The sequence below is a fragment of the Centroberyx affinis genome, unplaced genomic scaffold (assembly GCF_046629955.1).
Source record: "Centroberyx affinis isolate AG114_WGS23_722 - 3 ecotype Tasmania unplaced genomic scaffold, CSIRO-AGI_Caff_v1 ptg001547l_1, whole genome shotgun sequence".
In the NCBI taxonomy this organism is placed as follows: domain Eukaryota; kingdom Metazoa; phylum Chordata; class Actinopteri; order Beryciformes; family Berycidae; genus Centroberyx; species Centroberyx affinis.
Genome location: NW_027280002.1, coordinates 155,969 through 300,147, shown reverse-complemented (window position 1 = coordinate 300,147; position 144,179 = coordinate 155,969). Strand labels below are relative to the sequence as shown.

The window sequence follows — 144,179 nt, the reverse complement described above, 5'->3', positions numbered from 1 at the left end:
CATCCATTTGTTTGTCCATTTGTCACCGACAGTATCTCAGACACCACAGATTGGATTTTGACAAAGCTTTGGAAAATGATGCATCTCACCGCTGCATTTCAGTACTTTCAAAATTACACTGATTGTCCCAATGGGGGTGCTACAAGTACAGATTGAATCAAGGTGACATATTTGTTACTGATAGACCATGAGGGAGACTGCATCATTCGTGGGAGACAACATGTTTACTGTTGTCTTGTCTCAATAAAGTTAATGAGAAAGTTATCTAAGTCATGCTCTATTGCTACTCCCTTGATAAGATTCGGTAAACAAGATGGAACAACAGTGTTGACTATGTTGCTATGTAATGCAGAGATACAGGCAGGAGATTGACATTAAATATGAAAATGTGGAGTATCTGTGTGTATCTCTTTAGGTGTATTCTATTCTATTCTTTTCTAGGTTATGGGTTTGTACACCATCCAAGATCGCTTTCTGTCACTTGGACTAGACACTGAGCGTTACCTTCATTCTGGCCCATCACTTCATCCCAGTGGGATCTGGCGGTTCCCAGCAAAACAAAGAATAGTTCGATTCCACTGTTGTTTTGTGGCTGGCACAAATACACATTGCATTGAGAGAAGTGGGATCCTGACCACGGCCAAAACTTCAGTGTAGCCAGAGCTGTGTGTTCAGAGGAGATGGAACAGAACAGAACAGAACGGGGCCACTTGACGAGTTCGCGGTCCATCTCCATCACCGAGTGTCTTTGGCTCTCTCAAGCTTTGTCTTTGTCCAGATGAACATTCAAGTGCCATGTTTGGTCACCCGTAGAACAAACCGGCCCATTCACACAGTCCAATACCCCCAGGGTGGATGAAAAAGGGGCCATTACAAATAAAATGCCTCTGCTTCCATTCAAAGTCCCCCGACATCTATTCAAACTCACCCCCCCCCCCTCCTTCTTTTGAAATCCCATCTCTCTCTATTCATACTCATTTTCTTAGTATTCTTACTTGAGCATTCTTGTAAGACAAGGAGGTGGCGAGGAGCCAGTGTCAGGCTTGTTGGGGAGCTAAAACCTGAATGCCAGGCTCTCGAGTCCTCAGCAGAGAGATGGGATTTTATAGCTGGAATGTGGGGGGTTTGGCTGGGCATGAAAAAGATTGGACACTTTGGCAGTTGGTGATGCCAAGGCCTTCTTATTCTAGCCTGGGACCATGCTGGGTTCCAAATATGGCAGTGAGGGTGTTAAAAAAAACAGAAAATAATTTGAGCATACTGGCAAATAGGAAAAACTTCAAAGGGGGAGGATACTGTACTGCTTGTCTTTGATGTGTGGAATCACATTGAAGTAATAATCTGCAATATTTTCATATAAATAAATCCCTTTATATCTAATATATATAACACAGTAATGATTCAACCTATACCCAGTTCATGAAAGCTTTTACATTTACTCTTCTAAACACCCGGTGTCTGGTAGCTCTTTCCTGGGAAAAATCCTACGGCACAGAGGAAGGGATGTATTTTACCTATCCGGCAGCAGCAACAGTGGTTTGTTTGGAATAGAAGAACAGAAGAAGAAATGGGTAGTTAGCATGAGCAGTGATAGCCACCATGGCTGAACAGACAAAGAAAAGAGAAACTCAAACTGCATCAACAAAAAATCCAAGGAGGAAGACAAAGTCACAGTATTGGACACTGTTTGATCTGATCATTAGATTTCACCAAAAGAAAAAAAAAAACAAGGATTTTGCAGATTGCCACTTTAAATCAATGCATTTCCTGTTATAATGTTCACAAGATGCACAAATTCCTCCACTTTCAGCTTTCAAAGGGCACATGCTGCCCTCTGCATCTTGCCGTTTCCCTGTCAACACCTTTAGTCCTCACTGTGACTGTAACCAAGAAGTCTAGTGTGTGCTCCAGGTTAGTGTCATGTAGCCAGACCTTTCTCTGCACACTGTTTCACTTCATTTTAGTTCTGTGCCAGTAGCTCCAGGTTTGCAACTGCCACATCCTGCTGCATTCAGCGACACTTCCCTCTCCACATGTCAGCAGTGATAAGGGAGTTGAGTGCTTGGAATCCGTAATGAGGGGCGTTGTGAAAATCTTACACACCATAAATACAAATAAACACTTCCAAGACCACAGCAGGCATGATTCTTCATAGCGTCTCCCAACGGTCTCTCTTGGCTTGGCTTGAAGTGAATAATGAAACATTTTGTCTATCTTGAAGCAAAAGATCAACACCCACTACCGACTCTTAAAAAACAAAATCCACAAAAGATAAGCATCATTGTTTGTACCTCAGGCCTCATGAATAATAAAATTCCTCAAAAAACTGAATATGTTTCATCTCTCTTGCACTTAAGTTAGTTGTACATTCATGCTGCTCAATCAGCCGTTGAGAAATCCTACTGACTGCACTGGGAGCTAAATGCATTTATTCAATCATTATTCAATATTTAGGATACTGTATGCTTGTGTGGTGCATCTGCCCTCCTTTAGCAAACCACAACACTTAATATAAGGCACAGCATTGATGCTATACCAGCTATTTGAAAAGAAGTCATAGCACATTGCTTTTCCTGTCACATGCCTGTTCATTATATTGTATCATGCTTGTTCATTATTCATTTTTGTATTTCATTTTTGTAGTTACCTGGTATAAAGGGGGGAGTATGGTTAACATAGACAGTTTGGATAGGAGACACATCTCAACTAGTTCCTTATATGTTCAGCGTTCAGCACAGCAAACTTTTCCATTATTGATAACAGTATATAGACTATTTGTATTATTCATTGACCACGTCAGTTGCAATTTGTGTCAGACACATTGCATTGCACTGAACCATGGGAGAATGCTTAATGTTGAAGCTTCACCGAAATGCATACAGACCTGAAGGAATTTAAACTGCTTATCATTTGCAGTTGTATTTTTAATCTTTGCGGAGTGAGAATACATATTTGTACGTAGTGTAGAAAAACCCTGTGGTCCACGGCAGAGTCAGAGAAACACCTTCAATTTGGAAGCATCTGAGAGCCCCAACAACGATTCAAACTGAATTCATTCCACCAAATCCTCATTATGACGCAAAAATGCTGATGAATTTATCTCACAGCTAATCAAAGTTACTGCTTTTATAGAAGTTTAACAGCTTGGAATCATGAGCTTGCTTCTACAATCAAAGTACATTTAAATTATTAAGCATTCAACTTTTGGCAGCTCGCAGAACAAACTAGTGGGACCTTTCTCATTTGCATTTCCTACCCACTTAAATGAACATGTTCTCAACTCCAGCCACATTTTTGACCAAAATGTCAGACACAACCTTATAATTCAAAGGTCACAAGGTCTTCCCAGTGCCTCAAACAGCCAAAAAAATGAGGACAAAGTTTCATCTCAGCTCAAGTCAAACAAGGCCTATTATATTGACTAGCCGTCACTTGAGATTTATGATATATCCAGTCCAAATCTGGGACATCGGCTTCCGTAGTTTGGACATGGGTCCAGATAAGCAATTTGTCCATAGACCCACTTAGGTAGGGAATAAAAAGTAAATTGGATATTACCTTGGTATAGATAAACAAAAGCCTTCTGAATACTAGCGGCGTACAGCTAACTAGCTAGTGGTAACTGCTTACAACATAAACACATGTACCATGTATGTAAATATATATATGTATAAATGTAAAAAGGATCATTCCAGTCCTCAATTGTGATTGGTCAAAGCATGTTCAAGGCTGTTGTAAAATGCCCGATAAACACACACCTTGACTACGTAAGTATGAATGCGCAAACTGACAAATCACCACTTATACCGGTATTTATATATCACTTAACCACATTGTTTAGCTGTTCAAAGACTTCAAAGACTATACTGCTAGGCAGAATAATACAATTTAATTATTATTGATTAGAAATACAAGATTTCTTTAACATTTGCATTTTTTCTATTATTATTATGGTGTGTGACTGCCATTTAATAAAAGATGATTTACCGTGCTTTTATTATATATAAGTACCAGACAGATGTATATTTATTGTTTATATATGCAACAATGATATATTTTGTCTGAAATTCAGAAATTCAACTCACCATGTCTACTAAGCAACAGTGAAAGCAAGCTTGTTTTTTTTTTCTCTCGAGTCTTGATAAACTCACACAACAATACAAAGCCAAGTCAAAGTCAATGAACAATAGAGCCAAGCAGTTCAAGTTGGAAAGGAAAGAAAGAGCTGTGCAAAAGCTACGCGGAGACAATGACAACAGTGCACACGTGCATTCACCTCCCATGCTTTGACCACATGGAGCAATCAAGCCCCCAAAACAACCCCCCCACCCCTCCCACACACACACACCCCCCCCCTCCCCCGATGTATGACATCGCTTTGTACATGTGCTGCTAGAAAGAGGAAAAAAAAAAAGACCCTAAACCAATTGCCTCTAAAGAAATGCTCCCAATGAAAAGTGAATTAAGTAACAAAGGAGGCACTTACATTCAAGAGCCTCACATGGTCCTCCGACAGAGAAGAAGAGAGGCGTGCAATGATTCCAGTCTGGGAAAACAATAGTGAGTAACCTTGACAAGAGAGAGAGAGGGAGAGAAAGTGAGGGAGAGAGAGAGAGAGAGAGAGAGAGAGAGAGAGAGCGAGAGAGATGAGAGACGTGGATTCACACATCCACACACCCAGCGTACATTCAAAACAAAACACTTAGGATCTTTTCTTGCATCTCCCCGACCCCCTCCTCCTCCTCCTCCCCCTCCTCTTCTTCGTCTTTGCCCCCCCACCACCACCCCCTCCCCCCCTTTTCCCCCATGCCTTCGGGTTTTACTTGTCATGTGTTCAGGCTCAGGCAAGCGTGAAGCGGGCTGGAGAAACCAGTGCTCCAAGTGCTTTTGTCCAGCGGTTGGGAAACTCATGCTTCCATTACATGGAACGTTGAGCTTCTTGGCCCCTTCCATGTGTTTGATCCTGTGCAGACGGATGGAGACACAGGAGGCTGCGTCCAGCATCTTTGGCTTGTCCAACACACTTTCCTGGGATTTCATCCTAAAAAAGCTAATTTTGCTTTTCCTCTTTCAGAGGCTTGTGTCCCGTTTCCAAAAAACATCTTAGCTACTATTGTTCTCAGTTCTTCTGTAAGTCAATGGATAATGAGAGTCCCAAGATGCTTTTTTTGAGTACACAGCCTCGAATCATATTACCTTAACTCAATGAGTTAGATCAAGGCTTCTTTCTGTGCACCCATTTGGTGATTACACAACATATACTGCATACTGCATACAGTTTTTCTCTCAGTTAAAAAGCTGATGCAAACTGTCTCAATTTTTAGTAATGTTTAGTAATGCAATTTTTGCCAGCATCATGTTTCTTCTTGTAGCTGCTTTTAACTTGTAGCGGTTGGGACCCAGGGGGATAACAGCGCCGTGGGATCAGCACGTGTTTTCACACTCAGATTCAAACTCTGAGTCCACAGTTTGAGTCTAACTGCTCTGGGCGGAAACTAGGGTTCAATGGGTCTTTGAAGGCTGATACCAATATCTTTGGATTGAACCTGCAGACGGCAAATATTTTGTTTTGATAGTCAACATATTTAAATTTGACCATTTTCATGCCAGTAATTCCAAAAAATTACAAGTAAGAAGTCAGTGTTTCCTACAGAATTGTACTCTTGAGAGGATGGAAAACCCCTTGGAAACGGCATTTAGGCCATGGGACACTAAAACTCTCCATTGAAAGCAATATTGATTTAATTAATTCAGGTGGTTTAGCAGCTCTATTCAATGGTAGGGGAAACTGTGGGATACATCAGGCCTTTAAATGAAGAATTAATTTACAGAAAACATCATTGAAAATGTAAATGAATGAATAAAATAAGAAAAAGAAAATACAATTTCATTGCAGGTTTTACAGACTGTTCTTAAGTAGCTGTGGTCAGAGAGGAACCTCCATCATATTGAAGGTCGATAACGTCTGATATTGAATAAAAAGCCAATATCAGCTCATAAATCAGTAAATCAATATATCTTTCTAACCCTAGCTGAAATCCTTGCTTTGGCAGACAACAATCTCCCTCTGATGTCTGTGATGATCAGTGACTTTAGGCTGAAACCCAGGCTGCAGTTCAGTACCCAGATCTATCTCCTCTATTCCATGTAGACCAGAAGAGACCAAACTAAACCAGACCAGACCAGAACACAGCTGGATGAAACTGACATGACCAGCCCAAACTCAACTAAACTGGACTTGATCAGACTAGAATAGAACAGATCACAACTCCAAAGCTTGAATAAAGATACTTCCCTGAGGACCAGCATCGTCATATTTTTACTGTCATCATAACACCAGGATAAATAGGCCCTGGAGTGGTATTCATATGGCTAGGTCCCCCAGCTTTGGGAAAGCAATAACATTTTGGACCCCCCCCCCCCCCCCCCCCGCTGATGCTGGACAGGATTTGAATGACCTAAGCTGTTCCAAAAGCCCTAACAACATGATCAGCAGCTAAAGTCGAGCTACACCAGGGAACATGAGTATCTGTGAAGACCTGCTGATGAAGGCAGACATGCCTCACCATCTGTGCTTCACTGCTAGCTCGTGGTGCAAAAGCCAAACTCCTCAAAGTGAATATTAAATTTGCCATGCTTCTGAGTGAAAACTACTTTTTTACTCCATTACACAGGATGGAGAGCTGATTTTCACATTTCTGTATCTTCTCACCCTTTCGCCCACAGACACATAGGGAGATAATCTAGATGTGCTGGATTGCCAGGAAAGTGTAGGATTATCTTGCAAGCCACTCAGGAGAAGGCCATCATTTTTTATCCATGTGTATTTCTGAATCAGATTATGCATGTGCATCCGCTGTTGGGTTTTTGCTAAAAGGGTAACTTGCTGAATTGGCTCCCTTGCTGCACATTGCTTTGATAATGAATATTCCTGTTTACTCTACACAAAAGCATGAGTGATCATTAAAGGGGAAAAGAGTAACAACTGCATCTATGCTGTGCATTGTGGATCATAAGAGAGGCACATTGTGTGGGTTACAGTTGTCTCCATGTTCATTTCCCAGAGTCTTAATATGTTCCATGCCGACCTCTGGCACTTCTTAATGCTTCCATCTTTTCCTTGTTGGGTACAACAGAGCAGATGATGAAAGACGGGTAGTTATGGCTTACTTCCACACATAGGTGAGTAGGGCATAAAAGTCAAAATAAATAAATGTATAAAAGCCAACTCACAATTGTTTAGCTTCCACAAATGCAGTGTTGGATGAAGAAGTGATGTTTCACTTTGTGGCGCATACTCAGGTCCGTAAGTCAGAAAGTCATAAGTCCGTAAGTCAGAAAGTCATAAGCCTTTTGCTTCCATTTTCCTTCCAGCATACAATCTGTGGAGAAGAAGAAGCAATATTATTCACTCAATTATGGATAAAGATAGAAATGGAAAAAGAAATCCAGAAAACACACACTTCAAACTGCGCTATAGGCAATATTTTGATATGAAAATACACCTGTCTTATGTTAACAGCAACAGGCCTATAGCAACGGAGCTCACTGTTTCAAGTGACAGCTGACTCTGGAGCCAATATTGTCTGCGGGTCCAAGTACTACAGTTATGTAAGAGACAAATTATATATAGGTCCAAAATGGATGAACTTATCCTTTAAGGAGCAGCTAATGTTGGGAGTTTGGTTTAATATCCCCAAGTATATCGAAAAAGGTAATTTATGAGATCAATATGTACCAAACTGAAACAATACTTTTATTCAGTGCCAGCAAACTGTGTACATGAAGCACAGCTGTGTGATGTATACAGTTAGGAAGGGAAACAAACAGTTCCAGGCTGCTTTTTAGCGGGCATCAGCAGTAAGCTTTTTCTCTGATGAGTCTCCACAGGCGGGAGGTCAGCTCTGCATCAGAAGGGAATCACTGACACAAATGTACCGTCTGTTGACCCATTTAGCCCATCTGCACAGCAAAAAAGGCAACGTGTAAAAAAAATAAAAATAACGGTATTTTGAGGCAGCATAGATGGGCAGTTTTATAATTATCCTTTTTGACACACTTGCTCCTTATAGGCCACTGTGTCATCCAAATTACGTCCCAGTTACTATTTTCTGTTCCTGTTAAAGGTGAAATTGCCAATTTCCACAGCATCAAAAAGTTGCCCATGTATCATCATCTGAACAACAGGAGAGCAAGGTTTGGGGTCAGAGGCAGGTAAGACGGAGAAACAGGACATGCCGTTGTCAGGCAGCAACCTTTTAACTCCAAGTTTGGAGTTTGGAGCTAACTCGGAACTTTTTTCATGGATTAAGAAAGCTTTATGACCCTTGGACTTATTAAACCCAGTCAAACCTTATGAAAACCCATTCAAACTCTATTGTATAATCTCAAAGCAGCAATCATGTAATAGCAGCATTAAACTCAGTGTTCCCAATAATCTGGATTTAAAAGGAGAGATTTTGTCGTAACAAGGTGACGCTATCTACTGTTACATGTCTTTTATTTCCCCAAGCCTATATTATAGCATTCCCTGTCCTTTGGATAGTCCAATGCTGACACTCAACTTACTATCAAGTGACTATAATGTGTCACTAAGGTTTCAGAATTGAGTGAGTTGAATAGTGTGAAATTTTGTCTATAGTTATTCAATGTCAGGGTTAGGGTCAGGCTAAGGTCAGGGATAAGGTTACATAGTCTGTAGAGATGCAGCAAATAGGCAAGTGACACCCGCTGTCACTATACAGACAAGTCATCACATAAATGTTTCATGTACCAGGGACCAGGGACGGGCCAGTTCAAAAACAGTTGAGAGGGAAGTGGAAATGAAATGTTTTTTATTTGTTTTTCCTACGATTCTTCTGTAAAATATGTTAACAAGGAAGGGCTGCTATACATAATTCGGTCTAACAGGGGAGATGGCCTGCGATCAAAACCAAACCCGGGCCCCGTTTCCTCGCTCTTTCCCAGAAGGGGTTTCCCTTACGTAACCAAGAAGTCAACACCGGGTCAAAGGGCACGACGGCAGAGGGATGACGCAAACGCAGAAGTCCCGCGGCGTCCTCGGGGGAATAATCGTAGCGAAAGGAAATAATCATAGCAAAGTAAATTATCATTGCAAAGGACAAATGAGTCGAATAGAAATTACATTTTTTTTCCCAGTTCTGCCTTTAGCCTATGACTGACCTATTTACTCGTACTGGGGCTATATGTCTTATGACAAGTTTTATCGTATTATGCTGAAAGCCTTAACATGAGATTCATACCCACCACTGTCAGTGGGGTTTTTTATGGTAAGGTTAAGGACTGACGCACTTTTGCTAAAATATGACCGTGGGCAGGATTTCACAGAACATCTGCAGTTCAAAACCATCTTCCACTCTTCCACTATTTTCCAATATTTCACAGTGAGCTGCCTGAGAGAAATTGTCACCAGGAAAAGATTACCCAGTGCAGCCCATTACCACGAGAGAAGGTGAACCTGTGTTATAATATGAATTTGGGGGGATTTATTCCTGCTTTCATAAAAGAGGAGCATGGCTTATTCAAAGAAAGATGGCATTTTCTCATGACCTCTTTCTGTCTGTGATGTGTTGGCAGTGTCAGTCTCTCATTGTCCCGGCTGATTCTGCTCCCCTCTCCGAAAAGACCAACCCGCGTAATCCAACACCACAACAGAAAACTGGCATTTACACTTCGCCTCTCCCTCTGCCCAGTCTGCCGTGGCTTTTCCACTTCGCCCGTGCCATTACTCTGTATGCATCTGCCGCTCCTCTAAGCCTCCACTACCTCAGGCGATGCCTCGGGGCTTTGCAACATGTGTAGGAGGGGGGGGGGGGGGAACGGGAAGGGCAAGTGCGTCACGACCGCTTCTTCTTCCGTGCCAACTTCCCCTGCCCAACTCCCTTGACCCTTGGACCGCCTTTTTAATTATACGATATGAGCCGCGCTAACGGCAGGGACCAAGACTCAGCTGTGAGAAAGCAAGCGTGCGAGCTGACCTGGAAAAATAACGCCTTTTCATTCTGACGGGGCCCTGAGGGCTTAAAGGGCGCTATATAGGAGAGCGGGGACTGGCGGGGCTGAAAGCGTCGGCAATATCGCTTCCATCAGCGCTGCCATCGGTCCGCTCGTCTGCTCTGAAAAATCCTGTGCGCTACGAAGAGCAGATTCACCAGACCAAGGGTGTTAGCCAAGGGTGTTAGCCAAGGCAGTAGCCGCGGTTCTTCTCTGCGCCAAGGACTTTGCTTTTCTCCACGCTGAACCCAGATATCATAGTAGTTTACTGAAGGACTCAGAGGACGCTTAAAGACCTTTGAGCATCCCCACGGCTCTCATTCTCATTAGATAAGGGATTGAATGCTTGCAAGGCTCTGTTTTACAAGGCCGCTTTCCCTGCCGCTCCCTGCTCCGATCGTGCGCGGTAATTTAATTAAGCCCACTGACTTTTCCAAAGGGCAACTGCTAAAACCAACACAATTAATAAAATGGGTGACTCTCCTGCTCTTTGTTGCTCTTTGTTCCCCTTTCCTCATTTGAGTGGCTCAGCACAATCCCCTCACGGACCCGGCCCGATTTGCATTTAGAAAAGTCAAACCTGGCCTCCCTCCTGTAATTATTCATCAACTTTAAGTAGAAAGTAAATAGCACACGGAGAATTTACCAAGCGCAGGTTCTGAGAAAACTTTTTTTTTTCTTTTAGCATTTACATAGGCTTCATTTGTATGCAAGGGGCAGGACATGAAAGCCACAAACGAGAGGCTTCATAATTACTAAACTTTTGACAATGCATGCATTAAAAACACTTTTTTCCCTCCATCCAGTGTGTTTCTCCTACTTGTGTGGCTGTACAGCTCCACAGCATGACCTACAATTTGAGTTTTAGCTCAATAACAAGTGATGGCGTGTGTGTTGGTGTTTCAACACTGCCAGATTGTGGCTTCAACAGAGCCAAGGTCATTGGGGAGTCTGCTTAGCCTTCTAAAATGTCACAGTGTTTAACTGATGATATCGCTTCCAAAACGGTTGATTCTCATTGGGATTTCTCTCTAAATTTCAGGGTTATTACCAGGCTGAGCGAGTCTCACAAATGGCTTAGGTTTCCCATAGGACAGTTCAAAGTGTAACGAGGTTAATTAGCAAGAAGCACGACCTAGAGTAAAGAACACTGCTCATAGTGTATAGTATAACAGTGTGGGCAATTTTTGACTTATTAATTGAAGCCAGGCAACGAGCTATATAACTATACAGACAATCTACTTTTTCCTCAGAAGTAGGGTTCAACCGATATAGGTTTTTCCAGGCCAATACTGATATTTTTGGACTGTTTGGACAAGTTTTTTTAGTGTTTCCCCAAGAATTTTATTCTATGTAGTTTGCAAAAGCCTCTGAAACAGTGTTAAGGCCACGGGACACTAAAACTCTCCACTGAAACCTAGCGTAAATATGGCAATGATGATAAAATATATTCATGCAGACTTGTGTGGAATCTGATCAAAATGACACATTAGAATTAGGCCTATTTCAGGTTAAGGACTTCCCATAGACAACCAGTGTAGACGATACTGACTGGCCCATATTTCATCAGGCCAATATCAGCCTGATATACTGGTCTGAACTTAATCTGACAGTTTTATTTTTGCTCAACATGAATTTTCTTTACATTTGACCAAAATGTCAAGGCACATCTGGCCTCAATCCATGACACACCAGGAGAAGATCGTGCACAAGGGAACACTTCATACACATATGCATGACATTAAAGATATAGTCAAGATCTTTTATGGCTCTGCAATGGGAAAAATACTGCTCTGCACAAATAATTATAGCTAATACACATACATAATATACAAGAGATATGAGTCAAATTATGGCGAGTTTTGCTCAGGCAAACATTTTGACAAAATGTTTATCGAATATGTATCCATTTACCGTCTGCCAATGCTGAACAATGCTGAAATTCTACAAATTGCTGTTATACCTAAAGACATCATTCCTATCTCTTAGATGTTAAGTTACACTGATTTCTTGACCCTGCAAACAGCCCTTTAGGATTTGGAATCAAGTCTCTATCTCTGTTAGTTTCGTAGTTATGGCTAAAATAGGATAATCGTCTGATGCAGCAAACCCCAGATCTGGATCACCACCAAAATCTAATCAGTTGTTCCTTGGCCCAAGGCCGATCTGTCCACCAAATTTCATGCAAATCCGTTCATATGTTTTTCAGATATCCTGCTGACAGACAGACAGACAAACAAACTAAAAGCGATGAAAACATAACCTTGTTGATGGAAGTAAAAAAAGAAAAAAAATCAGAGCCTTTGATTTAGCTCGTGTTCAAAGTAATGCAGTGAGAAACGTATGGACACAATCCCACACACACACACCCGCACGCACACACGCACACACACCCATACACACACACATACACACACACACACACAGTGGGCTGGGTGGACTGAGGATACATTGGTCAGGCACCAGCAGAAGGTCAGCGTCTACATGACTGTTCCCCACGGCAGTGAAAAGAAAGGTTTTTAAGGTCAAACACAGAGTTTGCACTGAGAGAAAAAGTGGTGGGAAAGTTAGAGAACAGAGAGAAAGTGGTGTGTGTGTGTGTGTGTGTGTGGGTGCGTATGTAGGTGGGTGCATGCGTGTGTGTGGCTAATATCATCATCAAACTCATTCCATGGCCTGGCTTTGTGGTCCACTTTATCTGCCATATATCATACTTACTCTCATCCGATCTAGTCATATGCATGCGTGTGTGTGTGTGTGTGTGTGTGTGTGTGTATGCGTGTGTCTGCTTTTTCTGCATGCCTGCCTGTGTGAGTTCATGCACTGCACATGTGTGGCACCGCTACATGGGAACATGTGAGAGACGTTGAGAGGATTATTGGTCTTTCAACCTCACAGTATACCAACATGTGTTTTCCATTGCACGTCTTGAAATATGTATCTCTTCACCTGCTTTTAGCATATAGAGTCGGTCATACTGCTTCATAAACACACATATGGTTGCATGTTGTGTTGCATGTTTTTAAAACTCCAATTCAATTCATTATTTAAAATATGACTAATTATGGTCTTAACACACATCAACCAGCCTTTGGAATATAGGAATTCATTTATTTTGTATCCAGAGTTCAGTTATTGTTCAGAGCTTCCTATTCGGATAGGAAAACATTTGCATATGTATTTTATTATTTATTTATTTTGCTTTATGTTACTTGACGGTGATTCATTATATAACTGGGGGAAACTACCCTTCACATTTTCTGAGTATGTAGAAATGCATTTAAGTGCCATTTTGTTGAACACTCAACTCACTCACTCTAGTTGGTCAAGAACAAACAGAGGTGTTCTGTTATTCTATAGCATAAAAAAAAAATCTATATTTCCTTTATCACCTGCCTCTAAATTCCCAATTGAGATCATGTTGAGCCCTTTTTCAAATAAAAAGCCAAACCACAGCATCCACTTTCCTCCATGCATATTTCATGTTCTCTGATTCTTATATTTCGACATCTGTATAAATATATATATTTTTTTTTTTTACTTTCACCAAGCAGGTCCTGGAACAATGCAGCCTTTGGCTCTTAGGAGGCATTAAGGTCTGTCAGATGAATCGGAAAAATCACGCTTTGAGAGGGAGTGAAAAGCTCTCAAAAGCCACATGAAATCTTAAACACTTTTTCAGCGCTCTTTCTTTTTATTTGGCGAGGGGGGAGCGGGCCTCGAACAAACTGGGGAGGTTTCGCTGAGTGGGTATACAGCGCTCGCGTTCTGTCTGCCTCTTGTTTGACTTGTTTTCTGACTGTGTGTGAAATGTTGACTGTCAACAGCGCTAAAGCCCCAAAGTGTCAGCGCGAACGCAGCTGGGAAAGCAGGGAGTCTTTTGAGAATGAGCAGTGCTTGCTTTTTGTTTTCGTCATTGAGAAAGTAACTGCTGGAATATGAAGCCGGTGCATCTGCGTGTTTTTGTAACTGAGTGAAAGATTGGATTACAGTCAGCCTCATTATGACGCATACATTATACATGGTCATAACTCAGCGCTGCCGGTTTGGAGAGTCATTTAAAAAGTCATTTAAAACCTCTGCAACCCTGCCGGTCCCACTGGTGGGTCCATCATTACGAACGCATGTTGTGCTGCTAAGCTTTACTCAAACCCACAGAACTTTATTTTAAATTCTAGATCCCAATGTTTCCAAAGATACCAAATGTGTATAAAATGATGCACAAGACATACAGTTTTTCCATTTGATGCAATGGTGCAGCCATAAAAATATGACGTCTTAGGTTTGGAATATTTCACTCTATATAAGTGTGCTATAGCTTCAATGAAGCATTGGAACAATAGCTATTTTCTGCCTATCTTCACTAATAAAAATGGATAAATATGGAGCATGCACACCATAGACATAGAAGTGGTGCTGGGTAAGATCCAGATGGGGATCTGTATCTTCACTCTAATGCCTGAAAAGCTATGGAGGTGCACTACCCACTCTATTTATAGTGGACTAAGGGTGGAGTCACACCTACAGTTTGTTTTCTTTGGTCCGAACCATAGTGGAACAGTTTACTTTGTTGCATTTTTGTATTTGGTTCATTTGGGTTCACACTGCCCAATTACAAGCGAATCAAGGCTGGTAAACAAAAGTCACACGGACTCACAAGCAGCTTGTTTACTGGACAGAGTTTTGGTGACCTGACATCCTGCCAGGTTAGAGATTTTTGCGGCTGGAGGGAGTCAAAACAAATCTGATTCCAGCCCCTGTAACTTTAGCTAAGCATGATTTACCCTGTCTGGTCTTCACACCAGGTAAAAACACATGACGGGCAGCTGAATATGAGCATCGGTCCAGACTGCGGTTTGCCCTCGGTTCATTTTGTTATGCCGGACTTTCCAAGCATAAGGAACTGCTGGCTGTCAGATGTCAACATCCATCTCCTCATACCCATAAAACCTTGTGTTTTTTGGTCGTTTCCGGCAGAACCGCAGTGCTCTTGGAAGAGACTCACATTTTCAGGCAATTACTTGGTGCCACCTGAATTTGAATGGCTACACATGCCCTAGGCCATGTCTCACATTTCTCAATCTTTCCTGTCTCTGCCCATTGCAGAAGTGCCTGAAACATATATTGAGAAAAAGGCACTAATATTATTCTAACAGTATTTAGTATTATTCTTGCAGTCAGGTAATTAAAGAGATAATTTATCAAGCAGACCTGGCCCGAAAACTGGTTCCACTGTTAAAAAACATTTTCCAAGTGTGGGTTTAATGAGCTTCTATGTTGTGCTGTTGCCTCCAATATGGAAATGTCTTAGACAGATGGTGCAGTGGAACTCGCTGCACTTTCTCCAGGCAAGCAGGGCCTGTTTAATGCTGCTTTCCACCCCTGATGGAGGTCGTCTCTGCACACACACACACACACACACACACACACACACAAGGGCACACATACCCACGTTTGCCTGTGTACATGCCACAGGACAGAGCTGGGCAGATGCGGCTTTTGAAGTAAATGCACAACTGAAGTAAATGTGGAATTGATGTTCGGATGTTTGTTAAGAAGCAAAACATCTGTTTGTACCAAAGTGCCGTGAACTTCTGCTCCTCTGAAGCCGGCAGACCCACAGCACAGAGGAAATCCCCCAAACTTTTTCCTCTCATATTCACCTTAGACATAAAAGTTTGCGAGAATATGTTTTTTGAAAGGCTCACTGGAATTTAATTCAACACTTTTTTTTTATTTTCTGTGGAAAGCAGATGTCTGTGAATTGTTGTTGTGGAGGAAATCAAAAACTACTTAAGCAATAAAGTAAAAAATGCTATGAATGATCTGTAAGGCTGCAAAAGCTTTTATGCTTATTAGGACTTGATCATTGTTTTGGGACAGGTCCTAATATTGGATTGAGATCTTTACTTCCTTGGAAAACAAACACACACACACACACACACACTACTTCCTTGGAAAACACACACACACACACACACCACCTAAGTCAGTTTTTCCATTGTATTTCCACAAGCCTTTTGCTATCTGAAGCAGTTTTCTGGCCTAACGCTAAACTTTCTTTCTGCGCTCCAACTTTCCAGTAATCATCCTGCGTCTAGACATGCACAATCTCTATCACCAGATACTATGTCTTTAACATGAGAGGGAATATCACTGAATTTCAGAGCTCGGTTTTTGGCAACACTGTGTCCGATTACCATATCTCTGAGGCATTATGTGGCAACTCACTGACACAGTAAATCCTGAATCCAGCAACAAATTCTCACCAACACATTTGGTGGAGGTGGCATGAAAAGTGGCATCATGACGTGACCGGAGCATGATATGCATGCTTGTGTAAAGTGGATCTGGCAGTGTTTTTTTTAGAGGCGCCACTACTGCCCTTTACATGGGCATGGATAGTCTTTCTGACACCACTGGCTGCAGTTCACACTACTGCTGGTGTATAATAGTGTTTTTTTTCCCTAAAGACTGACATCATTTTACATAGTTTTAATTAGGAAAGTTTACATCCCCAAAATAGTTCTAATGTGCTCATAAGTCATTATAATCAATATTACAAGCAAATTAAGTTATGACGGTTTATATCAGCAATGCTGTCAGAGGTTGTCTGTTTGTGTGTGTTTATCTATTGTGAGTACTTGTGTTTCAGTACTTCAAGAGCATAAATGCGGTCACATCTGCGTAAATGAGAAGTTTTTTTAATCACAGAAAAGTATTTGCCGTCACAAAAAGTAATGCCATTGTTTTTTCCCTAAATGCCCTTGAAACGTTCAGTTCAAACTATAGGAAACATTCACAACAGATATCGAATGCGTTCACTACTACTATTTCCATAGCAATAAAGAAGAAAGAAGAACATCTGTGATATTCCCTAATAGTCAGCTCCATGAACCATGAACTGGAAAAGATGGAAAATTTCACTGTGACACTATCCAGGAGGATTTTTGTCAGTATATGTATACTTCTTTTGGTATAACAGCTAGCGCTATTATAGAAAGATAAACTTTGTATGAGTCAGTTTCTCATTCATCGTTAGTACTTTAGACACATATGGCACTACAACCTGAGGTCCTGGTAATGCTGGAAAATAGTTTTTCTTGCTCACAAATATAATTGAAATGTCATATGAATGGCGTATTTGACTTGCAATGGGGTGGGATTCCCATTTCGGACCAAATGATCATTTTGAATTTCGTGCCACAATTGACAGACTCAGTATTATATTCAGTACTTGAACGTTGTGGGATCACGATATAGCGAGCGATGAATTTGCGCACTGTGATGGAAAAGGAAAGGACTAGATGCTGATGCAGTCATTTCTGACTAAGTGAAAAACCACAGATGTGGATGGACACGCCCTGCTCAGCCGCATTTCCACTCACTATTTAATATTTCCACTCACCAAAGACATGAAGTATTTTAACTGGAATACTTCGGACAAACTTTTGACACTGCTGAAAATGTGGGTCAGTCTCATTTTATTTAATATTGATCATACAACATCTGCTTTGAAGTTGAGCATGAGGAAAATACATAATGAAACAATTTTCATGTACTATTATTAAGGCTTTATAGGCTGGGTCTCCCAAAAGTGACTTAATATATCGCCATTGGAAGACAATGGGCAGAGAGGATCTTTGTGCCTTTGGGAAAGTGGCCAACTCCGCTCTGCTTTCCTGTCATTCAAAGCCCGAGGATGAACTGCTGTCCTCAGGAACATGGCAGACAAATGTTAAGGGAGCCTGTGTGATTGTAGCATGTCATTGTACATCAGCCCTGAACACACACCTCACCTTTAATGCTTTATTAGATGCACATTTCAGATGAGGATGCTGCATGTAGTGACAATTCTAGTTTTTTCGACAAACCCAATCTCTATGTATCTTTAATGCTTCCTAGTAAACAGGTTGTTCATACAGTGCATGAGATCTACCATTTGATGTAAAATATTAATTTTCTACACTAAAAAGTTAGTGCTACTTGCGGAAAAGGTCAAATTTGAGGATCACTCTAAAGTTCTTTCACCGAGATCCAGCCCACTGAGCAAAAGACGTGATTTCAACGTCGCGTCTATGCTTTAGCTCTCATATAGCCCAGGATCATTACGGCTATGTATAGACCTATTTTAGACCAAGCAGTAAATACATTATTACAATGAATAAACATCTGTAAATACCATAAATATGCACCAGAGAAGTCCTGTAGACTAGCCTACAAGATAATTATCTGAGCACAATAAGTAATTTCAACATTGCATCTATGCGTAGCTCTCATATAGTCCAGGATAATATTGTCTATGTATAGACATCTAATAAACTTTCACTTTTCAACCCCATTTAAACTTAATTTAGTCTAGACGGCTATGGCCATTTAGACGTGTTTTAAATGTCTAAACGTAAAATTGCTCAGTGGGAGAGTAGATATAGACTACTTCCAAGTAGTAAAAAAAAATCCTCTGCTTCTTCTGCTGGCCACAAAAGTCCTCAAAAGACCTCACAAAAGTTGCATTGTATCATCCCTTCAAATGCACAGAAAAAAGACCTGTCCAGATGAATTATGAGTTTATATGTGTAGCATTTTAACATCAATAAATCATTATAATGTACATTTTGAGACATTAACATAATTACTGTAAACTAACAAGACCATTGATGAGAAGATTGGCAGCCTCTAGCCGAAATCTGCTGAATTGCTTTACGGCACAAATAGAGATTGCTTTATGCTACAAACTGGAACTAGTAAGTAAGTAGTAAGTAAGTAATGTAATGTAAGTAATACACAAGTTTTTATCCAATTCCACTATCCAAACTGCATAGTTTTGTCTATTTCCTTAACTCATTTGAATACATATTATATTATTATTATCAAGGGCAGAACAAATGTAGGGCGACACCAGGAAGGGCGGACAAGTTGCAACATCCTTTTTGTGCCAGGAAGCAACGGGTTTATTGGCAATGCGGTCATAATGTTAAGAAGCACAAAATGCTACACATAGCACTGTTAACCCTGATACTCTCACTTTCCTGAGTTTCATTTGCCAGGCTCTTTTCCTGGCAGAAGACCTGGTTCTCAGCAAGGTAAGACTGTATAGCGATGCTGCTTGGATCCTGAAGAAGAAACAAAAAGAAAGGAGAGGGATCGTCTGCAAGGGACCACTGAAAATGAACGGAACTAGCACACTCCTCTGTGCTCCCATCTTTTATGTAATGAAAATAACCACGGCGAGGGATCATATAAAAAGTCATATAACCCACAGAGAATAAAACCCATGACAAGTAAGACATTGCACAGACAAAAACATATACTCTACTGTAGATTACAAGCTTCTGTGCCCTCCTATGCCATATAGCCATAAGTAATTCATGAGAAGTCTTTTTTGATTTTTTTCACTCCAGGGAGGAAGGGGAGATAGAGAGAGAGAGCGAGAGGCGGTCTGAGAAAGAGGGGGAAATCTCATGGAAGTGGGGAAAAGATGAAGGAAAAGGTGGAAAGCGCTGCACTGAAACATTAATATGCCCACTGTGTATGGCATGGGCATCGCTGCACTTTTCATGCTTACGCTGTATATCCATAAATCAATGAGACACCAATCGCATATATGCACAAGCCAGAATCCATACTGCAGGCTCGCACCACATTCTTGCGCGATTTCCTCGGGCTTCATAAACACGAGGGGGGCCGGCTGGCTGCGGGACAATGAAAACGTCAAGAGGTTTCCCCTCCAAAGGAAAGCAAAAGCAGACACTTCCCCCGCTTGGAAACCGGCGGCGAACTCGGCAGTAGAGCGCCAGGATGTGAATTGCAGTGTTTTATAGCACTTGACTTTGCTGATGTACCGGGCACAGAGGACGACATGTGAAACCCACAGCTTGAGGAGGGAGAAGAGGAGGATGACATGGAGGAGGAGGAGAATGATGGAGGCGACAGTGTTGAATAGTGGGAAAAGAGGGGTACAGCATGGATAAGTGCGGCTAACTAGCTGGCATTGCTACCAGTCTCTCTTTATAATAATACATAATAATAATAATAATATACTTTATTTGTATAGCGCTTTTCAAAACCGAGTTACTAAAGTGCTTTACAACAAGAAAAATAGTATAAATAGTAGTAAGTAGTATAGTAAAAATAGAGTTTAAAAAGTAAATAAAACATCACACTATTAAAAGTGATAAAGGACTTAAACATAGAAAAGAACACCATCTAAAAGAAGGAATACCATGAAGTAGAATGCAATAAATAATAAAAAAAAAAGAAATAACATACATTAAAATAGAATAGAATAAGTTAAAATAAAAACTAAGAGAAGGCCTTTACATAGAAGTAGGTTTTAAGAAGTGACTTCATAGATGATTTTATGCCTGTCAGCATTATGAAATGATTAATTGTGACCATTTTACGGTCTGATAACAGCAAAATATGTAAATGTTTTCATCATCAGACAAGCGAACAGGACTGAGGAATACTGAAAAGCAAGAGAAAGTGTAGAATAGGTAACGCTATGCACCAAAACCACTTATTTTTTTAATAGAAAAGTGTGTTTCTGTCTTAGCGGGGCCTTCAGCAGGTCTCGCCAGGCTACTGAAAAGCGCCGAAAAGGAAGAGAGGGGGATGAGGGAAAGGAGGAGTGATGGGAGTAAGGAGGTGTAGCGGAGCGGGGCGGTGCGATGCTAAAACAGGAGCAGAAGTGACAGACAGTGCCTGCACCGGGTCTCATATACTGTAATTATAGCACCGCCGTCACGTCTCCTCTCTTCTCCTCCCGGCCTGTCGCTCCTTCTCCTTAACCTCCAACCTCTCTCTCTCTCTCTCTCTCTCCCCCTCCCTCCTCCTCTGCCCCTGTCATCTGTCATTTCCATACCACTCTTTCTCTCGCTCCCCCCCCCCCCCCCCCCCCCCCCCCCCCCCCCCCGCTCCTCCTGGAGAGATCTGGGCCACTTGACTTTTGTGCTCGCCCATGGGAAAGGCTTGCCTATTAGCTCATCCGCCGGGGAGATACAGAGTCCGTCTCCAGACTGCAGAGGCGCTGCTATTTTGTCACACACAACCGCCGGAGCAAGGCAGATATCCAGTCAGATTCAGGCCTAAGACGTGGGGGTTCACTCGCGGCTTGTAGCCTCTCTGCTGGGACACTGTTGTGGTTTGGAACTTAAATGTGCTATGCGTGGCATTTTTAAACCCCAATATATCATTGTCAAATTAATTCTGATGCTAGTGTTTCTCAAAATTTAGATCATAATTCCCCATAAACCCTGTTGCTTCATGTTTGTTTACATGTTTGTTTGCACTAGAAGAATAGCGGCCCTCTTCCTGTTTTGTGCCGTAAAGCAATCCAGTAGATTTCCCTCAAATTTCCCTTAAAATGCAGTGTAGCGGCTGTTAGAGACTGACAATCTTTTCGGCAATGGTCTTGTTTGTTTACGGTAATCATACTAATGTCTCAAAATGAATGTGGTAATGATTTATTGATGTTAAATGATACATATAGCACCTCTAAAGTAACTTTATAATCTATGCACTTATGACAAAGTGGCTGATGGTTGCTGGTATATTGATTCTTTTGAATGTTGATATGTCGTCTTGTTATCTTCTAGTTTTAGATTAGGTGTCTAGTGCATGGTGCTGCCTGTCTGATGCTGCTGTAGATTTATGATAGCATAGCCTGATGTCCTCTATAGTCATAGTTAGGGTTTTTCCATTTGTCGGTTAGTACAGCTGAAATGGGCTTATGTATTGGGCTTGTGCCTCGGATTATGGCACAAAGGACTGCAACATCAAATCCTGTGTAAGCTTTCTATTTTTAGATATAGAAATTAGATAGATATCTGCAAACTGACTGGTTCTTTTTGAAGATACAGATGCAGTCCAAAATAAAAATAAAATGTACAGCACAGCAGGTTTTAGATTAGAGGAATCTGACAAACAAATCGCAGCGCATAAATATCAAAGTGGCGCTTTTGTTTCATCTGCTACATTTGAAATTTCCAGAGCTGCATTTCATATAAATATGTTTTAAGGCTTGTGCAGGTCAGAAATGTAGTCAGGTGTGTTATTTCTGGACCAAATCACACCTGACACTCGCTCACCCACACTCCAGTGTCTTGTGTGTTACCCGGGATCCTCAATCCATCCAGGAAAGAAAAAGGAAAGGCAAAGAAAATCTCGATTCGCATCTTACAAGTCGGGCAACATCCGCACAACAACTTTTAAGTAGTGAATCAATATTTCACAATGTCTCCTATGCTGCGCCCTAGGCTGCAGAGGGCCTTAGCCAAACAATAGGAGCCTGACCTGCATTATTCATCCCTCCTCTCTCTCTCTTTGAATCTCCTTTCCATTCTCTCTCTCTCTCACTTTCCCTCTCTCTCTCTCTCCCCCTCACTCATTCGGTCCTCTCTGACTCAGACGCAGAACACACAGGGGATTCAACTTTCCCAAACTAAACTTCGGATAAGTAAACCTTTCAAAACATCCGCTTCTCCATCCTTGAATCTCTGTGGTATTTTGAGCCTCCTCGTACCATCCCTAATAATGTTAACCACGTTGAATAATGCATCACTGATTCATATCTCATAGCCGGGCCATGCCAGGAGCCCTTTGGTTCTGCTGAATGTCAATGAGTGAAGCAAACAAAATTTCACAGGATTCCAAATAATTTCAGAGCTAAATTGGACTTCTTCATCATCTTTTTTTAATTCAGGTTAGGATTTAGGAATGTTTATTGTCATTGATTGGGTCAAGAGAAAGAATCTAATATATTAGGACTGTCATGAAAACCCCATAACTGTAGTAACTGTGTTTGTTTGTTTTATTTTTTTTGTTTCACTTAGTCCTAAATTCACATGGTCCTTTATGTAATCTGGTAAATTTCCTTAAACAAGGTCCTGTGAAATCCATTCAAAACCCATTATATCATTTCAAAATGTCATTCTAGAAATAGGACTGTTTTCATGCATTCCTGAAAATCTGTCTTTTTGGTGACATAACCCCATTTTGGTTACATCACCAATGTCCAATTGCATTAGAAATGTGTAAAAACCATTCACCCGACATCAGCACTAGATACAGGTCTACATTTGGAATGACCACTGTGTGTCCAATCTCCATTAAATCTAACTTTGGACAGTCCGACAGCATAACGGACACTGATTAGAGAGCCGCTCAACTACTGATGGAAGACTGTTAATGAACTTGACATTTAATGCTTCGCGGCTTTTAGTAGGATTCCCCTAATGTCTTTTCATAATGTGCAATTAGGCACGGGCCCCAAATAATGTGTGCGTGCAAACGTTCCTAACAGAGTAGATGAGGATCGCTCGGCTTCAATCAGTGTATTATCTCTGCTAGAAACCATTAGTGAGGCCGGCTACTTAATAGCCTCTGAATTAGATGTGGGCCTGATTGCACATTGATTATAAGTGAAAGAGGGGAGCGGACGTCAATCTCAACGTCCAAAGTGACTTTAAAGAGAGTGAGAGAGAGACTCATACAGACACAAGTGCAATATGTACAGATGTGTTTGGATGCATTTTGCCCCAGAGGATTAGAAGAGGAAGAACAGGATCACTAATTATGCAGTCTTTTGCAACATGTCAAGTCAAATTTATTTGTAGAGTACATTTCATGCAGCAATGCATGAGCAATGCATGTATAATAAAATAAAATACGAACATACATATCATCATACATAAAAACATACAAATATAATTTAAAGTGCATATAAATTCAGGTAAAACAGGAGCAGACATTTGCTCTAAAAACGCAACATTGGTGTGTTAAGTCAAAAGACCTAGTTAAAAACAACAGTAAAAAGAAATGTTTTAAGTCTACTTTTAAAAGAACTAAGCGTTGGGGCATATCTAATGTCACTTGGCAAGGCATTCCATCGGTTTCCATTCCCATCGGTTTGGAGCATAAAAACTAAATGCAGCTTCTCCTGCTTTAGAGCGCACACGGGGAACAACAAGGAGACCACTGGCTGATGATCTGAGGCTTCTTGTCGGTTGATATGGCACAAGCAATTCCTTAATATAATGTGGAGCAGGGCCATTCAGAGTCTTGTAGACAAGTAGGAGGATTTTAAAATCAATTCTAACATTTACTGGAAGCCAATGCAAGGATTTAAGAACGGGTGTAATGTGTGCGTTTTTCTTGGTCCTGGTTAAAATTCGTGCAGCAGCATTCTGTATAAGCTGTAGTCACCTAACAGTTTTTTTGGGGAGTCCAGAAAAGAGACCATTGCAATAGTCGAGTCTGCTTGTGACAAAGGCATGTACCAGTTTCTCAGCATCCGATTTAGACAGAAAGCCTCTAATTTTTGAAACATTTTTGAGGTGATAGAAAGCTGATCTTGTGACATTATTGATATGACAGTGAAGATCAGCATCTATGATTACATCAAGATTCCTAGCATGTTCTTTGCTCTCCAGAGAAAAGGAACTGAGGTAGGCTGCAATTTCCTGTCTCTTTGCTTTTGCACCTAAAATAATAACTTCTGTATTGTCACTATTTAGTTGCAAGGAATTTTGGTCCATCCATATATTAATGTCCTTAATGCATTTTAATCAGTGTTTCCACAGGGCTTAAATCATCGGGAGAGAGGGAGATCTAAATTTGCGTGTCATCCGCGTAATTAATCATGTGATGTCACAGGCACACACACACACACACACACACACAGGTTTAGGTAGTAACGGAGTACCTGTAAGAGTGTTATGTAACTGCATTCTGTTCCATTACATTAAAAAAATGTTGTATACTGATTACAGACACTTGTGAAAAATGAGAGAATTACTTATGGGAATACTTTGAAAGTAACCTACCCAAGCATGCAGACACACACACACACACACACAGCCAGATCTCTTTGACAGACAGACACACGCCCACACACCTCGCTGACATCATAAATACCTCTGATCGCCTTTTTCTAAAATAACAACCTCAAATGTCAAGTGCAATTTCAGGCATGAAGGCGGTGTGTTTGCTGTCTCAACTCTGAGTTTGACAGAAACACCTGAGCACTGATATCCCTCTTGTGCTATTACAAGTCAATGATTTGATAAGGTGCTTTGGGGACAAGTGGGTCCTGGTTATGTCAATATCGAGAGAGAGAGAGAGAGAGAGAGAGAGAGAGGGAGAGAGAGAGTGAGAGAGTGAGAGAGGCTAGTTCTCTCTCTCTCTCACACACACACACACAGAAGCCCTCAAACAGGAAATTGCACTTTGAGATTGTTTTGTTCTGTTCCTTTTACATCGCTTTACAACTTACCCAAAGTGCTACACAGATGAAATTATATCATTACGAGTGAAATGTGATGATTTGACTTGTTTTACTGCGAACCCACAGCAGTTAGTTTGACACTTGAGAAATAACTCACTTCTCGGTGAACGTTCCACCCAATTGACTCTGAAGGCCGTAACGCATTGGAAACTTTTTCCGTGTATGTGGTTAAAACCTCTGGGGTAATATCGCTATAATCAATGATATTAAGCATGTCATATTAGTGTTAAAGACCGCACTGGGACTAGTTGTCACTCATGAGAAATCAAACCCCTCCAGGTCCATAGAGCCAAAAGGAGAAACCTCACTAGGGCTTTTACCAGCACTAAGCCTGGATACGGCTACAATAGCATTGCACCAGGTCCTGTTTCCTCTAAATATGACCATGTGTTCTGGCTTCAGCACCAAGCAGGTGAGCGAGAGGTAAAGTGACAGCTGCACACGGTGTCAATGGAAGCCAAATGGTCAGCTGCGACGCTGTGCCAAAAGCTGACTACACACACACCACGGAGTAGGATTCAACATAAACCAGCTGGCAAGCGGACTTAGAAGCTCATCTATAAAAACAATATTCTTGGATCTTCATTTCATATGGAGTTTTAAAGGTCATTTTGTTTTCAGATTGTGCACCAAAACAAAGCAGAATAGAGATATACACTGTTTGAAATATGTGACTCCTACTCAGACAACATGAGAAATAGTCGTAACATTTCACAGGGTTTAATAATCTGTGTTTTTTAATATTGAATAATGATTTTTTTTTTTTTTTTTTTTAAATATACCATATACCAAGTCAAGGATGGCCTGGTTGAGCCAAGCAACACCAATAGAAAAGGAAGAAAAAAAAGTGTGTATGTGTGCGTGTGTGTGTGTGTGTGTGTGTGTGTGTGTGTGAGAGTCTGGGTGGAAAAGCAGCAGAACAGAAATGTAGAAGTGGGGCTAAAAAAGTAGCAAGACAACAAAGTCCCTTGAAGCAGATGCGACCAAATGCCACATCTTGATTCATTTATTTGGTAGCGCTAGGAATAACATCACTGCAAGACGTGTCAGTTTTGCTAACATCATCGCAGCGGCGGCATAATGCTGCATGTTCGTGTTGGAGCTATCGTGCTGCCTTCAAGTGCTGTAGGAAATATGAGGGAGTAGAGCTGAGCGCACATGAACGATACAAACAAGGGGGTAAATACGACAGGGAAAGTTTTCTATCACCCCGAAGTTACCAAGATGTGACATTTAGGTGATGTATTTTTTTTATTATATACAAAAATATACATACAATTCATTTTAAAGATCCAAAAAATAAGCTATATCTATGGTAGTATTTTCTACAGGTGTCCATATTTCATAATAGCCATAAATCTAAGCTTTTTTATGAGAAAATGTTTATATGAAGGCACCTCACACCTCTGAGGAACATGCACACATGATGCTGGAGGTTGACACAGAGCTAGAAACCTTTTAAAGTAAAGTTTAACGTTTATAAGTGGTGACACTCATGCTAATTAAAACCAACGCATATTTAAACTGGGCTGGACTTAACTCACTTATTTAACAGCCCCGAAAGTGAACACTTCATCTGCAATTTATAATTGAAATGTTTTATTCAACTACTAAAATTTATTCAGCTAAATTTATGAATGACTAATAAAGCTGTCTCTGTCACTCACCCTCTCTCACACACATGCACACACACACACACACACACACACACACCTTTGAATCACTGGGCACACACATTTACAGGATATGGAGCGAAAACACACTGTTCTAGGTCAGCAGACTTCAGTTTGATCTCCCTCACATCTGGCTTCATTTGTGTTTGTGCATGTGTGTGTGTGTGTGTGTGTGCTGTATGGATGGAGTAAGTGTGCGTCTGATAAGTCAAACATCTGAAACATATTTTTCTCAGAAGATAAAGTAACAGATCAGAGTTTTCTTACACTGTGCCTGATAAACTTTAGTCAGACTGACCAATAATGTTTTTCTCATTGTCTTTTGCAGGGGATTCATTACTGATTGTGGCTATGCTTCAGCAATGAAAACCATCTGTAATGCGATTGAATCAAAGAAAAGAACAGATTCAGCAACTCGCCAAAAGGCATTGATCAACTCTTTACACAACTTGTCTGTTCAACTCGTGTCTATTGCCAGCTCGATGCAGACATTTCTAATGCGATCATTCTCTCTGCCAGGGAGATCATTGCTTGCCAGCACAGAAAACAACGAAGCATGACCTTGTTAGAAGTATTGATGCGGTTGAACGGAAATAACAAATTGATTGTGGCAATTTTACTGTCAGTGTGAACTGGGCCATGCGGTCCACAGCTAGGCCAATTGCTGTATAGGGTTACTGTGCATATAGCTACTGCAAATGGCTGTGCGTGTATATGTGTATGTGTGTGTGTGTGGGTGTGGGTGTTTTCATCTGTGTGAACATGTGTGCGTTTCCCCCCCTAAGGGCAGATGAGAACATGTCACGGTCGGTTGGACTACTTCTCTTGTCCTCCTGTCACAAGGTTACACACACACCAGTGCACATCCCACACACACACACACACACTGCTAAGTATAAGCCATCTTCTGGCTACACAGCTCTACTGCAGTAGTCAAGCCCTGTGTGAAGTAAAGGCCTGAAGCTAACATCACCTCTTGGACAGTTCATCAGTATTTTCGAGTTGCCATGACATTCATATAGCAGATTAGTCACAGTCATCTTAACTCATCGGGTGTTTTCAGCATGGAAAAAATGGACATTTGAAATATTGTTTGTCTTCACTTTCTATAGTTTTTATAGTTTTTGGTCTGTTCGGTCCTTAGCCTACTTTTACTGTTCCGTAAGCACTTTGTAAAGTTGTTTAATTAGATTCAATTTTCTTTCTATTTTATGTTTATTTTATTGTGTTTTGCTTTGTCTCGCTTTATAGTAATTATCTACTTCATGCCTTATTTTGTGTTATGATATTATCTACTATTTGTTTTGTGGTACTAATTTTTACTATCTTGCCATTTTATATACTGTGAAGAACTTTGTAAACTGTTCTGTAGTAAAGTGCTATATAAATAAGGTTTATTATTATTTGTTGACCAAACGTCTTTTGGTAGTCTTCTATCAATGATCGATTTAGCGTGTGTATTCATTTTCTCAGGCAGTGATGTTATTTATTCAGTGATGATGAATAGAGTTGGACAAATTCTGGGCAGGAACCTTTTTTTTTGCTTTTCCTAACATTTGCATCTTCGGGCCAGTCATTTTGTTGGACTGCATGGGGCAACATGATGAGACTGAATCCTGCCTGCTAATGAGGACCTTCTGGGTACAAATTCCTCTCAGGGTGTGTGTGTGTGTGTGTGTGTGTGTGTGTGTGTGTGTGTGTGTGTGTATGTGATAGAGTCTTATGCATACACTGCTCAAATGTTTGTGTCATAAAACATGCACCAGCACACATGCACATCCACATTGTGATAAAAACCCACTGAAATACACACATTTTATTTGTTGACATGCCTGAATATGTAGTCCCTCTAGGAGTAGTGCTGAACTGTATTGGAAATGACAAGTGTGTGTGTGTCGTATTCACCTATTTGTGTGTGTGCATGTGTATATTTCTGACAATTTTTCTTTTAGTTTGGCCAGCTGGGTAATATTACTTGGGGCCAAGTCATTAGCCACTGAAGTAAAGCGGCTTTGTTTTGTTGTCATGGTCCACGAAATTCCATTTAAAATCAGGCTTCCCTCCAGAAAAAAGACAAAGCGAGGACAAAAGAAGATAAAAGAAGCGCACCCAGAGTACAATATCTGAAAAAAAAAAAAAAAGAAAAGAAAAACGCTGCCTCCACGCCTTCAAGCACACTGATTACAATTAATCAGAAGTTCTTTGAGGAAAACACAGCACGCTCATTTCATACACCATCAGTGACACACAGTACACAGTAAAACGCTTAATTGTTATTGTTGAGGAATGAAAACTGGAATTGGATTGCAGTTCCTCAGTCACACAGGGTGGGAGAGTTAAGTGGAAGCAGGGAGCAGACGACAGGGAATGAAGAGCTGCAGCTAATGAAAAGGTCCTTAGGTTACCGTGTGTGTGTATCTACATGGGATATGCCAGAAAAGAAATCCAATTATTTTCCAAGTAATCCTCTTTTCTTCTTCTATTCCTGCTGCTGCTGTTGCTATTATTATTATTTCTGTTGTTACTCTTCAAACTTCTTCAATCATCCCATGTCACAGGCATGCAATACTAACATCAATTAAACGCCCAATCATTTTTTTTAGTTTGCCAATTTTGGGTCTATAAACATAGATTCTTAAAACGTAAGTCTCGCTGATGGAAAATGATCTCATCAAACTTTCAAATACTGACTGTAACTCAGAATACCTGCCCATTTTACTGAATCATAATGGATTTAAAACCATTATGTCATGTAATACCAGTCTATGTCAAGACAAAAAGAGAAGACAAGAGAGAACCAATCTAATGAAATAAAAGCCAATAGTGGGACAATCTTGCTAATATAGTGCATGCTACACTCCAGATTGGAACTAAGTAATAATTTTCAGCATTTGCATATAAATAAGTGTCCATTTTCTGCTATTATCCAACTATAACACTACATCAAGTTTTTAGCTTTGCTGTTCTAAACACTCAGTGTCTGGTAGGTGGGAAAAATCGTTTTACATTGCGGTTTCATTTGGAATAAACAGAAGAAGAACTGGGTAGTTAGCGTGAGCAGTGATAGCCACCAAGGCTGAACAGACAGATAGATAGGTTGGAAAGAGTTGATCAAAACTCTTTCAAAACTCTTTACAGTCGGATAAGCGGCTAGAAAAAGGACAGATGGATGATCAAAACTTGGGGGTTTTTCTCTAGAAGTCCATTGTTACTGATACTGAGGGATTGACTTTATTCTCATTATTCCCTCAGTTCATTAGGAGGAAAAAGCCCAGTGTTCATACCGCACATGCTGTCTTTGTGTCTCTACTTCAATCATTATCTCTCACCCTCCATCAGTCACACACACACACACACACACATTCACGGGTAACACACCTGACTGCTAATCCATTACCTTTCAGAATGTGTCTAATGGTCTGCAAGCGCTTCATTTCAGCTCTCTCGGGCCTGTAAGGTGATTCAATTTGCCACCAGGCCGGGTTGAGGAGAATTAAAGCCAAAAGCCATGAAATCTTTTAATCTCTTGTTTTTTCATTCCTTTTTCTTGTCTCTCTCTCTCTCTTTCTCCATCACAGAACCATTAGCATCACCACAGGTCTCACACTTCTGCCTTTTTTTCTGCTTCTTTTTAGCTCAGACTTCACTCCTCTGGTCTCCTACCAGCCAAACTAGTTTGTGTCATTTAGATATTGTAAGGTTTTCATTCGTTATCAATTGTGGTTTGGGAGATATGCAATGGAAAAAGAGAAATAATAGTTCATTCGGCCTTGAGGGGCATTGGCGACCATATGAAACTTCATAACTCTATATTCAAGGCTCTAGATTGACCTCTAGTGGTAAAACAGGGACGTTACACCAAATGCACTAAAAGCACCACAGAGAATTCTTAGTTTTTTTGTATTGTAAAGTGTTCCAGATGAGTTTTTCCACTGTCACAGACTGGTTCAATTAAGGACAGTGTTCCCGAAATGAAAAAGATTCAAACTGCTGGGAAGGAGAAGTCCAGGAAAAAAAATCAAAGAAACACAAACATCAAGTGTCTTAATAGGGTGCTGGGCCACAATGGGCCACCAGAGCAGCTTCAGCTTCGGTTTCTGGAGGGCTGTGACACTGTTTTTCCACAAGAAATGCCATCATTTGGTGTCTTGGTGATGGTGGTGGTGGAAAATGCTGTGTCAGGCACTGCTGCATAACCACCCATAAATGCTCAGTCAGGTTGAGAGCTGGTGACTGTGCATATTGTGTGGCATCATTTACATGCTCATCAAACCATTCAGTGGCTAACGGGGGCTTTGTCATCCTGCAAGATCCCGTGGAGAATTGCTACACCAAAGGATGAACCTGAATAGCTTTGCATTTATTTGCATTTACCTTGTTCTTTATGGGGTTCAGAGAGGGAAATAAATAAATCTAATCTCTAGACTTCTTCTGGCCTGTACACACGGGATGGGGGGGGGGGGGGTGACTCATCCGACCGTATGACATTTTTTCCCACTGCTCAGTAGACCGCTGCCTGCGCTTTTCCTTTGCACCGCTTCACTCGCAGACATGTATTTTTCAGGTATAATAAGGGGTTTATGCACCGCAGCCCGACCGCCACGGCCCCGCTCTGTGAGGTTTCTGACTGGCAGTCCTGGATGAAAACGCCCGCTCACGCCTCGGTTTGACATTTACAGTCCGAGTCAGAGCTGCTTGTCTGCTTTTTTTCCCCCATCTCAAGCCAAAGGGTCAAAGGTCATGTGGATGAAGTCTTTACCTCACACTTCCACGCTCACATCGCCTTAGTCACAGTTCCTTGTGAAATATCGGCACGTGTTAATCGCTCAATTTACTTGGGATCAATAAGTGCATTCATAAAGAAGAATATACTTTGAGTCCACAGTTATTCAATTCTTTACTTTTACTTTTTAGTTACCAAGGGTCGGCCGAGATGCCAACCACACAAATAAATTATATTAAATAACTCTTATTTTTAACGGTACGTGGTTCTTCCAAAAATAGAAGAACCATGTAGAGTTTGTCTCTTCAGTTTTGAATCAAAATTTTAATTTGCATGTAGTAAGCCTTTAATTTTTAAAATGAGAAACGCCTCTTCAATTCTTAATGAAAACATCTTCAAAAGAAAAAAAAAACACATAATGTTCCATGTATCTTTTATGAAAGGAAAAACTCAATTAGCTAGTGTGCCCAGTGTGTGTGTGTGTGTGTGTGTGTGTGTGTCTGAGCGAGACAGAGAGACAGCAGTGGGTCACTAAGGAAAAACTACACTGCAGCAAGCACAGCACACAAACACTAATGGTGAGCCACACACCAGCAGAAAATGTTCCAGCCACCCCCAAACCACACAGTACATTTCCCCCCTTGTTTAAAGAGGAAGGGGAGGGGCTTCCAAAGACACTGAGGACTCAGTTAACACACAACACCTGCTGTCCCAGTTACACACCAGAAACATTTGCACTAGCACAGTGCTTAGACAAGAAAAAATAATTAAATGAAAAAACATCTTGCAATTTAATTTGGATTACTACAACACATTTTCCTGTCAATAAATGTTAATCTAAGTTGGCACCAGGCATCCAGACTTTCCAACATCATGTGATGGATGGTGCCAGACAGTCCAGTTCCAGGATCTCTATATATTTTCTTATATTGTATTATGACACACTCTACAAGGATAATATATAATGATATACTCTACTATGACATAGTATATCATAGTATATTATGATATACTATACTATGTTACTGTACTACACTGTACCAGTTGACACTTTACTATGACATACCTTAATGTGGTATTGTATGCTTTGAAATACTTCACTATCATACTGTTACATTATATAATATGATATATTATGACTATGATATACTATACTATGACATAATATAATGTTACGTACTGTACTATGACATTCTATAACATACTGTACTATGACATACTATACTAAAACATACTGTAGGGCTACTATGTAATACTGTACTTTGACTATGATATGTTATGACATACTATAATGTTAAAGATTACATTATACCATTCTCTACTATGACATACTATACTATAACACTGTAATATAACTATTATAATATATGCTATACTATGGCATACTGTACTATAACATACTATAATTCAGCATAGCATGTTATACTACGACATACTATAATGTTAAATATTACATTTTACCATTCTGTACTATGACATACCATGATGTTAAATACTATACCATGACATACTGCACTACTATATACTATATTTAGACTTACATTATTATAATATACCATGCTATGACATACTGTGCTATGATATACTAAACAATCTCATACTATACTATGTCATATGGGCGGTACACAGTGTTTACTGAGGAGAAAACTGTGTCATATGTTAACATATTAATAGGCAGGGGAGAAATATAGTGTTTTTATTATTCATTAGCCTAATTATAATGTTTTGTTATGTTGTTTATTTAACAAGTCTCTAAAGTGCGGGTTGCTGCTGTGACAATTGAATTCCCTCTTGATTAAATAAAGTATCTCTCCATTTATCTATCTACAGTGTACAATAGAGTTAGTATACTATGTACTGTACACAATTCGGAGAGAGCATGGGTCTCATTACTAGTGCCACACATCCAAACATGCAGACAGTGGCTTCCTTCAAGCCTGGTATTTACTACAGGACCTTGATTATAGATCTGCGTCAAATTTAAAACTTCCTAAAGCATTCACTCCAACAGCAAGAGTAAACTTTATCATGTTTAATTCCATCGTAGCATATTGATGACGACACGCAGTACAAAAGCAGTTACCAGACATTCCATCACAACTTGGACCCAGTTTACCCCACCACAAACAAAACAATACAAAAACACCATAGCACTAAGTTAATCTTAGTTTCATAGTGAAGTCAACAAGACAAAGATAATCTTAGAGCCAAGATGCTTTGGGGAAACAAACCTTGGGCCATACAAGTTTGGTGATTCTTTTTTTCCTTTTTTCTTTTTTTTTTTGAATAAAAAAAAACTGTTACATTGTATTTATATATTACAATACTCAACAGACAACAAAGTAATACAAAAATGTTCACAAAATATGAACTATTAACTCATGAACTTGAGCAATGTATGGAAAACAAATTTTTAAGGGCAATACCTATGGCACGTTTAACTCCACACATACAGATATACAGAAAAAGGTGCTTATAATCACAAACTACTGTAAGCATCAATTCTAATTTAAACACAGATGGATCCTGTTTAATAAACTGTTTTTTCACCATGGAAACAATGAAGACTGGCTGTATCGTTATGCTAATAGTACACGGTCTGACAATAGATGGCGCCACAACCTTGCCACAATCTTTCCAAGTCAACATTCTTGCGGTTGCAATGCTCTTATTCCATTGTCTCACATACAGGTGACAAACAAATCAAAGACATGTAAAAAATATATATATCATGTGTCAAGAGATTGAATGCTGAAGTGGCTAAAAAAGAGCAAATATCATACCACAACTTGAGAAAATGTGAAATATTTGCCAGCAAATACCCACTTGACTATGACATTTGAGAAGATTTGGGCAGGTTTTGTCATGGGTGTAGACGCTATAAAATGACAGATAATCACAAATTTTGATCCCACCTTATTCAGCCACAACATTGGATTGGATTTGATGAGGAAAAATAAGAGCAAACTACTTTTTTGTGTTTAATTTCAGCACCTCAGTCGGATTAAAAATCTAAAATCCATAACAGTATCACTAGAATCCTATGGCTGATCACTGCTTCACTTCCTACCTCCATTCTTTTATTTTCTTTGATATAATAAAGAAAAATATTGGTGTCCACATTTATCAAGCCTCTCAGACAGGGAATGGCAGTCTGCAACCAGTTTTAATATTCAGTCTAGTGTGGGAAGGATAACAATATCCAATGGACCGCTTGATATCATCATACATATGCACCTGTAAGTATGTTGTAAATAAGACCATCCTGGATCTGGAGCCTTACTGATAAAAATGTATTTTGATCACATTTGATTTTAGAAATGTGCATACTTTAAGCAGAAATTAATGGAAATATTGTTATTCCACATTTTAAATTCTAAATTGTAGTCCATTTACTGATTTGACTTTGGTCAAACTTGGGTCAAATTTCCCAAATAATTCTTGTGTTTGTCTTAACCAGATGCATAGTGTGCCATACAAAATGATGCAATGAAAGCCGAAAAGTTTATAAAATCATTTCTATTCAAAACATTTCTATGTCAATTTAGTATACTTTTCTGTGATTGACAACTTGACACTATTTGAAATCTCCTGATGCAGTAAATCCCATCTGGCCTTCCAAGCAGGTTAAAAAATGTTAATAATCATTTGGAAAATACTATTTGGCTGACAAATATCTGACATCCACACATCTTAGAGATGTGAGACTCCTATACTGTATACTGCAATGAAATATTTGCATGGACACACTGCTTTGAAAAAAGGAAAAGGCCTGGATGGATGACAGTTCCTTTAGGACATTTATTACATGGCTTACTGAAGCTTAATCTTAATTTATAGAGAAATGTGTGTGTGCAGTTTAACTCACTGAGTTATTTTCATGAATCAGGTACAAACAACTGGAAAAATGATCCTACGACCAACATTTTTATGACTGAGGCTCCTGTACTGAAATGCTTAAACTCCTGTCACTTACCCAAGTTCTTGAGGCTTCTTAGAAATTAACAATTGAGTCAAATAGACAAACACAACTGTACGATAAATATCCTGAAGTAAAAGAAGAGACTTTGGCACATGATTCCTGCAGTGCAGGTGGCAAGAGCACATCAAAGCAAACTTCTAGCCTAGTGCTTTATAGTTAGGTCTAAGCATTTTAACAGAAGTGAGGCATTTTACATTCAATATTAAAGAAAAAAACCAGCAGTCTGACATAAACAACATTTAGACTGCCTATTAAAGGGCTGACTTACTTTTAGGTAGATTGACAAAGTATATACTTTACATTTAAATTTACATTTATATTTGTATATGTACAAACTGTTGACAAATGGTCTTTCCCTTGAACGCAACTCGACATTTGATCTTCTCACACAGCTGTGGCTGAGCTACATTACCAGTACGCACACAAAAATTCTACATTTAGCAGCAATTACTAATGCGTACAACTTCGTGTCTGGACGGTACAAAAAAAAAAGAATGATGAAATGAAAAGGTCAAACAAAACAACCAAGTGAAGAAACAAACTTTTGTTCTTTCCTATTATCTGTTACCTCTCTATCTTTGAGATATGAATATTAAACTCACTCAGAAAGAAGGTATGGTCATGGTAACATTCAGAAAAGTCGGGAACAGATAAGTTCCAACGTAACTTTTGAGGTATTTCTGGTGGGCAGTTTTTTTTTTATGTTTCCAACTCAAGATATAATTGTGGAGAAAACAAATGTGGGCGAGGAACAGCAGCGATCTCTGAACATCAACTGTAGTTCCGTAGAAAACAAGAAATACTAGTGGCTCTTGAATGTAAAAAGTCTATGTAAGGCAGCAGCTGCACACGTAAACAAACGCCATGGCGCGAAGGTGTAGGAAAAGGACGGAAGGCGTGGGTGAAGGAAAGGAAGAGATGGATGGATGGATGGAATCGGTGATAAACAAATGATGGAGCAAAGGATGGATGGATACTTGGAGGGAAGGCAGGCTGGACCAATGGATGGAAGGCAAATGGAGAGAAAACCAGATGGGAGGACAGGTGAATATGGTGCGAATGGAGGGAGGGATTGATGGTAAGAGGGTAAGGATCCGGAGTGATTGTCAAGGGAGAAAGGGGGTTTTAGCATGTGTTTTGATCGTGCCATTGGTTGGCTGGTGGAGCGGATTCTCTGTAGAATTTCAGGTTAACTGGAGTCCATGGTCCACGCTCACACCAACGTCTCAGGCAGAGTGTCAGCATTGTCCGAGGACAGCAGCTGCCAGATCTGCCACCGGTCCCTCTGCCAGTCCTGCCACTCTGGGCTCATCGGCACCATTTGGGCCTCTGTCGTCGAGGCCGAGTCAGTTGCAACTGACCTCCCGGGCTGCAGAGGGGGCCGCTGAGCCGTCGCGAGTTGAGGTGAAGTCTGAGAACTTGCCAGTCGGTGTTGAGCGTTATAAGGGGGGGGAAAGCGGCTATCGTTGAGCGTCGCGGGGCCATCGTCAGCAATGTTCGGCAACCCTTGAGGTCTGGAGGCGGGGTTAAGTGTGTGTCCGGTTCCTCGCAGGGGGCCCTCAGAGGCGCCCGATTGGCTGTTGAGGTGCGACGGCGCAGAGGGGTTGAGGTTGAGCTGGAGGCGCGGCCGCCCCGCCTCTACGTGAGGGCTGGAACACACCCTGGTCACAGGAGGGTGGGGTCTGCATTCGGCGATGCCGGACACAGTCTGAGTCCGTCGTACCATTGGCTGCTGCCGGCCGTCGCCGTGGAGACCGTCAAGACCCTCCTGCGAGCTGCGGGAGCTTCCCTCTGACATGTTGCCATGGGAACCTGGAAAAAAGAGAACATCAATAATGTCAGTGGAATTAATTGCTTTTGATAAATACATAAAGAAATACACAATTCCTCTTCTTGATGTGAGGGGGAGTTTCAAGTGAATTGGGTTTTTTTTACATTCTAGGTAAATTAAACTACTTTTATTGGCGTAATACTACTACTGTATTTTTTGGTTAAATATCCAATATCAGTACTATGATAATAAAATTCTGCGTGACCAATCAACTACTGTGATTTCATCTAAGCCGTTTACCTGTGTATGATTGGTCCTTGAGTGTTGGTTTCAGGGTGGTGTGCCACGCCCCCCAAATGTTAGCATGCTCTTCTAATATGGTGTCTGATGGAAACAAAAGAGAAGGGTCACCCTCCTCTTCCTCCTCCTCACCATCAAGATTATCATCAGAATTATCATGATCGTAATGCAATCACAACATCTACAAGCACCCTTAAAAACCATACATACTCAGGTAACCCCAAAGTAAAATATCTGCTTGTACCTGCATTTCTGTATATTGTGTTTGTACAGATCTATATTGCTCAATGTACATTGCCTGCATGAATGAAATAGATAGTGCTTTGACCATAAAAATATCGTAATTTGCACAGTCTCAATTAAACCACGTCAGATCAAACCTATTACTGTAAGCCACAGGCACTTTAAGACTCACCTTTGGCAGCCCAGGCGTTGGCTCCAGGCTCCCTGCCCCGGCCGGCCACTTGCCCCACCAGGGTGTACTGTTCTGGGACACGGAAGAGCGGCTCGCTCCCTGGGCTCCCCGGTTCTCCTCTACGCTCACTCAGGATTGGCGAGTTGTTGTCGTAAGGGGAGACCTCGCCGCTGGACACCTTGTTGGAGTCACTGGAGGAGCGGCGCTCGCTCAGGGTGAAGGGCTCCTCTGACTGCAGCAGGTCTGGACTCCTGCAGGTGATGATGGATCAAAATAGGGATGAAAGAGGGACATGAGGGAGGATAGAGAGAGTATATCTGTATGAGTTACAGTGAACTCAACAGAGAAAGAGTCTGACCACACACATGCATGCATCTCCATATCTGTAACTCACTGTGATGCTTTTCGCCTCAGCAGGTAGTCCACCACATCCGGATCAGTCTCCAACAGACTCATCAAAACCTCGTTCTGCAGATCAGGAGGCACCTAAACAATCGCCAACACGTACAAAGCAAGACATGTTAACTGTTAATAAAACACACCTAAACAAGCAACTTTACAGGCAAACAGGTCGACAGGAGCATCAGAGTGCAGCAGAGTCCTTGAAATTAAAAAAGAAGTCACTATAAAATCATGCTCTACCTATGCAGTTACTATCAATCTGCTTAGAAGAACAACAATTTTCTTGCATTTGAAATCTGGGGATTCAGGAATTTTCTGACCTGATCCCCTTCTAAACAGAGGTTGTGGACCCCTATTTAAAGATGTTGAAACTGATTTCCCTCCTGTACTGAACAAATTCCAGTGGCCAGGCTGTGTGACAATAAAATGAACTTCTAATGGGTAAACCTCCTGCCTCTGCTACCTAACAGACCATGAATCCAGATAGGCCCTTATCAAACGTGGATCTCTTGCAGCATTTCCTTTTCATTCATCCTATTTTCATTAAAAAACATATTGCCCACTTTTTTTCCACCCTAATTTTCTCTTCATAAACACAAAGAATGGAGGGTTGCCCTGGTGGCGCAGCGGCCTAAAGTGCATGTTGGTGCTGACAGCCTAATCTTAGCAAAGGAATAATAGGAGAGACACAAGGATTATGAAGGTGGTTACAAGGGAAAAACAGCTTGTGGCAGGATTTAATTCCTTGAATGCATGTTTGGCAAGCTGACTGTGTTTCCAGTGCACTTCTAGTTAACATTAGTCCTTAATCTTCTCTTCAGCTGATTAATTGAATTTTTGCTCATCTAACATTGTGGATTATAATGCGGTAATGCGTTGACACAAGTTGAACCCCGTCCAAATACCTACTGTCTGTGAGTGACAGACTTTGCCATAACTTTGATAAACTCTGAGCCTTCAGAGGGTTATAAAACAACTTTTAGACATAATTCATGTAACTTCAGATGTTTACAAATCTGTTTCTGCTCACCAAGACTGAGCAGGTCCGTCCCAATTCACTACATACGATTAATAAGTCTTCATTGGCTTACTGCAGGAATGTAAGCCTCAGGGAACGGCAGTGGCAGATTACAAAACATTACGGTATAAGGTTTCAGACCTGAAATGACCTGGAGTGCCTGTCTGCACTGCTGACAATCCCAGGAACAGAAAGGAACAAAAGAACTGACGAAGCAGTGATCCGTGCAAAATCAGGACCTCTTCTGACGCATCACCATATGAAGGATTTCATGCCAGAATTCTCTACTTTATCTTGGAAAAAGTTCAAGTATCTGGGAAAAAAATGTTCGATGTTCATTGTTGACTTAGTTGCAAGCGAATGACTGCAATGACTTCCCTTAGAGATTGTGCTATTCTGTCATAAAATTCTTCAAGATAACATTCAGAAACTAGAAGGGCACTCGGAGAGCGCAGACCTCCTCCAAGGTTCGTGCTATTATTGCTTGTTCGTGAGTCGGATCCGGATCCGCTCCAAAATTTACTGGGTTCCTCCTTGGCCCATGCTACACCCTTCCACGAAGTTTCATGAAAATCAGGCCAGTAGTTTTTCCGTAATCCTGCTGACAAACAGACAGACAACGGCAACGGCACCGAATACATAACCTCCTTGGCGGAGCTAACAATAAATGGTAAAACGGTAAAGTCTGAGGAGGAAAGAAAACATGATGTTGTAACAACTGCAAGATCAGGAAGTATCAGTGGAAAACAAAATGGTTGGATATGATTTAAAGCCGCAATAAGCGATATCAGACCTTACAACCAATCCTGAAACTAATGTGTGCTATGTGGAGATTTCGTTGAGACATAATATAAACCAATATATCCACACACATGGGCCAGCTGTGTTGCTGCACCTCTTTTCTAAAGCTTGTTGTCAAATTCCGCACCAGAACAAAGCTCCTCCCGGTCCATTCAGTAGCTTTTCATTTTTTTTAAGCTAGTTTGGCTCCTCCCTCACTGTTTAAAAGTGGGACTCTCCCCCTCAGATTCCTGAAATTATACCTCTTCACTTGTACTGTGGGACATGTAACCTTCAGCGGGAGAAAGTTCTGGCAAAGCAAGACTGGTAACCGACCGGTGAGACTTCTCCGTTGGTATGGTTAGCTTAGCTATTAGCCTTTATGCATGGTGCTTTGCAATGTGAGTCCTTGGTAGGCCTCCGTAGTGCAGTGGCTTTGCTGTGAATTTATTTACAAATGTGTTGCAGTTTCTGTCACCCTTTAGCAGTGGTGGAAGAAGTACTCAGATCCTTTACTTAAGTAAAAGTACCAATACAGCAATGTAAAAATGCTCCATTACAAGTAAAAGTCCTGCATGAAAAATCCTGCTTAAGTAAAAGTACATAAGCCCCTCCAAAGGGTCACCAGATAAATCTCAGGGGTCATGAGATGATTAATGGGAGAGGAAAGAAGAAAAAAACAAAGTTCTGATACACAAATCTGTTTTCAGTTTTTGGACTTTTTCTCTAATCTTTGATTTTTGTTGAAATATTGGATCATTTGAACATTTATTGAAATGAAACCATGTGAGGTTTAGAGGGAAAAATCACTATTTGGTGGAGCTGTTAACAACTCATAGACATCTGAAATGTGACCCAGACTACACACTGCTTTTTGGTTTAATCTTTACCAATGTGTTGTATTTTAAACGCTTGTTATATTATCCATTGTGTCAAATCTCCATCTGAAAAGTAACTAAAGCTGTCAAATAAATGTAGTGGAGTAGAAAGTACAATATTTCCCTCTGAAATGTAGTGGAGTGGAAGCATAAAGTAGCATCAAATGGAAATACTGAAGTAAAGTATCTCAGAATTGTACTTAAGTACAGTACTTGAGTAAATGTACTTAGTTACTTTCCACCACTGCCCTCTAGTGGTCGGAAATTTTGCTTATTGCAGCTTTAAAATGCATTCACGAAATGAAATACTTTTAGCTTTGGCATGTTCCATCAAAAAGGGAGGTGCCCGCAGTTTTAGAACAGGACTGTTGGTGCCACTGTGTCAAGCAACTTCAGTCACATCAAGAGGTCAGAGTATTTTTAAGAAAGTTCAGGGACCATTCTGACAGAAGTCTGTGGTCAAATCAGGACAACAGTGGAGCCAGTTAATCCCTTTGGCACCAATTCAAAGCTTCCCTCTGATGTGGAACTCCAATGGGACTTGCAACTCTAAGCTTGGCCGCAAATACACCTAATATCAACAACAACCCGCCCACTGGTCTTGTTGTCTCTCTATCTCCTCTTTGTTTCTTTTCTTGCTTACAAAACACACTCCTTCTCATCCATCTGTCATCTTTCTCTCCGTCTCACTTTCTCTCTCACTTCTCCTCCTTTCTTTGTCGTCCCGTCTGTCTCTCTAAGACGCAACCATTGTCTGCTAAACCGGCGGGATTGTCTTACTTTAAGCCCGCGCAGGAATGTGAGAGGGACAATGCGTGTCAGGGAGTGAATGAGCGTGGGTGTGTGTAACGGAGGGACAAAGACAAATCAAAGGAGGAAGTGAGGATGAAAATTGTAAACAAACACACACACACACACACGCCCAATGAGCCTAGACTGACCAGGAAGAGGGCCTGGCAGCTGGCGATCATCCTCTGCAGCACTGCGATGACGGCGGTGCTCTCCTCCGCTCGGGCCGAACTCTGGACACTGAACTCCTTGTCCGAGCTCTTCTGCTTGTGGAGCAGGTTGGGGCCGAAGATGGTGGCCAGGTTCAGGGACGTCATCTTGTTCCCCGTCATCTGAAATTCGAAAGCAGGGATTTGGATTCAAACTCGTTCCGCATCACCAGACAATAAAGGGTTAAAGTAGAGAGATCAGGGCTTGATTCCTCCCTTCAGAAGTACAGTATGAAAAACAACTTCCACGGAGACAGACAATCCATCACGGTAAACACAAAGCATTCATTTGCGCTTGTCAGTTTCTGTTTTATCATTGCTTCGTTGTGCCAGAGTCGAGTGTTTTCATATCAGCGCTGCATGATGTAACGCTCTGCTTACTGTCAATCAGCTGACACCCACAGGAAGAAATGGAAGTCTCCTCCAGGAAATAATCCCTCATAAACGTGTCACCTTACAAACTTTACTGTCACATCCATGTCTTCTCGTTTAGGGCGTCTTTGTTAGCCGGGACAGCAGTTAATTTCAAGTTTGAAGTTTGTATTCAAAATTGACAAGTAAATGTTAACAACTTAATTACATACAGCATTCATTGCAAAATGATTGAAGGAAATGGAAACTAGACAGACAGAAGTGAATGGGCTACAACTCTAAATGACACCGGTATACATGCTGTATGCTATATACACATTGAAATCGGATTTCTCTTTTTCCTCACAAAATGCAGATTGCTGCACATGTCACTTCCTCTCAGAACTTTTCCATCCATTAAACTTTCTTGACAATCCATTTTTGGCAAGAATGTTACTATCCGAGCTGCTTGCCACTTGGTTACTATGCACTTCCTGGTTGGATCCTGTTCCATAATTGCTATATTTGGTTTAGAGACACATGGTGTTTACACTTTGTTGTTAATGTGGCTAAAAGCCTCTCTGACCACCTCCAGGAATTTTTTTAGGTCATTGGATCTTCAATGCCTCTTGGGTGCATTTACACCTGGATTTTAGATATTTTTGCTCTATTCTAGACAATCTAGACAACCTTTGACCATCTACATTTTGGGTACGTTCACACATGTTCTTGAAGGGTTTGACTTGTAGATGGAAAATAAGCTTTAAAGATCTCTCTCGCATCAGAGTCTTTTAAGCTCAGAAAGCAAATTTAAAAGTGGAAAAAACATCTTTAATCGATTAAATCACAATGTAAACAAAGCCGGCAGTTACAGATTGGACCATGGAATCAAAGAGTTCCTGCAATGGTTTAGGGATTTACTTGCCTTGAACGTTTAGACTGGAAAAACATCTTGGAAGAGCTATACTACACCCAGTAGGGTAAGTAATGCAATGAAACCGAGGCCACTTTTTATGTTTAACCTAAGAAGGTCAGGTAGTTGTCAAGGTTAGGTATGTATAATGTGGGAATATTCGGGCTTGGGGAATAAATGCAGTCAATGGAAATCCTCACAAATATTGTAATGTGTGTGTGTGTGTGTGTGTGCATCCTGTGTTTCAGACCCTGAAATAGTGCAGGACTGACTGTGACCGAGTCAAGACGACGTCACTGTGTGTTGTGGTGGGATTACGCGGTCCTTGGAGACCATGGCCCTGTTTCCTCTCCTTCCCTCATGACTCTCTCTTCTTCCCTCTCCTTCCTCCTCCACTCCATCATCCATCCATCTGCCTCTCTTGTTTTTCTCCCCTCTCCCTTCCTCCTCTTCTCACTCTTGCCCTCTCTCTTTTCCTCTCCTTCACCTGTCTCAGACTTTGGTAAAAGACGGATAAAAGATTGTCATCAGGGCTTTGTCCACATTGAAACTATAGAGTATTATGGCTGCCTCTAAATAAGCTTCCTGATATTGAGTTGCACCCCTTTTTGCATCTCAATTGTCTCAAAGCTTAAGAATCCTTCTCTAACTCGTCTGCTTCTCTTTATCTACATCGCCTCCTATGTGATTGGTATAGATTTAATAAGGGAAATCAATAAGGAATAATGGCTTTTACCTGGATTTAGTGTACTTCACGAAAAGAGTAAGTGTCCCTAATTTTTTCTAGTATTTGTCTACAGTTGAAATATAGCTTTTAAACATAAAAGGAAGGGGCGTTTTGAATCGTAGTATCAGTCGTTAAAAGCTTGGACAGTTTTCCCTCCTGTGCTTCTCTCCCAGTTTCCTCCCTCTCCTCTCCCAGTCCCAAAGGAGCGATGGGAACCACAAGCGCCAAAAAAAAAGTGTCGATGTGTTGTTCCCGCCCGAGCGCGAAATGCTCCGACTTCCTGTCACGATCTCAGATACAGATACTAGAGCCGGGGAGTCATGAGGGGAAAACACACACACACACACACACACACACTCGTGCATACATGCACATGCACAAACATAGACTTGTGTCCATTTACGCACATAGGCAAACACTAACAACAACACTCTCTCTTTCTCTCTCTCTCTCTCACACACACTCACGTACACACACACACACACAGTTGAATGGGAAAGTATAGAAGGCCAGAGGAAGTGTATTGGACTGGAAGGCAGAACACAGCACTATGTGAACCATGCAGAACCTTGATCACAGGTCATGATGGTATAACTGTTCTGCCTCTACCACAACCTCAACTCAGTATCTAGTGTTTTCAAGCCAAAAAAAAACTAATTTTAAACACTAATTTCTTTAGTAGAATACAGCAAAATTAGGAATTGCATTTGTAATCTGAGGGTAATATTCTAATTCAGAGTTTTGTAGATTAAGTCTAGGTATACAGTGTGTCTCTTGTCTTTGAGCTCTCATGATTTTTTGAAGTTGTGAAGTATTACAGTGATACAGTGTGATCTCTCGTGATCGTCGTCACATTCATGTGACTTTATTTCAGTCTTTATTTATCCATGGAAAGGTTTGGATGTACAACCGCAGCCTTCCCCTAACAGAAAATCTCTATAATAATCTTCTGATATTCCTATAGGCACTTGGAGTGTGTCTGTGGTACTCAGTGAGTTTATAGTGACCTTATTGTACTTCATGGTATCTTTTTATCTTATCTCTAGCACTAGAATATTTAGCGTTTCCCCTGTGCATTATACGGCCGTTAATTCAAAAGCTGAGCGTCTCTCACTTCAACCCAGTCACTGGTAATTACCACACCACTGATCTGGAGTAGGTTCAACCTTGCGGATCATAATTGATGTGATAATCAAAGAGAACCTGTTTAGTGATCCCGCATCAATGCTGTTACTGTTAAGAGGCTTGACAAGCACAGGGAAATATGTGTTTACACCAACCAAACAAAGTGATTCCTGTCACTTCTCTGCCAGCTCCCTCCCAGTGAGGTAGAAGCACAAGGCAAACAAAATGCTAGAGAGCTGCTCATTCACACTGTGGAGTCTGTGTGTTGGTTAGCACAGGCTGAAGGTGTTATGTAAGTTAATGAACATGGTCAACACTGTAGGATAGGTGTCAAAGAAGTAATAATGTTAAACCAGGAGGGGGCCATTTTTTGCTTTGGAAACTAGCACTCACCTCCTGTCCGTCTTTGTCTTGCCGGTCGTGGGCGTGGTCGGCCACGGTGGACAGGAACTCCAAGAGGCGGTGGAGAGTGTCACTGTTGCATGCTGGGAGCAGGTAGATCAGTAGCTGGGTCACACTCTGCTGCTCGTCCGGGTCCAACACTGCAACGTAGATCAGGATGAGGGGGAGAAAGAAGATGACAATGAATAAGAAGAATGGACAGGCAGATGATAGAGAACATACATGGTGTTCAGGGTGGCACCTGGATTTTAATGGTGAGGAACCGAAGAAAGAGAAGGAAGGGGAGAAGCGAAGGTGTAAAGGAAAAGAAAGGGACCGTTGAGCTCACGCATGGTGTTGATGAAGGCGGTGTAGAGCTCCTTGGTGAGGAGAGGGTCGGGCATGTCCCTGAGGAACTCCTTCAGCAGAGCGGCCACATCATGGACGCTGTACTCCTCATCCAGCGGGACATCTACCCCGCGATCAAACTCCTCGCGCAGCTGAAAGAGAGACGAAGAGAAAGGGAAAGAGAGAGAAAGCAAGAGATGGACAGAGGGGAAGAAGGAGTTTGAGATATTTGATTCAGAAACGATGCACCCAATTGGTCCTCTAAGTGACCTGGTATGCTCTCAGTCCAAACTAGTTTTACCAGTCAGTCTCTCATCTGCAATCTGACTCTTGCTTGACTTCCACGGGATTAAAGAGTCTATTGTCCACCATGACAGATGCACATGGGCTATCCGGGAACAGCTCACTCGCTCGCGCTTCTACCTGTCTCACTTTACTCCTTTTAACATTACAGTTCAACTTAATAAAGTGGTTCATTCTTATCATGTTACAGTGTGTTGACACTTTGTGAAGGCAAACGCATAAAAGTTGATACTGGCCAACATCAGGCCAGGCCAGACCAGCAGATATCATATCAGATATGTTTCTCTCTTTTTGTGGATCTACAGGGAATTGTGCCATGTTAATACGATCTATTTCATTTCCTAGTTTATAATACAAAACTACTGTTATAAAGTATATATTTTAATAGAGTTAGATGGGTCATATTAGTCTTATATTAATTTGATAGAAATTAACATACTATCATTTGGACCCAGTTCACTGTATCTACACTGTTAAAAAAATTGTCGTAACAAGTAAGTCAGTCGCATATTCAGTTTTACAATCTTATTTTTCTTAAAACAAGTCAAAAAGTCTGCTAATGGAGAAAAAGATTAGAAAAATAAGATGCATAAGAAAAATAAGAAATATCAACGTGTTTCCAATGCAGTTTCACATTTTTTGTAGTGTCACTGATCTTCACAGGGTTATTGTAATAGGTGTGTTGAATCAGCAAAAATCATGTGGCGAGTTACCAAATGAATGCTGTCACACAGGGTGTATTTTTATAGTCTAATTCCATTGTGATCCCTGAACCAGATCAGGTATGAAAATATGTCCTTTTAACCAGGGAATTTCCCTTCAAAGAAGAAAAAGGCTTGGCAAACAAAACACCGGCATTCAAGACCGCAACAAGCTTTCATGAATGTTGATTCGGCTGAGAGAGTGTCAGATAAGATCTGCAACGGTAAAGTGAAGAGCTGTTCAAACAGAGGGAGTGGAGGAGTATTCTCAACTTCCGCAGTGTATGAACTACATGGCCCTTAGTCATATAGGAAGACATGCAAAACATACGAGGACTTTAAAGTAATAATTGCAAAATTTTCATGTGAATAAATGTTGATTTTGCTTCTTTCTAGCGCTGATTGATATAACACAGTGGTGATTCAACCTAAACACAGTTCATGGAAGTTTTTCTAAACACCCGGTGTCTGGTAGGTCTTTCCCGGGAAAAATTGTCTGGCACACAGGAAGTGATGCATTTTCCATTTCCAGCAGCAGCAAAGTTTATTTTTTAGTAAATAGAAGAACAACTGGGTAGTTAGCATGAGCAGCGATAGCCACCATGGCTGAACAGACAAAGAACAGAGCGCCACCTGCAGAAACTCAAACTGCAGAAAAATCCATCGACAGAAAATCCAAGGAAAAAGACATCACTGTTTGAAAAACAAAACACAGATTTCCTGATTTGCCACTTTAAACTGAGAGCGCGATATTCACCTGAAGGTTACAGAAGTCTACTTGTGACTGGGAGGTTCAAATCCCCAGACCGGTTTGAAAAACATGACTTGTGGAAGTGAATAAATAAGGTTCTTTCCTCCCTTAATAACCAAGTTACCAACAGTTAAAATGCCTCTGAGCGCACACTGTATCCCCAAACTGCTGGAACTGGATGTCAGTGATGAAAATCAAGTGTAAAAAAGGAGATTTAGCAAAAATGATATTGTGTTCACTGATTATTCCATAACACTTAACTCTAATTAACTCTAGCTTTACTGTATTCTATTCGTATGTAGCTGCTAAAGCCAAAGATAACACATAATGAAAGCATCTTGTGTAGGCGGACTCATCCATTACTACTGCACATTTATATACTATATAGATATGTGTTTGTCCATATCTGTGTGTGTCCATATCTGTGTGTATTTCTGTGTGTTTGTAAGTAAAAAAAAATGGTTTGAATAACAAATGCAGCATTAGGGCCAGCTGTATCTCTTTGTCATCAGTATGAGTGTGCGTTATTTGTATGTTTGCGTGTGTGTGTGTGTGTGTGTGTGTGTGTGTAGGTGTGTGTGTGTGTGTGTGTGTGTGTGTGTGTGTGTGTGTATGTGTGTGTGCGCACGCACGCCCGTGTGTGCGAGAGCTGCATCTGTGGCTTAAGAAAGGCCCGGCTCTTGAATGGAGGCCACTTACATTAATAAGATGGTGAATGCAACAGAAAGACGCGTTCTGGTGTCTCGCTGTCATATCTATTCATAGAAGGGCCTTTTGTTTGTTGGTGTTGCCATTCATGGATGGAAAACAAAATGGGGGATATTAGGTTATGCAATATGGCAGCATGCCAAGTGGGCTAGGTGAAGTGCATTTGCTATTCATGAAAAGCTTCACAGAATAAAGGCTGAAAAGCAGGAAATAACTGAAAACGATGTGAAATTAACTCTCTTTTCATTTCTTTTAGGAAACTAGGTGTAGTGTACACTGTATGTGTGTGTTGTATCACTAAAATGTCTGTGGTTTGATTCCCACAGGGGCTTCCCATACTAAGAATATATATATCTATGGTATTGTGAGGTGCTTTGGATAAAAAAAAGTCCATCAAATGTATGTTACATGAGGTCTCACCTGTCGGACTCTCTTCTTGGAGCTTCCCACTCTAAAGATCCCCACTGTCTGCAAACCTGTACAGAAGAAGAAGAAGAAGAAGAAGAAGAAGAAGAAGAAGAAACAAAAAACATGAATTGATTAAGTGTAAGAGAAAGACTCCGAGTGACAAATTGCTCTAAAGATTGGTTAAACACAGAGGGGCTGAGTGCAATTCTGCATCCTCTAATGCTCCATCACAAAGTACTTTTTAAGCCTAGGGTAAAGTGCTTCCTTATGACAAAGATCTATATCATTATAGAAGCATTCACTTTTGCTTTTGCTCCCAGTGGAAAAATAACAACAGCAGCATGTAATGGCTTGGGAACCAATTGAATGAGAAACATTGGATTTGTGTTATACTCTGTAAACAATTCAGGAAATAGTGGTTTACAGCATTTGTTGCATCAGTAACGCAGGATAGATGAAGGACTGGAGGAACATCAGTGATGGCTGCCACTGTAAAGTAGATATTCACCATATTTCTCCAGGTGCTGACAGCAGCTGTCCACCACCCGGGGCACCTGGCGGTAGATGGGGTTGAGGCTGAGCCGCTTGTCCCGGTGCTTCTCCTTTTTACTGGGCGTCTCGGCGGGCAGAGAGAGCTGCAGCGCCTCCAGCAGGCGGGACTGGTTGTCGTCCAGGTCCGTGATGGAGTCCACTGACATGCCGCCCTGGGGGAAAATCATGCAATTCAGTCAGATGGATAGAAAATAGGCTAATTATTTGTAGCCCTGAAACACATGATAGATGCTCGCAATGTTCTTTGCTTCCTTATGTTCTGTATCTCATGGATTACTATGCATATAGTTTGTTTCTTTGTTTCTTTTCATAGGCGAATGGGTTTGGTATTTACAGAAATTGTAATAACTGATAACTTCTATCATCATTATCTGTCTACCAACAATAGTAGAGAGAGTTGTGGGTTGGCAGGCAGTGTGTTACAGTAGGATGGATTGCAATAGCACCCTTACCCTCCTGCGCGCCCGCGGTGCAGCCTCAGGCGTGTTGGGTGACGTCGACTCATTGGCCGTCTCCGACGTGGAACTCAGTGAGGAGTTACTGCTGGAGAGCTCCTTGTTGGATGGCCGCTTGGTGGCAAACTGCAGGACAGAGGATCCATGAGTGAGATGGAGTACTGAAGTACTATAATAAGCAGAAGCCACTATTGAAAACCATGGACAGCTCACTGCAAACAATACCCATCTTAAGATGTCATTTAATCTTCCTTCTTTTTCTTAAAACAAGTGAAAAAAAAAATTCCAGTGTAAATCAACTTGTTTCAAGACTTTTCTTTGGAGTCATTTTCCTCATACAATACTAATGCAGTGATCTGCCTTATTCTGCCTTGTTTCAAGATGTTCACACTTGTTACTAGAAAATTCCTATAAGCAGAATTATCTCACCCGGCTGGCCGAATTTTTCACTTATTTTAAGGAAAACAATAGACTTAAGGCGTAAAATGAGACTTTCTTGCAGTGAATGGGCGTTAGGGATAGATAGATAGATAGATAGATAGATAGATAGATAGATAGATAGATAGATAGATAGATAGATAGATAGACAGACCTGTAAAATGGAGGAGACGAGGTCGGAGGGGTCCTTGTGCTCCTCGCGCTGCGGAGGGTCCTGGCGATAGCCGTCCTGACGCTGCCTGTGCGTTCTGTCATTAGCAATGACCTGGGACAGCGGTATACTGAAGGCCTGGGGAACACATTCTGGAGGGGAGGAGAGAGGGAGGTGGACGAAAAATGGAGAGGAGGAGGAAAGGGGAGAAGGAAGTTGAGGGCAGAGAGATGGAGGGGGGAAAGGAAAGGAAAGCAAAGGAAAGGATGAATGCAAAGAGAGTGAGAAAGATGAGGAAATGGAGAGAAAAAAAAAGAGATGAGAAAGTTGTATAAAACATCATTCTAGATGACAACACTAGAGAAAAACCAAAGTATAAAGGCCGCTGTAAGAAGAAAGAAAGGAAAGTTGATTTTAAAAAAGAGAAGAGAAGAAAGTGGTAATGGGATCATCCAAAAATAGCTGTTTACAGACTATGAACTCACTCAGTGCGAGATAATCAACATCAAACAAGTCTCCAATTAAACTCTTTATGGCTTCTGTCGGAGCTCGCGTGTTACAGACGCGCCATAAAAGCATCACGACACATGTTTACCATCACATCGGGCTCAATTAAGAATCTTTAAGCACTGCTTCTACAGCTGTTTTCCACCAATAAGACATCACACAAAGTCAGCAATCACGGGGGGGAAATAAGCCAACTCGGAAACACCAGTAATCTCAGTGTGTTTGACAAAAAAATCTCACCCACAAGCAACGTTAAGTTGTCTCTGAAAGCCATTTTTAGAAGCAGCTGCACCGCTGACATATAAAATTAATTAACAGCTAGCGTGTGATCTGCCCAGTCTCTCATTCCTTTGTTTGTTCCACCTATTTTTTTCCCCCTTTAACTGTCTACTCAACATTCTGCTACAGCAAAAACCATAGCAACTAACCTCCAACTCACATCTGATGCAGATGATCCATAAAATAAGTGAGCAGAAGAGAAGGCCTTTTTTTCTCCACCATGTTTAATTTACAGTGCTTACTTTCTGTAGCGCTACAGTGTGATGTATTGCTGGCATTAATCGACAAATGGTTTCATGTACGCATTAAACCCACTTAAGACGCCGTGAGCTTCTTCGCCGAAGATGTTTCAAGTTTTTTTTACTGTTCACAGGTGCGTGAGGACATGCGAAAACACACACACACACATACACACACACTGGAGATTTCTCGCTCCGGAGAGAAATGACGTCACACTAAGCCATCACGGCCCATATATTCCATTATGCAGAACCCCAAAGCCTGAGCCAAAAGTTGAGAAAAAGCAGTCCAGCTGTTCAGTGTGTGTGTACATGTGTGTGAGAAAAAGCAAGAGAGAGGCATTTGGATTCAACAACCACAAGTGAAGGCTTGCGGTTCACGAGCGACATGACCGCTAACACTGTGACACAACGAATTTGCTCCGCAGCCTCACACTGGCTTACGTAACACAGCCACACGCACACACACACACACACACATACACACACACACACGCATGCATAATCTGGATCGCATGATGCCCACATAATGCACACAGTGCTTCGCCGTGCGTTCATGGCCAAACCACACTTTATCTAGCTTACAGGCCATGTCAGATTTTCATAAATCAAACTTTTTCCATCGCTTTTGAACCATTCCAGTGTTTTAGGAATAACACTCTGGATTTTCAGCACCTTTTTTCACAACCATTTTTTTTTTAATATGTGATTGTAGTGTGTTTATATTAGCTGGCGCTGGAGCTCTGTCCATGCAGCAAGTCTCTCACAACCTGGATGAAGCAGTAAAGAACTCTTAACTGTTTGTTTTCACCTGCTTGAAGTACCAGATGTTTGGGGTTTTCCGCACAGGGCAATACAACAAGTGCCAGATAGTAGAAGTAGTATGATAAAAAAAAAAACACCCATCTGGTACTCAAAACAGATTAAAACGAAGGTTAAAAACGTATTTGCCAATACTGTTTGACCGAAGTCTGGTCACAACACAGGCGGCTCAGATTACTGTGGCTGCATCAAAGAACCCAACTTCTTCCTCCTCTCTCTCTCTCTCTGTTCTCCTTTCTCTATTGCAGAGAAAAGGCTCAGCCTGCTTCAAAGTGAAACGCAGGGTTGGTATTGATCAGGGGAGAAGATCAAACCCGGGACCCGTCCAGGAAAAACCCACCTAAACTAAACTTAGTTTTAAACCAGGATTTATAGCCTGACATAAATCTTACTAGTATACATCAAAGCAGAGTTAAATGGATGTGAGTTACATGAGGATAGGGAAAAATAAAACAAATAAATTCATGCTTTTCTGGAAATATAATTTTTGATTATATTGGTGGTTGTTAGGTCATAGTTCACCCACCTTTATATTAACCAATACATTACTGTGTACAGCTAACTTACTTATAATACTAGCAGTCTCTCTTAATACCTGCTACCATTAGAAAGTTATTGATAATAGCATGCCAGGCTAACAGAAATAAAGAATGGATGTGTGTATGTGCATGTAGAGATGGTGATGGCAGGGGGATTTGGCCTGAGATCAGCAATAACTCTTCCTAATTTGATTTTGATTTTTTTCTTTTCCCCCTCCTGTTCCTCTCCTCCATCAGAGCTCCTTTGCCTCAGATCCTCTTTCTCTCTCTGCCAAATATGCTTTGCTTAGTGCAGCAGAGTGGCTGCTTCTCAGAGCCAGTCCCCTTACAAGGAGTCCCTCCACTTAAGCTAAATATAAACTGTCGAGGCCCAGTAAACAGAAACTGTGTTTTTATAACCTCGCCGTTCACCTGCCTGAGGGGTGGGGACCACAGACTGAGAGAGAGAGAGAGAGAAAGAGAGAGAGAGGGAGAGAGAGAACCCTATGCACTGGAAAAACGTCAGAGTGGATATTATAAGAGGGAACTTGGCGTACCTTTGTCCTTATTCTTCTCTTTCGCTAAAGAGTCCAGCTTCCTCCTCAGTGACTTTTTCCTCTTCTGTCCATCTGTAGAAGAAAAAGGGAAGGAAATCGTTTCAAACAAATATAGTTTCCATATACGTAATCTCCTGCATCTTATCTTGCTCATTATATCTAATAAGCTTATGTCGGGAACGCAGACACAAATTACACACAGGGGAAAATCTCCCTGTGAACTCTAATCCATTTTACTGAAATGTCAAGTATTTCACACAGCACATCAAAATATGTATCATAAGTCATTTATACTGTTTATCAGCGAATAAAATGAGACATAGCATACTTTGAATACCAGAAAATGTTCTAATTTGCAGTGTCATAGAGCATCCATAGACTTTCTTGGCTAGGTCTCAATTCTGTATCTCAGCAGCACTAACCTAGTTAAATAAAGGTTAAATAAATGAAAAGGAATAAATCTAGGTAATAAGAAAAGGACAAGATGGCTGCCAAGAGCCTGTCCCTCTAATTTCCTCTCAATCTATTGGCTTTCCTTGTTCCCCTGTTTATTGTAGGTATACCATTCATGAGAACTCCAACTATGAACACCAAGAGGAATGTTTTGACTTTTCAAAGTACAAAAAGAAAAGTTATAAACATCCAGTATAGTATTGGTTTTGAAGCATATTAGTGTACCGTGCATATCACCATTACATAACCTGGTGTAACATAATCACCAAAGAAGAGACAAGAAACAGTAACAGCTCGAGTTATCGCAACCAATCACACATCGACTTGGGTGTTACATGGGTTTTGTATTGGAGTATTGGAGAGGAAGGCAACTTTGTCAGCTGTCAACATGATGAATGACTCCCAGATTTGTTGATTAATGATCAGGAAACCCTGGAAATCGCAGCAGACGCAACCATAAAGGCTTGGAGTCCTTGAAGGGAAACCGTCTTGTCTTTGGCCAGAACATCAGTTCCTGGAAGTGTCAGCAACTTTTAATTTGGTCACTCCACTGTTTTCTTTTAGGTGTCAGATCATCCTGAACTGGATCAAGGAGTTTACCATGATCTGCTGGTTTAGCAACCTCAGTTTGAACCTCAGTCGTTTCCCTCAACTGTATCAAATGAGTCACTTGTGAGGCTCAGGAAATTTTTCCCAGACTCCCATAGCTTGCTGTATGGTAGTATCAGCTACTTCCTTCAGGGCGCCGGTTCAGGTTCAGCCAGCGTGGTTTTAAACAAATCTGTACATGCAGATGCCGGTGGTGTTTCTTCAAGAATCTATTTATTGCAGCTGTATTGATATATGTCGTATGAAATTGCACCTTGGAGCAAGAGGGGACGAGGGAAACAGCGAGAGTGTGAGAACGGAGAAGGTCTGGGGGTGTATGAGGGGAAAACAGAGGGAAAACAGCGCGGAGAGAGAGTGAGGACAGGGTGTGTGAGATAGAGGGAGAAAGAAAAGCAGATGTTATGATGGAGAGAGAGAGTGAGAGAGAGAGAGAAGGGAGAAGTAGAGATAGGAAATGGTTTGGATTTTTGACAGATGGCTCCCAAAGCTGTACGGAAATCCCCCGGACCTCCAAACCTCCGCAGTTCAACTCCAACCACTCGTGAAACCGTCCCGACTGAACTGTTTCTGCTTCTCTTTCTCATCGCACCCCTTCTTAACCCTCTCTCTATCTCTCCAAGTTCAATCTTTCGTTCATTTTTCTTTCCTTCTTGGAGAAACACCGGCAACATGACCCCCGGCCCTCAGATAAATATCAGAAACAGCAGGCTGAAAAAAGCCACATTAGCGGTGCTGAAATAGCACACACACACACATACACATACGGACACACATACACACGAGTTGAAATGTTTCCCTCGCTAGCACATGGCAGCCGTCAGGGGCTCTGGAATTCATAAGCAACACAGACAAGTACGTATTAAATCATGGTGGGGAGAGGTTTAACCTTCAGCTGGAATGCAAGGCCCTGGATAATCTACTGGCTGCTGCATATACTATACTGCTGCTATGGCAGCCACTCCACTCCTATACAGTCTGAAGGCTCTCGCACAAGTGATGCACCCACTGCTGTGCATAATGTGTACTGTATTCTCTGTTTGTGTCAGACTGACCATACTGATAACAATGCTGAGTTATGCTGTACACATTTTTTGTCCTGGTTGCACCATAAATTGTGATAGATGCCATTTAGTGGACACTCTGTTACTCTATTCTATTCTATTTGTATTCAAATCCGCTGAGTATGTTTTTTCAGAATTTCAGAACCCAATTTTAGCATTTCATTTGCATGTAATTTGCATTGTGTGTGTATGTGCAAAAGCCACATGGGTGTATTCATGTAAGTCTTTTTTATTTAAAAAAACCAAACTCAGTCCTGTTTTGAACAAACCCTTTAGCTTTAAAATAGGGTCATATGCACTTTCTGAACATATTTTTCCCAGAAGCATTCTCCTGCAAGGACAAAAATAGCCTAGTTTTTTGCAGCATTTAAAATATTATTTTAGAGTCTACTCAGTGACTACAGCAGCAGGGTGATTGCCCTCAGCTGCGGCGGAAAGGGAGTAGGGAGTCGCGTGTCGCTGTGAGACGGGGGTCACCAGATACCGCGTCAAACAGGAAGCAACCGATCCCGATGTGAAGTATGGTTTACATCTGAATTCATGTGTTGTCACAACCTCTCTAAACATAGACTATACATGACTTCCCTTAAATGCACTTGAGGAGATGATAAGAGGATGTGGTCAGAGGCTTGTGCGTAGGCTTCACTTTATGGGATGCTTGAAAGGAGTTGCGCAAACTTGGGATTTGGAAGGGAACACAAGCACACATGCATACACAGCAAACCTGGATTAAGCAGCATTTTAGCTTGCTTAGTAGGCTATCAAATGGGTGTGGTGTGCAGCATAGGACAATAGTGCCAGAGAGTTTAGACAGTCACAGAAATCAAAGTCATTTGTCACAGGTTCTGGAAAACCTGATGCTATGTGAACTGCCCTGATGCGGTAAACCCCACCCAAGAAGATTAGTAGATAAATGATGTAACACGATTTACCCCAGAGTCGGAGATATGCGTACAGATATACACACGCTCCTACCTTTTGGCATGGTTATCTGACACCCCAGGTCATAGTCCTGGTGTAGACGGGCGTAGGCCACCTCCTGCAGCCGGGCCCGCTCCAGCTCCGACAGGCTCTGGATGGCAACTGGCGTCAGGCGCACGCTCCGGCCCGACAGGCTGCTCCAGGTGAAATCACCCTGGAGGAGATAAGGAGATGAAACTTAATGCAAAGAATAGGATATAGGTAAGACTACAAATGGAGCATACAGAGGGCTTTCACGTGATGTAATGCACTCTCTGGCGGCCATATTGGTTGCTTCGCTAAATTAGCTTCACTAAGAAAGCAAAAACAACAGTTTGTTCGGTTGACTGAGCTGAATATTCACAATCTATATCTTTAGTGCTTTGAAGTAGAGACTAGGGCTAAAGACAAGTCACTTTACTGTGTCACAGCGACCTACATTTTGGCACAAACCTACGTTACCAGACCTTTCACTTATTACTGAATGAACCACCCACATCAAGACTATCTTTCTCAGATTTCTCTCTTCCTAATGGTGCCAGCTGTGGTTGGAGATGTGTGATGCAACCGCAAAGACTTGATTAAAGATTACAATGTCTTTGTCATGGGAATACAAAGCTCTTATTGATTTAAAGTACTTTAAAGTACTGTGGTTGAATTATGTTGACTACTGCATGTTTACAATCTATGAATTTAGTGAAAGAGTATATGCAGGGTGTGTAAATGTGCATTGTTGGCTGTACTTAGAGACACATACAGATGGATAGACTGACAGACAGACAAGAAAACCATGGCAGACTGATTGATGTTCATTTAATTTGGGCAGAAATATGTTATATCCAGACAATGGGGGAAAGATAGAGGGAGTGGGACACAGACAAGACGGAATGGACGGATGAATGAATAAATGAATGGATGGGTGGATGCAAGGATGGGTGAACAGATACAGTCATCCTAGAAAGCAAATGACTAGGAAGACAGATATAGTTTAGATTAGATGGTAATCCGTTGTTGCACCAGCAAATAATACAACACAACAAAAAAAATATAATAGAGCAAATGGTGTCCAGTCAAGAGCCAGAAGATATAAGGTAGACATATATGAATCAAAAGCATGAAAACATATGAAATACAGCATAACGAGACCAACTAAATGAATGAAAATAATGTTAACAAAGATAAACAAAGACATAGCGTATGTCTATGAGCGTATGTCTAGAACACAGCAGGACAGTCCTATCCTACCCTAAGGAGCAAGTGAGGACATCTACCAGCACTGAAGTGGCCTTGCACTGATTGATTTTGCAGTATGTTCTCCACACACACACACACAGCAGAAAGAATGCATAGCATATGTCGCGGAGGAGAGATGGTTAGTATACGGCCAGAGAGGATTGGAAGGCAGCCATCAAACCAGTTTCTTCATGAAACTACAAGTCAGTATATTTTCACAGTATAGTTGACAAAGATCTTATATTCAGCAACGGGCCTTTGTTTTAATCAGAGGATAGGGCAGAATTTAACTGAACTGAATAGCTGGCAACCTACAGACTGCCTCTTGATGAACTTCTAAGTCATCTGAATCTCTGGTCATGCATTCCTCTGTGTCTACTGAGAGGAGAGGTCAAGAGGAGGGAGAGGAGGTAAGGAAGAGCAGGGGGAAAAAGGATAAAAGAGGAGACATAGCTCCAATTTATCTAATGCCTTATCCAGACAGAGGGCTTACAGGTGCACACTAATGTGTCTGTGTTTTGGACAGTTAATTTGGTCAGGAAAACGCAGTCTGCAGCAAGCAAGGAGCGACCATTTTACAAAAAAGATGTTTAGTCTTCTTGAAGAATGTCAGAGGGTTTGTTTTCTGAGATGGAATGAAGCACTTCACTTAGCTCTGGGTGATTAGGCAATGCTGCTTTTATGGACAATATTTTCATGAAGTCATTCCTCCCGCAGTCCGCTCTCTGTTATTCGACCTACTCAGCGCTATGAAGCAACAGAGCCGTCATTCAGCTATCTGGGAATAACAAGATGTGGATACAGGCAACCTGGGGAGCTGCCTGGGTGTGTGTGTGTGTGTGTGTGTGTGTGTGTGTGTGTGTGTGTGTGGGCAAGCTTCTCACCTTTCCCTGGCTTGTAAAAAGACTCTCTATAATAGACCATTTCATAAGCATAGTATCAAAGCATGTATGCATGCGTGTGTGTGCGTGTGTGTGTGTGCGTGTGTGTGTGTGTGTCATTTCTTCTAGCTGGTTATGGAAACCTCTTTCTCTCCCGCTCGACCTCACACACAGCTTGAGGGGTGCATGCACATGAACGCGCTTGTACACACGCACACACATACACAAATGCACACACATCGCTAAAGAAAAGACAAACAGTTGGAAAAGTTAAGTAAGAGGCCTCTGCTCGGTCAAGCTGGTCTACCCAGCAGGATTTCTGAAGGGGATGGATGAGCTTCAGTTCTCAAGTGTCAACCTATGAAACACCTATGGAATGTTTATGGTAGAGTGGAGGGGCATACTAACTGCTAGTGTCTGCAGGAGCTGAAGCCCTGTATAACTCCCAGTGACTCCCATTCCAATTTACAATGCAAATGTTTCGCATAAAGTTTAAAAAACAGCCTACATGGTTTGATCGTTAACTTGGATTTTGATATGTTGTTGACAAGTTCACATGAGTTTTATGCGTATTTTGTGGTGGTAAAAGGTTTGTTTACACTTGTACAAACAGACAGACATAGAGACACACCACCTCTACCACCACTGTCCATTTCTTTCAGCTCTTTATCCACTGTGTATAATCCTAGGATGAACATTTAAACGAGCTACCCTCAACAGAGTAAAAGCACTGATTTTGGATTTGTTTTGGTCTTGAAGTCATGGTGGTTGATGGCCAAGTGGATCTAGACATCCAAGACAGCCTTAACAACAGAAGACACAAGTTGATCTGACTGTCATGGTGGAAAATCATACACTATACCATAATATACCATTATATATGACATTGGTCACATCCAATAATCCAGTCATCCAATCAACATCTCATTCTCTCACTTTTAAGCTAATGCTAGTCGCCCACTATCACTCAACATAGTGTATGCAGTGAATTATCTACCGGGGACACATGGATGATTTTGGTGTCTATGTTTCTCATCTCTTAACGAGGTGACCAACGGCCAATCTCCCTAAAACTTTTAACTTATTCCTTTAATGTCACAGTCTACCTATCTACCTATCTATTAAGGTTTATAGGATCATGTAGAAGTCGTCAGACCGCAAGTCATATTCAGAACTCATTCATTCATCTACCGCTCAAATAGACAATAATTTGATTATTTACTTAATTTTCCCACAAATGTCAAGCCATAATCCACTTTCACACTGCATGCCTTGGAACATACAACCACAGCATGCATTATCATGGATCTTCAGTATAAAGTAAATGCATTGTGAGATGCAACACTGTATGAACTGACTGTGTACAGACAAATCTACTGTGACTCTAATGTCACCATAACTCCTAATGTTTGGTTCCCAAATAGTTGGTTGCTAAGCCTTTACTCAACTAGAATCATAAAACTTGTCACTGTAATCTATTTATCCTATTTATATTCTTTAGTATTTAATATTATTATCCGTCCTCCCAGAGATAACACATGTAATCAAATAATCACAGGTGTAACAAATGGTATTTTCTGGCATTTTGCTACATCTAATTCAATTTTGCACAAGCAAGAAAAACAAATCCTGATATCATTCATATGTTTTGCATGAAATGTTGCGCATGCTTCTTCAATTACATGTTTTGAACTGACTGAATTATTCAGGCACTTAAGAAAGAAAGAAGTAAAGAGAGAAAGAAAGAAAGAAAGAAAGAAAGAAAGAAAGAAAGAAAGAAAGAAAGAAAGAAAAGGACTTCTACAGACAGTAAGTGTGCAGTAATCGTAGCCAAACATCAGCATGGTGAGCAATGCATATTATGCAAAACATTATTAAAGCCAAAATGCAAAACATCCATTAAGCATGGACTATGGAGTAATAGCAAACTTCTTTTGGCAGGTGTTGTCATTGTTGTTGTTGCTGTTGCGCACGCATGTCTGGAAGACGTCAAGTTGGAAAGATGACTGACTGGACTGGCACTGTGGACTTAGATGACGAATATCATTTGGACATACAGCGTGTGGTTTTTGTTCTATTCTTGACAAAAGGACACATGGCGCAAAAACCACAGGCAAAAGAATATGTCAGTTTCCGTGGCAACGCATACACAGAGACTCAAAAGGGCCAGGAAGTGAGAGAAATATCGCTATGGCAACGCACCTCGAACGCACAGGCACTGGGACACTTGTTGCTCTGACGCACTGCATAAATCATTACCAATTCAGTGTGAATAACACATCATATTTTTATGTTTGAATGCCTCTTCCACTCTGTGAGCCTTTTGTGACTTTTTATGTCAAGCTGTGACTTGGATTCAGCTGTGGCATCTTTGCACATGCAGACACACACACACACACACACAGAGGATCATGACAATAGCAACAATCATCATCTTTATTTCTAGCGCGCTTTTCCAAAACAAAAAATACAGTAAGTATATAGATGTAGAACAAAGCTGATCAAACTGTCCTTTCAGGGTCATTGTGGACCTTGTCGACTTATTGACAGTACCCGGCCACATTGTAGCTATTCATAAACAAACAACACAACAACATCTCTCCCACTCAATATTCCATATACCAGAGCGACGGGAGTGACCATTATTGGCCCGGAGCGCTACAGGAACGCATTGACAGAAGTATGTCATTACTGAAACCCATCTGGTCATGATCACATGACTGTGTGTGTGTGTGCAAGTGTGTGTGTGTGTGTGAAAGAGAGAGTAAGAGAGGAAAATATCCCCTTTTCCCCTCCATCACATCAAAAGGCACATCATGTGTGTCTCAAAAGATACAGACGCGTACACATGCTGCCTTAAAGTGCTGTCGGAAATATCGTTATTACCAGTCGAGCGCACAGAATGCAGAAGAAAAAGCAAATCTGCCCTTAAAAAAACGTTATAATACGCCTTCAATGAGCAATTCAATGAGCAAGGATAAAAACGTATAAATCTCCAACGTGTTTTGGCCTTGGAGAGACTCTGTATGTTGTGCTGTGCTCTCTGATGGTGGCCAAGGCTGGAACACGTTGGAGTTTTATACTGTTCATTGAACAAGGCAATGGATTAAAGGCTTTTAGATTCATTTTCATGACGAGGGCCTTAGGTTTGCTTTCTTTTCTAATGCATTGACCTCACACCGAAGAGCACCTCCCTCTTCAGCTTTGCACTAGTTTGAATTTTCTGTGATACCAGAGTTGCTGACGTTTATGGGGCGAGTCTGGAGGAAAAAAAGCATGGAAGAAGTGTTAAGATATGATGGTACAAGTGATTTTTTTTGCATTTTTTGTATTCAATAAATGAATTAAAACATCAGTTATATTCCTGATGCATATGTTTTCCTCTTCATTCTGTCAGTGATTTGTAAAATAAAACAATAGACAATCAAAAAAAAAACAACAACTTTCATTACAGGGTCCATTTGGCTTTTAAAAGCACTCAAATGCGTGACAAGTCGCATTTACAACTTTCGATCTTGCAAATCAGAGTTTACGAGGAGCACTTAAAGCCAGCAACAGCCACCCACGCAAACACAGTAAAATACACACAAACCCAAACAACAGTATAAGTTCAAGGGGGATCACTCCAATCAATACAATGTGTCATCTCTATATATTCCCTGCAATATTGCATCAATACATTGATGCCAAGTGTCAATATCTGTGATTACACAGATTCTTCTGCCAATGGAAAAAAAAAGACATGGACACTATCAGTCTGTTTCGCTCTCTTTCTCTCCGACACACACACACACACACCCACACACACACATCTGGTAATGGCAAAAACATACTGGCTGTCTCTCCATAAGCTACAAAAAAGGATCACATCTGTGTAGTGATATCCCAGGAAAGGGGATCTTGGGATACCAACTGATAGCAGAAGCCCGGGAAGAGATGCATTATGGGGATCACAGACACTAAAGGAACATTCCCAAATTCTTCCTGTTGTAGTTCTGATTTGTTTTCTTTCCTTTTTTTGTGTTACAGGTGGCTTTAAATGACCCTTGAAGGGAGTTTCTGTGCTACATGACTGGACTGGAGGAATGCACAAGAAATTTTCAACACGTTTATGTTTCTTCTTTGTGTGTGTTTTACAGGTTGATTTCATGCTTGCGGTTAATGGATTGCTTTTGCTGACCTGGAACCTCCTCAAGGTTCACATCTGCTTGTAATTACTGACCGCCCTCTCTTGTCAACCAGTGTTGTGTGTGTGAGTGTGTGTGTGTGTGTGCATGTATGCGTGTGTACCTGTCACACACTAAGGATTAATAGGCCTCTCCACCTGTTTTGGGTTGTCCCTGACACTGCCTGAGGAAAAATAATCAACACAATTACAGACCCCTGTTATATCAACAGGCAAAATGTTAAATAACCCAGCAAGAGGGAAGTAATAAAGAGGCATCAGGCTTATCATTGGTTGTAAAATGTAATGTTATCAGCACACATGGTAACAATATGCAAGGTCATGCAGATGGAAGTGTTAGCTGAAGAAGACAGCTTGTTATGGTTGTAAAACCTATTATCATACCATCCATTCCAATGCAAAGAAAAGGGCGGCTGCCTGTAATTTACTCATGACTCATGACTGGTAGTGTTTATACGCAGGTAAAACAGACATGATTTCTGTTAGGCATAAATTAATAGCAGGAAGGAAGGCTGAGTCACACACATAGACGCATTATCTAAACTCGAAACATTTATGTAGTACTATGGTGTGACCACAACAACAGAACCTGCTGTATGTTTCAGGACCTGTTCCCTCCACAAACAAGAAAATGAAAGAAATGTCATTCCTCTGATCTGACCAGTGTTTCCTGTAGATTTCTTTTGTATATGTGGACAATTGTGCTGTAGGGGACAACAGGGTAAAATGAGCCACTTTTTACATGTTGTGCTACAATAGAGCCACTCTTCCATACCTTAGTGCAAAATAATGTACTCATACTGTTTTATGAAATACTTTTATTAAAACAAAGTAGCAAAGGCTACACAACTTGAAACTTTCACTTTTGTCCTTTTTTCCAGCATGCAGGAGCCGAGAATCTGTTTCTTCTGATAATGACTCTCTAACAACATAATTGATGTTTACTTCAATGCTTATGGTGATAATTTGTGTTATTTTCAAAAAGATGAAAAATGCATGACTTGGCTCAACACACAGAATAATGATTTCTCTTAATTTCAACATTGTAACAATACACAACTTGGTGTGAGTTTTCAGCACATTTCAATTTTTCAGCTTGGCTCTTTTTCCACTTCCTCCATTTGCTCTCCACCATCACAGATTCAGGGAAATTAATTATTCTTTGTAAATCTGTGATCGCATGATTCATGTTGTGTATGGTTGCCTAGATACAACTGGTGGCTCATCTTACCCAACGGGCTCGACTTACCCTCTCTCCCCTAATTGCAACTTTAATTGTTATTTTTGTGACAGGTTGAGTCCAGGTGATGAATGTCATTGTATTTACATTTTTCCAGCTGTGGGTGGCCACCACAGCGTAAAGAGGAAACATAATTTGAAAATTAGCACAAAATCATAACAAGGCATGTGCTGCGATGATTACAGCCATATCCGCAGGCTCATAAATATGTGGATATCAACTTTCACTGCATATTGTTTGTCTTCTGCCTTTGCATTTAATGAGGGCTTTCTGGCTTGAAGGCAAGAATGAGCAAAAGCATCTTGTGGGGTGTGTGCTCAAATTATTCCCCCGAATCATTGGCAGCCACTTCTAAAGCCTCGAGTGAACTTCAAACATTTTAAAGACAGATTAATATGTGTGCCCTGCAGCAATAATGAGGCCTGACCTTGAGGACTGAGGATGTTGCATAATGGTTACATAAGCTCCAAAAGCAGATAGAAAATTAAGTATTGTATCACCGCCACAATTGATAGTAAGAGAAGAGGTTATCCTCCTTTAAGTCTCCCAAACACCAGAAACAAGTGACCTGGATTTGCCTCGTGAATTCCCATGGTGCCGCGGTAAAAAGAGATGCTGACTCTCTCCTCTAGTCACAATCCCAGTCAACATGAGGTGCAGTTGTGCAGAGTAGAGTACAGCTGTGTTTAACATGCTTGGGATTGGTTCTTACTCCTACTTTGCCTTGCAAACCAATGATTTGCTTGCAAGGCGTGTTGGAAAATGTTCAAATTGTTTTTGCGAGGTTGCTGGAGCCAGAACTGTAAACAATGGATAACTTCACTGCCATTTTACTCCTCCCTCCCTCACACTTTATCTCCTCTCCTCTCCTCTCCTCTCTGCCCCTTCTTCCATATCTAATACCTCCTTCCCTTCCTTTCTCCTCAACCAAGAGCTCATCCTCCATCATTTCATCTTCCTCTCCTTGTCTCTAACCACCACTGGGCACACACATTCTCTCTCTCTCTCTCTCTCTCTCTCTCTCTCTCTCTCTCTCTCTGACACACCAAGACCTTCCCGCCCAAGGAATGTGTGTAATCTCCACTACATGCCAGTCAGTAAATTCCCCTCCTCTCTCTCTCTCAGACCAGAGCAGCCGGCTGAGCTAATGAAGCTGGTTAATCATTACTAATACAGTGTGGAAAGTAAAGCGATTTCAATGATTAGTGAGCGTGTGTGTGTGTGTGAGTGTGTCTGTGTCTGTGTGTGTGTGTGTGTGTGCACCCATTTGGGGGTCATGTGCATTTTAGCATAAATAAGTGGAAGAATGCCTTGGTTGCTCCACTTGAACTGTGACAAACTGATTGTGGCCTGATGGCAGCAGTGTGGACTGAGAGGGTCCAAGCAATCAGCACTCAGTCCTTGACCTATGTGTGTGTGTGTGCGTGCATGTGTGTGTGTGTGTCACAGAGTGTTTTGAATCTCAAGATTAGGGTCACAACTCAGCGGTAGCTGCACTACTGCCAAGCAGGACTGAGCAAATTCTAATTGCAGTGGTTTCAAGTTCTTCAACTACCTGAGGTGCCTGATTTTACTCCCCAGGCACTTACAGCTGAGGAAATGGTACGATTATTTGCAAGGTAAAAGCGGAATGTTTTTCTGTCTCTACTGACGCTGGGTAGAGGTGGGTAGATTGACTTATCCCCAACTGTGAAACCAAGGGGGGGACTATTCTCTCCATCTGTTTGTTTATCCGATACTAATCAGATTTTAGACTAACTTAGATTGATGCATCTCACCACTGTGTCACAATTACAGGTTAAAGTTAAACGTTTTAATAACCAGTCACATTTTCCACACTGCAAGTTTTAATGACATCTAATTTAAAGCACATATCCAGCAATCTTTGCTCAACAAATTTGCTTCCAGGACCACCAGTGTACGTTAAATGGATTTAACACCATTTCACACCATCGTCTCGTGAAGTTTTTTCATTTATTTCTTGATTGGCCCAAGGAGTAACTGCATCATTTGGACAATCAGTCAATATGGGGCGCCAAAAAGAAAAGACTCGCAGCTATGCAAATGGCCCTACAAAATGCATTTGCATGCTTACATAACAGACTTGAAATTCTGACTTTTTCACATTTGGTACTAATGGTACTACTTGGCCCAAAGCGTGACTGTGACTGCATCATTTGTGGGGGACGACAGGCCTATATTCAGTTTGTTGAGCATGCATGTTCAGAATCTAAAGTATGTCTATGGAACTGGATCTATAAGACAAAAACTGTATGTCTCAAATTACTCTCTTTTCATTTTCATGGTCTTTGTGAAATCTTTCCATCTGAAGGTCTTGTGGTTGAAGTCATGTTGTGTCGACTTGCCCTTACTGGACAAAGCGCTCAATTCCACCCAGACGTCCTCACGCACAGATTGATTCATACCATTGTATTAGCTTTGCGTGCATGTCTCCATCTTTGCGACCTGGCCCTGAGTTTGCTAAATCAATTCTCGATCATTCATTTTGTCTTTTACCACAATGAAAACCATAAATGTCTGCTTCTTTAGTTAAATTACATGCCGTCAAACACACAACTGCCGCACAATTTCCATGTGCTCACAGGAAAATGCCTTCAACCAAATATGCAAAGACTGTGAGGTCGAGGCTGTAATCACAAAGTAATAAAAGGCGGATTGGAAAAGCTTTTCAATTCAAAAATGTCTTCTGTCTCCCATCTCTCTCTCTCTCGCTCACACACACACACACACAGCTGCAGAGCACATGCACATGTCAGCCAGTTATTGTGTTTGTAAGTGGACATGAGCAGCCGCGAACCCTCAGCCTTCCTGCTTCATACTGATTAGGCGATCGATCATAAAGTGTGTGCATGCATATTTGTGTGTGTGTGTGTGTTGATGTACAGTGTGTGTGTGTGTGTGTGTGTGTGGGGCTCAGTTACGGTTTTACTTTTCTAGCCAGAACAAAAGTTTCTCCACCAGGCACCTAGTCAATAACTAATAAAAAAAAACTACTTTTGAATTACAGTAGAAAAAGTTAAAGATTTTAATGAACTGAACAGTACTGACAATGTAGAAAGCAGCAGTTGTGCCAGGTCAATGGTTCTCAAAGTGAGGCTCAAGGACACCCAGGGGTCCCTGAGGGGGTTCCAGCGGGTCTCCAACAAAATGAGGAATAATTTCATTCCATTAGTATTTAATTCACTAGCAATTACCCCAAATAATGACTATTCTAATCATAGGTATCACTCTCACTGCTATTATATCCCCAGTGTAGACAGTTATACAATTCATTATTACTTCAACAAACAAAAAATTCCCATAGGGGGTCTGTGGCTAAATGTGGGTCTATTTGTGGGTTGGTAGCCTGAGGTAAAACATCTGATCATTCATCTGTGGTTTCTTCTGTTTCTTTGTTGTCTGATTAAAAAAATGATTCCAAAAATAGCTGTAGTCCTGGCACAGCATATCTTTTCCCCTTGTACAGCACATAATGAACGTCCACTAAGATGTGTGCGTGTGTTTGTGTGTGTGTGTGTATGTGATTGTATGTCAGTCAGTCATGTTGGGTGGGTAAGTGGCCCAGTGGGTATAAGTTTCCCATCGAACCCTTCGTCGTCTGAGCACTCTACCATATCAGCACCGTGAGAACGGGGTCACACACACATACACACACACACACACAAACAGAAGGCTTTACAGAAACCACTCCCAGATAAATAATGTGCCACTCCATCATTCTTGGAATGTTCTGAAAAATAGATTCAAAGATTTGAAGCGGCATGCATTACAAAAAGCCTTAACAACACGTTGAGCCTCAGACATACAATACAGGGGGAATCTGACTTATGCTCTGTGCCATAGACAAACCTTTGCATAATTACTGACTCTGGAGAGCAAAATCCAACATACCATACTGTCTAAATGCCTGCTGAGTAAAATCAAACACACATCAACTACTGGAAATACTAAAAATACTTGTGGATAGGCTCCTGTAACACACACACATATACACACATGCACACTTACACAACAACCATACCAGAGATCCAGACAATCTGGGCCCATCACTTCCTGCTGTCCAGACAGACACATGACAACTGAAAAGAGGAGGGGGATCCTTTTTTTTTTTTTTTGAGTAACCTGGTGGAATAGCTTGACAAGTAATGTTTCAGGAGCGCTTAAGCCATGTTCAAACACGTCTAATGAATTCATGATTTACTGGCAGTATTTAATGTCATAAACCAGCCTTTTTTGGATCAGTTGGTGGCTCCTTCTTCTGTCAGAGCTTTAAGCTACTTAAGTCTTTGCTTGTCGGATCTTATGACAAACAGATTTTACACAGTGGGGCCGACCTTAGAAATTTCAATTGCGGGGTGGTTTTGCCACCATGGATTGAAGACCACTCCTTGACGAAGAAGGTTTTCTCACTGTAGAACCCCATGGAAATGATTAATGTGTAATTAATTAATGTCTAGGATTTAATTTATAGGTTTCTGATGGGTCATTTGTGGAACTGGTGTTACAGGGGTTACAGGGGTCATTCAAGATAGCTGTCCTTGCCAGAATGGCACTCACTACCAACTGAACCAATTCAAAAGCACATTGATTTGGACGAATGAAGCAATTCAGGAGAGCGTTCATCCCTTTATTTCTCATGGATTATGCCGTTTATTTTCTGCATCCATTTATTCTTTCATCACAGATCAGACGGCATTTACTTAACACCTCTGGCTTTGTTTTTCATGAGCGTAAGTGTGCACGAGATTATGCGTTAATCCTATTAGGGAATAGTTTAGTTTATTTTTCACACCGGTGGCAAGAACATTAGCCGATGAAAGTACAGCACATTCTCTCGGTTTTCACACTCAGTGCTTCTTCCGCCGTATCCATCTAACGCAGCAGGATCCGAGTAAAGTCTCCGTAAGACCCTTTATTTTCCACGTGTGTGCCAGATCCCCCCGGTTAATCCTGTGAGGCAGTTAAAGAGAGGGGGATTACAGCACGCTGGCCCTCAGAATCCGGATGATGTTGATGCTGATGCTGATGACAGAGTCGGGCCAAGCTGTGGTCATTTTATGGGACACATGGCAGCATTTACGCGTGGCTTAAATGTACCGGGCCGCGCACTTACGGTACCGCGCACGTGTGTTCGTATGATACACATCGGCACACGTATGCTCCACGTGAAAAAGCATGTAAAATCTGCACACACATGCCAGACAGACACTGTAAAGAAGCAGGGACCGCATGGAATCCGTGTAAAACGAAGGCAAGGGGAAAACGCGATAAGCAATCTGTCTGTTGTGCTAGTGCGGGCAAGCTGGTGTCGTTTTATAGCTGGTTTTGTGGAGATGTATTAAAACAGCACCAGATTTGGCTCCATGTAGACGGTCCAACAAAAGAAGAAAAAAGAAAAAGCTTTGTTCCAAGAGTTTTTTTTAAAGTAGTGGAGCTTTTAAATTATGGTTGGATATCAATTTTGGTGCTTAAAGTCACAATGAAGTGAAAACGACTTTTTCACCTTGTAATTTCCATGTCATAATATACACTGGTTTATCAATTTCATTTTATTTTTCTTGTACTTTTCTATCAAAATCCCATTTAACTTCTTAGAAAACATAGTATCTTTAAATGGTGACCTCATACTGCACCAGTAGGCATAAATAAAAATTCCAACCAATCAAACCATCACAGATTTTTTAACAATTCCGCCCATCCCATCAAATAAAACTGCCTTTCTCTCCCTAACTGATATCCCAGTGGTTCACACTTTTGAATGATCCCTTTCCATATTATGTCCCGCCCCAATATCCTGTTTCAACAGCAACCACATCACATTAATGAAGCAAGATGCTCTCAAGATGCTTCATTGTAACTTTAATTACTTCAAGTGAGCTCATCTAGCAGATAGCAGCCTTTGTGTATTTGTTTAGTAACAAGTGTCAAATTCCCTTCTAGTTGTTGATGTTTCCCATCCTTTTCCATCTACTTTCACATCGCCATCGCATAAGCACCATGACAGGATCGATGCGTTTCACTTTATCTTTGACGCCAAACGACTCGAGTGCGTCTTTGTGTCCCGGGGCTCTTCCTGCTACAGGAGATGGAGTCTTACATGGCTTTCCATCTTTCCGATAGAGACTGGAGAGCGTTCCACGACTGGGCTGGAATGTCTGACCCGGCTGGGATGCGGCGGATTTCAGCCCCTGGGCTCCCGGGGGGGTTCCCTCTACTTGATGGTTGAGCAACTGGAGAGCGCGTCCTTCATGCTTAAGAGACATGCCTTTCAAAGCAGAGAATTGGAAATTAGAGCTATGTGTAATGTCTTCATGTAGAGACTATACAGAGTGTATTGTATATCTAATATGTGTGAATGTACAGTATATTATCCAAAGAATGAGGGGTTAATATGCCTCACTCTGTCCCACCAGGGGTTTTCCATCATCTACACAACCTTTATGATTTTTGTTTTCATTAAACAAACTAACTTGAGAATTTACCCTGTGAAAAACATAAAAACAACCCATCTACCCCTCAATTGGTCAGCTATTTCAGCAAAATCAACTAATACATCGATAACAGTGTGATGTTAAAGCATTTCAATAACCTGAAACACTGTGTGTTAGAGAAAATACTCCAAAAGTAATGAAGTAACCTCTAAAACCATCAGCCTAGTTTCAGTCCAGGATGTGTGAGCCAAGTGTTACTTCCTGGAGACCCAAGCCACACCCCTCACTCCCCAGCAAGGCTTTGTTCTCTCCCTGGACAGTGGATGGTAGTGTGTGTGTGTGTGTGTGTGTGTGTGTGTGTGTGTGTGTGTGTGTGTGTATACATGTGTGTATGTGCGTGTGCGAGAGTGTAACACAGGTCATAGATGGGTCAGCTGGTCTGTTATTGATTTCCTAGCGGAAAGAATGATCATAGCGCTCCAGTGCCACTGTCCTGCCCAGCGCACCAGCCAACCTTCAACTGACCTCACCACGTGTGTGTGTGTGTGTGTGTGTGTGTGTGTGTGTGTGTGTGTGTGTGTGTGTGCGTGTGCAGTAGGGAATGCTGTACTGACTTCCAAAGTAAGTGTTTATTAGTTAATGGTGATGGCTAAGTGTAGAACAGTTTAAACAGAGGTTGATAAGTGTTAATGGGGTGTTTAATGAACATGTTAAACTACTTATCACCTTCCCGCCTGCACTGCACTTCTGAGTCTCTTTCTCTCCGTTAGTGTGTAAGTGTGCAAAGTAGTGTAAATGGAGTGAAGGCGACTGTAGGTTTGATTAGTGCTGAAAGCGGAGAGGTGCTTCTGGAATGCCAGAATTTACTGTGAAGGCTCCAGGAGGCATAGCACAAGGTTTAAATAACATAAGATACTATACCATACACTAGTATTGGCTAAAAAGTGTTGAGGGTGTGTTTGATGAACATGCTAAACTACTTAAAAGGAAGACAAGTTTTTGGACCAAAGTCATCCATGTGTCCCCGGTAGATAATTTGCTCTGGTGCTCCATGCTAACTCTTTAGCATACACCATGTTGAGTGATTGCAGGCGACTAGCATTATCTCAAAAAGTAAGGAAACAACAACAACACTTATAGCAGCTCTAAAGCTAAATGGTGAGTAAACTTCAATCATATGCAGCCAAGACTGGCAGTTTTGTGTAGGAAATTGGTAAAATGTACACAAAATATTGCACTATTTTGAACTACCAGGGACTACTTTCCCTGTTTGAGTGAACTGCACAGCGGATGAATATGTGGTTCCTCATGTGAAACAGTTCCAGAGATAAACCTGGATATATCAGCTATATTTCTTTTTTTTTTTCAAATTTTTTACTAGGTCAGTCTTCTTACTTTGGATAATGCTAGTCATCTACTATCACTCAACATAGTGTATGTTAAAGTGTTAGCATTGAGCACCAGAGCCAACGATCTACTGGGGACACATGAATGATTTTGGTGTCTGTGTTCTCATCACTTAACAGATAAGTTGTCCAACAAACCAATACCCCAAAAACACGGTGTATATTTTAAATGGAAGCCTTATGAGACCGCATATTGCTCCTCATAAGATCAGTTAGACTGAGCTACAAAACACATGTTCAAAAATAACAAGAACACTAGTGAAAGGAGATACTGCTTCTTGGAACTCAGGCCACCGCCTCAGTTTCCTCATCCAGCATCACTTTGATCTTTTCACTTCGCTTCGTCAGAGGTTTTGAAAAGATATCTAAAAAAAAAAAAAAAATCCTTTCTTTACCTTTAGGAGCCTGTTTGTTCTGTTCATTTCCTGACCACAAACACGAGGAAATGTTTTATAGAATGGAGCACTCAGGGGGAAAGGAAAGGGATAAACACACAACAGCTGTGTTTTCAATGAGACAATGAAAAGCGAAAACCTAATTCGCCCGAGCAGTTGTGGAAGAGCTCATTTTAGTGGCCTATTGCGTAAGTCAGTTTCACTTTAGCTGAACATTTTAATACACATAACTCTCATGAGTTAATAAAAACTGAACCATTGCCATTGTCTACCCTTTTCCTACTAATCTTACTCACTTGGCAATAAGTTAAAATTCTAGTTCAAGTTACTTTTTTAGGATTTTGGGGATTTCCCATGCATTTTATCATGCATTTTCCTAACCTGTGCCCTAAAGTTAATTTCATTATATACGGAAAATACATGGCACTTTGTGAAATATTAAAAATTGGGGTCACGTTTTGAAGCTGGAACATCTTCAACAACAAAAAAAAAACAAAATGAAAAAATAATAGTAACCCATATGTGTTTCACTCCAATGGGATCACAAAGGCGTAGTAGACTGTTTTCTGTTACCTCTGTCTTCCACAAACAAGCAAATGTGGGGGAAATGAAACTTTAATGACAGCCTGCCTAATAGAATAATAATTCCCCAGGAGATGGCGAGTCGTCTGCAAAAATAGGTTTGCAAATACGCAGGTGACATGCTGACTATACTCGCTGGATAAATGTGGAGAGTGAAGATGCAGCCATGCAGGAGGCAAACTGTTTGCACTGTGATGGATGGATGGGGCCATTCACTCGCTGATCCATCCATCAACTCGCACAGGACGTCACTCATCTATCTGGTCTGCGGTGACATGCGGCGCGCACACACACGTGCACACACACACACACACACACACACACACACACAGTGACCTTTGCTGTTTACATACTCTCATCTTATTACTATAAACAAGTGTCAGCCGACGCAGACAGTGACGAGACACCCAGAGGGCTTCCCATCTATCCAGCATTTCTCTTTTTTTTCCTCTTTTCCCTCTGGTTTTACTCTTCTTTTCTTGTTGCCGACTGTGAATTTCACCAAAAACGCTAATTTATACTCTCAATAAAATGTTTTAATTACAAGTTAAAGAGACAGTGTGCGGTTAGGGGTTTCTTCTCACATTTTGTGGGCTGCCATGTGCTCTCCTATTAACCTGTCTCTAACAATACACAAGTGTGGAAATTTACTGTTTTAATCTAAAATGTAAGGGGAAACAGGACTGTGCCGGCCCACCATGCCCCTTATTAAAGCTGAACAAATTGCCCACTTGGTGTATTCACAAACCAGCCGGGATATACTGAGCTCCTTAAGTATTTAAGATGGGTTTATATTCATTATTTTGAGGTTAAATATCGTGTCGCTGTACTTATGGAGCTCTCTGTAACTTAAATACACCTCAAATATTAAAACAGCACTTATATCCGCAACAATCCAGACATATACTGCATGTAAATAGTACAATTTAGCTTGTGTCTCTCTAACCTGGCACACACACACATTCAGATCTGTTTAATTTATTCTATTTGAGCCACAAACTAAGACTTTTTCCCCCCCATCATGATTTGCTCTTGTCAACAACACTGGTGTGAAAAAATCAAAACAAAACTGTATTGCCAGAGGGGGAATAGTAATAGGAATTGGAAAGTAAAGAGTGAGTGTTTGAGTGTGTGCATCCATAAAATGGGCATGTGGGTGTGTGCGTGTGTGTGAGTGTGTGTGTGTGTGTGTGTGTGTGTGTGTGTGTGTGTGTGTGTGTGTGTGCGCTACCCTGACAGACTTGTTGATCCCCACATTCCAGTGAGCAACCTTGAGAGCAGCTAATCCAGTCTTAGTACAAGGCCCCTTGAACTCCCAGGTCACACTGCTTTCCACTCTAACCCCACACACACACACACACACACACACACACACACACACACATACAAACGCAAGCCTCAAGATGAATGCGTGGGCACACACATTACATGAGTTAGTCGTATGCGCAAATACATGCTGCAAGTGCACACAAACATGAGCATACCGCTTTGGAGCATCTAATGCACAAACATACTGTATATGCACACACACACACACACACTGCGAGCATGAATCGTGTGTGCTATTCCTGACTCACCTAATTTGTGTGTGTTATTCCTGTCACGTATGACTTGTGTGTGTTATTCCTGGCGCTGCGCGTGTTATTCCTCGTCTGACTCGGGACGCTTTCATCATCGTGACTCAGTGATGTCACCGGGGCAACAAAGAGAGAAGACTGGAAATTGGGTTTCATTTTTTGACCTCCACCTTCCTGTCTGTCTGTCTCTCTGTCTGTTAACCTTCCTGTCAGTCACACTGTCTGTCTTTCTCTCTCTGTGTCTTTGAAACAAGCAAGCAAAACACTGTCAAAATCACTTTGCGGTACTTTCTTCTCTTAATGCTTTCTGCCATTGTTGTTGTTGCTATGACAACCCAGTTCCCCCCATGCCACGCCCATATGACACATTAGAACATCATTGAAAAGCCAATTTCAGGCAAACGGGGATTTCAGTATGAGAACAAAGGGTTATAGACTGATAATGTCAAATATATCCTATTTATTTATTGATATTTTAGTGTGAAAAAGTTGCATATTGCAGCTTTAAGTCTGCTTCACACTCACTCCTGCTACACACTTCACACTCACTCACACACACATCATTCTTGATGTTTAGCTTGGTGTTGCTGAAGCTTAACTCCTCCCCCTCAGTCTCATCTTACATTGGCTCTACTCCAGTTTATTATATAGATATGCTCCCTCTTTCATATGCTATTTCGGCTTATCGTGTTTTGTGACTGTTCTAAAAACAGGGCCATATCATTAGGAGGATGTGTAATGAGCACACACACACACACACACACCTGTATAGAGACACACAAACGTACAGACAGAGACACACACTCTGCCCCATGCCCTTTGACCTTCAGACACACTGAAGCAGTTAAACAGATGACTTGATGCTGTGACCCTACTGAGACCTTTCTGACTTACTGACCGCCCTTAAAACTTCCTGGAAATTTCTAACCCCTTATGTTAATGGGGTAGTTAAGTTTTGTTAGAATATGTTAATGGTTTGTCATGCTGCAGCCTTGAATATGCATTCTACTTATGGCACTGTTGTTGCTTTGTCTGTTGTGTTTGCATTCACTGAGATTGCTATTTGTTTCAAATATGAGTGTTTTTTCACCTGCTCTGAAACTCGAACTAGAAGAAGTCACTTGCTTGTGCTGTGAAGTGTATTAAAATGCTATCTGCTGAGGCAGAACAGCTTTGGCTAGTTTTGGCAGAACTGTGTTGTTAAGGTCAATCAGGGCCCAACAGCTGTCTGAGGTGTTGAAAATATTAGTAGAAATTTCTCCATAAGACAGCACAGCCTGTTCTTATTATTTAAGAGTTTCTAGTTCTGCTTTGCATGCATGACTCATGCATGTGTGTGTGTGTGTGTGTGCATGTTTGCTACGTGTGCATGTCTGTGCATCCATGTGCACGTGTGTGTGTGTGTGTGTGTGAATAATCAGTGGATTACACAACTCTCTGTGATTGTGATAGTCCTGAATGGCCGCTTCTAAATTCCAGTCCATTACACTGTTTTGTGGGTCTGGCAAAATCAGGGAGAACATGCAGTTATAGTTCTTTCAAATTGTCAGGTCGTGATGTAATTCCCTGCACTTTGCACAGCGGCACGGTGATTGACGAGGCATCCTGCCTTCACGGCTCTCACAGGAACAGCGAGGAAGCCTGTCTAACCAGTTCTACAACCGACTGAACTGCGAATCGGCCAAAAAGCACCGATGGTTTTGAAGTTGTCCCGTCAAGTTTCAGAGCAAAACAAAGCTAGAAACAGAATATGAGCTCCTGCCTCTGGAACCGCACCGTCTCCCCCGGCAAAACGCTGGATCAAATCTTGCCAGAGCCTTCTCCCCTGCATTTCCTCCACTCTGTTTTTCTCTAAGCCTTCCTACCGTCTCCATAAAAAGACAAGTCCTGAGGAGGGCGGACTCCGCACTCGCTGTTGATAATAAAACAGCGCCTTTCCTTGACAGGGGCTAGAAAGAAAAACGAGGAATGGACAGTGTTGTCGTGACAAGGCCAGGATTGACGGTTATGGAACGTGTAGAGGCAACTTTCGACTATCTGGTTAAGTCTTTTTTTTTCCATGCAAAGTGGTTAAAGCATGCTACATGCAATACCAGAGTGAGAATCACCAAGTCAATAAATGTACAGGAATTTGTCCAGAATGCATTGCTGGAGAGTTTCACAATACTTACTGACACACAATATGAGGACAATTGGATCTACATGCAGTATGAAGGAACAACGCAAGGCATTCAATAGACAGTTGACCTGAAATTAAGTATTATTCAAATATAGAGTGGAGAAGTTTAGGTATTTTTCCCCCACAGGGTTTTGCAACGAAATAGCATTTGGAAATGAGCTCTTTCTACCTACGTTCAGCATTCAGTATCTATGTGCATTCTCTATATTCCGAGTGTCTGCACTCCTTCGAACAAAATGTCCACTCATGTTACTTCTCCTTCTGGGTCAGCGTGTGCTTCAGAAAACTTGTGATCAATGTAAATAAACTCGCTGTGCTGATGACTAAGACGCCGCATGGATGGTGGATGCCGTCCACCCACACACACATACACACACATGAGCACAGCAGTTCATTACACTCGCAAAACCACAGAGGAGGGGCTGCTCACACAAACAGACACAAATATGAAAAGTTATATAAAAATCAATTAGGATTCAATCATTTGATATGTAAATATAAGCAATCCAGTCTGTAAAGCAGATGCAAATCAACTCCCATTTCAACCTTGCTACCAATTTGCCATCAGGCTTTGTGCCTTTTCAGCCGGGGCTGTTTGCACTGGGAGTGGCAGTGGAGTAAAACAAACACACCTCCTGCAACAGAACAAGGTCATACATCAGCGGGTAAGGAGACCAGAGTGTATTACAAAATGTTTACTCTCAGCATTACGGACAGAGAGGGAGAGAAGAGAGAGAGAGGAGGAAGAGGAAGAATTCAACGTTTCTGTGTACATGAAAACAATGGAGTGCATTGGCGTGAAATAAGTGAAGTCAAGAGAGACAGAGAAAGGAGAGAGGACAGGAGAGAAAATGGGAAACAAAAGGAGGAATTTGGCGCTTGTCTAAACAGGTAGTTGGCTCTCAGGCCGACAAGGGTCTCTGGGTGTCTAAAGCAAGACAGAGCGTCCTCCGTTTGGTCAGTGATGAGAGAGAGAGAGGGACAGACAGGTAGACAAACAGACAAAGAGAGACGGAGTCAAAGATGAAAGGAAGGATGGTGAAGGAACCTATGAGGGTAATCAATCACTTCATCAGCACTTCCTTTGTCTGCCTCCTTCCTCCTCAGTGTCAATCACAATGAGGTCAAGTCTTTCCATCCAGGATTCTCTGAGCTGATTAAAAAGTCAATTGCGGTCCAAGCTCATTTTGCAAGATGTGTTTGCTGACAGGGAGCCTCTCGGAAAAACGAAAGTCTTAGATTTTTCACGCTGATCCTCTACCTTTTTTCCACAACATCCCAATTGGAGGTAAAACAACTGTCAGGTTCTGGCAGTGTGCATCCACCATAGCTAACTAAAACCAGGGAGTGAGAGGGGAAAGAAGCAAGAAGAAGCTAATGTTGCCTGGCAACACCATGGAATAATTACAGAAAGTATGAAGTCAAATGCTAAAACTCACTAATTGGCGCTACAAGTTCCCTTCTACTCAGTCCTGGAAGATTTTGATCAAGGACTCCAATATTTGTCCTGATAGGGCTTAAGATTTCAAATTTGGTTCATGGCTAGTTGGCAAAATTCTTGAAGTCAAACCTCACTCTATTGTCCAATAAGAAACAATTTAAAGCAATGCACCCTCAATAATTAAGGCAAAAAGTATCTTTTTTTTCTGATAACCTATAAATTTATAACTGATTTTGTTCTTATTGCCTTTCCCTATCCCTGCTGCAGGCGATGTTGCCAGTTGTCAGTCACCTGCATACCGTTGTCGTAATCCTGGTAGTATCACGTAAATCTACAATCTGCACTACTCTAAAACAAACCCCTTCCTGGTAAGGAGCCAAGCCATCAATCCAGCCTGTTCTATCTAATCCCTGGTGGTATTCCATTACTACAATACCCCAATGCCACAAGTAGAATACCTCGCACGTCACTACAAGTGGAACAAACGCATGGCCGCCTAGAAGGGGGATTAAACGTTTACGCACTGGCAACCGAGAGGTGCTGTTACACATCTCCCTCGCTCTCTTTCTGTCTCTCTCTCTCTCTCTCTCTCTCTCTCTCTCTCTCTCGCTCTACTCCATCCCTCTGCATCTCCAGGCTGGTAACCTGGAATCTGAAATATTTCTCCGCCGTGGCAGGGAATGACGGAATATGGCTTTTGTTTACCAGAGAGCTGACGAAGAAAGCGGCGTAATCCTCCATTAACGCAAACGAAGCGGCCATTTTTCTTCGGATTCTCTTCTTCGTCGCGTTCGATACTGCATTCTTGCACCGAGTTCAACTAGGTGCCTGGGATTTATTATAGACGGCTATAAGCAGCCTGGCCGAAACTCTACTATTACTTGATCGTGATACATTCTCAGTGCAAAACTAATATAGCTTTGCTCCCTGCTTGGTGTAGTTCAGTTTAAGTTATCCTGAGGAATGATTGATTTGTTTGCATTTTTATTCTGTTTTCACCACAATCAGAATACATTTCTTACCTCATAAAGCCTCGGCAAAGTACATTTTCATGCTTGTCTTAACTTTTGTTTTCCTCAATTTTCCAGCGCAAACTACACTTTCACTTTTGCAGCTTGGCAAAAATGTACTTCTTTATTAGACTTTATTAGATTTGGAGAATTGTATTAGCTTGTGCATGAAGTGAAGACCATTAACAGAAACTGTGCAGACATGTTTAATCACCTTCAGCACACCCACATCCTCATGGCATACTGTGGTGTTCTCATGCACATGCTGGGAAACCAAATGACAATGAACATTAGCTAATGCAATTTTTGCTATTGTGCTCACTAGTGCCATTGTTTTAACTAGTGGCCAAAAATTACATTGCACATCTGTAAATTGGAGGGTCTACTGTTGAGCTGGTGACATAATGTGACACACCACAGCCTCATCTTTTAGGTTATAGCCTATTGTAAGCCTTTAACATAATGACACAACTCTACTCAACTGCATGTATGGCGATCAAGACTGATACTACATACTGTATTCTCCTTGAAAGCCTTATAGGTCTAGTAGGTTTTCGATTTAATACCTGATCACTGTTAGGAATTAGGGCATTCAAGAGCATACTCACAATAAAACTGGAAAAAGTAGCTCAGGTGCATTAGATACAGAGAGGCAACTAGCCCACTAGACTGTGGCTAATATACTTCAGACTGGGCTGGTGCAAAATTGCCTGATTGATTGGCCAGAGTTTGAATAGAACACAAAGTAACAACAGAGCAGAGTAACATGCTCTTGCATTACAGCCATGAAACATCAAGTTTCATTCCTACTGACAGAAGGCATGCTGTGTATCAGAGTATTACATCCGCCTCAATACGGTTCAGCACACTGAACACTCATCAGGCTGTGTTGGACGAATGTTAGGCACTGTGACGTCTACATTATCAGAGCAAAACTATGGTTTTTGTGGAGATGGCTTCCACACACACACGCACACACACATGCCACAAAACACTAACTCCGCTGTGGGAGACCACAGCATGCTGCGAGCAGAGCCAAAGAAAATTGTATTGTTTTTCAATCTATGGTTGTAGCTTTATGAGGGCTTCCAGCCACAGAAACATCACTCATAAAGAGAGACGGACCGCTGAAGCACTCAGCAGAGGATTACTCACTACTGGAGGAGGAGGAGGGGTAGATGAGAGAGAGAGGGGGGGGGGGGGGGGGGGGGGGGGGGGGGGGGAACGAAAGCGCAGCGCAGGCCAACTTGTTGATCGCCACATTCCAATGAGCTGCAACCTGTTGCTTCTCCGTTCTTTTCCCCCTCATCTTTGTCAAAAATATGCCAAATAACTCCTATGCATTCAAAGATAACAGCTTCAAAATGCTGAGGGTTTCATTTTGAAGGAGCGGTTCCCATCAGAGCGTCACACTGGTCCTCACCACCTTGACCCATATCTGTGTATTTTGCCCTCATCTCGCCACCGTGCTTTGAGGTGTCCAGTGTCAAACACAACACCTTGGACTTCTACACCAGCAGACAGGCATCCGTGTCTTTCCTCAATTAATGTGACAGCGAAACCTCTCCCCCTTCTAAACCACCAAAACCTGTGTGGTCCTGTGTGTATGTGTCCATGCGTGCACTTTTACTTTTGCATATTACAAGCAGCTGCCTGCACATACACACACACACACACACACACACACACACACACACATACACACACTATGCCACAAAAGCGCTTCATCACAGGATGTCACTGCAGGTTGAGGCCCCCCTTTTGCTCAGCTCAGCTTCTAGTTTCATATTCACTGACAGTTTGAAAGGACAAAAACTCTGATGTTACTTTGTTAAGACTGGCAAAATCTTCATCTTCCTCATGTCTCTTCTTACTATTCATAAAACATTAAAAGTATTATCATTTTTGGTGTATTTAGGACACAATATAAGATGGTTATTTACTTTACAGTACAGAAGATAATAGAAAAGGGTGTGATAAAATTAAGAAGGAGATTCCATGGCACTTTTCATGCATTATACAGTTGTCATAATGAGAGAGAGAGAGAGAGAGAGAGAGAGAGAGAGAGACAGAGAGACAGAGAGACAGAGAGAGAGAGAGTCTGATCCATTTCCAGCCGCAAAATTGTGTCAGTCATCTTAATGCAGGAAATAAACAACTCTCTCATGCATCCACACGCATACTCTCTCTCACTCACTCACTCACACACACACACACACACACACACACACACACACACGCACGAGTAGCAGGGACGCGCGTGCATCCCAGTCCTCAAGGCTTATCAACGGACAGGCACGACTGAGTTATCGCCCGAGTCATTCTAATTAATTTATGGCTAATAAAACGAGTACTTACAAGATAGGAATTGTGCCTGTCGAGGAACACGGAGTCTCCCATGGTCCCGAATAAGTATCCACATATAAATACCCCCCCAAAAAATGAACCAAAAACAACAGATATCCTATTAGAAAATAATAACTCCAGAAAAGTGTGCACGCGTCGGAACGGAGCGTAGAGGGAAAAAAAAGTCTCCACTAATCACTTGCGTCTTCTCTCCTTTCTCCTACATTAAAAAAACACACAAACGTTGGATGGTTTTTTTCACGACAAAAGCAATGCAAACTCTCTATTAGGAGTTGATGTCTTTACGCCATGCAGCAGTGTGTGGCAGAAAGTCATCCGTGCCAGAAAGGACACCATGGTGCGTAATGCGTAACGGATCCATACTGCGCTCTGTGGACTCTGGCGAAGACAGATGCTGAACCGAGAGGAGACGGGGAGACCAGTGTCAAGACAGTAATAATAAGGGAAACAAGCTTCCGGTTTGGATTTTCAAAATAAAACCATTTCTAGGTGGGTTGTATTTTTATGCAAATTATAGTGTATTGCATCAAAATTACTCAATAGAAACAGCTGATTTGAACATTTTAGCAAGATTTTTAGTTTTTTAGTTTTTTTGTCAATGGAGATATTGTGTTCAACAAATAATGACATAGGCTTGGCATGATTGACCTGACCAAACACTTCAATCTCATTGCAAACCAGTTGAAAAGTGGCTGAAATATTGTGAAATATATATCAGTTCACCACAATTTCCCAAAAGTGTCTCTCCCATTTATAAAGGGCCTGTTGTGGTTGTATTGTCATTAATTTGTACATTAGAATATTGCCAAATTCATTTCTATTTTTTTTCCATCTTTGACAGCATGAAATATGGCAAACATTATCTGACACCAAAGAACAATAATAACTTACTAAATACTATTCTGGAAAGACTCCTTGCTATGTTTGGATGTGTTTTTTCTAAAGTTCAGGATGACTTTTAATTGAATTGAAACACCTAATTTGCATTTTAGCTACCAAAAACACGTTTTTATAAAGTATGATATTTTTAGCATCTATTTTACCGCAGTCACTCCATATTTAATCCAGTGATTCAAGTTATTTGATGTATTTTTTCTGACCTTTATACTTTTTTCTAAAGTGAAAAATTCCATGCTTTTATTTTGAAGGCCGCATCACCTAATTTCAGGTCTTTTTTTTTGTCTTAATCTGACCGGCTTGACGGAGCGTGGCAGAGCGGGAGAGGCGGGGCGCTGGAGGGGGAACAGCAGTTGGAAGAAGCTTTTGATTATCTACAGCAGGGTTTCTCAAATGTTTTCATGTCAAGGCCCCACAACTGGAGCCCCATTTGATAAGGCTTTGCCTGAGGAACCCCCATATAGGGAGATTTCAGTTGTTGGATGTGGTTTGGTACAAAGCTAGACAACTGTTTATACTGTAGGTGGGGAGATAACAGTGGGGAGAGTGCAACCTCTAATCTAAATAGACATGCCTATATCATTGTCTAACCGCCCTAAATGAATGGAAATAATAGTAAAATTAAACCTATTCCTCATTTTGCTGGTGGCTCCCCCACTGAGAGAAGATTATTCCAAACTTCAACTGAAAAGGCAACAACTGAAATATGCTGATGTCATGTGAAAACTAACTACAATTTTGGTGATTTTGATTTTGATTTCAGTCAAATTGAAGGATTGCATGCTCTTCTATGGGCTGAGAAAATTCTGCCACCCTTGGGATTATAAAACCCTTTCAAACCACAATGGATACGCTCCAAAATACACAGTGGTCAAACTAAAAACAAGGTCGTTCATCTTTTGAGCTTCTGAAAAGTTGACATTCTGGAGATACAAGGTTTCCGCCCCACAGTGACAAATAGCTCACTGTAGGCCCGAGGAAATAAATCAGGAGGGGAGGGAGAATTTTACTGGATGAACCGCAGAACCAAAAACTCTATGATCGATCCCTTTTAATTTATGTGCTCCCCCCCCCCCTTCTTCAAATATGCTCTTAGGAGCGACCACAAAAGGCCAGTCCACCACTGGAAGATTGTAAATGGGAGGGGTGATGGACTTTACTGGGTTTGTGCAATGCTCGCTGTGGAACTCATATTGGGAAATCTGTGTCAAAAGACTCTGCTCGCATCCAACCTCGTTAAAAAAAAAGAAAAAAAAAGAGAGGTATGAAAAACAAATAGAGCACAACCCAGTTTTATCAAGGACACGGTGGCCGGAGTATATGAGCTGGCCTGAACTGAGAGGTTTAACACACACACACACACACACACAAAGAGACACACACATACATACACTCTTACTGAGGGTTAATGAAAACCATTTGCTTTGCTCTGCATTGGCAGACTCCTGACACAGGCAGAGGGAGTTTATTGAGAAAGTCTCTTGTCTCTTTCTGTGTTAGTGTTTTGTTCCTGAGAGGCTTTGGTACGTGGAATTTTACTGTCGCACCCTGGAGTGTAAGACACACACACACACACATGCACACACACACATATTTCTAATTGGAGGGAGATGTAGCCTACAGATGCATATTTCCAACACACCTACGCCTCCTCTGTCCCTTTTCTCTTTTCTCTCATTGCATGCATGTGTGTGTGGATACTGAATTCCTCTGCTTATCAGATAGAGGTGTAACCATGTAAAGAATGCTGAGAAGTTAAGAGGAACAATTACTTTACTCTGAAATGTGCTGACGACAGATGAGCTGTTAAAGAGCGACACGGTCATAAAGCAGACAATGCGTATCTCACACAGGCATCATCCAAACCCTCCGCTCTTATAAAGTTACCAGCTACAGAAAACCTGCCCTTGAACAGAATAGCTCTTTGATAGGCTGGCTGCTTATCAGATTTTGGCTAAATGATGTTTTGGATTTTGCTTCAAACATGTGAATGACTGGAGGGCCGCCGGTGGTATAAAGTTGCTCAATAGAGAAAAACAGCAAATCCCTGTGTGGATTTCATGAAATTGGGACAAAAGGTATAGCTGTCAGTTTGTTTTCAGATTCGGGGGGCGAAAATGATTGAGCGGTTTCAAATGTGTGTATGACCCGAGACGCCCTCGGGACAAAAGCTGCAGGAAAAGACAACCTGTTTTGAGCGTTCATTGTGGTTACCACTCCTACGCAGAGGTCACAGGAGGCTGGAGCATATCCCAGCATGCATTGGGCGGAAGGCAGGGAGACACGCTGGACAGGTCGCCGGTCCACAGACAGACAATCACTCACACTTCCATTAGAGAGACTCCAATCCACCTGACTTGTGTGTCTTTGGAATGAGGAACAAGAAAAACGTGCAAACTCTAGTTGCTGTGCCGCTCCTGTTTTGAATATGCAAAAGAAAATATAATGCAATGGTAATAATGTTCAAATGTGGGCAAATTTTGTGTGTCAGTCAGTTCATTTGAGTGACTGATGGAACGCTGCATTGAAGTCATTTGGCACTAGAATCACATCTGTAGTGAAGACACTGGATTCAAGGTGCAGCTTGACTGAAAGTTTTTGCCCAACCTGAACCAAACCTGAAAAAAAATTCTGTTTAAACCCAAACCAAGCCTGATGAGGAGAGGTTTCTGGTGAGCCAAATTTCTATTTAAGTTGAAATATTTTTAAACTGACAAACTGCCAAAACAATGCTTTTTCAACAACAGCTTTGAACCTGCGCAATTAAGTGAGACATTCAGCCTCTGCCTCACCTGAGCCCATCAGATCCAGTCAGGACATGTTTGGCTCATGAATAAATGTATTACTCTAATATGAGAGTGGCCACCACAACAATAATCATGCAGATCCACTGTTACATCTGAAACTCCAATTTACCAGGGGCGGATAGGCAATTAAGTGGCTATTAATTAAATCACAATGAATGTAATCCAACCAAACTAATTCAAACCAGAGAGTGGATGCTAATACAATTCAAATAAGCTTTATTGGCATGAACGGAAGAGAACCGATACTGCCAAAGCATTTCAGTATATCACAATATAATGAGTCTATTAGATAGAAAACAGCAAAAAATGTAGTACCATAAATGTGCAGTGGACAATAGTGTGTTTGTCCAATATGCTATGAAGGAATTATACTGAAAGAAAGAGAATCATGAAAAATTGGGCATGTGAGAATTATAGGAGTGCTACATTCCTAAAGATGATGTAGCGGGAAGAGAGAAGGAGAGAGGAGAAAGACTGAGAGAAGGACGTTTGTTTTGTTTTTGTTTTTGTTTTCTTTCCCTACAGACATTTAAGTTCAGTCGTAAGGTCAGGAGTTGTGTTTTATGGTCCTGTAGGAGGAGCCCATTGTCTCCTAAAATGGTGTTTCAATGGTCCCAATGTGACCCACACACACACACACACACACACACACACACACACACACACACACACACATACACATACACAGAGCCTAGGGGAGAGGGAAGAGAGGGAAACAAGGGAGGCTGGAGGAAAGGGAGTGGAAGAAGAAAAGGGAAAGAAGAGGAGGAATGGGAGGGGAAGAGGAAAAGAAAGGGATGGGCAGGAAGAAAGTATGGAGAGAGAGAGAGAGAGAGAGAGAGAGAGGGAGAGGGAGAGAGAGCATGACACAACCTCTCATAAGTCCAGATGTGGAGTATCAACTACAACTGCAACACAGAGAAGCCTGAGAGCGAGAGAATCTGTGCAAAGGCATGTGTGTTAGCACTGTAAGTGTGTGTGTGTGTGTGTGTGTGTGTGTGTGACCTGGTTAGCGTTGGCAGTGAGGGGTTGTTTGCATTCAGAGGGGGGAAACTAACTCCAGGGAAACACAACTGTTACTGGTTAGTCAAATACAGTCATGAAGAAGAATACGACACAGAAAAGAGGCGACAAAAAAAATGTGCTATTGGATGGAGGAATTTGTTTTTTTTAACCCTAATCCTTGTGTGCAGTGACCCTTCTCTCTCTCTCTCTCTCTCTCTCTCTCTCTCTCTCTCTCTCTCTCTCTCTCTCTCTCTCTCTCTCCCTAACACATATCTGTGTATGGAGATGTCCAATAAAAGGAGCTCGGCTTAAAGGCTCCACTGACCTCCTCGCCCCGTTCCAAGTTCTACACCGGCTCAAAAAAACCACCGTCAGATCTCAGCTGGACCCCGGTCAACATGGGATGGAGGTGTGTACGGTGTGCATCTTATGAATGTATCTTGGAGTATTGCTTTGCACAAAGAGAGAATATGTGAGGCCAGCCCATAATTCCAGCGCTATATGGTGGAGGCTAGTGTTTACATCGCTCAGTCAGGAGGTGCTGCACCCTCCTTCCAAAGGCCGAATGCCTGAGTTGTGAAATCACTCCCATCGAGTGGAAAGTATTCTGTTAAAGTGCTTTAAGGCGATCCAGTAAATGACAGAGAAAAATCCCGCGAGGGCTTCGATCTGTTTAATAAACACTCGCAAAAATAGATGTCACAAGGCTGAGATTGAAATATTTGCATGTGTTGCATCACACGCCCTCGCCTCCCTCCGAGTGGATACTGAAGCCTGGTCTGGGTGCAAGCTGTGATCAGGACAGGATCTTCCTAACATAAGACATGACATAACCAGAGTTAGGAAGGTTACTTTCAATATGTAATGTGTTACAGTTTACTAATTACCTGCTGAATTAGTATGCACTCGGTATGCACTTTACTACATGTTGGATAACGTGCTGTTTTCTGGGTATTGTGCCGTAAATGTAAAATCTGTGTGTTGTATATTGCTGTTTACTGTTTTACTGTGTGTATATTGTGCGCTGCTATTGCATTGTTGTTGTAGGAGAGTGAACCAAGACAAATTCCTATCAATTATGTTGACATGGCAATAAATCATTGAATCTTGAATCTCTTGAATCTGAAAATTAGAATCGGAACATGATCTGTTGCATCTCTCCAATTTAGTAATGTCATCTAATTACTTTAAGGTATTTTTAGATTACTTTACCCACATGATCTAGAGAATATATAGTTATTCCATATATAGTTTATTCCAATTTACAGACTGCAATTCTGGTTTTGTCATGCTTTTCATCCACAACTATTATAACCTTTATTTCAAGTTAGCTTCAAGTAAGTTTCTATAATATCCACAGATGAAATAACAAACAAGACAAACAAGTTTCTGAGTAATCTAAAAATTAGTATGTGGAATTGGATCACTGTTATTTAAAAGAAACTAATGAATTTCGTATAATGAGATCACTGTAATATATGTAATCCCATGCCTGATGTGTAATTACACAGCTAATCAAATTCAACATAACTCATAGCGAAACATAGCGAAAAAATAAACATCCACTATTCATAATCACCATAGCTGATAAAAAGCAACAAAAGAGCACAAATCTAGAAAATATTTGCTTAACATACCTTGAAAAAAACGCAAAAAAAAGAGCAAAGCAATGAGGAAAAAGAGACACAATCGCCATACCTTGAACAAAAGCAACGAAAGAGCAAAACCATGAAGCAAAAGAGATTTGTTCACTGTAGCCCCACATTTTATAGTCTTGTTTTTTTATTAGTTTAAGCTCTCTCTCAGTTTTATCTCTTGTTCTTTCAGACACTGAACTCTGACCTCAGTTTCACAAGACAGGCCTAAGAATGGGTGTAAGGGAAAGAAAATGAGAGAAAGGGGAGAGGGAGGGGGGGAATGGTAAAAACTGGGCACACATAAACGAATTTACAGCAGGAGCTGCACAAAGCAGCTCTGGGGGATGACCTCAGAACTGGGGAATGTGTGTGTGTGTGTGTGTGTGTGTGTGAGAGAGAGAGAGAGAGAGAGAGAGAGAGAGAGCAAGGGAGAGAGAGAGAGAGAGAGAGAGAGGGAGAGACAGAGAGAGAGAGAGAGAGTCCTCCTCAGCAAATGTGGGCTCACCCCTTCTCCGGAGAGGGAAAAAGAGAAGACACACACACACACACACACACACACGCACACCCGTTTATTACCGAATGGTCTTGTCGAGGGTCTCGGACGACCCTTGTTCAGCGGAAGAGGTCTTGGTGTTTTTTCAGAGGAACCAATCACTCAACATCCCCCCAAACACAGGGCACATGCACACACACACACACACACACAGACACAAGTGACGACAGCGTGGGTCTGGATTCAATCTGGAGGCTTCTATCAACAGGCCAAGCCACTCGTCCTAAATCTCCATACTCTGTCCTGAGGGCCAATAGACTGAGAGAAGGAGAGAAAGAGGCAGGCAGCAGGCAGGGATGGAAGTGAAGAATTATGGGTACTGGCCCTGCATGGCTATATGGCTTTCATCTCCATACCATCTCCAGTGAACCATGCTGAAACTGGCAGGCTAGTCAGGACGACTTTGCAGTGGAAATGCTGCGGTCACACCTACATTTTGTTTTCTTTGGTCCAAACCAGAGGGAAAGAGTTGACTTTGTTGCATTTTTTGTATTTGGTACATTTAGGTTCAGTTACAAGTGAACCAGGGCTTGTAAACAAAAGTCACATGGACTCACAAGCAGCTTGTTTATTGGACAGAGTTTTGGTGATCTGGTCGTCCCGCCAAGTTAGAGATTTGAGCAGTGGTGGGAGTGAAAATAAATCTAATTCCAATCGCTTGAACTTTAGCTAAGCATGATGGACTTGTCTGAAGTCCTTCTCTAGTGTTCAAGAAACCATGAAGAAATAGAGCGCAAGCATCAGTCCTTCGTTCCTTTTGTTACGCTCGGCTTTCCAAGTATGAGGAACTGCCGGCTATCAGATGTCATCTTCCATCTCCTTGTACCTAAAAAGCCGCACATTTTGGGGTCGCTTCCTCTCGTTGGTTTGGATTACAGTCTCATTCCTAACAAGCTGCACCACAGCTCTCTTAGAAAGCCGGTATTTGGTGCCACCAGAGTTCGAGTGGCGTTGTTCTCACGTGGCCAAGCAAACCCAACTAACAGAGTAAATGCTCCAGAGTTTGAATAAACCACTTCAGACATAACTGGTGACAACTTAGAGCCTCAGAAAAAGCTCTTTCATGTTGATGTTCAGACAGAGAATCTTTTATTTTTATTGAAACACAGATAAAGAATTGGCTATGTTCCTTATAGATTGACTAATTAAAGAGACAACATGTTTCTTTACCAAGCTACAACAATTCCAGTCAGTCAATGGAAGTTTGATTTTGTTGTGTTTGAAGTATACCCTTTAAAACATCAAATAATTGAAAGTGAATTGTGTCAGTATTATTGACTCCCCCCTGTCACTCCCCTTGATGAGTGGACTGGACAGATACATGTTGTTATGATTATGATGGTTATAATGAATTACTAAAGGCAGCACTTCAAGTAAAGTGTTACCCATCACACTGGTTTCAAGTAGTAGTTCAAATAATTCTTGAAATAATGCTTGTTTTAACCACTGTGGTCGGATTGGGTTTTACAATCGGTCACATGTTATTCATGTCAGTGTACATACTTACCCAGTCTGACGCTGGGTGTTTTCATCACCTGACTTTAAATGACGTCATCACAAAGACAGAAATCAGGTTTTAGCTGTGATCCCTGCCTGTGTGTCTGTCTATCTGTTTATCTGCTGTCTGTCTCTCTGCTCATGTGAATGTCTGCCGATCTGCCCTTCTGCCCTTTCCCCTCCGTCTATCCATCTTTCGGCCTGATGGTCTCGTCGGTTTGTTTGGCTGGCTGGCTAGCTTTCTCTCTCCTTCCCCCAATGCTTGGTAGGTTTACTCGCTGATTACGCGCTGACATACGGCAGGTCAGGCGCTTTAGACCCATAATGGAGCAGAATGTGAGAAGCACGAGAAGCTCACGTTCTTTTAACAAGGGGAAAGAGAGTGTGTTACATCTAGGCAACCTGAGTGAAGAGCCTGACTTGTGTAGCAACCGGTGAAAATAGAGTTTCATTCCAAAATGAGATATGCAGTATTTAAGAAATTTGATGTCTACTCTGTTAAACTGCCAATGGAAATGTGTTGATGTCATTAGCTACCGTAACACTGTGGCCTGCAAAATGGTAGCAGTTTAGAAGATGCAATCGTCTGTACACTGATGTGAATCTAGGTAAAAGCCATAATCCATTATTGATTTCCCTTATTAAATCTATACCAATCACAAAGGAGGAGATGGAGATAAAGAGAAGGATTTTTAAGCTTTGAGACAATTGAGCTGCAACTCAATATCAGGAAGATCTAACTAACATTTTGTACATTCAGTATTTATCCATTCTGTGAAAAAAAAACGTATCATTCAATATCTATAAGATATAAGGGAATCAGTGAGTAAAAGGTACCATTTTGTCAAAAGTACCATCATTTGTTTTAGTTTTGTGCTTTTTATCATTTTGTCATTCTTTCCAAATGGTGGATATATCATTTACAACTCTTCCCCAAATTGGATAAGGTTATATATGGTTATATGGCACGTTTCCTATGGAGCACATGGAGAACATGTGCATGGAAAAAGCATCCATGACTTTGTTTGTTGTACAAGTATGACTGAATGGCCTCATTTTCTGTTTAATAAAGGCTTGTTTTTCACTTAAAAATGCCTTGTTTTTCAGCTCCACCTCCTCCACCTTAATGCACAGATGCACGCACACACACACACACACACACACACAGTCACACAGAGTCCTCCACCTCCTACGCTTCCTTAATGTTTTCTGCCACAACAGTTGCCATGGTGCCTCAGCTCACCGGCTGTGGTGGACAGCACAATAGCAAGGACGTGAGTGTGTGTGTGTGTGTGTGTGTGTGTGTGTATCCTTGCGTCAGAGTATAATGTGATGTGCTAATGTAGTCTAATAAAGCATTTCAAAACCAGTAATGTGCTATGATATCTCAGACACCAGAAAATCTGTATTTCATATATGGTAAAATGTTCAGGTATTATCAAGTTTGAGAAATCTTGTTCAGTCTTTTGTTTGCTGTAATTCTCAGTAAATGTGCCTCCGCCTATTTATAAATAGTTTCAGATCAAGCCAAACTGCTGAAAACACAAAATGTCATGGGAACATAATTGTGGAGATATGAGGTTTTGGTATTTTTTCATGCTGCGAGACTAGTTTGAGGACAGCAGAAAATAGCCTTTACTTGTTGCCATAGCACCATTGTGAAACCATCAGCATCATTGTTGGAAACAGAGATCAGAGATCAGGATGGGTGGATGAAGTTAGCTCGACATCCCAGGGATTTAGGTTCGGCTAATGTTGTGTAGCCACACCTTCAGCTCAAATGACGGAGGTCTGGAAAAATTCTCATTATAAAGCGTGGGATAACGAGACCTTGCTGAGCTATAGACAACATATTAATTTGTTCTAGGTTTGAAATAGGATGGCAGACAAACAAACAGAAGTGCCGTTCTGGTTTAGTTTTTCTGCCTGGGTAGAACAAGTCTCCATCGTTAGCTTAGCTACAACGCTAGCTGCTTCACCAAGTAAATTTGAGTTATTCGAGTATTGTTATTGTAGCAATCCAACTATTAGGGAAGTAACTGTCCATACCAGGATTAACCAAGGCAATAGTTTTCATTTAGAAGCCAAAACGGCCATAGCCCATGCTGGTATCATGTCAGTTTTGTTTCGCTAGCTAGCTAACTGTAGCAACTTCCCTGTTGTTCCTAAGACAGTAAACAAGTGAGCACCCTAGCTAAATTTGACAGGTTTGAATTATGACGACAGCTAACAGCGTCAACGCTCTTTATTGTGTTTAAATTCCTCCATTGTTCTCCATTGTTTTGATCTGGAGATACGGCTACGTGACAATGCGGTTTGGGAAACAAATTCATACAGCACTGTCTGGGGTTCTCCAACATTTCCTCAGATTATCACCCCAATTTAAAATATAACCTTGTGGCTTGGGTCACCGTCCAAAGAAAACACCATTGTGACAACAGACCAGAAATAGATTTATGGCCCACTTTGTTCCTGACCTGTTCCTGTTTAAGAAACACCAGTCTCCACCAGGCTCATGTGTCTAAATTCATTTAGTGTGAAAGCAGATACTGACAGAGCGCTGTCGTGGGTCCAAATTCATTTAGTGTCAAAACTGATCCACACAACAGAGCGAAACCTACTGCAACTCAGCCTCCCTCTTTCGACCGGGCTCCGGCTCGGCTCTCATACTTTCACATTCTTTCTCTCTCTTTCTCTTTTCCGAAGACAATAAACACGCTGGCCTTCTCCCCGCAAATTCAGACATTTTCACTTTAATGAAAGGTGGCAGGACTTTAGAAAACTCCAGCTCCACGCCTGCTAATATCTGTCAAGTGACCCACACTTTTTAACAACAACACAACACAAAAAAAAAAACCTCTTCTTCGTTTTCGCTTCTTCTCTTTTCACCAGAAAGGTTCTGCCTGACGTCAAAGGCTTGGACCAACTATTGTGAAAAAAAGCAACGGCCATTGAGGAGTCTCTCCGGTTAGCAAATCTCCAGAGACGCTTGTTTAAAGCGGCTGTTGAGTGGAATAGCTTGGAATACCTTGAAAAATAGAATTAAACCCTCCGCTGAGTGACGTGACGTTGGCGTGTTGCCTTAGCCTCCCTCAGCTGAAGGCTAGCGTCTCTCCCTCTCTGCACTTCTACCTAAACACCATGTGTGTGAGTGTTTGCATGTGTGTTTGCGTGTGTGTGTGTGTGTGTGTGTGTGTGTGTGTGTGTGCTTTTATCTAAACATGCCATCATGGGTGTTCTAGTTCTATTAGAAAACATTCCGGGACGTTCGGAGGATTCAGCTTGTGCTGAGTGTTTGGTTCTTCAGCAGAGATCGAGTGTATGAACTCCCTCTCTCCCTCTTTCTGTCTCTCTCTCACACACACACACACACATACACACACACTCTAGATTGTCTTTCTAATCCAAAGTATTTAAAGTCTGAGATGAATTGTTGACTTCAAAGAACTATGGGACACAGCAGAGTGAAAATGTGATTGAATGCGAATACAGATACGAATACGATTGGAGCACACAAGCCCACATAAAGACAGGGATATCTCATATTTTGTCTTCTTATCGTCTGCCTGTGTTATTGTGTGTTTTGGTCAGATTTTACTGTGAAAATTACTGCAGTCTGACTTTTTTTTTTCCTAGCAGAAGTGTAAACTCATGCCAGGCGTCTTTGTAATCACACTATTGTACTTCCAGCTGTATTTCATTCTGTTCTCATATACACTTTGGCTTTAAAACATTGAGGACTGTCGTGGTTGTTTAAGACAGTGTTTCTCAACCTGGGGATCGGGACCCCCCCCAGGGGCTCGCAAGATAATTTTGGGCGGTCACGATGGATTTTTGAAAGCCGATCCTCTCTATCCTGCCATATAGGCTTGTCTACCACTACTGTGTAAAACAATTCTTAAACTGACTTTGAGGTGATAATCTGATGAGTTTAATCTATTTTAACTGTCAAATTGCTCCGCCTTGGTAAGCAGTGGCAGACAAAGCAACTCTCAGTTCATTTAGAGTTGCATTGTCACTGACAACTGGAGCACTAATGGTGAGCGCTACCTTGTAAATGTGTACAGTCACTGGAAAGCCACTAAACTTAAATGTTTCCAGAACAACAAAAAGTAATGTGAAAGTGTAAATTAATTCTCTCCCTCCTCCTACCCTTCTCTGTTTCCTAATGGACGGGCCTACTCTGCCAAAATGCCTGTCTTAACAAGTCATTCAGTCTCATATTCAGTCTTAAAATCTTATTTCTTAAAGCGAGAGAACAAATCTGCCAAAGGGGGTGAGCTAATTTCCTTTTTTTCCAATGCAAATTTTCTTGAATGAAATGTTATTTTCTTGATGCTAAGTGGGATGATCTGCCTTATTCTGACAAGACAGTGACCCTTGTTTCCGGAAAAAAGAGGAATACAAGACTAAATGTCCTACTTTTACTATTTCTCAGTCTAAATCCCCCTCATCCCCTTACTTCCTAACATCAGATCTCTTTCACTTCCTATTTTCCATCTTTTCTCCTTGCCATTTTTTGTCTTTATCCTCTCTCTCTCTCTTTCTCTCTCTCTCTCTCTCCCTCTCTCTCTCTATCTCTCTCTGTTATATATCTATCTATCTATCTATCTATCTATCTATTGCTCTATTTATCTGATACTCTTTCTTTGGTAGTCTTACTGCTAGAGCCTTATTGTCTGTGACTCTTGACTTGGACAGAAAATTCACCTCTCCCGCCCTTTATCCCATCATCCTTTTTTGTGATAATTCTTTCTTTCATTTTGCAGGTTGAAAGAAAGCAGATACAAAAGAGTCGCCACCATTATCATAATCCTGGCTATCAACATTAACTATTAGGCTTAAAATCAGGGATGTTGTGCAGGGTAAATCCACCTAAACTCAGATTAACCGCTTTTTTATTTCCAGAATACACTTAGCTTCATAGGCTGACATAAATCTTTAGGACCTAAATTCATAACATACATAATAGAGAGTAGTATCAAACTGATGTAAGTTATACGAGGATAAGGGTCTTTTAAGGTAAAAAACACAAATTAGTGCTCTAATTGCTCTCTCTCTCTCTCTCTCTCTCTCTCTCTCTCTCTCTATCTAGGGTCAGCTCTCCTATGGATTGTGAACTCAGTTGAACCCGTATAGACATAACAAACCAGCACAAGTGACACTGCTTGGATAGGCTGTTCATCTGTGTTTGTGTGTGTGTTTGCATTCTTCAGATATTCCCAATAGTTATTTTGTTACTGGTAGTGCTTGCATCAGTGTGTGTGTGTTTGTGTGTGTGTGTGTGTGTGTGTGTATGCATGTGTGTGGTGTGTGTATGTGCTTTTGTATGTTTTGCGTACATACAGTAGGTGCAGATGTCTTTTTATGTATACATTGTGTGTGTGTATGTGTGTGTGTGTGTGTGAGTGTGTGTGTGTCACCAGGCCTGGCCCTGAAGCATATCAAACCTTTATCACAGTCAAACCGGGGAGCTCCAGTTCTTCTCGGCTCCCGGTGTAAATATTTAGTCTGGGGTATAAACACACCGGCCTTCTAGGAATGCTCTCTCCGTGAACGACAGGACAAAAAAAAAATAAAAATGCGATGCTTTTATCTTTGTACAGAAAAGGAACGTGTGAGAGGAAACAGGTGATTGTTTCAGTGAGGCTACATGTGCCGTTTTGTAGGTGCTACCCTCTGGTGTCTAGTGTGCGGTGCGTCATCCCACACTCACACACCATCTTTGACAGTTTATTAGTGGCATCGTGCTGTTTTGAAATGAAATATACTGTATGCAGAATAAGTAAAAGCCTAAAGCGGAAGGTTTGAAACAATCTGCCCAGTGGTGAGTAAGTGCAAACCATCACTACAGGACTATTGAAGGCATATTTCAAAAGCAAATTGCTGCAAAATGTTTGGCTTTGGAGTAGTTACTTGAATTTCCAGTGTTTTGCAGATTTTGGTTGAGGCAAACTTCTCACTTAGAGGAATACACCAAGTTTTTTAGAGATTGGCCTGTTAAGTTACTTGCCATTAAGTGATGAGACGATAGACAAAATCATCCATGTGTCCCTGGTAGATCATTCACTCCGCTGTTAGCATACACTATGTTGAGTGATAGTAGGCCACTAGCATTATCTCAAAAGTGAGACAATGAGAATTTATAGACGCTCTAAAGCTAAATGATATGCAGCTAAGTGTTGCAGTTTTGTGTAGGATAATGGTGAAATTAATATGAAATATGATGCACATTGATTTGAACTAGCAGGGGCTACTTTCCTTGTTTCCATAGGAAGTGAAGGTGGTGGGTGATGGGAGACTGTGTACACCTAAAAATCACTCCAGAGTGGATGAATACGTGGTTGTTCACCTGAAATAGTTCCAAAAATAAACCTCAGCTACATCAGCTATATTGAGTTAATGATATTTCATTTTTTAAATGATCAATCTGCAGGCCATTTAATAAAAAACACATAACTTTTTTATTACTAAAAGGTGAGTCTTCTTACTTTGGATAATGCTAGTCGCCTACTATCACTCAACATAGTGTATGCTAAAGTGTTAACATGGAGCACTGGAGTGAACGATCTACCGGGAACCCATGGATGATTTTGGTGTCTATCTTCTCATCACTTAACAAGTAAGTTGATCAATGGGTCAATCTCCCAAAAAACATGGTGTATTCTTTTAAAGTGGAGGGGTTTTTCCATTACTGTTCTTTTAGTGCTTGGTATGGTCCAGTTGCAGAAGTAAATTGTTCTGTTGCTTCAGCAGTTTGTCCCAGTAATACTCTTCCACAGTCGTTTAAACATTTACATTATCTGATTTGGATTTGACCACTGAAATATCTAAATTTGGAGAAGCAACATAAACTAAAGGTTTTACGCGCGCACACACTCACACACACGTGCAAATACACCCACACATACACAAAACACACATACACACTTTAACACACAAAGGTTTTATGTTCTGAGGAGGCTCTTAATTTCCCAGACAGTGTTGTCATGTGGTTCAACGTGAGCTTCGCCAGGCAGACTCAATGTGTGTGTGTGTGTGTGTGTGTGTGTGTGTGCGTGTGTGTGTGTGTGTGCGCGTTTGTTTGGGTGGAGACATAGGATGAGAGGAGGAAAGAAGAGAAGAGGAAGAAAGACAGGAGGTGGGGGTTGACAGATCCATCCCAGCTCTCTCTCTCTCTCTTTCTCTCTCTCTTTCTATCAGGAATGCAGCTGGAATCCAAGCTTTACTCCCCTGTTGGCTCCACCCACCACTCCCACCACCTCATATCAAGCTACACACACACACACACCATAGACTTGCACTTTTCTTCCTTCTCAAGGGTCATTTTAACCAAAAAAAATAAGTGTTTGCCTGTTCAAGCCTGCCCAACCGATATGCAGCTTTGTGACACTGTGTGTGTGTGTGTGTGTGTGTGTGTGTGTGTGTGTGTGTGAGAGAGAGAAAGAGAGAGAGAGTACTTTTGCCTTCCTAGGAGATCTATCCATATTGACATCATATTGACATCAACTGCTTTTATTTATTCTGCATACAGTGTTTTTAATTATTTTGACTCGCCCATATTTCAAAATCACTTCTTGCCTTACCTTGAAACTTGACATTTATCTAAATAATTTTAATATTGCTTATTGAAATGAAACAGACCGGGGAAATATCCAATCCACTCTATGTGATACAAAATGGAGAATAAGGTTGACTACTTGAATAAAAGCGACACAGTCTCTGGGCTATCAAACAAGCATGGAATAATCATCATCCCTCAACAGAGCTTCGCTATTGGCATGAATTACTTGTTTCTTCCTGCTTATTTCCCCGTAGAGTTCAGTAGGAAAATTAGTAGGCAGGAACATCCATAAAAGTCATTCATGTCTGTCTTTGATGTATTTCTCATTTAAGGCCATTTAAGGCCATTATGCCAACCACACACTCCATACACTGCCTCAAGGAAACATAAAGCTGAGTACAATATACAGCCAGTGGTAAATAAAAAAACTACAGTATGATCTCCTGTTTGTGATCATCATAATGCATTGCTACCCCCAATATACACAAAAACCCATTATACGTTAAGAAAAAAAACATGAATTTATGCTTTTATCCCCTTAAAACACTCTATTCTTATATAACTTACATCACTTTAGTGCTACTTACTATGAAGTATACTAAGAATTTTAATTTCCAAAGATTTCTGTTATGCTGAACAGGTGGATAAACTCTATTCCTTCAAATTAAAAGGCGTTTAGGTGGGTTTACTCTCCTCTACATCCCTGTATACAGTTAAATATTCATAGAAATACATTTAAGTGCAAGCAAAGAGTCTTATGATGTTTCTGGGTTGCAGACTTATAGACTTATAGAGGTCATTGCACTCAAATTATTGGAACTTATGCTGTTGAATATTTCAAAAATGTCAGTGTTCCCTGGCTATTTCCATTCTCAATCAGTCTCTTGGTGCCATGATGTCAGCGCAGGCACTGATGGTGTTTAAGATAGATGCAGTTTTGCACCTCCTAACATCTTTACGGCCATTTTCAATTCTGTTTATTATCGCGGTCGATGTTCTTGGTGTCTGATGTTTCCGTTGCCGAGAACTTCACCGAACTGCGTCAGAACCTTTCGGACGTATAAACTATCTCTCTTGACGCTTACGCTCGAGGAGGATGCTTTCTTTGCTCGCGCTCCTACAGACAGGGTCACTGCAGTGTTTACATCACTGAGCCGTTACCGTGGCAACAGACAGAACCTCATTTTCAGGAAGAGGAGAGTCTGTCAGAGTCGGAGTTAGAGATATCTTTGGAAAAAATAATCTGGAAAAAAGCAAAACAAGTGCGGATGCTGTGCAGTTCCACAGCGCTACATCGATTATCAGTTCATTTGAATGTGATCTCAGCTCTCTGGCTCCCTAATTGATCAGCTACCTGTATCCCTTCTATGGAGAATACATTAAAATTAACAACTGAACAATGCCAGAGTATGTGGTGTCTTACAATCATAAAGATTCTACTATATCACCATCCATCACAGTTACATTTTTGCAATAATACAAATTTTGCTCCCTTTTATTAAGTAGATACTGCTTAATAACAGATATGCTTTGTAGAAAACTATTTTCTAAACATCATGTACATCATGTTTGTCTTGTGCTCTGTCTCATTTTGTTGTTGTTTTTGAGAAAGAAATGCATTGAAATTCACGTGTCTTAAACCAACTTAAACTTGTGCTGCTTCTGGTTCAAACTCCATTCTATATGTGAAGGACGTATGGTTCTTTCTGACTACGCAAAGAGGATTATGGGAGGTGAACAATCGCAGCTAATGGTGTGGAGATTCATTGTTATCGTCACAAAAATCCAACTTTCACTAGATACCACTCAGTAAACGATAGATGTGATTTGTGGAAAAAGATTTTCTCAACCAAGCTCCTAAATTCAACTACTGAACTCAAAAGTATCCATGTATTGATATTTGGAGGTTCATGATCATCACTGTATGAACATACAGACCTTGATCCTGACATGGGAATACATTGAAAAACAGAGATTCAAAAAAGAAAGATGTAAGATTTGGGAAGATGCCTCACTCACGCCAGCCCATTTATGAGAAAACACTGCAATTACACGCGGAGAGGCACGGCTAAACGGGAAAACACGCTACAGCGAGGCACACAGGCATCTAAATCTTGTATTTTTATATAGTCAGGACTGCAGTAATTCATTTCAGAGCCTATTAAATCTCCATTAACACACAGCCTCCCTGCTAGCCAGAGCTAATCCAACCCAGGTGTGTGTGTGTGTGTGCGTAAGTGCGTGTGTGGCTTGTTTACCCCGTCTCTGTCTCACTCTGCTTCTCTTTGTCTTTCTCCCTCTCCCTCTCATACCTCAGCCCCGGGGAAAAAGACACTCTTTCCCACGCTCCTCCTTAAACTTGGCTAGCCTCACGACGGCAAACTCCTCCAATTAGGTCAAATCGAGGCAAATTGCAGCCGCTCAGTGGGGGAAACGCGTCTGACACACCTCTCCGTTAATCTCATTAAGCACAGTCGTCCCTATAGCGGCCCGGTCGCTGGAAAAGACAGCCGTGGATTTCTACCCTTTTGTCCGAACCCTTTCGTCTCCCTCCATCATGGGTTCGGGGGTTAAATTGATTCCTCAAGCATGTACTCCGTATGCTAATTGATGCCGAGCACCTACACCTACTCCAAAAATGACAGTGGAGCAGAGAGAGAGGGGGGGGGGGACAAACTCTTTTTTTGTGTCCAGGTTTTTCATCCCTTCCTCTTCACTTACAAAGAGTTAAACCAGAGAGAGATAAAGATAGAGTGAGATGGGAAGATGCAGCGTTAAACTCAGCATTAAAAAAAGCAGCTGCTGTCTATTCAGTTGAGTGGCTGAATAATGAGGCTGGCAGACAATAGACAGTGACAACAGGGTAATGAAATGAATAGGGGGGTGAAGTGAATAGAGGCAGAGAGAGATAGGAAGATAAAACAGATGGATGAAGCCTGTAATACTCCTCATTTATTTATTTTTTTATTTTGTTTACATCTTTGGCTCTAAGCGCTCATTTCTGCACTGCTCTTCCCACAGATCACCTGTCTTTTTTCCCCTAATGGTAACGCCTATCCCTTAAAAAAAAAAAACGTAAAACTTTTTCCCACTCAAGTCCAGGAAAACTCTGAGTTTTTCATTCTTGTGGGGACAACTGGATCTCAGAAGACAGTATCACATGCACACACACACACACACACTCTCTCTAAAGCACACATTTGTGTTCTGGGAAGGTAGTCTGCAGGAGGGAATATGATCTGTGCTTGGAAGTGACGCTGTTCCCCACCAAAGCAGTACAAACACACATTCTTTTGTGCATGTGTGTGTGTGAGTGTGTGTGCGTAAGTGAGTGTGTGTGGGTATGTGGGTGTTGGTGACAGTACAAACAACACACTCCACTGGAGATCTCTTATGAGAATACTTCACAAGCGTGTAATAATAACAATACAGAGCCACACACACTCATACACACAGACACACACCCACAATTTACCAGAAAACTTTATTAGTTTAAGGTTTTTAACAGTAAGGAAGGAGGTTAGTTATAGGAAAAACCGTGCAACTGATGAGCAACAGATGATTCTATTATATTATATTCTATTCCATTCTATTCTGATTTGTCAACGAATAGTCAAGGCAATGCAGGCCACAAGATCAAAGTTTATATATAAATATTTGAACATATTGTCAACCTCCTGCAAAAAAAAAGACTTCACATTTTAAAGGCTGGGTTGTCTTGTTTTTTGTTTTTTTTCATTTTACAATGCATTTTTAATAGGTTTGGCTTGGTCTCGGTGTCACGAAACATGTTGTGTGTGTGTGTGTGTGTGTGTGTGTGTGTGTGTGGGGCGACATCGGCTATCGTGATGTTTTTGTAAGACACTAACGACACAGACAGGCCGAGGAGACAGATGTGCACAGCTGTGACCGGCCACGACGCAGCCCACCCACAGCTCACTGTGATTCATCATTTCTGTGTGTGTGTGTGTGTGTGTGTGTGTGAGTGTGTGTGTGTGTCTAGATGCTACTGTGGTTCTGTGAATGTTCCATAGGACTGTCTAACTCTGTGAACTACATTTAAGTGCATGCTCATGAAAAAAAAAAAAGTATTAGAAGCTGACTGGCGCCCTCTACTGGCTGAAACAGCTTCTTACATCTACTTTCAATCTGTGTACTTCCCTTGCCATTCCCTTATATCTCCACTAGATGGCATCACAACAATCTTATCTCTTCTCAGCTTTTTTTTCATAGTAATGCCTTTCTGATAAGCTAATGTTTCAGAATCGGAGTGGCTGGCTTTGCTTACAGTGTTGCCAAGAGCTTTGCGCTGTGTGGATAAGGTATGCACAAACTTTAATAGTGTACACACAGTTTAATTGCAGCTGCAAGCATGAGAGCTGCGCAGTTTCTAAACACACACACCCACGCACATATACACACACACACACCTGCAACCAATACGACTCCCCCTGCCTCGCCTCTGGAACTTGAGTGTGTCAACCCATTGGTCCACTGAGCTGTTTTTCTATTTTTAGCCGCGGAGCTCCGGCTGTGTCTAAAATGCCTGCTGTCTCGTTCTGTTTTGCTTCCTCAGTGTCTGACAGACTTGGGAGGGGGGGGGGGGTTGGTGTGTGTGTGTGTGTGTGTGTGGGGGGGGGGGTCCTCAAGTTTAAGTCACTTTGGCCCTTAATCTCATTGCTCTACATCGCCTGGAGTGGTATTTATATTTATCCACTCATAACTTGGGTTTCCTTTCACAGAGGCTGGGGGGACAGTCAGTTTAAAAGAATGGAAGTTGGTTAGCAGGAGGATAAATTATTTTCCCTATTATTGATTCCCAGTTTGTGCAAAATGCATATCAGAAATCTTCTTTTGTTGTGGCGCGTTGACCTATTTTCTCCTCACACTGTAATGTGAAGTCAAATGTTGATGCTGCTATTGAGTTACACATTTACAAACTCCTTTCACATGAGCCCTAATGTCTGTCACTGTATTACAGCAGTTCTTCTCTCCACTAATGTTCAGTACAGGCCCAACAGATTGTTCCAGTTATGGTAGATACATTAGAAAGTATAGAGTCACCTGTATCAGTGTCACCAATCCTCGTGTCCTAGTGACCCAGTGACCCACACAGAAACCTGAAGCAGATGTGTGCAGCTATAGCAAATTCACTGTTATTGTCACTTCTTACAGTGGAAGACAGCGGTTACACCATTGAGTTGCAAATCAATGTTACTTTGGAAAAGGTCCCAATACATGTCCAATAGCAACCGCTGTGAATCCATTCAGAGTGTTGCCCAATTGTTCGAGCCCAAGTTTACTCCCGGCAGATAACGGCGACTCCATGTGAGCCTGGAGCCAAGAGCAGGGAGAGGACAGCAGAGATAAGACAGAGGCTGGGAAGAAGATGTCTCGCTCTGAAGTACTCGGTGTGTGTGTGTATGTGTGCGTGCGTGCGTGTCATTCTGGTTGGTTCAATGTGAAGGGCTTTATGTCTCTCTTATTCTGTCTCGCTCTGTCTCTCTCTCACTCTCACTCCAAGTCATGCTGACAAGGTGTGCCCTCCACTCTTTCTGCTCTCTCTTTCTCTCTGTCTCTCTCTCTCACACACACACACACACACACACACACACACACACACACACACACAGAAACTCATTGGATTGGATGTTCTCAAAAAAAAAATCAAAAGTTCTTTAGGAGAGTAAAATTAACACATGCATAAGTAGTGTAGCGAGTGTAGCATGCACAGTGTTACGTCAACTTGATGGCATGAGCTCTTTTTTTGTTGTTCTGGGGGAAAAAAACAAGTGTATAATGTATAAAAAATTGATATTTGTAATAATAATGATAATTTGTATAGCACTTTTCAAGACACAGCTACAAAGTGCTTTATAAAGGAGAAAATACAACCAAAAAAGCTAAAACAGTAAAAGGTAAATGCTGTCCAGCCAAAGAAAGAAACAAGAAATATTAAAGCAAAACATAAAAAGCAGGTCAAGGACAGTTAATAAAAGATCATTACATAAACATAAGTCCATAAAAGTGAGTTTTAAGAAGTGATTTAAAAGATGATACTGATTTAGCCGGCCTGAGCTCCCCAGGCAGGTCGGTCCAAAGTTTAGGAGCCTTATTGGCAAAGAACCAAAAGTGATCAGCAAAACCTTAAAATCAAAAAAGGACGATACTATCTTGTATTTTTGCTCTGGTAAGAATCATAGCTGCTGAATTTTGCACAAGCTGGAGATGAGAAAGAGACTGAGGCAGGAATACAGAGAGTTGGAGCAGTCTAAATAAGAGGGGAAATAAAGCATGGACGACTGTAAAAGTGAGTCTATAAAAGTGAGGGATGGAAGGGAGTGAGTTTATCTTACTGGGAAGAAGAAAGAAAGAAAGGAGGGCGAGGGGGAGAAAGAGAAGGAGGGGGGAAGAAGAAGGGAGGAGGAGACAGAAGAAGAAACAGGTGAACGGAGAGGAGTCTGGCCCGGAATTCCACACAACTCCTCGAAACCACCAGCAACACACACACACACACACACACACACACACACACACACACCTAAAACTGTCAGTCCCATTCTCAAACGTTTGATCTCATTTCGAAGAAGAAGATTTAGAATCTAGAAACCCCAAAGTACAGTAAAGCCAAAACCAAGCACACACACACACACACACACACACACACACACACACACAAGCAATCAGACACACTTCCACACACGGCCACATTCAAACTTTCTGCAGCCAGAATCACACTTGCATGCATGCGCTCACACACACACACAAATACACACTATTATTACAGGTATTAATTCTTAAAGCTTAGCTCCCGGTAGCCTAAATCCTGCGTGTGTAAGCAGGAACATTCAGCTAATCCTTACTAAATACAGCATGAAGCAGTTTTTATTCGGTGATAAATAGGTACGCAAAGGGAGGCCGGGCACAAAATACACACGAAATACAGAACACACACATGAGCGAGTGACAACAACATACAGATAAAAACCGGAGCTTTCTAAAATATTTGAACAAAAATCTGATTGTATTCCTTCGGGCTCATTTTTCAGCTACGGGACAGGATATGAAAATGCAAAGACTTCCTGAAACTCCTTATGAAGATTCTTGCACACACACACACACACTAAAACACTTGACCCACATCCCTAACCCCGAGCAATTACTTTCATATAAAGTATCAAGATAGAACCGCTTTCTCTTGATTAATTTCCCCCCAGAGGTCGGTAGTAAAATTAATGAGGAGACCCAACTGATAAAGTCATCCTCATCTGTGATCCACTGTAGGAGTGAGATGGTTTGAGGATGTTTCATACACACATTTTGCAGAAATCGAGCCAACTATGTTTCCAAAATATGAGAGGAATTAACGGCTTTTCATAGCACCTGAAAAGAGGATCTCAAGAGCTTGTAGGAGTTATGGGATACAAATTGGATATATGATAAGAATTTTTCACAAGTGCCAAACTGGAATGAAGAGGCAAGAAACACTATTTGTTATTGCTTATCTGATATGGATGAAAAACCCCTTAAAATAAAGATAACTGCTGGTACTTTTAGCCTCTTTCTCTTCTTCTCTACGTTTCTCACAAAATAGATTGGAAGCCAGTTTGGAACCACAACATCCAAAACCACTTACAATACTTTTGGCATTCACTTTATGAACTTAGCAACCATTTTTTTCTCAAAATCTTAAAGTTTAGACAAAGGCTGGATCTGTTTGAAAACCAGAACACATCTTTTTTTCGAGATGTTGTGAAATGTTTTCGCCCAGTGTGGGTATCATATCGCCCTGGTTTACACTGATTGAGACGAATACACAAATGGGAAGTTGTAAACCTAACACACCGTGGGATATGTGAGAGGATGTGAGTGGGCTTGAAGCTTATCCATGCTCTCCCTCTGGCCCATGACAAACCATATTAGAGAGAACATTAGTGGACATAAGGGTCTGTGTAATACACACACAAATACACAAGGGGACGAGCCTGTGTGCCTGCAAGACTCAAAAACTCACAATTAGACTAACCCACACACATCAGATTCTCTCCCACACACACACACACACACACACACACACACAAAGTAACCCAACACTGCCACTTTCTCACTGGAGGAGAAGCTTAATCGGCAACAGACAGCGAGATCTGGCTGCGGAAATTAATGTTTACTTTTCAGGCGTCTCTATTTCAAGCTGTTCTCTTTTCCTCCATTGTTGAGAAAACATCCCAAAGGAGATGTGAGAATGATAAACCAAAACGCCCGCCGCACAAAACCCCACTGTTTCGTATGTTGCTTTTGAATGAAATAGCATGCAAACTTGTCAAAGAGAATCAACGGAAAGAAAAGTAAAAAATGGCCCGGGGAGATATCATTTTTCCGTGCGCAAACGAGAAGAGGCTAAACATGTTTTATATGCTGGGGTCTGGCACAGGTATTTTTTAACAACCAATTGAAATTCTGGTGCAGTGTGGTTGAGTTAAGAAATGAAAACCTTAATCAACAGTTGTGAACAATGTCTAAGGGGAATCAGCTTACTTTGGTTCATGTTTGACGGGGTGCTAAGTGACATGTATTAAAGGTGCTATGTGTAGCATTTTAACATCAATAAATCATGACCACATTAATTTGAGACATTACTATAATTACCGTAAGCAAACAAGACCATCGGAGAGAAGACTGGCAGCCTCTACCGGCCTCTACACTGCATTTTACATTGGGTGACCCTGCGATTGCTTTACAGCACAAATTGAGATTGCTTTATGGCACAAAGCAGGAAGAAGGCGCAGCTCTTCCAGCACAAACTGAGTTAAAGCTTTCAGAGTTTCGTGGCAATGGCAGATGGTGCAGCGTGTGAAAAGCAGATGAAAAATCACTTCCAACATGTTTATCCACTTCAGTTAAACCAAGGAAGCAAAAGGGTTTATGGGAGATGTGGTCTTAACTTTGAGATGGCATGAGATTGAGGCTACCAATTGTCTCCACCATGGTCTCATTTGTTTACGGTAATTATACCAAGGTATCACAGTTTATTTGAAGATGATATACTGATGTTTAAAGAGTCAGTGGCTTTAGCTATTCTCCGGGCCCTTTGCCATTTTGAAAGCTGAAACATTTGCAAAGAAGAGGGCAGAGGTCCAGAAGTCTTGTTAGCATAGATAAGAGAAGTGCCTCGCTGATGTGTGAGAAAAATGAAATGCTAAGTGGAGGACAAAATGCATCCATTTCAGCTGAGAAAGAATGTTTAGCGTTAGTTGGATTACCTCCCTTGAAAACAGAACGCATTCTGGTCTTTGTATATGTTTTCCATGGCAACAGCCAGGCCCATTAAATTTGATAATGAGCATAATCAAACTACAGCCCTCGCAGACCCATGCCCATCAATCCAGGGACTTTCTCCCAAGAGGGGAAATGTACTAGAACAACACGCTGAGGTCATCCGCACCATGCCCAATGTGTTTAGCAATGAGGAACAGTGGGTCAGATGATACAAATGAGCGCCATCTTGGCTCAGATAAAAGAGTGCGATTCAGCATTAAACACCAGCTAATTGAAAACAGATCATTTCAGCAGCAGGTGTAACTCATTCTGATGCAGTGAGACACACATGCAAAGAGAAAATACACACAAAAACTGAACCTTTGGTATCAGAAGCAACATTTTTTGTGGGGGGTTTCAGTTGACTAAATCTCATTTAATTGATTCAGACAGTTTCGTTTTTTTTTTAAGCATACTGAATAAACTATGTAGTGAGAATTGTGAGTACATCTCTGGCATCGGAACAATATCCACACATACCATATGTATTGGTTTATCTTTGATAAACACTTAATCTCATGGTCGATTTGCATGATTGCATGTATTTGCAAGGTGAACTGTGATAGAGGCAAATTTGCAGATGTGTCTTTTTAACTGGACTATGTCGTTAGTCCTTAAAATCCTATAGACTTAAGAATAGTTGACTGATGATAGTTGAGTTTCCTTTAGTTGAGGGCAGCCCTGTTTCCACCACAGTCAACCATCTATTTAGATTCTCAAACAGATTTTCCTATTCAAATTCTTACAAAACCGGGGTGTACTGTTTTATGATTTCCTGCAGGATGCCATGAGATCAGACTGTGATTTTAGAGAATTGCTAACAGATCTGAAGCAGAAAATACCACCGAAAGCCAGGGAAATCATCCTGAGGACTGTCACAGTTTCAAAGCTGGTCCAGCCTCTTGCGCATCATCCATAAAACAGCTTGGGGTCTCTTGATGACATCATATATTAGAGTCAATGCACTAACTCTACTAGGGTTTGGGATTTGACGGTAATGAGTTTATTCGGTTCTAGGGTGGATTTTTATACCAGCATTCCAAACATGTTTAACCATCAAGGTCTTATTCCTCCAACGCAGCCTCCTCGCTCAGAGGGAACTTGGGGGGCAAGAAGGGAGGAACGGCAGAATAGATAGCAGTTTGGTTCACAAGTTCAAGCTTCTCTCTGTTTCCTGACTACAGAGAGAATGTGTGTATGTGATCATGATCATGTAGTTGATCATATATTAAAATGGGGAAGAATGTTCTTTGGAAACTTGCTTATCCAAAATCTCAGATATATGAACTGAGCTGTCTGGAGAGCATTCACAGGTGTGAGAATGTAATCTATAAAGACTGTAGGATTTATTAGAATGTACATGCATGCTTCATGTTTTGAATAAGCTTTGCATCAGTGTTTTAAAGTTTTGCCATTTGATTGAAGTCGTCCAAACAGCTCAATGGTTTGATTATTTCCATTGATCATGAACTGGAATACATCATTCTTTGCTTGAATGCAGCATTGGGAAACAGTTGTTTTTTGGTCATACATTGGATATGTGCAGCGCATATTGGACCAATGAAATATGAATCTATAGGGGAAATAGAGGTGGTGTGTTTGTGGTTGGCTGCTGTTTGTGTAGTATTTGCCTACTGTGTGTGGCGTATTGGATGTATTCCTTAACCCCTGCTGCACAAGCTGCTATAAACAGTTCAACATGGATCACTGTTGAAAAAAAAAAACACTACTGTTGGCTCCCTGGCCGAAAGCCAGATGGCCCGCATGGCTCGCAGCATAAACAGTGGCAAGAATGTGGGGCAGTTCAGTTTCCATACTCAAATATTTTCAGAAAATATGAAAGCTGAATTCACAGTTGATACACAGAGCCAAACACTTCTGATAGATGAACCATTATGGCAGCAGCTTGCAAAAATGTTTTCACGGGCTGAGTTGGCTATTGTTCAATTTGCAACAGATATATTTTTTCACGGGATATTTAGGATGCCATGCGTAGCATCCTGACGAAATGTATCACGGTAATGTCAAATATTATTGCAACCACTGCTTCTGCGGCCCTTGTGAGCCGGTTTATACCTGCAGAATTTGCTTTGTCCCCTCTCTGTTGCTTTTGATGGATTAAGCACCAGCCTATTGCAAAGGAATTTTTAATATTTCCTAGGAAATCGTACCCGATTGCCCCCATCCCGTCTCAAATGGAAGCATGAAACACATCTTTGGGGCTGCAGATCGTAATGGTGATAGTTTGATTGTTAGCATTGGTTTGGCAGTGCTGTATTTATGAGAACACGGTGTAAATGTTACCTTTAAAGGAAATACTTCCACTGTGTGACCACCGGTGCTCTTTGACCATATGTGCAGATGAGTTCAGTTCAGCTGGCCGTCTTTGAGCAGGCGAGAGCTAACTGAACCTTCCTGGAGCACAATGTATGACTGTTTTGACTGGCGGATCTTCTAGGATACTTGACAGTGCAGCAGATGTTTGAATGTGTGTATGTGAATGTGTGTGTGTGAGAGAGACAGAAAGAGAGAGCTCATTACTTTAAAGGAGAGTGGGCAGCTGACCCTCTTAAAAGAGCTCATGCACACTAACACCTTTTTAACCTTTTTAAGCTGAAAATCAATGAATTTATCCATGTGTTTGCTCTGGTGAAAGCCCATCAATCCTATTCCAAATCCTGACATTACTTTGTTTTTGTCTTACTCTATTAGATTACTAGAAAATGAGGCTTCCACTAACTGTGTTATGTCTTGATATCTGCAGTCGTGCGTGTAACATTTGATTGACATCTCTCACCAGGCTTGACAGAAATGCTGCACTGGAGGGCCTGTTTGCAACGAAATGCGTCCGTCACGCTCTGTCAGTCTGTCCTTACCGCAGATTAGGTTGTAAAATGACACTGCTCTCAGTAAATTACAGTGCGACAATTACATTTGTTATGGTACAATCATATTTCACCACCACTTTGCTTTTTTATTGACACCTCAAAAACATTACTGACACTAGACATTTGGCACATTTGGTAGGTTCAACTGATCGATATTCCCTTCTTCCTCCTTGTGGATTGAGGTCGGATTTATGTTTTATTGGGTCTTTAAAGGTGCTGTGTGTGGCAGTTTTAAACATCAATATATCATTGTCAAATTAATTGTGATACCTTGGTATAATTGCATGAGACCATGGTTGAGACGATTGGTTGCTTCTATCTCACACCAGTGGTGTTAGGTGTTTGAATTTTGATGATCCAGATCTGAAATTTCCACTATTAGATGATATTGTTTTTGAGCCGTAACTATGAAACTAATGGAAGAATTGCCTTTGTATGTAACAGAGGGTTGGAGAATTGTTCAGCGTTGACAGTGGTTTGAGCTCTCCAACTGCCTTCTAGTTTTCTCTTCAACTTTAATGAAGATGATAAACATGTTGGAAGTGATTTTTCCATCGGCCTTTCACTCCTTCCACTATCTGCCAATGTGAGAAACTCTGACATCTTTAACTCTGTTTGGTTTGGAAGAACAGCACCCTCTTCTTGTTTTGTACCATAAAGCAATTTCCCTTTGTGCTGTAAAGCAATCCAGCAGATTTCCCATGAAATCTGACCTATAGGTTCACAATGTAAAATGCAGTGTAGAGGCCAATAGAGGCTGCCAGTCTACAATAACTACACTAATGTCTCAAAATGAATGTGGTAATGATTTAATGATGTTAAAACACTACATGAAAACAAAGCTTTGACCTTACCACAGCTAATGTGTTTTAAATCGTGTGATATCAGTCATTTTGTAAGAGCAGTTGTCAGTTTTTGACAAATAGTGGATATCTCATTTTGGAATGAATTTCTTCACTTACTCTCTCATCTTCCAAAGCATTAGGGTAAGTGGGTCTAAATATAGACCGCACAATGTCAACATTCTGGCGCCCCATAAACAACCAGGATTAAATTAGCTGACCACTGTTTCCTCTTTGTGTGTTTGTGCATGTGTGTGTGTGTGTGTGTGTGAGAGAGAGAGAGTGCAGGAAAGCGAGAAAGACTGTGTGTGCATGTTATAAGCACAATTAAACAAATGAGATCATTTACAAAACGCTAAAATCAAAAAGTTGATCATTCACCATTTCTCAAGTATCGAGGATCTAGTCTGTTACCATTTCATCAAAAAAAAAAGGATTTTCAACCGATGAACTTTCAAAAGTCAAATTATCAAAAGTCCCACACTTTGTTTTTTCATACTATTTTGTATAGCATGTGTATGTGTCCCTTTTCTCAAATGTTGACATCTCATTTTACAGCAAAACACAATTACTCCACAAGATGAATCTCCTCCAGTCAGAGAGCCTCCTACTGTAATAACAGGCAGAGGATGCTTTTTGACGGTTTGTTGCGTCAGTGTTCTTTCAACATCAACAACTTGACCATGGAAAAAAGCTATTAAGTAATCATGGCCAATATAACTGTCAGGCATTGCTTTAGTATGTAAACCATCACATCCTCACTTTGTCTTCAGTCTCTGTTTTCCCTCCTCTTTCTCTCTGCCTCTCTGACTCTTCTTCTCTCTCCTTACAAAGGCATACCAAGAGTCAGTTCTGCACAGGTTACCCTACACACACACGCACACGCACACGCACACGCACACGCACACGCACACGCACACACACTTCCCCTGCCACAGATACTCATTTATCAGTTGCCATCAGTGACAGAAATAGTAAAAGTCCCAACACATTGCCTGTTTCCTGGATTGGTTCTGCAAGATTTTCTAATCAATTCATATCAGTGGCAGAGCAACAGTGCAGAAGCAGTAAAAAACTCATTTAAAGTGGGATCTCTAACCCAGCAAACATTTTGATGTTGAATGATTGTCGTCCATTGCTGCTACCTGCATCATTTTGAAATCAGGACCTAAATATCTTCCTGATATCAATTCAAAACAGTTTACAAAGCTAATTTAATATGGGGTTTTTTTACTGTGCCATAAAATCATACTGTGCAAATTTTGTATTTGTTTGGCCTCACATTAAACTTGGTCTCAAATCCTTACTGGGCTATGATGCATCTTTACACTTCTATGATGGCTGCACTGCAGGAACGGAGTCAATTCACCTTCAATTTAGTCAGTTCAAGAAGTGGAAAATTATTAAAATCAGTAAAGGTTTCTAATATTTCTGAGTTTCTGATATTAAAAGGCTTGAAATTAGAAGGCTTGATGTTTATGTGAATTGCATGTTCAGTTTGCATTTGGAGAAAACGTGATTTGCTACTGAGTCGACCCCAGAACTGCTACATTCTGTACATTTCCAGGCTTTGTTATTGGACTTTGTCTCAGGATTTTAAATCACACCCAACAGTGTGTGAAACATACCAGCAGATCAGCAGCCCCTCTTGGCTCCGTATTTTTACAAACACTCTGAGGTGCAGTAACTCCACGCTCCAGATTGGACTAATGACTCCAAACTGATGGCCTCATCATGTTATCCTCAATGGGCCATGGCAGAGGGGGGGGGGAATAGCATGGAAAATGGACTTAGACTGGTGGGAAACTGTGGTGAGTGAGAGGTTCTCAACATCTTAGAGAGGAAGAGAGAGGGAAAAGAGAAAGTATGTGTGTGTGCGTGTGTGTGTGTGTGTGTGTGTGAGGCACGCTGCGAGAAACGGAAACAGAGCGAGTGAAGCTGGAGCTGCTCTTTTGTAATAGGAAATGATGGGAGAGCTGTTTGAGGGCCGTCTGTGTTTGACCCTGTGACCGCTCGCAGTCGTGAGAACCAAATCCCAGGCCATCTGAAATACTTCTGCGCCATGTGTCCTCAAGACACGCACATCAACACAACACACACTCCTGCACAAACACACACACGCACACACGGCAAGAAAGACAAGAGAAAAGCACATCAGCTAAGACAGAGAAGGAGAGACGTGGAGTGAGAGAGAAGGAGAGAGTGTGTGTGAGAAAGAGAAAGAGAGAGAGAGAGAGAGAGTCCACAAAAGAAGCAGGAAAATCATCATACCTTTCCACCAGAGTATATGGACTCATGCCAACTATGCAGCCAATAAAGCCCCCTGCTAAAAATAAGTCGCCCAAGTATGTTTTGGTAAGGATTTCATACACTGCTGCTTTCCGCTTATTCACACTCAATTTGGAGCCTATATATGAAGACTAAAACTCCAATGAAAACCCCCAAAAAACTTGGCAACAAAAAAAAAAATCTGTGCTCTCATAATCCTCTGATAATAAACACTTCATGACACCTTTTGTTGAGTTTAATCCTTGGCAGCCCCAGACACTTTTCTTTAAAAAAAAAAATTCTTAAGTGTGACCACTCTCACAAGAACAGAAAACCCAGACATGACGGGCTGGGAAAATCCAGGTGGGATCCCCCCCCCCCCCCCCCACTAATTATCCATGTGCCCTTGAGCAAGACAGAGAACCGAGACACTTCATCCAGCTGCTCCAATGGTCAGTGATGGGCTGTAAGGTCACTGGTTGCACTGGGTGGCTTCCAGGTGTGAGTGACACTCCCTGTTCAGGACCCATAAATCTCCCAATTACAACCCCCAATTAACTCACACACTCACACACACACACACACACACACACACACACACACCTCCCAATCTGATCTCAATCAATTTGCCTCAATATATGCAGAGTCAAATGTAAGCTTTTGGGATGCAAAATGGCATCATGGCACCTGAACGCTTAAACCACATGCAACTTTTTCCAAGAATTCAACTTCAGTAGGTCTATTGATAGAACATTTTCAGCAATTTTCTGCCCTTATTCCAAGGAGATATTCATCAGAAGTGTATTTTGTCCTACAGTGCATTTGTACTGTAATGGTAACAGAAATAACCAGTGTGTAAAAGTCTGCTGATTGCTTTTTTTGCTCCAAGAGCTACACTGGAGCTGCTCCAGTGTGTGTTATTGCATTGTTATTGTGTTATTTGAATGTAATCAGGGATGCAGTGGAGGGGAACCCCACCCAGACTCAGTTTAACCAACTTTTTATACTGACATTAATGTTTACGGCATGCATTCATAACATGATGTCAGGGACTTTTAAGGGGGAAAAGTTAACTTAATACTTTTCTGAAAGTGTAATTGATTTTTGTTCATGTTGGTGGTTGTTTGCCATATGATGATCACTAACTGGAGGTCATGGTTCACTGCGTCACTGAATACAAATTGAATTCTGTTGAAATGATAAACTGCAAGGGCATGGGACTGGGATGCAAACAGCTGCAGTTTGATTGAATGCAAACCATAAACTTGGCCACTGGGACACAGACATTAACAGTTTTACCTCTGATTTCCACACAACGTAAGCGTGAGAGCTGGACTGCTGGACTTTCCTCTGCAGCCACCTCCGCGGGGAGAACAGCGTGCCGGTGCTCCCGGACGGCGCGGCCCCGGGGCCCCTCACCAGAAACGGTAATTCCGCGGCGGTATTCCTTTTGGCACGCTTCACTACATCATAATCAAAGTGGAAGTTGGAGGACGGGGAAACATCCAGCGGTATGGAGGGAGAGGAGAGGGACGGCGTTATGGGCTCTTTTAGTGTCGGAATCTTGGTGCGCACAGCCGGTTTCACAGCCAAGCGCTCCGGTGACGCACCGGGGTCCGCCGCCGCTCCGAGCGCCAACGGCGCGCCACTTGCTCCCTCGGTCCCGGTGTCACAGTGTCTTATGATGGCGGGGTCCAAGCTCCGGGTTTGGCGTAACCTCCGTTTGGTTATGGCTTTGGAGGCAGGAGAGGAGCAGGAGAAGACGCTGTTGAGAAGTCCTTGCGCGGCAGACATGTCTCCGCAGATCTCGGGGTAAATCTCACATCAGCGCTGCTCAAAGTCTCCCACTAAAGCGCCCCTGCAACTACAAAACACGACTTCGGTGTTGTCCCATCAAAATGAAATACTAGTTCCACGCAGAAGCTGTTGAAGGGCTGGAATGTGTTGCATTTGTGTGCATATGCTGCGCAAAGCGCACTGAGGGAGAGGCGCAAGTCGTCCGATCCTCTCCCGTGCTCCTCTGCACGTTTCTCATTCCCAAACTGCAGCGGAGTGAGAGACGGTGTGATAGAGTGAGTGTGTGTGTATGAGTGGGAGGGGGGTCAGAAAACATGGGATGAAAACGATGGCTTGATATTCTACTGGTATTCCCACTGATTTGCGCAATATCCAACGCGCAAAACAGATTATAATGTTATCATGTCATTATCAACACATTTGTGTTTTGGTTTCCAACTTTTCCTGTTAATTTGAAGAGCCAAGTCTAGGCTGCTATAAATTCTCCAATTCTCAAGAACAGTGATGCAGTGGTAAATAAAAAGAACTCTGACCACCAGTTGGTGGATGCAACAAGGGATACAACCACAAAAATGGACAGAAAGGCATTATTTTCTCCCTAAAATCCCCTATCCTCATATAATTTACACCACTTTGATACTACTTACTACGAAGAATTTACATTTCTTTCAACCTAAAAGGGGTAAACTCAACTCTGCAAACAAAAAGGTGTGTAAACTCAGCTGACATGGGTTTACCCTCCACTACATCCCCACTTAATCATTCCTAGACACACTGTGATGAGGCCAAGCTGCACAGTGTTCGGAGAAGGGAGGCGAGCGGGCGGCAGACAGACACAGAACAGCCAGACGGGCAGAAGGTCATGCATACAGACCGATAGGCACACAAGCGGATATAGACAGACGATTTATCCAGCAATGGAAATAGGAGTATTAATCCTTGTCTCACATTAATCCACCTCGCTGTCTGGGAATAATAGGCCTGTCAATGAAGCCTGCTGTGTGCTATAATTAGCCAAACAAGAAGTAAGCTGTAGGATTAATAGTCAAAGACTCTCATAATACACCTGTGAACTAGGGCACTATACCAGACATTTAAATACAGATGCTTAAGCTCCGCAATTTCAGTGTGTTAAGATGCGTGTGTGTGTGTGTGCATGATAACATTTGCTTTATTAGTTTGTGTGTAGAGAGGAGAGAGAGTATCCGGTGGTGTGTGTGTGTGTGTGAGAGAGAGAGAGAGAGAGAGAGAGAGAGACAGAGAGAGAAAGCATGTATAGCTGAGTGTGTGAAAGTATGGGAAAAATGAAGAGAGACAGCAGGAGTCTGTGGAGGAGGGTGCCGGCCGTCTGATAAAGGAGCTTATGAAGCTGCGCTGCATGACACTCACTCACACACACACACACACACACACATACACACAGCATGACATGACACTGATAACAGCTGAGATAGATCTGACCTGTCTAAAAACAGACTGAGGGAGAAAGAATGAGACAGAGAGACGGAGACAATGTAGAGGGACAACCATCACGATATCTTGTACTAAACAATGTTAGGAAAAGTAAGTGAAAATAAGGCAGTAGACAAAACATTATCCTCTTGGTCTGTGTCCACACTATTCCTTCATTAAGGCAAAGAGCCAAAAACGATAGCAGTATAGAAGAATAGCACAAAAATTGAGATGAAGACATTAAACAGACAGTAGTATCTGTTACCATAACACAAATTCAGAAGGGATAGATCATGCATTCCCATTCAAGTCAACACTGAATCATGATTTGGCTTCCTTTGTGCTCTTGATTAGCCTACATTGCCATACAGAACTCAGGTTACTAATGTGGAACCATGAAAACATTTAACATGAAACAATGATCTTTTGACAACGCTGTCAAAATATGGCAGACATGCTAGGGGTCGAGGTCGGGAGAGTAAAACAACACAGGGCCACACTACCAAGTGGTCTTTATCCATTCACATTCAGTGTTATAGACTCACACTGTCCATATTTGGTAATACTGTAGAATAGTAGAGCTGCACTGCCTGACACCACGTTGAGCAAAAATGCCTCTAGATTCAGCTGTAGCTATAGAGACGTTAGACTGACATGATTGGAAAAGTGACTGGGTCAGAAAAAGAAATCAATCTACATAAGGAATCAAACCAATCGACTAATGATTCAAGCTGTTATTTTAATTTAAGTTAGTTTTAAACAAAGGGGAAACATCAAAAACGATGTTAAACCTAGGAAGAAAAGAAAGCCTACGTAGAGCATCTACTGTAATCAAAATCAATGCATAAACTCAGATTTCTTATATTTCAGTAAAAGAGGAGAGTTTTCAAGATCAGAGGAATTCATGACTGAGTAGGGTTGTAAACTTGGAGGGCAGTCTAAAATCAAAGACACACACACACACACGCGCACATACACACATCCAGACCCAGTGTGTGCCCTAGGGCGATGTATCTATCAGACCAAAGTTTTCACATGTGTTCCTGCACATGTGAACTCCCACATGTATTTTTTTTTTGTTTTTTTTTTGAAAGAGCCACCATATTGTTCCAATAGAGGAAGATTAGATTATTGAGACATGCTGAATTTTCTTTTAGGCCTACTGTAATTTGCCTCAGGGGAAGGGCTCTTTTCCAAAACTATGTGAATTGAAGACCAAAACAATATGTTTTGCTGCTTTGTGGTAGGGGTGTGTGGTTCCCAGGTTACTTAATCTGTGTAGGCTGGTTTAATATGGATATATAATTTTGGAATATGATCAGTTGAGTTGTAGCCAAGGCAATAGAGTATTTGCAATGGAACAACATAGTTTAGCCCAGTGGTTCTTTTTTGACCCATACGGTATTTTTTGTTGTTGAAATAGTATTTAATTGTATAGATGTCAATATGTAAGGAGTAAATAAGTGGTTTGATTTGTATATATTTCTATTTTCTGGTTAATTATAGCAAACATTTGTAGTATCAAGGCCTGTGATGTTATCCTCATGAAGAACATTGTGTGTAACATACAATATGCTAAACTAGTCCACATGATATAATGTAGGTATGATAGCATGTGCGCTCACACGTATACATTTAGGATAACGTAATGGTAATAAAATATTTGGTGACTTTAGAATTGAGGTGAAATGTCTCTTTAATGTTGCTTTTGTGTGTTCAGCTACTGACATCTGCTGGTCACTGCAGCTTATAGCGCCACTATGGTGTCCGTGAAGGTTCATCTCACTATTTCCAATTGCGTTTGGTTTTGTTGCTGCCTTGACGTGCTGTCGGAAATATGGGAGGTCAGCCAACAAAGTGGTATATAGACTGGGAAAGTCGGCATTTGCTATGATACCCGAGTTGCCGAGATGTACCGTATAGGGCCGAAGAGCATAGAAGTCTTGCCAACAACCGATGGTAAAAGTGAGGTATATGACAACTTCTGGCTAATTATTTTATTAGAACATCAATTGCATGGCTGATGCATACTTTCACGTCTTCATTTTACCGCTGCAACTGTGTCGCTTGGTTTTTACCAATAGCACACACACACACACACACACACACACACACACACACACACACACAACAATCTTCGTTTCGTTGTTTGTCCCTACCAAAAGCACTTGAATGCAACGACAGAAATCGCATTTATTACTTCGGATGTGTTAAGAGGGAGCTCACAAGGAGCACTGGAAGGCAGCAGCAGAAAGGTTGCATCTATCCCACAACAGCGCCATCCCTCTGTAAGATATTTGGTGGGAAGACCCTCACAGGAAACCGCTTGGCGAGGAAAGGGTTAAGGAGTTAGTTAGGGTCCAGATCGATGCCTCCTCTCCAGCACGTCGCCATGAACAAATGAATTCGCGGGGAATTAAATATCAATTTCACAAAGGAGAAAAAGTCTTGTGTTTTGAACCTGATCCCACCAAGGCTAAAGTGTTGTATGACGCAAAGGTAACGTTTTGTGTCTGCTTATTTGTCATATGTGTTGTTACGACTATGTACAATTGACCAATTTAGACTATAGTAGCAGGCTTTTTCTGCAAGATCTGCGAATGGGAATCGCATTTGAGGCCAGTTAGGCCCCGGAAAGCTAGCTAGCCATCCTCCTAGCTACGATTTCTTGCATGGGTTCCGGGTAACAGTACGGATTCCCTTGTTTCGTCTTGTAACGCCTGATATAAGGTGTTTAAGAGTTGATTTTAAAGATGACTCCTTGGCGAGGCATTTCAGCCAAAACTGCATCACCGGTTCCGTATTCAACCTAGAGAGACACTGACCAAAGACACATGGGAGATAGATAGGTTTACGCCCAAAGCAGTTTCATATTAACATGCCATTGTGTTAATAAACAAACGCACCAGTTAACACATGTGCCCATCTAACGTTAGCCAAAGAAGGCTGAGGACTATCAGTTAACATTAGCTAACGATTGCTATTGTGTGCTAACCATGGTGCTAACAAGATAGCTAGTTAGCGTATTTTATTCACTAAATAAATAAATGAAATAAACCCAACTACCATGAATTAATGTTATGTTTTGTCAGCTAAGAGTGCAATATTGCTGACCAGTGCCTGCCTGGCTACCTAGCTAATAGAAACTTCATGCTAGTGTTAGTGTTAGCTGATTGTTTACAACCAACGCATCCATTCCTAGCTTGACGTTTGATAAACCTGGCTTGAGCAAGACACAGTCGCAACCATATCCAAGAGTGCTGTAATATAGCAGACACTACGGAGCGGGGACAAGCGAAAAGACAGTTCTATAAAGTATAACATTACAGGACGTATTGTTGTGTTTCAACATTACAGGTAATTGATGTGGTGATAAGTACAGATGAACATGGAAGGAGAGTCCCAAAGTACCTGATTCACTTCAACGGTTGGAACAGGAGGTAACTAGCTAGCTTTAGCTAATGTTACTGTTATAACATTAGATGAACATGGAGTTAGTGTCACCAACATATCTCTGACAACAACATACTCATTGTAGTGTTTACTCTCTTAGAGCAGAGGTGGTATAGGCTAACACAGGTGCGTTGGTTGCAAAGGAAAATTAGAGTAACCCGCCCAATGGTATAAAATGTCCAAAACTGAGCCTTACCCATGTAAGAAACTATTTATTTATGTTCAAGTAACAAAAAGTGCTAATTGTATGACCTCAAATATCACCTCACCCTTCATTTCTATTTTTTGTGCACATTTGCTTGAAGACATGTTTTTCCCTGCATTGTTAAGCCTCAGTTTTAGACATTCTTACTATTTTATATCCATGTGTAGGTTACTCAAATTTCTCTTATTGTCTACTGTTGCAAAATCTCACCATGGGGTTTTTCAGCTTCATTTTATAAAGAGACTATTTGTATTGCTGTACTTTGGTGGTCTCTCAAATGTCTATTTTGATAGCCTACCATCCATGTGATAAAGTTATGTAATAATGTAGCTGTAATATGCTGCTGTCAAACCATGCAGGTCTGTGTGATGTTCGTGTCTCTTTTTTTGTTTTTGTTGTTGTTGCTGTTGTTGAGTAGCTGGGATCGTTGGGCTGCAGAGGACCATGTGCTTAGAGACACTGACGAAAACCGAAAATTGCAACATAAACTGGCGCGCAAAGCCGCAGGTCGCATGTAAGTTCACATTGATTTTTGCAAGTCAGTATGTCATCAGTGATTATTTTTTCTTGATTTAAATGTAACCAGACTTTTGTATAGGATTAATTGTTTGCAAGTACAAGAGAATCACAATCACTCTAATGTTTCAGTCAGATTGGGATGAATCTCTCAGTGTCTATCTCTCAATGTTCAAAATGAGCTGGATGTTTCATGATTTCAGTGAGAATTCAGTTTGGAATCATTTTATGGGTTATGTCACTGCATTATCAGGCCATAGGAAAACATATTCAGTATTTCAGATAGGCACAGATGTAAATATGACATTCCCCTGACTTCAATAGAAGGACTTTTTGGTGACACTGTTTTACTCATTTTGTCAAAACGCTCCCAAAAATGTACTAAAAGGTAGAGCATGCTACATCCAGATATAATGAGTTTATAGACACACATGGTTGCTACAGTCTCTTATATCTCCCCTCCACAAACAATATGAAAATCTTTCGAGCAGCGAAGTGGTGTGTCAAGCACAACACTTTCAGTCTGTAATGCAAAGCTTGGTTTCTATTCCATATCAGCTTACAACCTTTCCACTCCAGTTTGTTCTATCTATAGGAGAGACTGATACTGAGAGTGCGTGTGTGTTTTGTTTCCTCTCCTGGTGGCAGGAAGAAAAAGGGATGGGGGAAGAGGCGTCGTCGTCAGTCTGGTGTTAAATCAACTCTGAAGACTCTCCCTAAGGAGGACGACAGTGATGACGCATGTGAGAAATCTATATCTCTCTCTCTCTCTCTTTCTCACTCCCACTGTATCTTAGTAATTACTAATTAGTAATTAAGCCTTCCATATGTTCTATTTCTCCAGGTTTGATTTCGTCTTCAGAGAGCAGTGGCGAGGACGATTCTGACCCTGAATCTTCACATAGCGGGGACAGCAACTTCTCTGAGGATCTAAAGAATATGGTAAAGTGCACTAGTTTGGCCTCCGTACCAGACAAGGACAAGTTCGTAGTTGAATACTAAAAAGAGGAAACTGTCTACACAGACAAACATTTACATTCTAGGCCTTTAGTGCCACAGTAAAATATGCTGTAATTCCTACATAGTCAACATTACAAGCAGCCAAAAGTAAGGAGTTCATAGATCAGAGTCACAGTGCAATGACAATATCCTGTGGCCCAAGAATGATCAAGTACTAGGAAAAGAAATAAGAAAAATAAGTGCTAAGGAGAGGGGTAGAGCATATTTTATGTAACTTCAAGATAAGGGCGTTTAGAGCAAGTAGAAGAGGAAGATAAGGGAGAGGGGATATGATTCAGTAGGAAGAGTGTGACATGGGGATCTTCTTGAACTTCGACAGATCAGCACTCTTGCCAGAATGGTAAACCAACTTTTTTGTGCACACTGGCCGATGGTCTCAAAAATCGAACCTCGAAACAATGGTAGCTACCCATGATTTCTAAATGCAGCCACAGTAGGAAAAAATGCCTGAAAATGTGACATTTTAAGATACAAGGCTTACAGCAGTGTCATGCTGTTGTCCCACCATGACTCCCATCCTAAGATCCTACCCTCTTTGTTAATACAGACTGTGTACCTGATGGTTCATATCTCGTCTGTCTGTTTCAGAGGGTGGAGCCAGAGACTCATGTTAAGAGGGAATGTGAGGAGAAGATCGTCCACATCGACATCGACATCCCCGATATCTTGAAGAAGAAACTGGAGGATGACTGCTTTTACATCAACAAGAGGAAGAAGGTACACACAGCAGACAATTTAGCGATCCTATACATTTTGTAGGTGCTTGACAAAATGAAAGTTGTAATAGGAAACACGTTATACAGTATATGTGCAATGCATGTCTTCTTGGTTCTTTTGTGCATATGGACCGTATTTTGGCCTTATGACTGAATCGTAAACAGGCTAATTCAAATGGATTAGATTGCTGTTGGATTATGTGAGATATGGCGGCTTGCGTAAATTAAATTGACTTGGAGCTTGTCCATAAACGTCTGTGCGCTCTCCCCCCCCCCCTAGCTGGTGATGGTTCCCTGTCAGACGAACGTCGTACACATCCTGGAGTCCTACGTCAAGCACTTTGCCATCAACAAAGCGTTCTTGGCCAACGAGAGGTACCGGCGTCACCAGAACACCACCCAGAACAACCTCAACACACAGCCAGTCCCTCCAGAGAAGAAGTGAGTCTGCAGACACCTTGAAGAGAAAAAACAAATACTAGGCGGCTCTTTATGGAAGCCTAAAATGGGAAGTTTGAAGTCAAGATGTAGGCTTACTCTTTGCCTAACTCAAAGATGAAGTACATGCCATATCTCTCCTCCTTATTGTTATTTCTTTTTTTACTTTCTGCCTATTGGGTGAGGCGTGTCTATCAGAAAACTTTGTTCCCTTTTTGGTCATTCCACTTAGCACAGCATAATGCATATTGGATTAGTCCACAGCCCAAGTAATAATTAACAAGGCATTGTGTGCCATTTTATCATTTTACACAGTCAAATGTAAGCCTAAAGTGCCGTTGTAGGATATTTTAAGAATGTTACCTAATTCCCTAAATGAAATCCAACAGGGTCATTCCAGGCAGAAGGAGGAAAAATAGAATCCAAGCTGTAACTCTGCTGCAGTTGTACTCTCTCACCCTCCATTTGTTCTTTCTCTTCAGCGAGGAGCTGTGTAAGGAAATGGTGGACGGCCTGAGGATCACGTTTGACTTCACCCTACCCATGATCCTCCTCTACCCCTGTGAACAAGCTCAGTTCAAAAAGGTCAGCTCCTCCAGGCTCTTCTTGGCTATCAACGAGAGCTCACCCTGCTCCAGCAAGTAAGTATGCCATGAGTAAGCAAGTAACATTTTGTAAATGTCAGTACTATACAAACCAACCCCTAGTTCAAGTTTTTTTGTTCTTTAATTCATCAGCTACAGCATACTATATAGTAGGTAGTATTCTCCTCTCCCCTTTTCTCTGTAGCACCCAACGGGAGCGCAGCCCGAGCCCGTTGGGGCACAACCCCCCCACCCCCCAGTCGACAGACAGCCAGCCGGCGCTGAGCGACATCTCCGCCACCACGCCCACCGCCCCCGCCACCACCCCCAAGCGCCGGCGCCATCCGGACATGGACTGCATCTCGTACCAGTCGCAATCACTCAGACGCTCCACCAGGAACACCTCGGGGGGCGAGCGGCTGGCTGAAGGGAGCAGTGGAGGTAATCGCTTTTTATTTTATTCTGTTTTTACATTGTTAATGTTTGGTTAGTTTTTTGTTGCATCTTTAAAATGGAGATACATCTCAGCCATTTGCTAATGGCTAAGCATGTTCAAAACTGTATGCATGTTAAAGGTGCTTATTTGCAGCTGAAGTGCTTTTGAATGCATATATTACTTGATAAGAGTCCAACAGTTTTGCACATTTTTTCTTCTTGGATTTCTCCTCTTATGTGTTATTTCATATGTTTATGTTATTGTCTGTTTTTATCAGTGCTATTTTGAAATCACTTAAAATGCTAATCTACAGACAGGCTTTTATATAAATTGTTTTTATGTACTTTATTCTCACATTTGATTTGTTATTTTGTGACCTTGTCAATCCATGTCTGGATGTTTTTGTTGTTTGACTTATTGGCTTTTAAATATATTTTTGTTGTTTTCTAAAGCACTTTGTAACATTGATTTGAATAGTGGGGTATAAATAAAACTAATGTAATTATCCAGGTGGAGGCAGTGCCACAGCGTCCCCGCAGCCCAAACGGCGTCTGCTTGACAGCTCAACCCAGCCCAAGTTCTTCCTCAACCTCGAGAGAAGTAAGCTGACACTCCATTAAAAATAATTATTTTACATCAAGGATAACTGTGACATTGCTGTGTGATCTAACTTGCCTCTTAACCTGACCTTAAGTGGGGTTTATTACCACAATTACTGCCTTTTGAAGTTACTGGTCATTACTGGAATTTGTGAACTATTTGGAAATGTTTTTTTTCTCTTCACATGACATTGACCCATCTGAGAAGTCAATGTGATGTGACACACATGGCTTTTGTTTTTGTAATAACCAGGGTGGACCAGTAGATGGTGCTATCCTCATTTTGTCAAACTACATGCTTCCACTCTCCAAGTGCTGGATGAGTAGGGCCTACTCATAGTTATATGAATGAATATTAAGTCATATTTCAACCTCCTTAAGCTAACCAGCAAAAACAATAGATAAAACATTAGCTGTAGTATATAGTATGTGAAAAGAATCTAGCCACGAGTTTATCTAAACGCTGTGTTTTTCTGATCTCTCTTCGCCCAGGAACTCCAGTGCACAGTGGTTCGTCTTCCCCTTTGCCTCTGACACCTAGCAAGGAGCGAGGTGGGCCTTTCTATGGCCTGGAGAGCCGAAGGAACAACGAGCTCAATGAGGTGATGAATAATAATGAGATACTTTATTGATCCCCATAGGGAAACTGTCCCTTACCCCCCTCCACAGGGAGGTCAGAGGTCAGGCTCAGTGACAAAGGAGCACCCATGAAGCTGATAGGAATTCAGTGTCTTGCTCAAGGACTGTCTTCCTACTCACTATGCTAGCCCTGTTATTGTGGATTTATCCTGTTTTCAGGGTTCCTACTCAGGCCTGGAAAGTCTGAAAAATACATTTAATAATTTGCAGGTCTTAAAATGTTTGTAAAATGCACAAAAAGTCTACCACAGTATGGAAAAAAGCTTCTGTCCTGATGTGCATTTGATGACACATTTATGTGGACCCACTGTCATTTCACATATTGCCATGAGTGGTTATTGCATAGTCATATTTCATATTGAAGATTGCTCAAAATCTTGCAGCCAGGGAAAAAGGATAAGTAAGTAGGAAGCCTGTAATTGTTAAGAGCGTGTACTAGGATAAGACAATAAAGGCTGAAGGCTTATTTCCATCAATGCCCCTGGTTTGGACAGACTCAGTGATGTGATGATGTTAAGTGTAGTAAACCCCGGGGATCTTCCATCGTAACGCTCAATGAAACTTGACTTGAAGCTGCTATTGAATGGCATTTTCTTGGCTCTGTTGACCAGGTCCTGAGCTGGAAGCTGACTCCTGACAACTACCCTCTGAACGATCAGCCTCCTCCACCGTCCTACCTGTACGGATCACAGCACCTCTTACGGCTTTTTGGTTCGTTGCTCTAATATGTTCTTCTTTGATCATTCGACTCCCCCAGGTTCACCTGTCATCCCCTTGCTTTGATCATACTGGTTTAATGCCGTCTTTTCATGGTTCCACAAAGAAAGGGGAGAAGCGGGTGGGGTCAGTTTTTTTGGACACAAAACTCCCATTCATTTCTCATTAATGATTCCTATTTTCCTTGCTATTTTATGTCTCGATCACATTCCTGTCAGTTAGTTTTGCCCCTCTCTTACTCTCTGCAATTTTGTTCCAATCCCCTGCTCACTCTCTTGGTGGTTTTCTTCCAGTGAAGCTCCCTGAGATCCTGGTAAAGATGCATATCCCAGAGAGGAATCTTCGAGCCCTGATCAAACATCTGGAGCTCTTCCTCAGGTAATTGATGGGTGTCTTCAAACCAAATGTATTAAATTGCTTTTTTACTTTTTTTTGTTTTTTGGCTAAGTGGCAAGACCTTAACAGAGCAACTCAAGGACACAAACAATTTAATTAAAAATGGGACAAACAAATCACAATAGCGGAGGGTAACGACCTGCTGCAGACAAGCACACGCAGGATGTTCTTAAAGTTCCCTTTAAAGTATACAGAAATAAACAAGAGTACCAAACTTTGGGTTTGAAGGCTTATTGTTACTTCACTCAAAGATTCCGGCATTATATTGAAATCTCTTCCCCCCCACCCATAAAAATGGATTGTGCAGTCAGGTGGACAGAAACTGCGTGAAATTATAGATAATTTTCTTGGAGGATAAGCCATTACAAAGATGCAGCACTGCATTGAATCAACAGGACATTAAATAGGAATTGCTTAAACTTAAAATGTATCTGGCTAATAATCTGCACAGTTCATTAAACAGGCAGTGACCTAGCAAAGTGTCGAAGCTCACTAGTTATCTGCTAATGTTCAGTCGCCAGGAAGTTTCCCATTTCAGAGGGAGAGAAGGACAGAACCTGAAAGCTGGCAGTGCAGTCTGTAGCATGCATCGATTTGCTGACACACACAGATAAATGCGCATAGAGACGTGGACAACCCCCGACACAAACACTCACCCTTGAGAAACAAAGATATACCCTTAAAAACTCCTAGGAACACACATTCACACATTTGCCCGCTAACAAAGATATTGCCTACAGGGAATGTCATGGAGGTATTTACATATCGTTGTCCTTGACAATTTTATGCTGTAGTAGAGTTATTTTATGGTTATCCAGCTCACTGAATGGGAAGAGTGTCTTCTGGCCTCTTAACTCTGTGTGCGTGCTGATGGATTGAAGTGTTGGTGGTTTGCTTCACAGTGGGACAGAAAGAGGGAAAGTGACAGATAGAAAGATAAAGATAGTGATTGAGAGAGAAAAAAAATAGGGGAGAGGAGAAGCCAGAAATGGAGAAATATAGTGACTGACAGGAAGTTATCAATACACGGAGATGGCACCAGAACACCAAAAAGGAGAAGAGGAGGAAGAGATAGTGTAAGGAATGGAGAACATGGTCGGGAGTGAGAGAGACGGAGAGAGCAAGCGTCGGAGCGAGGGAGATGAGTGGGCGTTACACAAGCTCGGGAGTCTAATCTTTAAATCCTCCCCAGCGATCTTCAGTTTAGCCGGTCCCAAACCTAGGGGATTTAGGTCCACTCATTCTCTAATCAAACACACGCAGTACCTCCTCCGGCCGCCGGGGGGTGCTGTGGAGCAGCAGGACTCGCCTCGGTGAGTCTGGCATCCTGAGCCACTGGGCTAAGGATACCAGTTTTTCCTATGCATTCTATTAATTATGGTTGCCCCCCCACCACATTTTTGTGGTGGGGGGCAACCATAATTAATAGAATAGCCACTGTAATTAACTGTAATCAATTACATCACAGTTTATAAATTGTAATGTAAATATCCACTGGTACTCTACGCCAAATCATGAGGGGGTCTTCTAAAAATAGCTAGAGGGGGTATTTGTGTGTGTTTGTTGGATGGGGTGGGCTGGAAAGGGGATGGTGTGCAGAACGGAGAGATTACATTATTCAAACTGAGTATGCGACGCATTGCCTCCACCAGATTTTTTTCCCCTCCTCATGGCTGGACAGAAGGGCCTCTGGCTCTGAAACAGCATTTTAACCACGTGACAGTAAAACTCTCAATGTAATACAATACTAATACCTCACTCTTTCAGGCAGGATGGCAGCTCCTCTTGGCTAAGCATCTCATGCGGCCCCGTCAGTGGTAGGGGAAACATGGGTAGAGAGCCTTTAAATTCACTCCTGTGGAATTGGGCTGCAAATCATGGGTCGTATCCCACTCGCTTTGCATAGAACATTACTCTGCAAAATAGCACCTACATTAAATAGGATGCAAGGAAGGCATTACTTGAAAGGACATAACTTCTTGCAGTTCCCACCTTTCATTCTCGATAACTCTATGATAGATTATAAGGTGTGAAAAATGTGATGTCCAGTGACAATGCAAGAATAAAGAAATGTCAAAACAGGCTCAATGGCTCAGTGGCTTTCAATAGGGAAAACCCAACCAGTTTTTCTCAGATCCTAATAAGCTGGCCTTGTGGAGACACAAGGGTCCTGCGGGACATTGACAAAATGCAGGTGAAATCTTTTGGGAAAGGGTTTGCTTTCACATCCCGCACTCTGAGATCAGCGCTGTGGCAGATTGTGCCGAGCGGGCAAAAACTGATTGATGTTGCAGAGGCTGAGGTGAAATGCATTCTGGGATTTGGCCACATTTGATCTCTCTCTTGCTCTCACTCTCCCTTTCTCTGCAAGAATGATTGAGATTAAGTGTGTGTGTGTTTGTGTGCGCACGTGTGTGTGTGTGAACACGTTATACTGATTTACAATGCATATGCCTAAAGCAGCTTGCCTTGCATTACTATTCATCTAACAGCAATATAGATTACCTCAAGGCTGACGCAACAAATTCACACACCAAATAGGCAAAAATACTTAATTTACTGATTTAGCAGACTTAGCTTGAGCCTTGCTACAGACAAAAAAGTTCCTTCAATGGAACTCTCCGAATAAATATTTTTTGTAGTGTAGGACTAGGCTTCGTTGAACTGGCCCAATATTTCTTGACACCAAAAGTCTAAACCCCTGCTTAGCATTTCAGTATTCACTGCAGGGTACATTCCCCCATATTGTCCCATTAGGTTGTCTTGTTTGTTGTCGGTCGTCGAAGCGTTCTTAATTTCTCCTCTGATGAGGATAATTTGTTTGCGTTGAGATTAGGAAGGCCGGTGGAGCTAAGATGAGATGGCAAGATTTAGAGGATTTGGCCGAGTAGCGGATACTAAGAAGATTCCGGATTAGTTTTCCCCGCTACTGATTAGATGGGAAGGGGGGTGGGGGGGATTTTTCCCTGTCTCTCTCTGTTGGACAGTCATTCTAATGTTCTCGCTCTTTCTGTCATAGTGATTGGTAGCTTGGTGGTGGTAAGGGGATAGATGAGGGGGCTTTTTCTCTGACATATACCCCTGGACAGAGGGCAAGGGGTCTAGGATTTATGTGGAATGAGCCAGGGATATCTAGGAAAACCAGAAGGCGAAGTGAACTGGGACTCGACAGTTGAGATGTATTTCTGTCATCGGTTTTTGCTTCACATAGGGCTGTAATGCCTGTGATGTATATTATATCACCCGACTTTGATTTGATGATTTAATCTGGAGAAGCGACTGCTGACGATTCACTGTTGGAGTCAAAATATCTCACCACTTTTCCTTCTGTCACACCTCCTCTCCCTCCCCTCTCTCAGGTTTCTGGCGGAGTTCCACGAGGATTTTTTTCCTGAGTCTGCGTACGTGTCGGCATCAGAGGCCCACTACAGCATGAAACAACCGAGGCCCATTTACTGAATCAAACTGCCAGACGACTGCTACATCGTGTGCTTCCGTCGCTCCTCCCTGCCCTGCTACACCGGCCTGCTCCTTCCCCTTGTCTAGACCGATTTAGTCCGGGCTGGGTTATAGAGGAATAAAGATTATCTTAGTGCTGAGATGCTTTTGGGAAACCCGGCTTTCTCTGGAGTTGAGCTATGTTGGACCGCCCTTCCCTCTCTTCTGGTCTGACTTGTTTCCCTGCTGTTGCGGTACTGGTCGCCCTCCATGCCGCTAACCCTCACCCATGCTCTGTGGTGGTACTGTCCTATATGTCCTGCTTTGCCTCGATGTAAACCCTGCTTTGCAATGTACTGTTCTATGGCCTGTCCAGTGCTACTTGTTGGTTTATGCTTAGGCCCTAAATAAGTCTGGTTTAATTGTCATGCAATAGCCTTAGGCTATATCAGACTGGTCTAAATAGAATTGATAAAACTATATGGACACCGCTCCAATGGAGCTCCCCATTTCCTGCCTTGTTCCATGCTATTTTCTGTTTTGTTTTTTTTGTGTTGCCTGGCATACAATTTTTAAATTGGATCATTAAAGACCAGTCTAGGGCTTAGATCCAGAGAAGTTGAAATAGAACCTCAAGCCTCCAAGTTATCAGGTAGAGTTCCTCCCCCTCTCAGATGTTATGTGCTGGTATGGCCAACCCCTTTCTTTCCAGCCCTGAACCACACAGATGTGGAAGCAGGCAAGATCCAAGCTGCCTGGCAAAGCTTCTCCCCATTTCTTGACTGCTTCTCCCCCTCCCCTTTGTGCCATGCTTGCTCTTCGTGGCGGCAGTTCGGCTTGCTGCGGCCTATCCAAAGACAGGAATGGGACCTTGATTGAAAAGCCCTGTGCTCGCTTTCTGTCCATCCAATAAACTCTCATTCTGGATGCTTTTTCATACCCGTCCTTTGTGGTGCACAAGGCATTGTACGTCGGCGCTCTGTTTTTGCGAAGTGTACGCCTGTTTGGAAGCCTGGTCTCAGCTGGGCTCCAGCCCCCCCTCCCCCTTGTTTAGTGACTTCCTGTAAGAGGCTCCCATGCTGCGCTGCCAGTGATTCGTCTGGATGCGTTTCCCTACATGCTCTTCCTTTCCTGGAGAAGCCTCACTGCTTTCACCGAGCTTTTCTAATACTGACTCTTTAAGAACTTTTAATCAGGGATGTGATTTTTTTTCTTCTAATTTTTCTCCAGGATTTCATGTTTTTGGATATGTGATACCCATTCATTTCCATGGGAGAATTCCACTTTCCTATTTTGTCCTGCTTTTGCCGTCATCCTGTGCAGATCTCTGTTAAATGTCTCTCTCCAAAGACCCTTCTATCTCTCTAGCAGCTTCTTTGTTCTGCCTCTCCCTCTCACTCTGTTCACCTTCTACCGGAAAGGATCAATAGGATCTGGGGGCACAATGGAGAAAGAGGGATGAAAAAGGACTAATGAAAAGTGCTGTGTATATATCTCTGACAGTAAAGCATTTTTTGCCCCTATTTCTTGTCTTGCTTATGCCAAGAAACATGTCTGTGATTGTAGCTATATCTTGTTCTGTCTTTGTTCATTTACAATGGAACCAGACCCGGGGATAATGGTATTTGCAATACTACTTATAGTTTGTTTTAGATTAGTGTCAGATTGATGGGATTTGCCACGTAGGACAATACAATGAGTGCTAGAAAGAAAAGACAATCAAACACAATTTAGTATGCTTTTCTGTGGTTGACAACTTATCTGATATTGTCTCAAGAATCCTCTGCTAAATCCCACCCATTTGGTACTGAATAATAATAAACACTGAGAATTATTAAATGCTATTTGGCTCGGGTCCGGATGCAACAACGATGATCACGTGCTAAGATGCCGAAGGATAATTCGGCTCTGTTCCGATTTGAAGAAATCCGACTGTTTTTTGCTGTCTGCTCTTATTTTTCATGACGTTGTGAAAATGTAAATACAAAATTCGCATTTATCAGGATGTTGTTAATTTATTTTCTTTATACCCCATTGGATCCCTCTGTTAATGCCTGATCCTTCATTGTACAGCTTATGCTTCCGTTTACCCAGATCATACATGGTGAATTGGTCATTGGATACTAGACTAGGCCTAATAGACTTGTGTATTAATGACGCAGTACCACAAAAAATCTTAGGATTGCAACATACCTGTAGGCATAATAAGAATGTATCCATGTTTTTAGTTTTTCAATGATGTCATGATTATGGGTATAGTATGCATTGCCTAATCGGTTAGGCTTTTGTGGAGTACTGCTTATTTTCCAAGTTTTTGTCCGCAAAGTTAGTTTCTTTTTTAGCCTTTTTTTCTTTTGCTAATGGAGTTTGAATAAAGACTTATAAAGTTCTGTTTTCTAAAGTTTGTTAGCTTATTTCATACTGAGGAATCCCATAAAACTGCATGATACAAGGTCATCAAAATGTATCAAATGTCATCATGCTAAACTAAATTGATTTGGGTATCTCAAACCATGCAGTAAACCAAACCTTACTGCAGTAATGTGCTTAGGTGCTACTCATATCACTAGTCCAGTTCCTTTTTATTTATACAATTGTACTATTTTGATTCACACCATATCACCCCTGCACTTATGGAATACATTTCAGTCAGTAGGAACCAGACCAAATGCCATACAAAAGTTAAACGTAGACTCAAGAGAGTTTTTCCTGACCTTCCGTGTCCCCAGACTATAGCTGATTGAAAATTACCTTGTGTTGTCACTTTGACAAATCTGAAAATGTTATGTGATGGCTTGACATTTTGAATTTCAGACTGCTGTTTTTGTCCTTGAGCAACTATAAAGCAGCTTGTTGCCAATCCTCATCAAAACCAGTGGGGCTCATTAATCTCCTATGCTAACAAACTTTTTTTTCTTGTACTGTTTAACATGCAAGGTGATGAAAATGACTTAATTAAAATAATAAAATTCAAAATGACAGGGTAAGCCAGGCCTTGAGGTAGTATGGTCCTCTCTCTGCTCCTGGAGAGCTTTAGTGACAAGTTGAAGATGTGATCTAACCTTGTCTTTTGAAGATGGATGGGAGCCGCCTTTGGCTCATTGTTCTGAGCTGAGATGGACACTTTTTTGGCTTAGACATAGTGTTCAATATGTTGTTCCCAGTTAGGCATTAAATCTTTATGAAGCGGGATGTCCTACAACACTATGGTGTTCAGGGACTCTGGTGTCTCAGTGGGCAAAGGTGCATACTATCTGTTTTCATGGGTTCAAATTTGAATCTGGACTCTTAACTCTCTTGTCATTCACGACTGGGAACTATCTAGTGGAGTTGTCGTCCCGTAAATAGAAGTTCCCCGATTCGATCTGTGCAACAGCCAATGTTGTTTCCATCAGCAGCCATGTGTCCTGTCTAAGTTTCATTGAGCAAGACACTGAGCCCTGGATAAATACCACAGAGAGTCTTGCATATTATAACATCGTTAGTCATCATTTTGTTATTGGGTTGCTGTTAGGAAACATACACTTGTGGGACATCTGCCGTGGTGTTCTTTATTTGGGACAACTTGATGGGGCAAACAAAATCTTGCAGTGTTTTTTTTTCCATTCTAAAGTCTATCATGTAGATTCTGGGCGAATTTAAAAACATGACTAAAGATCATTATTTTGGTTTAAACAATAATATGTAAATAAATGTCTGGCCCTTGATATGATTTTTGATTTCTCAAAGTGGCTCTCACTGACAATCCTGATGTAGAAGATCCACCACATACAGTAATGTATGTAAGGTGTTACAGGCAAAACTTAGACACGTTGGTCAAGAAGAAAGGGAATTCTGCACACTTATATTAAATGCAAGTTTAATCTTTTGGCTGAGCTTTTGGTATAATGGACATTCAAGCCATTTGAATACCCTGAAGAAAGTCAAGCAGACCAAAAAATGGAACTTGAATGTTATGTAAGTGGGCAGAAGTCCCTTCTTCCATACAGTACCTACATATCCTCTCTAATGTCTTATAAGTCTTCCACAGCTGAACTACACTCAGTCTATTCCCTGAGCACCTAGAGAGGCTAGCTAACCTAGCTCCCTCATATCAGGATCTTAATGGGTTTTGGCGGTGAGCGCTAATGCTATTTGGATCGGGGCAGCCTCCTTGTAATGAACCGCTTATCACTGCAACCTAAGACGGCACTCTCTTGCTGCTCCTATCATCTGGCCACAGGAGCCACCAGTTCAGACCTCTCCATGCATCTCAAATCGATTTCCCATCCCGCACTGTCTCTATCCACTTACCACATGATTTGATTGTTGGGGAAAAATGGGATGTAATGAGATGTGAGCTATCACCTCTTAAGTGGTGCTGCCCGCACCTTTCACCTGATTCCGCAACTCCTACTTTTGTTTTTGTCCACCCTCTCCGTCTGCGGCAGCTTTTCCCAGTGGTGTCCTATCTATTCCATCCCATTTTCCAAGTCTCCATCCCTCACTTCTTCTCTACTCCCTGAAGGGTTTGCTCTTCCTCCTCTCTCTCATCCACACTGCTGTCTCTTTAGTCTTACGTTCTCTCTCTATGTCTCTCTCGCTCGCCAGTGGTGTCGTCTCTTTCCTTCCGTCTCTCCATTCCCCTCAGTACTTTTGGTACTGTACTTTGGAAGAAGGCTCTGGTCAGCGCTGAGCCAGCAGGAGCACACGTCGTTCCAGAGGTGGAAGGGTCCTACCCACCGTAACCCTGGGCATATCTCTCTCCATTCTTTTCTCTCATTTGGAAGTCTTTTCTCCTGCCCTTCCTCTCCTAATCCACTCCAAGCTCTTGCATTATTGAGTCATCCGTCGACACATTTCTCTCTGTTTCTTACCGTCTTATCCCTGTCTTCTTCTACGTCTCCCTCTCTCTTTGTTCTCTCTTCATCCCTCATCTCCAGTTTTTACCCTCTATCATCCCTTTCTCTCGGTCCATATTCTTCTGTCCACTTTCCCTTTGTTGTCCATGTTTCTTCTGTACTGCGCCATGGACCCAGGAGATGGACCACAAGAGGAGCAGGTGGATGCTAGCCTCTCTGCCTCCTCCGACTCTTCTTGGACATCATTTGACCTTAGTACCGATCTCACATCAGTCGGTTCCGACCAAAACTTGACTCCAGTGACTGCTGCTGCCAACTACCAACAGTCCGAGGACCAGCACCCAGACAAGTGTTCAGTCAGAGTTTCTACTGTTGTGTCGACTTTGGGGGTTAGATGGAAAGAGACATCTTTTCTTGGAAATGATGAGTAAGTACATTACTGCAACAACTATACAGCATTCACTAAGGACTACATTGGAAATACGTGATTGAATGGCTTCCATGTGCAATCCTCTGGGTGCAGATATGCATTTCTATTTTAAAGGTATACAAATTTTTGTCTAAAATCAGATCATATTAAATCAAAATATTGCACACAAAGTAATGTAAGAAATACTGTTTCACATCTGTTTTGAGAGCGATAGTTTTTTAGTATCTACCTTTAATACACCTTCAGAGATTGTTGTCTTGCATATGCAGTACGGTTTTTTGTGTATGACTGAGACACCAAGCTGGAATAACTATAATAATAATAGCTATAATAATTTTATATTTTTTAAATATATTTTTATGTATTAGTGAGAAGACAAAAAGAGCAAATAGCCTTGGCAGAGTGTGAGAGTAGCTGTATGGCATCTAATTAATGCACAGCACAGGTAGAGACCAGGACAACAGGCCTGCTGGTTAGAGACAGCATCATGGAAGATCAAAGGTTCAATCCCAGCACTAACCAATGTGGCCGTCCCTGTCGAAGTGTCCTTGAGCAAGACGCTGAACCCTTTCCTGCTCTGCTCTTTCCACTTCTGATAGTTGCTGTGGATTTGACCCCTCTGGTCAAAATGCTGGAACGCAGTGGTGAGATGCATCATTTCCCAACGTTTTGCCAAAATCTGATTGTCAGTGTCGGAGATATAGAAAGTGACGGACAGACGATCCTCACCCTCATTTCATTGTGGGGGACAAGAATTAATTACTGTACCCTCTGTGTAATACGGCAATTGAAGTTCTCTAAAATCTTAGTCACACTGCATTGAAAAATGACTTTTCACCTTTTTAGCTCATTCTAACTATCAACTTCCTGGGAAACAAAAAATCTTTAGTAGTGACATCATCATGTACCAGGAGTCATACATAAAAATTCCAACCAATAAGACCATCACAGATTTTTGAACAATCCCACCCCTCTGCCCTTTCCATCAAATAAAACAGCTTTTCTCTCTCTAACTGATCTCCCATTGGTTCACACTCTTGTGACTTTGAACAGAAGAAATTCTAGAGGCAAGCCTGCATCAATGTCAGCAAATCATCAAATCATATAATCTATGCGAAATCCATGTATCTTGATATTGGCATAGTATCAGCAATCCCAAAATGTTTTACCAATTAGTTAAATCTGTTGTTGGTTATACATGTGTACCAGTTCTATATAGTCTATTACAGGGATGCTGTACACTACAATGCAACATAATGACTCCCTTGATGCTAACGCAAGGTTTGATCAATATGTTTTTACTTATTGTGCCAATATCAATATGTGCTACTTCTGCTACAGTGCTGTATTTACTTTTTTGAGCTCAGGTCCGAAATGGCCTCTGATGGCATTTTGATGAAGGTATTGGTTAGAGGTATACATTTTTTTTACCTTCTTCTCTATGATCTCTAATACCACTAACCAATTAACTGCTAGTACCCTGTTTATATTTATTTTGACCAGTGCTCCTGATGAGAATTTGGCGCCAAGAAAAAATTCTTTCATGGCACTTTCATGGTCTCCTTAAATCACCTCCCTCTAGAGTGTTCAGTATCTCTACAGGAAGACTGATTACACTTTGACTGAGGAACATTTCAAAGCCCACTGAGAAAGATAAATGCAAAAGATTTCTCTTTCTCTCTCTCCCTCTGTCCCTCTGTGGCAGTAGCTGGGCTCCCATCTTTGAATTTGAAAGGCTGAATAGAAAAGGCAAATTTTGAAAAAGGAAATGTCCTCAATATCATGAAAGTTTTCATGTTCACTTTTGACAGTAAAGACAAAAGCAACCTTTTTGACGATAGCAAAATAACACATTACTTGGTGCATTGAAATATTTCAGTGTGAATTTCTTTGTTGTCATCTTCAGACAGCATGAAATTTGATTAACATTAGCTGACATTAAAGAAAAGAAAAGAACAGCTTCCCTAATACTAATCAATTCTTGAAAGACTTCATTTCATGCCGACCCAGCTGATGGAAACACATCGAATTCGCATTTTATTGTTTTGCGACATTTCAAAAGTTTATTCAAAATTTGCTTGACAGTTGGATCGAAACATAGCTAGTGACCCTCCTCTATTCCTCCCCCTCCAGTTACCCTTCAACTTCTCCATCTTTCTTCAACTTCTCCATCTTTCTCCATTCTTCTCTTCTCTTCTCTTCTCTTCTCTTCTCTTCTCTTCTCTTCTCTTCTCTTCTCTTCTCTTCTCTTCTCTTCTCTTCTCTTCTCTTCTCTTCTCTTCTCTTCTCTTCTCTTCCCTGTCCTGATCTCTGACTCATTCCAATGTGTGGGGAAACGGTTAATGTACATGTGCTGTTTAAAAGTCTGAAGAGGTTAGAGTGGTCAGCAAGCTTAAACCCCATTGGCTGGAGCATCTAGGGAAGCTTAGCCGTGATTGGGCCATCTGGTGCAGTTCTGCTTTCCCTGGATGAGATCCCCCAGCTGAAGATGATAATAATAATTATTATTATTATATTCATGGTAATAAAACTAATATGAAGCAATAAAGAATAATAATAAACAGGGATCATTTCAAATATTTTAAAGATAAATAATTGTTTTTCCCCCTTTTTTTTTTGGTAAATTACAGTTTTTCCCCCTTGCTCCAAATCATGTCCCTGAACAAAACAAAACCAAAAGTTCTCCAGATGTAAAGGCAGGAAGAAAGAGAGGCAGCCTATAGAGAGTCATAGAGCACAGAGGGAGAGAGATAAAGAGACATAGAGAGGGAGAAAAAAAAAGAAAAGAAAAAGAGAGATGTGCCAGTTGCTGCTGAATCACCGCTCACCTCGACCCTCTGCCCCAGCTTCTGAAGACTTTCTCCCCTTCTCATCATTTCCCTTTCTTTTCAGATTATTTTTCTCTTCCCCTTTCTGGCCTCACACCTAGTGAACTATTTACTTTTTGTTTTGTTTTGTTTTGTTTTTTGTTGTTTTTTTTTACTTGTGGTAAGCTAACATTCGCACACACCCCACCCCCCACTGACCCGAGCATGGAGTAATGTTTCGCTGCAGTTGTGGTTATTGTTGTTGGAGCCGGCCCCTCTGGTGGAGGCAGCCTGAGGATTAGGATCTAGTCGGGCAGAGAGACGGAGCAGGATGGTACACTGAGTCATGAGGTAAGATAACATATACTGTTTATACTGTTTAGTCTTCTCGTCCTCCTTCTCCGTGATCTGAGATTTGTCAATGAGTGGATGTATGGAGGAGTGTAGGTGGGGGGAGTGGCAGTTCTATATGTGTGTTTGTGTGGTGAGGCGATGGAGTGAGTGCGTGTGTGTGTGTGTGTGTGTCTGCTTTGTGTCACATGTTGTGCAGATCTTTACATGCTTGCTTGTGGATAGTATTCAGTGTTGCATTGCACACCAACAATGTTAACTTACTTGTATGCATTCGGCCAAACTGTTTCAACATTCAATTTCAGTGTGAGACATTTTTAAGTGATAATATGCCTGAGTGAGTAATGCACCTTGCAGAATTATATTATTATTATCTTTTTATTTTTTTTATTTTTGATTAAATAAGTGATATTTTGAACTGATATCCATTTTGGAAACAAATGAATGATGTTCATAGCTCAATAGTTAAAACATTTTTTTTTTCACTCTCTGAAATGTTACTATTACCATTCTTTTTGAGAAGCAGGATCACTTCAGTAATATTCAAATAGTGAGTTTTAAAAATTTTCAGAGCAGATGTCATATTTTTCAAATGTTGGCTGTTTCATTTTTGAATGAATTACTTCAACTTCCTTTTTACCTATTCATGGAACAGCACACATCACCAAACGTGGGTCAAAGTGTGTTTGAATTTACCTGCTCATATACACTGAGCGCCTGATGTAGTCTGAATGGAAGATGGACACGCTTAGGACTTTGATTTTTTTGGAACAATATGTTTCTATCTTTCCAGGCAAGGTCAGTCTATGACAGAGAGATATTTGAGGGGATATGAACTAGTTATTTTTTTCACAGATGGGAGGAGGCAGGCACACCGTTTTAAGCCCTCCCACTAATCATGGTGACTGCAGTTTCTCTTTCTTTCAAGCTCAGTGGTTTTGACAGAAAATTTGAGAGGATTTAAAATAAGGCTTTAGTGTGAGGCTGTGTATTACAGACTGTAGAATGGCTTCAACATGAAATCTACCCATCACTGTTGATTTTTTATTATTCTGTCCTCTATATGACGAGTTTCATTCCAAAATAATGCATCCATCATTTGAAACATTTGATACTTTATCTTCTAAAATGATTGCTGGTATAAAAGTAAAGCACATTATGGCTTACTATTAAAGATCTGAACTTGCACTTGTTTTTTAGGGTATTATTATTGTTTTTGTTTTTTTTATTAAATATTCACTGATAAATTTCAGGTAACAACATTTTTCCAAAATGGATACATAGCATGAGTGAAACCCTTCATATGTACCTGCTGTTGTCTTTCTGTCTGGATTAACAGAATAAAACAACATATGCACCTCAAACACAACAGGTACAACACACGTTTCATTCAAGACACAAAACTGATGGATTATTATGTTACATGAGCCATTATGTATGTTATATGAGCCATTAGAGGCTCTTATAACAGGCTGATAACATTGTTTCTTTCTTGAAGTAAATTATCAACTCCCCCATCATGACTGTAATGTAGTTTGCTGATGATGAGCCATGATGAGCAATTATGTGTGTTAACCACAATTACTACTATCATGATTATGACTATCAGCATTATACTTAATAGATGTATATTTTAAAATGTCCATCCAGAGCAATTTTAACTCTGTTTTACCTGTGTGTACAGTACACACACTTCCAACATAGTTTTAAATATTGTAAAACTCATGTTTATGTGTCACATATTGTCAGCAATTGTTTTAAAAGTTCAGTGAGTCACATTGAGAGTGAGAAAATCATTCAATTCCAATGAATCAGAGCGTACACAATGTCAGTATTGGGGAGACAGTGTTGCTTGAAACGATGCCAACCTGCAAGTACAGATTGATCCTTTAAAGTACTGAACCCTCTCTTCTTACCTACTTAGCATTCTGTGACCGTCCTTTAGGGCAGTTGCCTCCTCTTTGAATTAGGCTACGGTTACACTGTTACTACGGTTACACAGTTACACGGTTAAACGGTCATTTCAGTGTGCCTTTTATTATCCAATCACACCAGAACACATTAAGTGACAGGTCTGGATGCATTAATGTCAGATTTTGCTCACGTTGCTGTCGGATGTTCAAAACCAGATGTGGAATTGGTCAGATCACATTGCCATCATTTGGATGTAATCCAGTCACAATGCACCATAAGCATGCACGCAATGTAACAAGATAGAGGGAGAGCGGCAAAAAGTAAACATCCCTCCACAAATGATGCTTGGGCCAATCAGTAACAAGATGCAAGTTTAATCAAAATCGGACCGGTGGTGTAGCAGTTACGGCCTTTCAAAGTTTGAAATTTTGACCTTTAATTATAGCAATTGTTAGTGTATTTTATAAATGGCAGAACACAGTGACAAAAAGCATTGTCTTTACAAGTCAAAATCGCACCAGTGCTGTCTGAGATATCACGTTTGAGTTTAAAATTTTGACCTTTAATCGTAGCACCTTCATTAGACCGATCAATGTAATTTATAAGAACAGCTGCATGTGTGTAGCAAGTTACGTGTCAATCAGACTAAGTAGGAGCCTTTCAAAGTAAGAAATTTCGACCTATAATTTTAGTGCTTCCATCAGTGCAATTAGTGTAATTTTTGTAAATGCATCATTCCTCCAAGTTTCACCAAAATCGGACCAGTCGTGTCTGAGCACATTTTGAGTTTAAGATTTTGACCTGTAATTATAGCGCCCTCTCAGCCCAATCAGTGTCGTTTTATTTAAACACCAGAACACAGTGTCCAGAATGCATCATGAGTGTAGGAGGGCGGATATAGAGTATGTTCTCAGGTGCCAAAATGTACTTGACCTGTCGTTGACGTAATTCAATGATACATCTGAGATGGGAAGTGTCCATTTGATCAACCAAATGACAAACCTGCTCTCAGTCACCCTTCTTTTCTTCTGACATCCAAGAACTCACCCTTGCTTAATAGCACAGGAGGTAGTTACAGTAGATTTTCTGTGTCGGCGAAAGCGGTTTCAACCCAGGTCAGCCGGTAGCTGGGTCAGTCTCTTCATGTGCTATCACAACTGACAGGGGAGGGTGTAATTAAAGAGCGAATAAATCTCTATTCTCTTTTTAATGACACGGTAGGGACCTTTGGCACTCGGGAGTGAGTCCGTCTGTTGCATCAAATCCACCAGATGAGACTGAGTATCGCTCTCCCGGCCGTGAGTGAGCCACAGATTTGGCTCCGTATCCGTATTATTTTTTATTCTGAATAGATATGAGGTTATTATACTTTCCCTAGCACAAACTAGGCATTGGAAAAAAAAAATACAGGTATCAATTTACAACCTCTGCACCTTAATTTTCTCTCGAAACCTCAGCACAGAATATTATGTTGTAGGTTTTAATTCAAAATCCAGTTTTGAATGTCCATCTCTCCATCCCTCTTTTCCCCTTTCCCTTTCTTTCCCCATGGCTCAGTGCACAGAGTGAGATTGTCCCTTAAGAATGAAAGATCCCCTCCCTTGTTCTTTCCCTCCTTCCGGTCCTCATCTCCTTCCTTCGTTCCTTCGCAACCGTTCCTCCCTCACTCCCTGTTTCCCTCCCTCTCTTCCTCCCAAACTTTTTCACTCCTTCCCTGCTCTCGCCTCCTCCCCTCCTTTCTTGCTTTTTTTATCCCTCCCTCCCCCCTTATCACCCACAATCCCCCCCGACCTCCTCTTCATCTCTGCCCTCTCCCTCCTCTCCTCCTTCCCCTTCTTTTTCCTCTCCCTCCATCTCCTCACCTCTCCACCTCTTTCTGAACTGAGCGAGCTGTTATCTGGTCAGAGTGTTTGTCCATTCTGGGAGAGAGAAATCCCCCTGGCCTCCTTCTTTCCCTCCCTCCCTCCCTCTCCATCCATCCATCCATTCATCCTTCTGTCTTTGATCCTCTTGTTCTTGCTGTTGACCTCCTTAGAACAGGCTGTTACAGCAGTGTTCCCTTTTAAGACGCTCCATTATGCAATGGGGACGGGCATTTTTTTAATGCTGATAGCCAACTCTATTGCCATTAATTATTTTCATTTGACAGGTTGGGTAATTTGATGCGTGTGTGTGTGTTTAAATGCTCATCTTTTATTGTTTGATTTCACAGATGCCAGTGCTTTGATTGGTCACTTTCAAGAGAGGGAGATATTTTATATAAAGCTTGGATTCGCTCACTTACGCATTCTCACTCACATAACTCACCAGTTTTGATACATGTTCATTCAGTGATCCATCCATCATTCATTCATCCACTCATTCAGAACATGTTCAAAAGTTGAGCCAAAAACTGTTGAGATTTACTGCAGCACTGAGTGAGCCGACATGTTTACTGACTCACAATTTATGAATATTTAAGTTGGTGATTCTGCTGAGAAATGCAGATGCAAATGTTTGTGATTTAAATAGGACTTCGTTAAGTTATTAGGAAAGCATAGATTCTAATTTTCAGTATTGATTTGCTGAAATACATATACTCATGCTGCAATGCAAATGTAGGATGGATAGATAGATAGATAGATAGATAGATAGATAGTCAGTATATAGGCAACGGATGGCAGTAGTAATGGGTCTGTACTCTCTGCTGCTTTCCCATGCCAAGCCACATATTATTACATAAAACAGGGCTCATGGTGATGGTAAGTGGATGAAAAAATAAATAGCCTTTACTTACGAGACGCTTCATCTTGCTTTTCCTAGTAAACAGGCGGGGTTATGTAAAGCCCACAGAGCCTCCAGATGGACATGAGGTCCAGTCATTTGGCCAGGAGTCAGTTCCAGCGCGGCATAGCATGGGCAGGAAATGCACACGCACACACACACACACACACACACACACACACACACACACACACACTCTGTTGTCCTAACAGTTGAGGGCATTTAGGGGCTTATTTTCATTCCCTAATCCCGTATTTGTTCCCTAAATGTTGACCTTTGCCCTTACCTGACCTTAACCTCTACCATAACCTTAACCTCACTCTAATTCTAACCCAAATCCTAACTCTAGTCCTCTTTCTTAATTAATTCTGGACTGGAAAATTCCCTACACAACTCACTACTTTCCATTTTTTTTCATTCTTATGGGTATATTTGGACTAGGATTTGACTCGTATTGATTTTGATGGCCAATACTGATGCAGATATTTTTGGAAAGCTTCCGATAACTGACACTTTGCGCTATGACATTTCTTAAATTTGACTACTTGCATGACAGAACATTTCAAGGATTCAGTGTTTCCCCCAGAATTGTATTCTTGACAGGATGGAAAAGTCTCTGAAACAGCAATTAGACCAACATGGGACACTAAATCTCTCTATCCATGTGAAACCCATGCTGATTCAGCTCTTTAAGGCAGGATGACCTACCACACTTATTCAACTGCAGGAGAAATTCTGAAATACATTTGTGCCTAAGAATTAATTTACAAAACGTAGAAATGAAAGGACGATACTGATTGGTATATATACAATATATATCTAGATATACAATTTTTAATACAAGGCCAATATTGACCCAATATATGAGTAAACAGATGTCTGTCTAACCGTAATTTGGACCCCACAAGACAGTAAAACAAAAAACACACACATGGGTCACCAGAGCGTACAAAACAGTGGTAATGTACACATTGCCAAGGCTATATATAGTTACCTGGCTAGGAGTCAGTACCAGGTGGCATCTCAGGAGTAGCAAATGAGCTGGCCTCTATTGAACTGGGATGTGCTGGGCTATATGGCATATCGTCATATAGACTACAATACACAATTTGACTTCCATGAATTATGGTGTATCAAATGAAACATATAATCAGGCCATATCTCCAAGGTCAATTTACACCCCACTGTGGTCCTGTGCGATATCATATCATATCATATCATATATCATATCATGTCCTCAACAGCCAAGCTGACCAGTGTATGCACACAATCAGCAGCCACCAGTCTCAATTTTCTGCCATGAATAGAATCTAAACAGATGACGCAGTTGAACCCCTTCATTCAGTATGCAACGCTGTATATCCACCTTGGAAGAAAACTTCTACCTATTGCTCATTCATTAAAGTTTCAAAAAGGTCTTCAATAAACTCCTAACTTCAGTAATAAGCCATAGTGATATTTATATTCATGCCAGCAATCATTTTGTAAGAGTCGGAGTCGCATTTTGAAATGAATTGCTACCTCAAGTTGTAATAAAACTATCTAGATTGAGGAGCAGTTCACTCAACACAGACAGCGTAGAAATGATCATCTTGACAGTGGATATTGTTTGACAGCAAACAATGGAAATACTGGTAACACTTTATAATAACCATCATTAATAAATGGTAAATTGATAGTTAATCAAACTTTAGTTAATAGTTATTTTACTGTTAACAAACAATGAAATGATCATTAATAATGTTTACTAATTATTAGTAATGCTATAATTTATGTTATTTTATCATTCGTTTGTGTAATATAAAATCATTTGTTTATAAATTATATATTGTATCATAGCTGATAAGAGACGGTAAAAGGGTAAAAAGCTATGATACAATATATAATT

The 144,179-nt window shown here is 41.4% G+C and overlaps 2 protein-coding genes across 4 annotated transcripts; one reads left to right on the top strand and one right to left on the bottom strand.

The window, feature by feature from the left end:
- Positions 1 to 36,891: 36,891 nt before the first annotated feature.
- LOC139650831 (rho GTPase-activating protein 6-like) lies at positions 36,892 to 114,573 on the bottom strand. Its single transcript, XM_071527613.1, has 15 exons — positions 114,079 to 114,573; positions 56,573 to 56,732; positions 53,475 to 53,546; positions 50,556 to 50,704; positions 49,961 to 50,089; positions 49,465 to 49,660; positions 48,969 to 49,024; positions 46,087 to 46,237; positions 45,750 to 45,898; positions 42,184 to 42,363; positions 38,559 to 38,650; positions 38,165 to 38,415; positions 37,750 to 37,821; positions 37,232 to 37,490; positions 36,892 to 37,147 (listed from the first exon to the last, which is right to left on the bottom strand). The coding sequence occupies exons 1-15, from the start codon at positions 114,571 to 114,573 to the stop codon at positions 36,892 to 36,894; spliced, it is 2,667 nt and encodes an 888-aa protein (XP_071383714.1).
- Positions 114,574 to 118,305: 3,732 nt separating this feature from the next.
- Positions 118,306 to 131,918, top strand: LOC139650830 (MSL complex subunit 3-like). Of its 3 annotated transcripts, none has more exons than XM_071527611.1 (14): positions 118,306 to 118,527; positions 119,386 to 119,468; positions 120,105 to 120,200; positions 120,851 to 120,945; positions 121,047 to 121,144; positions 121,811 to 121,939; positions 122,219 to 122,379; positions 122,859 to 123,017; positions 123,166 to 123,401; positions 123,907 to 123,996; positions 124,488 to 124,597; positions 125,246 to 125,345; positions 125,645 to 125,729; positions 129,107 to 131,918. In XM_071527611.1, the coding sequence occupies exons 1-14, from the start codon at positions 118,429 to 118,431 to the stop codon at positions 129,204 to 129,206; spliced, it is 1,641 nt and encodes a 546-aa protein (XP_071383712.1). In that variant the 5' UTR covers positions 118,306 to 118,428; the 3' UTR covers positions 129,207 to 131,918. The 3 variants fall into 3 exon arrangements, with proteins under 3 accessions (XP_071383712.1, XP_071383711.1, XP_071383713.1); XM_071527610.1 differs by having other exon boundaries at positions 123,139 to 123,401; XM_071527612.1 differs by lacking the exons at positions 118,306 to 118,527; positions 119,386 to 119,468; positions 120,105 to 120,200 and having other exon boundaries at positions 120,847 to 120,945; positions 121,022 to 121,144; positions 123,139 to 123,401.
- Positions 131,919 to 144,179: the final 12,261 nt, after the last annotated feature.

What these genes read in the sequence shown, in the direction of transcription:
- LOC139650830 (XM_071527610.1), top strand. Translation starts at nt 118,429, where the DNA reads ATGAATTCGCGGGGAATTAAATATCAATTTCACAAAGGAGAAAAAGTC. An exon ending in CGCAAAGCCGCAGGTCGCAT is followed by an intron (nt 120,201 to 120,850) that starts GTAAGTTCACAT and finishes TCCTGGTGGCAG; the next exon opens with GAAGAAAAAGGGATGGGGGA. An exon ending in CATCTGGAGCTCTTCCTCAG is followed by an intron (nt 125,730 to 129,106) that starts GTAATTGATGGG and finishes CCCCTCTCTCAG; the next exon opens with GTTTCTGGCGGAGTTCCACG.
- LOC139650831 (XM_071527613.1), bottom strand. Translation starts at nt 114,573, where the DNA reads ATGTCTGCCGCGCAAGGACTTCTCAACAGCGTCTTCTCCTGCTCCTCT. An exon ending in CACCGCGGGCGCGCAGGAGG is followed by an intron (nt 49,661 to 49,960) that starts GTAAGGGTGCTA and finishes ATTTTCCCCCAG; the next exon opens with GGCGGCATGTCAGTGGACTC. An exon ending in AAGACAAAGACGGACAGGAG is followed by an intron (nt 42,364 to 45,749) that starts GTGAGTGCTAGT and finishes TTCGAATTTCAG; the next exon opens with ATGACGGGGAACAAGATGAC.